This window comes from Poecilia reticulata, chromosome 19 (genome assembly GCF_904066995.2).
Source record: "Poecilia reticulata chromosome 19, P_reticulata-male-v2, whole genome shotgun sequence".
NCBI lineage: Eukaryota > Metazoa > Chordata > Actinopteri > Cyprinodontiformes > Poeciliidae > Poecilia > Poecilia reticulata.
Genome location: NC_088848.1, coordinates 302,501 through 410,625, shown reverse-complemented (window position 1 = coordinate 410,625; position 108,125 = coordinate 302,501). Strand labels below are relative to the sequence as shown.

The following is a 108,125-nucleotide window of genomic DNA, read 5'->3' as shown; positions in this document are numbered from 1 at the left end:
AGGAACTATAGCCTCTGACACTTGGTGTCAGGAACTATAGCCTCTGACATTTGGTGTCAGGAACTATAGCCTCTGACATTTGGTGTCAGGAACTATAGCCTCTGACATTTGGTGTCAGGAACTATAGCCTCTGACATTTGGTGTCAGGAACTAGAGCCTCTGACATCTGGTGTCAGGAACTATAGCCTCTGACATCTGGTGTCAGGTGTGACAGCAGCTGACACCTGGTGTCAGGAACTATAGCGTCTGACACCTGGTGTCAGGAACTATAGCCTCTGACACCTGGTGTCAGGAACTATAACCTCTGACATTTGGTGTCAGGAACTAGAGCCTCTGACATCTGGTGTCAGGAACTATAGCCTCTGACATCTGGTGTCAGGAACTATAGCGTCTGACACCTGGTGTCAGGAACTATAGTCTCTGACACCTGGTGTCAGGAACTATAGTCTCTGACACCTGGTGTCAGGAACTATAGCCTCTGACATTTGGTGTCAGGAACTATAGCCTCTGACATCTGGTGTCAGGTGTGACAGCAGCTGACACCTGGTGTCAGGAACTATAGCGTCTGACACCTGGTGTCAGGAACTATAGCCTCTGACATTTGGTGTCAGGAACTATAGCCTCTGACATTTGGTGTCAGGAACTATAGCCTCTGACATCTGGTGTCAGGTGTGACAGCAGCTGACACCTGGTGTCAGGAACTATAGCGTCTGACACCTGGTGTCAGGAACTATAGTCTCTGACACCTGGTGTCAGGAACTATAACCTCTGACATTTGGTGTCAGGAACTAGAGCCTCTGACATCTGGTGTCAGGAACTATAGCCTCTGACATCTGGTGTCAGGTGTGACAGCAGCTGACACCTGGTGTCAGGAACTATAGCGTCTGACACCTGGTGTCAGGAACTATAGCCTCTGACACCTGGTGTCAGGAACTATAACCTCTGACATTTGGTGTCAGGAACTAGAGCCTCTGACATCTGGTGTCAGGAACTATAGCCTCTGACATCTGGTGTCAGGTGTGACAGCAGCTGACACCTGGTGTCAGGAACTATAGCGGCTGACACCTGGTGTCAGGAACTATAACCTCTGACATCTGGTGTCAGGAACTATAGCCTCTGACATCTGGTGTCAGGAACTATAGCCTCTGACATCTGGTGTCAGGTGTGACAGCAGCTGACACCTGGTGTCAGGAACTATAGCGGCTGACACCTGGTGTCAGGAACTATAGCGTCTGACACCTGGTGTCAGGAACTATAGTCTCTGACACCTGGTGTCAGGAACTATAGTCTCTGACACCTGGTGTCAGGAACTATAGTCTCTGACACCTGGTGTCAGGTGTGACAGCAGCTGACACCTGGTGTCAGGAGGGACAGCGGCTGACACCTGGTGTCAGGAACTATAGCGTCTGACACCTGGTGTCAGGAACTATAACCTCTGACATTTGGTGTCAGGAACTATAGCGTCTGACACCTGGTGTCAGGAACTATAGCGTCTGACACCTGGTGTCAGGAACTATAGCCTCTGACATTTGGTGTCAGGAACTATAGCCTCTGACATTTGGTGTCAGGAACTATAGCCTCTGACATTTGGTGTCAGGAACTATAGCCTCTGACACTTGGTGTCAGGAACTATAGCCTCTGACATTTGGTGTCAGGAACTATAGCCTCTGACATTTGGTGTCAGGAACTAGAGCCTCTGACATCTGGTGTCAGGAACTATAGCCTCTGACATTTGGTGTCAGGAACTAGAGCCTCTGACATCTGGTGTCAGGAACTATAGCCTCTGACATTTGGTGTCAGGAACTATAGCCTCTGACATCTGGTGTCAGGAACTATAGCCTCTGACATTTGGTGTCAGGAACTAAGCCTCTGACATCTGGTGTCAGGAACTATAGCCTCTGACATCTGGTGTCAGGTGTGACAGCAGCTGACACCTGGTGTCAGGAACTATAGCGTCTGACACCTGGTGTCAGGAACTATAGTCTCTGACACCTGGTGTCAGGAACTATAAAATCTGACATTTGGTGTCAGGAACTAGAGCCTCTGACATCTGGTGTCAGGAACTATAGCCTCTGACATTTGGTGTCAGGAACTATATCCTCTGACACCTGGTGTCAGGAACTATATCCTCTGACACCTGGTGTCAGGAACTATAGCGTCTGACACTTGGTGTCAGGAACTAAAGTCTCTGACACCTAATGTCAGGAACTATAGCCTCTGACATTTGGTGTCAGGAACTATAGCCTCTGACATTTGGTGTCAGGAACTAGAGCCTCTGACATCTGGTGTCAGGAACTATAGCGTCTGACACCTGGTGTCAGGAACTATAGTCTCTGACACCTGGTGTCAGGAACTATAGTCTCTGACACCTGGTGTCAGGAACTATAACCTCTGACATTTGGTGTCAGGAACTAGAGCCTCTGACATCTGGTGTCAGGAACTATAGCCTCTGACATCTGGTGTCAGGTGTGACAGCAGCTGACACCTGGTGTCAGGAACTATAGCGGCTGACACCTGGTGTCAGGAACTATAGCGTCTGACACCTGGTGTCAGGAACTATAGTCTCTGACACCTGGTGTCAGGAACTATAGTCTCTGACACCTGGTGTCAGGAACTATAGCCTCTGACATTTGGTGTCAGGAACTAGAGCCTCTGACATCTGGTGTCAGGAACTATAGCCTCTGACATCTGGTGTCAGGAACTATATCCTCTGACACCTGGTGTCAGGAGGGACAGCGGCTGACACCTGGTGTCAGGAACTATAGCCTCTGACACCTGGTGTCAGGAGGGACAGCGGCTGACACCTGGTGTCAGGAACTAAAGCCTCTGACATTTGGTGTCAGGAACTATATCCTCTGACACCTGGTGTCAGGAACTATATCCTCTGACACCTGGTGTCAGGAGGGACAGCGGCTGACACCTGGTGTCAGGAACTATAGCGTCTGACACTTGGTGTCAGGAACTAAAGTCTCTGACACCTGGTGTCAGGAACTATAGCCTCTGACACCTGGTGTCAGGAGGGACAGCAGCTGACACCTGGTGTCAGGAACTATAGCCTCTGACACCTGGTGTCAGGAACTATAGCCTCTGACACCTGGTGTCAGGTGTGACAGCAGCTGACACCTGGTGTCAGGAGGGACAGCGGCTGACACCTGGTGTCAGGAACTATAGCCTCTGACACCTGGTGTCAGGAACTATAGCCTCTGACACCTGGTGTCAGGAACTATAGCCTCTGACACCTGGTGTCAGGAAGGACAGCGTCTGACACCTGGTGTCAGGAACTAAAGTCTCTGACACCTGGTGTCAGGAACTATAGCCTCTTACATCTGGTGTCAGGAACTATAGCCACTGACACCTGGTGTCAGGAACTATAGACTCTGACACCTAATGTCAGGAACTATAGCCTCTGACACCTGGTGTCAGGAACTATAACCTCTGACATTTGGTGTCAGGAACTATAGCGTCTGACACCTGGTGTCAGGAACTATAGCGTCTGACACCTGGTGTCAGGAACTATAACCTCTGACATTTGGTGTCAGGAACTATAGCCTCTGACACCTGGTGTCAGGAACTATAGCCTCTGACACCTGGTGTCAGGAACTATAGTCTCTGACACCTGGTGTCAGGAACTATAACCTCTGACATTTGGTGTCAGGAACTATAGCGTCTGACACCTGGTGTCAGGAACTATAGCCTCTGACATTTGGTGTTAGGAACTAGAGCCTCTGACACCTGGTGTCAGGAACTATAGCCTCTGACACCTGGTGTCAGGAACTATCGCCTCTGACATCTGGTGTCAGGAACTATCGCCTCTGACATCTGGTGTCAGGAACTATCGCCTCTGACATCTGGTGTCAGGTGTGACAGCAGCTGACACCTGGTGTCGGGAACTATAGCCTCTGACACCTGGTGTCAGGAACTATAGCCTCTGACACCTGGTGTCAGGAACTATATCCTCTGACACCTAATGTCAGGAACTATATCCTCTGACACCTAATGTCAGGAACTATAGACTCTGACACCTAATGTCAGGAACTATACCCTCTGACACCTGGTGTCAGGAGGGACAGCCGCTGACATTTGGTGTTAGGAACTAGAGCCTCTGACACCTGTTGTCAGGAGTGACAGCGGCTGACACCTGGTGTCAGGAACTATAGCCTCTGACACCTGGTGTCAGGAGCGACAGCGGCTGACACCTGGTGTCAGACGCTATAGCCTCTGACACCAGGTGTCAGAGGCTATAGTTCCTGACACCAGGTGTCAGCCGCTGTCCCTCCTGACACCAGGTGTCAGAGGCTATAGTTCCTGACACCAGGTGTCAGAGGCTATAGTTCCTGACACCAGGTGTCAGAGGCTATAGTTCCTGACACCAGGTGTCAGAGGCTATAGTTCCTGACACCAGGTGTCAGAGGCTATAGTTCCTGACACCAGGTGTCAGAGGCTATAGTTCCTGACACCAGGTGTCAGAGGCTATAGTTCCTGACACCAGGTGTCAGAGGATATAGTTCCTGACACCAGGTGTCAGAGGATATAGTTCCTGACACCAGGTGTCAGAGGATATAGTTCCTGACACCAGGTGTCAGAGGCTATAGTTCCTGACACCAGGTGTCAGAGGCTATAGTTCCTGACACCAGGTGTCAGACGCTATAGTTCCTGACACCAGGTGTCAGCTGCTGTCACACCTGACACCAGATGTCAGAGGCTATAGTTCCTGACACCAGATGTCAGAGGCTATAGTTCCTGACACCAGGTGTCAGAGGCTATAGTTCCTGACACCAGGTGTCAGAGGCTATAGTTCCTGACACCAGGTGTCAGAGGCTATAGTTCCTGACACCAGGTGTCAGAGGCTATAGTTCCTGACACCAGGTGTCAGAGGCTATAGTTCCTGACACCAGGTGTCAGCCGCTGTCCCTCCTGACACCAGGTGTCAGCCGCTGTCCCTCCTGACACCAGGTGTCAGCCGCTGTCCCTCCTGACACCAGGTGTCAGCGGCTGTCCCTCCTGACACCAGGTGTCAGCCGCTGTCCCTCCTGACACCAGGTGTCAGCCGCTGTCCCTCCTGACACCAGGTGTCAGCCGCTGTCCCTCCTGACACCAGGTGTCAGCCGCTGTCCCTCCTGACACCAGGTGTTAGGGTAGGGTTAGGGTTAGAAAAAATTGGGGGGCAGGGGATAATAAGAAACAAAATTCATACATTTCAGGACCAGCCCGAGGTCCGAACAGCGACCGGGAGAGGAGAGTCCGTGAGGCCCTGGCAGGATAGGTTAGGGGAACTGAGACGCCAGGGGAGTCATTGACCCCCCCCACGTAAATGCACTCTCCACCACGTCCTCTTAGTTCCAACTCCCAAGCACACTGACGAACCCCAGACTGGCCTGTCAGACTTGACTTTAAACGTACATTGAACACAATTGGGTTTGAAATACACTAGAAATTAGGTTTTACACAGATTGGGAGACATTGCACACACTCGGCTTAAAAACACACTAGACTTAGGTTGAAATAAACATGAATTACTTTTCCTTTTCCTCTTTCCTTTAATTAGTATTTGTTCTGCTGTTGTTGCCCCCATTTCTGTACGACGTTTCGACTTTACTTTGTCTTCATCAGGTACTTTTTCTCTGTTTCTTTGTTTCTGTTTCTTTGTTTCTCTGTTTCTTTGTTTCTCTGTTTCTTTGTTTCTCTGTTTCTTTCTCCCTCTTGGTTTTTTATATCTGCAACTTAATTTTGCTAGGCACCCCCTTTGAATGACTTTCCTTTGGCACCCCCTGTAGTTTTCCTTCCAAACACGAATGAGCACGTGGACATGACTTAACTTAGATTAGTTTCACATAACTTAGTTTTAAATACAACAAACTTAAAGAGGGTTTCCCACTTGGAAACATTGCTCAAAACCAAAATTTTACATCACTTAGTTTTAAATATAACACAAACTTAGGTTTTACCAATCACAATTTGGACTTAAAAACACATTACTTAGGTTTAAATGGGGTTAGGGTTAGAAAAAATTGGGGGGCAGGGGATAATAAGAAACAAAATTCATACATTTCAGGACCAGCCCGAGGTCCGAACAGCGACCGGGAGAGGAGAGTCCGTGAGGCCCTGGCAGGATAGGTTAGGGGAACTGAGACGCCAGGGTTAGGGTTAGGGTTAGGAAACTCGTATGTATTCTGCCCCCTTCGGGGAACAGGAGGTGCACGGTCCTTCCCTCTCCACGTCCCAACACTTCGTCCCCCATTGTATCCATGTCCTTCGTAATATCTGTCATTGTCCCAATCCTTTCGTCTCCACATGTTTTTGTTTTGCCAAGTAGCCTTTATTTCCTACTCAATATTCCTTTTTATGTGTTGTCTTATGTATAATAAGGGTGTTTTATTTTTATTTCTTAAGTTTTGTATGTTTATACTTTTTTGTGTTTTTATAGTTTTATAATTTTTTTAGATTTTTTATTTTTCCAAAAAAAAATGAACTAAAATGAACTGAATTTTATAAAAGAAAAAAAATTAAGGAAAAGTAGGTAGAAGGAATTTTTTAAATTATTTATAATGTGCCCTATCTCGACGTTTCAACAGTTTTCCCGTCTTCTTCAGGCAGGGCACACAGATCAAGTTTCTGTATTGTGGCTGCAACATTCGGCTCACCAGAGAGTGAATGAGAGGAGCTCCTTGTCCCCTATATATAGTCTCCTCCTCCACAAGGCTCCTCCCACTTCGTTGGCCTTTGTTCCAACATGTCCTCTTGCACAACTTATTGTAAATGTCTTTTTTTGTATTTAAATTTTCTGTTTTTCTTTTCAATGAATTTGTTTAATCTTTATATAGGAATTATTTTTTAAAATTATTTTAAAGAGGTTTTAAATTAAATCATAAAGGAAAAATGAAAAGAACGGAGTTTTGAAAGATAAAGGTCAAAGAGGTTAGGGTTAGAAAAAAAGATCTAGGGTAAGGTATAGAAAAGCAGGGTCAAAGGTCAAACGGGTAAAAGATGTAGGTTAGAAGAAAGGGTAAAGGTGGATTAGGATGAAAGGTCAAAGGTCAGTTAGAGAAGATGTTGGGTAAAAAAAGAAAAGAAAAATTTGTTCAAAGGGAAGAAAAAAACATTTTAAAAGTTGATATCGTGTAATAGTCATCTTTTTCTTGTAAACTAAGGTTTATTTCAATCCTTTTTGTTATGGTTTTTTATCTTTTGTTTAATCCCGTAGGACTCTTTGTGTTGAGTAAGTAAATCCATCTCTCCCATTTTTTCCTTTCTGTGTCCGTCCAAGCCGGATTACTTTGAAGGCCTGAAATTCTAACTGAATCCAGTCATGATTAATAAAATGTTTAACCAAATCAGTGTCTGTTTCTTTTTTATTTTGAATGTTGTACTTATGTTGTTGCCAATGTATTTTTAGTTTCCCCAATGTATTGTTAAAGCCGTAGACTTCTTGGACACAACCACATTTAAAGGAACTAATTTTGACAACACAAATTGGATATTAAAGTTTTCTTCAAAGAAACAGACACACATGCCCTTTTATTTAAAAGAAGTTATCATCCAAGGCACACCTATGCCGGCCTCATTAAGTCACAACTCCTCAGATTTCATAGAATATGCACGCAGAAAGCAGACTTTGAGGAGGCAGTTAAGATCCTGTTTTCTGCACTTACCAAGAGAGGATACTCCAGAACCTTCCTCAGGGCATGTAGGAAGAACTTCTTAGAGTCCAGACCCCCCGATCCATCTCCAATGATTCCTCTGATTACCACTTTCACCACTTCAGCAGGTAAATTTGTATATAACATCAAACAGAATTTTGCCAAATTCCAATCAGAAGCCTCTTTACTACAAAACTACAAAATAATTGCGGCCTACAAAAGAAACAAAAATTTGAGGGATTTCCTCGTCAAAGCTGAAGTAAAACCTCTGGAGAGGCCTAAGGTGAAAGGTCAGAGTGAATTTTTCAAACAGTTGAGTTGGGTACAAAATAAATTCAATAACAATTTTCAAATTGGACCAATTAGGACACCCTAAATCAAAAAATTGTGTTTATTTAATCACATGTCGGATCTGTAAAATAAATTATGTGGGCGAAACGGGAAACACTCTCCTCACCCGTTTCGTCCAACATAGACATAATATACAAAAACAAAAAAAGACCCATGTGCCCCTAACTCAACATTTCATCAGACAGGACTGGACCTCTGTCTCGGCCCTGGTGCTGGAATGTAATCCAGCATGGTCTCCAGCCCAGAGGAGGAGAGCTGAAAGGCTCTGGATCCGCAGGCTGGACACCAGAATCCCCAGAGGTCTGAATGAGAGGTAGGTTCCGGTGTGGATCCTCCCGGCGGAACGTGCCAGTGCACTTGGGTGGGGAAGAGGGTGAGAGGAAGGGGGTCATGGGACCAATACTTTGGTTCCTGACCTTTGACCCTGAACCCAAACCCTGCTCCAACCCGCAACTCACGTCCTAACCCTAACCCACCAGCAGATCTCCACCATGTTGTTACGGCTCCCCATGCTACAGTTCCACAAAGAGAAATTAACAAAAGCAGCCATAGCAAAGTGTTACCCCCCAGCCATCCTCCCAAGGAAAGAGAATGCTAGAGAAAGAAAGGCCTTCCAGGTCTCTAGGTACCTGCTGTGATTCATCACCCCAGTATGAATAAAGAGTCATTCTAGTGCCATCATACACCGCAAGACCTCTAGAATGATCAGCATTATGTTATCCAAAAAGGGAAATGATCACATTAACTTACCCAAAACCTGCCACCATGGGATATGTCCTCTATGATCAGCAGGCAGCAGTTCAACAAAATGCACCCCATTCTGAGTCATGGTGCCAATTTTCTAAATGTTTCCAAGTTCATTCTAAGTCATCCAGTTCAACAGCTGAGCTCATTCTGATCACAACAGTATGTGGTTTGTTAAGGTTTGCAGCAAAAACAGTTGAACTACAAGCTACAATTTGAAGCCCCACTATGCAATGCATTCTGGGAAATGCTGACAGACATTTTAAAGGTCATTTCTGATGTTCAGAATGGCATTTACACACATTTTTGGCAAATAGCAGAAGCTCAGAGATGAGATTTGAATCTGTGCTGTGATTTCTGTCTTAAAAACTGAGTTTGAATAAAAATCAAATCAAATAAAACATGGTTAAAAGAGTAGATGCTTAAAACTAAAGTCCAGTCTTCAGAGCAGCAAATCCTTCATCTAGCAGAGGCTCAGAGATGATATTTTAAAAGTGAAGAGTGATTTATTTCCAAAACAGAGTTAAAAAAATGTGAATAAAATCTTGCTAAATTGAAGTAAGAGGCCACTGAGGGTTAAAACCCAGCTCTATATCCTAGCCAGACTGACTAGAGAGAAAAATGAATGGAAGTCTTTAGTTCGGTCCACCAAATGTGGTGGGCAGGGCAGAGGGGTGGACGGAGAATAGAAAACCAAGTTTGGTGAAAAGAGCACTTATATTTTTGGAGTTGTTTTGAGTGAGCAATTTTTCAAATGAATGGAGGTCAATGGCAGCTGTGGTCAAGTGAAGGAGCCACACTGACCAAACTTGGAGGGTATGTCAGGCCCCTTCCACATATTCTCTGTGCCAAGATTGTCCCCCCACCATTTTTTGGTTTATTTTATTTGCTATAATGTGCAAGTGGGTTTCATCCTATATGCCTAACCCTCCACTAGATGGCAGCATAGGACTGTCATTGAAAATGGAGCTGTCCAAACAATCCAGATCAAAACCTAATCAAATTAAACAGACCGACAAATATTAATAATTAAAAAAAGGAAGGAATAGAAGTAGTGAAACAGATTTTTAGAAAGTTTCCAGACAAAAAAAGACCGGAACAAGAGCTTTTGCAATTATTGGAAATAAACCTCACCAGGAACGATTTTGATTTCAAAAACCTTCAAATTAAAGGTACGGCCATGGACAAAAAGTTCGCACCAGCATATGCGAATGTTTTTATGGCCCAATGGGAGACCTCTGTTCTGGAAAAATGTTCTAAAAAACCCTGTTGTTATTTTAGATTTTTGGATGACATTTGGGGAATATGGTCGCATTCTGAGGCAGAATTTGAGGAATTCTTTGTGACCTTGAACAGTCATAATGCATCAATAAAATTAAAATCAAACATTAATAAAAAATTCCATTGATCTTTTAGGTACAACTACATTCAAAGGTCCAAATTTCCATAAAAATCATATCCTTGACATCAAAGTCTTCTTTAAACCCACGGACACACACGCTTTATTATTTAAGACAAGTTTTCACCCCAAACACACTTTTGCTGGATTTATTAAATCCCAACTGTTAAGATTTTACAGAATAATAATAGAAGAAATAAGAATCTTGGAGATTATCTAATTAAGGCTAAAATCCCACCTTTGGTTCAACCCAGAACCAAAAGGAGAGGACAGTTTTTCCAGCACCTTAAATGGCTGCGCAGTTTCTATAATAAAAATGTTTTCTTATCTAAATATGAGGATAATCCATATTCAAAGAATTGTGTCTAACTCATAATTTGTAAGAAGTGTGGAATGCAATATGTAGGAGAAACTAAAAACACTATACTAGTAAGGTTTGCTCAACATAAAGATAATATTCTCAGAAAAAGAAAAACACAAACACATTTAGTTCAACATTTTATTTCTCATGGTTGGGAGTCTGTCTCTGCCACTGTAATACAGGCTGATCTTAGATGGACAGTGGGCCAACGGCGAACAGCTGAAAAACTTTGGGTCTCTAAACTAGATACTAGACATCCTAGAGGCCTTAATGAAAAGTTTAATTAATGTATTTTTTACCACCTCAGAGGAGCCATTTCTTATATGTCAATTTGACCTATAATGATTTTCTAACTACACGCTTTTCCACATTCCTGTAACTTTATTTTTTATAACCTTACCCCAATTATTAACCCCTAACCATTTTGATCCCTAACACCTCATTTTAACCCATCTTAAACCTAATCTTTGGACCTTTCATGCTTTTATCGTTGAAAAGAAAAACAGTTAAAACTAATTTAAGAGGAAATTTTATGGCAAATATAAATTCAATTTAAATCTGAGTCGGGGTTCTGAGAGGCCAGGAACACTGATGGACTGTGCATCATAAATTCTGTCGCTTTCGACAACAGAATTGAAACTTTGTTTCCCCTAACACAAAGTCTTGACAGATGGCTATGTTTGCTGTTCCCATTTTCTTGACATAATCCTGTTTGTAGAGCAAGTTTGCATCTGACTGAGTAGGAGCAAATCTTTTAAAGTTTGAGCAACTACAGGTTTCATGAAAAAAAAACCTTATTAAATAAGCGCCTAGCATGAGGATAAAGGTTTCACCAGAAACCCAGACAGAAAACTTCAATAATTTTTCTTCCTCATTTCTGCTCTGTGTTAGATTGCTGTATTTTATGTCTGTTGGTCCTCTGCACCCACCCACACACACACACACACACACACACACACACACACACACACACACACACACACACACACACACACACACACACACACACACACACACACACACACACACACACACACACACACTCTGTTAGTGAAAGGTGAAATTGAGCTGATTTCATCTAGACCCAGAGTAAGGAATGATAGAAAGCAAAAGGATGGGAGACATGTTGTCTCTGAGCTCTACCTGTCGTGTTGTGCTGATGAAAGCTGCTGCAGTCAGCATTGTTCCCTCCAGCTGATTGGTCAAAAGTGTTTCCTGAAATATCATTATGCCACTTTTCCCCTCCGGTTTATTTCCTGGCATGTCTGTTTTCTATTCTTCACACCCAGCAGCAGCTCAGCTGTGGAAACTCTGGCATGGATCTCATTGTGTTCTGATCGTCACTGGACTCCTGGTCCACCCGACATTAATTACACATTAACCAGCAACCTTATGTCAGCTAATGTTTCTGTTGTCATAGAAACCATCTTCATAGTATCAACAGTCGCCTGGTAGGGTCTCACTGCTAAGAGATGCTAAACCTCCAGTCAGTTGTGATGACAGGCTTTGTCCTGCAGGGGGAGAAAAATCAGAAAACTGAGCTGAATCACACCAAGGGATGCTGGGAGGAGAGGAAGAGGAGGAAGAGGAAGAAGAGGAAAAGGAGGTGATGATGTAAGCAGAAGCTGCAGAGATGCTAGCAGCCGAGTGACAGAGGAACCCAAAGTGACGGAGCCAACCAGCATCTACAGGCTGGCAGAGAGGCAGCAGCACACACACCCCGACACACACACTCACCCCGATACACACACACTGTAAGCTGCAGTGGAGCTAGCTTCTGATAGCATGCTGCACAGGAGGCTGATCAGCACAAACAACGATGAGGCGTCCAAAGCATCCTGCTGCACGGTAAGTTCTGCATCTTTCTGCTGCTGATGCTGACAGCTGATCCTGTTCCCATGGAAACAATCAACCTGTCACTGCCCTTCATCACACAGAAGGATCAGGAAGTCTCTGCAGAGTACGAATAAAATACTGGACAGTTCAGAACAGAGACTCTACAGGGATGCAGCTGAGCTAGCAGAACCACAGAGAAGCACAGAAACTATCAGGATGCAGCTGCTGCACAAACACTACAGATGGATGTGACTCCTGAAATGTTACTGACATTTATCCAAAATACACAATATTATAATACAGTGACAGCACACTAATCCAGCTGGTACTTAAGAAATAAATACTGCAGAGAAACACGACAGCAGATGACTGACAAACATCTCAGATTGTGACGCTCCACTAAAACTAAACACAAACACATTATGGAGAATAATTATTCAATCCCCAGACAATTTCATGACCTCACAAATAAATGAACAGTTTGTAATTTTATGGATGGTCTATTGAAAGAAAATCAACAAAAATGTGAAATACGGGTTATAAATACATTTATTAAAGTTTCCTGCAGATCCTGGAGCAAAACGTGTCTCAACAGTTGAATCTGGACTCTTGCAGCAGCACAGATCTTTATTGAAGTTGGTCACCAGGTTTGCAAACAAAGCTCAAAAATCCTGAAGGTTGGCAACTTTTCTCTCTAGTTTTCCTTCACCTTGAGGTTAACTTCTCCTCAGAACGAAACGTCTCAGTGGTGCAGAGGTTGAAATGCAGCAGGCAGATTTAGTAACATTTGTCTTGCAAACATATAAGGCCATATAAGGAATATAGTACCGGACACTCACAGGCGGTTGCTGTCAAATCCTAAAATGTTTTTAAAAAGCATGGTGACGGTCATGCTAACATTAGCCAATCTATCTAAAGAGGATTAGAAAATTCTTCCCCTTGATCAAATATAAATCAGATTATCAAATTAAATGTTTTGTGCTAGTGTTTGTCTTTCTCTCTTGAAATATGCTGACCACAACGGACTTAATTTCTTTCAAAAATATTACAGAAATCATCTGCAGAACCTGCTGAGCTACAACACAAATCCTTCACATCCTACAGAGCTACACAGTGACAACTTCCTGTGTCCACAGGTGCAGATGTAGGAAGGATCAGGCTGACATTTAGCTGGAGGAGGGCGAGGAGCCAGCAGCTGTTGGTTATGTCAAAACGAGGAGTAGCAGGCCGAGGAAAAGGAGAGCGACCAGACGCCATGGCAACCCTTCAAGCGGCCAATGAGGAACTGAGAGCCAAACTGACGGAGATTCAGATTGAACTCCAACAGGAGAAAAACAAGGTTAGGACTGGAGATCCAAATGTCCCACTGTGACTGCAGTAGTTTCTTTAGTAGGACAACTACAGGTATTCTCAAACCAGAACTACTAGTTTCTGTGCTACTGTCAGAGACACTACTATAGTAGCCTTTGCTATAGTTACTGTAGTATATTCTGTAACCCAATGCATTTACTTTACCAATTTGTTACTGTAGTAACTCTAGTGGTATTAATACAATTACAGTAGCAATTCTACTTGTGCTATAAAAGTTTCTGTAATAACACCGTTGTTGTATTTATCACTTTTTTGGGACTAGTACAGTTTTTGTGGTACCTCCAGTAGTAGTACTTGATGTACTGCGGTACTGTCAGTAGTACTATGTCTGTGTGAGGTACCGTTGTTTCTGGCTTCAACAGGTGAGCCGCCTGGAGAGAGAGAAGAGTCAGGAGTTGAAGGCGGAGCATAACCGTGCAACGGTCACCCTGACGGAGCTGAAGACCAAACTCCATGAAGAGAAGCAGAAGGAGCTGGCGGTTACCAGGGAGACGTTGCTACGGCAACATGAGATGGAGCTAATGAGGGTCATTAAGATTAAAGATGGAGAAATCCAACGTCTGAATGGACTCGTCCAAAACCTGAGAGACGGATCAACGGACAAGGTGATCATCAACTGATCGTCAATATTTCACAACATCCATCCATCCATCCATCCATCCATCCATCCATCCATCCATCCATCCATCCATCCATCCATCCATCCATCCATCCATCCATCCATCCATCCATCCATCCATCCATCCATCCATCCATCCATCCATCCATCCATCCATCCATCCATCCATCCATCCATCCATCCATCCATCCATCCATCCATCCATCCATCCATCCATCCATCCATCCATCCATCCATCCATCATCCATCCATCCATCCATCCATCCATCCATCATCCATCCATCCATCCATCCATCCATCCATCCATCCATCCATCCATCCATCCATCCATCCATCCATCCATTCCATCCATCCATCCATCCATCCATCCATCCATCCATCCATCCATCCATCCATCATCCATCCATCCATCCATCCATCCATCCATCCATCCATCCATCATCCATCCATCCATCCATCCATCCATCCATCCATCCATCCATCCATCCATCCATCCATCCATCCATCCATCCATCCATCCATCCATCCATCCATCCATCCATCCATCCATCCATCCATCCATCCATCCATCCATCCATGGGATCCTGAATTGGATCCAGAACTTTCTGGATTTTCTGTCCACCCTTCCTGGTCCAGACTTGCTGCTCTAATGAATCATAGATTTTCCTTTAATTCAGGAGCCAATCAGATGCCAGGAATCAGAGCATCATCAGCCAGGTGTTCAGTGAGATCACTAACCCATCTCTCCTGTGGTGATTGTCCTGGTTTCTATTTCTGCTGCTCTGTAACAGTTCACATGACTGGTTCTGGTCCAAACAGCCCATTTGACCACATTCTGAACTGCTTAGCTTTGCAGGTCAGGGTGAAAGGTCACCCTCCCTATAAGCTTCAGGGTCAGAACTGGTTTGGTGTTTTTACCAGACTGCCTCCACTGGTTACTTTTTTTGTTTCACAACATGTTTACAACCTTTCCCAACCCTCATAAATCAAAAATCACAAATACTAAAAAAACGGAAAAAAAACCAACCAGGTCAGTGCATATCAAATCAATAAAAGTTTCACAAAAGATTAAATATCCTCGATGTCAGCAGAAACAACCACAGTAAACAGAAGTAGTCACTCGCCAGTATTTTCCAAAGCAGTAGGTCATCATACAAGTTTACTTGTTCCAATGTTGCAGGAGAGGAAACAGTTCCAGGATTTATTGAAGTTCTCCATGTCATCATTTAGTTTGGCCAGCATTTGTTCATATGACACTATTTCCAACATTAATTCCAACCAGCTCCTAATATTCGGAGCGATTGGAGACTTCCAATGTCTGAGGATTGTTCTGGCAGCAGTGACCATCCCCACCTGCATTACAGTATTTTGGTGTTTTGACATATTAGGCATCACTGTTTGATCCCCCAACAAGCAGAGTCTTGGTGACATAGGTATCCCCACACCTATCCACTTTCCAATGTACTGTAATACTGTTTTCCAGAATGGGGAAATTCATTTACATTCCCAGATCGCATGGATAAAGGTTCCCGGTTCAGTTTTGCATTTCCAACATAGGTTATTGGTGAGCAGACCCATTCTATGGAGCCTGGATGGGTGAAATAAAATCTATGTACCATCTTATAGTGTGTCTGCCAGATAGTCCCCAGACTGACATATATCTTTTTGCATACTATTAAACCATTTGTAAAATGTGGATGGCCTATATTTAATTCTACTTGAGCCCATAAATTCCTGTATTGGATTATCCTTATATATGAATTTGTCTTTAATAATACAGTCTCTAATTTGTAGATATTTCCAGAAACTATCCTTTTTTATATTATATTTCAGCATGACATCTGAAAAAAACATAAAAACCCCGTCTGCATACAAATCATCCACAACACGTGTTCCCTTCACAAGCCATTGTTCCCAGTAAACAGTTTTCCTTCCAATACAGATGGATGGATTCAACCACAGTGAGGAAACAACTGTTTCGAATGTGACATCCTACATATTTTATGTTTCTCCTTCCATATTAATTTAGAATGTGCCAATACTGGATTTGTGGGAAGAGGTTTTCTATTATCCGTTTTACCATGGGAAAGAATATCTATCGGTCTAAAGGGGTTAACTAATTCTTCAATATTCATCCAGCTCAGCTTTGTTTCGGACAACCTAGATTATACAGTCTTACGTTAGGGAGGGCCTATGTCCCTCCACTGGTTACTTTTAAAATACAATAAAGTTTTTAAGTTTGGCTGCTTTGAAACCAAGTTGACTTCAAGTCTGAACTTCAGCTGGACTGGAAAGAAGTGAACTGAGGTTCTGTTTTCTGTTTCTCACATTGGGATTAAATCTGGATTTCCAGATGGTTTTGCCTCAGAAGGCGCTCCTGTCCTAACCCCGACTCTCTGTGCAGGTGAGAAGCACCTTGATGGGGGAGGTGGAGGAGGCGAGGAGGAGCTGGGAGACGGAGCGCTGTCGCCTCCAGCAGGAGCTGCAGGAACTGCGGGGAGCAAAAAAACATGCAGAGGAGACCTTGGCACTGGCTCAGCAGGCCTGCCAGGCCAGAGCAGCCGAGCTCCGATCGGCACATCACCAGCACCAGGAGGAGCTCCACAGAACCAAGAAAGACTGTGAGAGAGAGATCCGGCGACTGGTAGGGGGCGCTGTGGCACAAACACAGTTCACACACTGATAGCTGAGCTACCAGGACAAACTGATCCTGTTTCTTCATTTATCTGCTGACATTTCTCCAGGTTTCCAAACACATGAAGAAATCCAAATCATCCAACAGCTGATAGTTTGTACAACTTTCACTGAAAGGAAAACATTGATCCATTTTCTGATCCACTGAATCCTAATTAGCAGAACGTGTTTCTGGGATGATTCAGCCATGTTTCACTCTGTCACTGACTGGCACTGAGCAGCGGCTGTCCTGCTCCACCAGCATCGTTTTAGCTGCTGATCAGCATGTGACCTCTGACCTCTGTAGATTTCATCTTGGAGAGAAGATGGTTGTCATTAAGAGGTTCTGGTCCAGCTCGGTATCTGTCTGGAGTAGACGGCACACTAAGGTCAACGTTTTAGAATATTTATCCAAAAAAGTCAATTATTTGCTTCTTTTTTGTTTCTGTGGGTGTAAAAAAGGCTAGAAGTCGAAACAAAAACCTGTTTTCCAGCTGGACCCGGTTCACCTAACTGGAAACCAGCTGAAGTCGAGTTCCGTCTCATTTCAGCACAACATGCTCTCATAACTGCCAGCTGCAGTTTTTCTTCCAAAGCAGCAGACTCATGACCCCACCCATCACCTGTCTGTCTGCCCTGATGTTCCTCTCTTCTACCTGTGTGATGATGCCTGACTAACCCTCCGCCTGTCTCCCTGTCTGTCTCTCACCATGTGCAGATGGATGAGATAAAGCTGAAGGACAGAGCAGTCAGTGTTTTGGATAAAGCTCTGGGGCTGCAGGCTGGCCACGCCCACCGCCTCCAGTTACAGACTCAGGCTGCTGAACAACAGATCGCTGCTCTGAGAGACGCACAGAGGGCGGGGCTAAACCCTCCTAACTCCACCCCTAACAATGCTCTTTTCTTTGTAAGCCCCGCCTCTTCCTGCTTTTTTAAAAATGCATGAAAAAAGTCTGGGATTTTATCTTTGCTGCCCCCTTGTGGCAACATTAGAAACATTTTCAGCTCCTGCTGGTTCCCTATCATATATTTGTGAAAGGGCAGGAAGTCATTTTCTATATTAAATTAAACCAGCATTGTGAGAACCAAAACCATTAAGGGCCTTTGCAACATTATTCCCATTTGCAGGAAGAATGTGTCAATCCACTTCATTTGAATTATTTCCTGGAAATTTTAAGCCATATTCCTTTTTCAACCATTTTAATTTCACTTTCTGCCAATGAAGTCTGTGGCAGATACAGTCTGTTTAAGTTATAATGGCAGACATGCCACATAAAGTCCCCAGAATTAAATATTCAGTTTTATCTTCACTAACTGTATCTATAACCTCTGACCCCAGGACAGTGGTCTGCTGTTCTTCCATCCATCATATATTGAGCCAGTCTCATCTTGGCTTCTTTTCCTCCATTTGGCTTGATCATGTTTAGAAATCTCTCTGGTTGCATTGAAAAATAAATCTTAAGAGATTAAATTCTTTCCAATGCTGCCCTGGAATGCCTTTATTAGTGGCTTCCTTAAATTTCCAAAGATATACTGACTTTGTCTTAATAAAGCCCAAGTTAAATAAGTCTAAAGAAGTTGTGTTTGTCCAAATTCTAAGAACCTCTGAGGTGATTCTAGTTGAGAGGTTAGTTTGCAGTAAACAGCCTGCAAACTAACCTCTGTGCATCCAGTGTTTGAATCTATGGCTGATAATATTCTCAAATTTCTTTTGTTTTTTCAAATTTCTCTTGCGTGTGCTGTGGTGGCACAGGGGTTCAGCACAACCCACATATGGAGGTCTTAGTCCTCGATGTGGCCGTTGCAGGTTCGATTCCCGACCTGGCGACCTTTGCTGCATTTCTTCCCCTTCTCTCACTTTCCTGTCAATTAACTATCAAATAAAGGCCACTAGAGCCATTAAAACCTTTAAAAAACAATCACCTTGCTTTGTGCATCTGGAATTGAATTATTTAATTTATCAACAGATTCTTGCAGCTTCTTATCTTCAAGTATAATTTGAGGAGGTTTATCAGGTTGACCGTGTTCTGGGTCTTTCCCAGTACAGGTCACACCAGTTCACCAGGAATTGGGCAACTTTGATTGTTAGTTGGAGTGTCTGACATCTGCTTGCAGGTCAGACACCAGCTGATATCAACCTGTTCAGGTAACATGTTCATCTTAATCATGTCTATTCTTACCGGTAATGGTTATTGTCCATCTGCACGAAGAATACTTTGGTGACAGTTTTTATCAAAGAGAGGATAAAATAATTGGTATGCAGGCCAACCAACACACACAAAACACAGTGTGTTTGTGTTTGTGGAACCTAATAAAGTTGTGCGCCTAACTTTATTAGGCGCTGGTCTAATAGTTAGTTAGCCTTAAATAACCAAGCAATAATAATAAATGCTTCACCTTCTCCTAAGTGAAACCAGTCAACTGTGCTCTTTGTGTTACTCCCTCTAAAAAAATCTCACCTTCAAAAATCAAGGTGTCATGATTTGCGGTGAGGCAGACGCAGAGGATCCAGGTTGAAGTGAAGAAAATTATGGTATTTTAATGAAGAAGTAAGCAATACAAAAGTCCAGGCAGCACAGATGAGCGGGAGGCTAATGGGTCACAACTGGTTCAAATAAACTGACGACAGACTTGAAAGAAAAGTCAGTAGCATAAACCACTAGAGGAGAACAAGGAACACAGGTGGGTTTAAATACACAGGGAGACAATCAAGGGAAACAAGGACCAGGTGAAAATAATCAAGGGGTAAACGGGACAACACAGAGACTCCACAGAGCACAGAAACCTAAATCTAAGTGCTGATTTATTTACCTGTGATCTGTCACAGCGTCTTCCATATATGGGCATCTTGTCCCCAGATGTCCTGGCAACATACTGTTAAAGATCAGGTACCAACTGTGGCTCCCAAGGGCCGAAACATCCAAACACTCCGATCGTCTGACCTACGTTAGCTTTCCATCCACTGACTGTTTGCTCTTATCCTCATCTGTAAAGTTGAAGATCAGCTGATCGGCCAATGAAAGCCACCCTGATCATTAATCTTTCTTTAAATGATAAAAACTAAATATCAGTGGTGTGAACAGCTCTGTTTACTGTCTTGTTTGTTCTCTTGAACAGACCTTTGACCCTCTGATCTTGTGTGCAGTCTCAAGACGATCGAGACACTCGCAGGTTTCAGCTGAAGATTGCTGAGCTCAGCGCAGTCGTCAGGAAACTGGAAGATCGAAACTCTCTGCTGTCTGAAGAGCGAAATGAACTGGTAAAGATGTGCTGCCCTCCGGAACACACCCATCTAAAGCAAAGCGATTTCCCTAACTCATTCCTACTCAGCTTTTTACTCTTTGAATTTATTTTAAAATATTTTTGTCCTGTTCAGCTGAAGCGTCTGAGAGAAACAGAGAGTCAGTTTCTTCCTCTTCTGGATAAAAACAAACGTCTGAGCAGGAAAAACGAAGAGCTGGCTCTCGCCCTGCGTCGCCTTGATAACAAACTTCGCTTTGTGACCCAAGAGAACCTGGAGATGGCAACTATGGTAACTATGGTGACCACACACAACACTCATTTTTCCATTTGAACTAACTGAGCAATAATAACATAAAAATGCATCCAGATATCAGCTGACATAGAAAAACACCTGAGTCCAGTTACTTCATCCCACCAGCAGGTGTCAGTGTTCATGTAGAACCCAGTAAACCCAAACAGGCAGACACGCTTTCAGTTCAGCCTGGTAGCTGAGCCTTGATCCGGTTCTGTTGGTTCTGAACAGTCAACAGAACCGTCGGTACCAGCCCGATTTCTTTGTTTGTCTACAGAGGAGACCCAGTTCCCTCAACGATCTGGACCGGAGTCACTCCTCAAGTTACCATGGCTACCACCAGGATGAGCGTGAGATGGAGTTTCTACGGTTACAAGTGGTGGAGCAGCAACACGTCATTGATGACCTTTCTAAGGTTTGACAGAAACTACAGCAGTGTTATGACTTTGACGGCCATTTTAAATCTCCTCTGTGATTTCAGGCTCTGGAGACGGCAGGTTATGTAAAGAATGTTATTGTAAGTATTGAGCAGCTGCTATCAGTACCTGTGAGGTACTTTCTATGCGTACTTATCTGTGATATTCAGTTAGCTGATGAGCTTCAGGTCAGTGAGGATGAATAAAGATGTTTGGTTTGTTCTAGGAGCGAGACTTGTTACTGAGGTACCGACGTCAGGAACCGGTGAGGAGGAGGAGAACCTTCAGAGCCTGCAGGGTGAGAAGCTTCTGGTATCACCAGAACCACCCAGCAGCCGAGCCGTCGTCATTACGCCAACATGAGTACCAGAACCACAAAACCTCGTATTACTAATATTTGTACTTGTGCTGCAGATAGCTGTGCTCCTACAGATACCTCTACTACACCGTGTGAACTCGCACTGAACCAGTCATTTATCTAATAGAACTACTACAAATAGTTCAGTAGAAATACTCTGAATAGTTCAGAGATCCAGTTTTAAAGCCTTCAGGTTTTTGGTTCTGAATGATGTTCTGGTTCTGGTCTTCATTTCAGGCCGATGTCCAAAGGAGTGACAAACCATCCTCAAGTAAAAGTAGTAGTACTCCATTGTATTTATACTTAAGCAGAAGTAAAAAGTAGTCTTCTTAAACTGGTTCAAGAGTGAAAAAGTATTTGCTAAAATACTAAAGTACTGAGGAACTGGCCAGAATATCCAACATTTTAACATTATGGAATTAGTCAAAAATATAAAGTTATCTGCAAATTCAAAATAAAAATGAAAGTAGTTTGTACCCAGAACTCCCAGATCAGGATTCCAACAACTCCTCTGCTGTTTCTGAGGATTTGTTGACCTGCATGATGACATGCGTCTTGTTTTTGTCTGCAGGTCATAGAGACATTTTATGGTTATGATGAAGATGCATCGATGGATTCTGACGGATCGTCTTTGTCCTTCCACACTGACAGAACTCCAGATACGGAACCTGATGAGGTAAAAGTTCAGAACTTAAACCAGCCCCATTTTAATGATCTCAGGCTCAACAGCTTCAGGTCCCGGGAGCAAGAACAAGAAGCAGATTTAAATGTTCGAACTGGTCTGAATGGTTTTGCCGACTGACTGCTGGTTTCAGACTTGTGTTCGTGAGGAGGCAGAGCTTCGCTACCGCCAGCTTACGCAGGAGTACCAGGCACTGCAGCGGGCGTACGCACTGCTGGCCGAGACATGCGGAGGAAACTACGACGCTGAGAAGGAGATCAAGGTAGATGGCCTCTGAGCAAGGCAGCAGTAGAGAGGTGAATTCTCGCTGATCATGCTAAGGATGATGGTTCTGTCTCATGTGTTTCAGACCAGAGAACAGCTGCTGAATGAAATCAGTCAATATCAGAGCAGAGTGGCAGATCTGGAGTCAGCGCTGAAGCATCAAGGATTGGTAAAAAAAAATGAATTAAAAAAAAACCCTGCAAATTTCAGAAACTCAGACGTAGATGAGATCATTCAGAAAGGGTGAGCCTGATCAACAGGTGGGGGAGGGGCAGCCTTCAGTTTATTTCTGTATTTTTATTGGCTATCAGAGATCACCTGGCTGACAGCCCATCCCAATCCTTCCTGTCCTTCAGATGCGCATTCATGTTAAGTACGTCCCAATTCTTCCACTTCTGGCCTTAGCCACGCCCCTTTTGGGTTCTATTTCCGCCCTTTCTTGCATGCAGGCGGATCCAAGTACATTACCCACAATTCACTGCTGCATGTGAAGCTTGGAGTTAAACGGTGGATTTACGGCAATGTTTTTGGGGTGTTCAGTATTCAACACGTCATAAGAAAACAGATTTCAACAGGCAAATATCTCCTGCAATAACTCTGGAAAGCAAAAAACATCTCCAATATACGTTTAAAGTCCATTTTTTGTTGTATTTGTACGTTTCAGCAGTAAATGCCCAAACAGTGACCGATCCGCACTTTTGGACCTCGAAGTTGCGGTGCAGAGGCAACCTGTCCCAATTCTCACATTTTTGCACGTTTGTAACCTGAACACTGAACACCTTGTTCACTTTGAGTGGACACTTCATGGAGGGACTGGGGGCCTTTATGTTGATGTTTTGTTTTCATGACTTCTCAGATCAGACCAATCAGGGCCAGGTATTCCTCATCTCGTTTTGGTCTGTGATTAAGAGAACTGCTCCCTCCAAGGGGGTTGAGTCTATCCCAGTAGCAATTTGCCCTGCACAGGTCAAAGGTCGATCCCCAAACTCAAAAATTCCCTGTCTTTCAAAAATAGAAAGAAATGTTGGTTATTTTCCTAGGAAGTGTCAGAGTTCAGCATTATCTTTAAAGGGGGCCTATTATGCAAAGTTCACATTTTGCACATTTTTCTGGTTCTGGACCCGTTTGGGTCTCAACTGCTATAAAAACTGCCTGAGCAAATGGAGCAGACTAAAATCTTATCTACGAATGACTTACACAAAATGTGTAATGAACATATTTTGTGTAGCTTGGTGTGTAAACTGGTGGAACATGGTGAAAGGTGTCTGAGTTGTGTCATGTCTCTGCTCTCAGGACATGAAGTGGGTGGAGGAGAAGCAGGCGCTGTATCAGAGGAACCTGGAGCTGGTGGAGAAGGTGAAACACTTCACTTAAACTCCTGTAACTTTGAGGAGGTTCTGAACCATAAACAGCTTCTTGGTTTCTTCAGGGTTAACTAACCTCAACAGTGGAGATCTTGGAGTTATTGTTAAGGTGGTTCTGGACTGGGAATCAGCCTTTTGACCAATTCCTGTCAGATCAGTGGCACCAGAGGTTCAGTGTGGGTCACAGGTCAAGAAGACACCAGAATCTGATATCAATAAATGTGTTTTATTCACATCTTTAAAACAGTAACAGTAGAATGGGTTGATTCAGATGTGTGCGGGAACTGAAGCCCAAACTATGATCCCAGTGTTGATCCTGATTGTTGTCACCTCTCAGGTGGTGCAAATGGAAGGTGAGGCGCTGCGACTGAACAACTACATTCAGGACATCAGAGAACAAAATGAGTTGCTGGAGTTCAGGATCTTGGAGTTGGAGGTACTGCTGGCTTTGGGGTCATGGAGCGACGGTTGCATGGTAATTACTGATTAATCAATAACTTTCATTGTCATTGTCTCTGTTCCCATGGGAAAAGGAGAGGGAGCGCCGTTCACCCGGTATTAACTTCAAACAACTGCACTTCCCAGAAGGTCTCAGTCCCCTTCAGATCTACTGTGAGGCCGAAGGGGTCACTGTGAGTAGCACCTGGTCTCACCTGCAGACTAACCTGCACTCACCAAGCACTCAGACTACTCCTGAACTTTTCTGCTCATGCAGAAAACACCACAACATCCATGTGAAAACATTCTGTGGCTCATTATGAACATGTGAAAAACTCACCAATGGAATAACCCTTGTCCCAACAGGACATTGTCATCACCGAGTTGTTGAAGAAGTTGGACATCCTGGGGGATAACGCCGTAAGTGTATGTTGAATTTATCTTGTACATGTATGTGCTAAATATAACCATCAGATTGCTGTGGAACCATCCATGTTCAATTCTTTATAACTTTGTCTAATGCATTAAGTAAAACTACATGTTTGTTGCCTTATGCTACATCACTGATGACAAAATGAAAAGAAATAATTCCACTGATCTCAGAACCAGTTCTGGGGACTCCGGTCTGTCTCACTGGTTACTGGTTTGTTGGAGGCTCCCAGTTGGTCGCTGTGATCACCGGACGGGGGAAGCTGGTTTTGTCTCCTTTGGTTCTGAAGGACTGAAAGTTTCAGTTTTATTGCTCATATTACATCAACACACCTGAGCTTTCAGGGTTTAAGCCACGGATGTTTTTTGAACATCCTTGAATCTCATAAAGGACCAAATTTAAAAACACAGAGCACATACCAAAAAGGATTGTTGTGCTTTATTGTAAGTATTCCAACAGTAAGTCCACAGGATAAACCCCACCACCATGAATTCTTCAAAAGAAAACAAAAACCAATGTGTGCCTCTGTGGCGCAGCAGCAGAGTGACTGCATGTCCTTGTAGCTCTTGTGTTTCTGCTCTACAATCACGTCATGTTGGATTTTCTTCTCAGGCAGAGAAGTCAGTTCAGACTGCAGGACAACCAGCAGAACCGAGCTGCTTCCTCCACAGAACCAGGCCTATAGACTCAACTGGTGCAGCATGATCTGTATCATTTTAACATTTTAACATGAAGTAACCTTTATTCTACTGCTATATTCAAATTCAATTGGCCGTGGCCTGGCTAAGCCCCCAAGGTTTCAGGATCATAATGTCCCTACTGGACAACTGGGTCAACTAGTCACGAGTGACTGAGCCACTGGTCCATTCTGTCTTGGTTTGGTCCTCATTGTTCATTGAAACAAGGACAAGCTTATAATTATCTTCTGAAATTTAAAACTGTGCAGTTGCCCTGAAACATCATCCAGTCAGCTCAGATATGTTCACATTAGAGCTTTTTACATCACATCCTCCATTCTTCTCAGAGATAATCAAAGCTCAAGTTCTTCACACACTTTAAGATCCAACATGTCTGTTTCCTGTATAGTTGTTTCTCATAAAGACAATTTGTTCAGTGAAACCGTCAGCAACTTAAAATTTATTCAGCTTGGACCTTCACCCATCTGAACCAATCAGCAGCTGGCCATGGGAAGGACTGAGGAGAACCAGTGAAACCGTCTTTAGAGACCATCCTTAGAACTCGGTGTAAGGCAGCAACAGGCCCTAAACCCAATCTGAACAGACCCAACTTTAGCTGAAGGGCCTTTCACATGAGTCTTTCCTCTGTTTCTGTTGATACTCACTTGAAAATATGTGCTTATGATCTAACCTGCTGGTTTTTTCTTGTAGAATTTGTCCAATGAGGAGCAGGTGACCGTGATCCATGCAAGGACGGTGCTCACTCTGGCAGAAAAGGTGAGAAACATCTGGTCTAAAGGCTCCCACTTCAACTGATTTTAACACATCAAGCAAGAGAAATGTTTGCTTTCAATATATTTACTTGAATATCAAATGCAAAATGAAATGACTTTGTTAAAGGTAACAATAGTATTTGTTGGTTGGAGGAAAGCGGGGAAGGTGCCGTGTTTCAGAGGCAATGACCTCATCTACATGTTTCATCTAGATCAGTGGCCCTCAGCTCCCCGGCCTGCATCTTCAACATGTGTCTCTGTTCCAGAACAAATCCTTTCAGGACTTCCTCTGCAGCCATCAATGCTGCAGAGGCCATTTAACCACCCAGGCATGCAGGTCAGGTGTGTTTGTCTGGGTTAGGGACCCTAACCCCTACATGCAGACACTGATCTAGATCACTGAATCCAGATTCAAACCACTTGTGGAAACAAGCCTAGTTTAGTTGTGTAGAGCTTTTCTTGTCCTCTAGAGAAGCAGCGCCTGCACAGTTCAGAACCACCTGACTGCCTGTCTGCTCTTCCAGTGGCTGGAGTCCATTGAAGTGACCAAGTCGGCTCTGCAGCAGAAAATGTTGGACATCGAGAACGAGAAGGTAAAGACGACCTTTCTGCTGTCAGACCGGCTCTATAATCTGACAAAGATGTTTATAAATGATGTCTCCATGACGACAGTTAACCTGCTGCTGATGCTCTGGCGACAGAAACCTTTTCTAATGGACTCTATGATGGTTGAAAGAACGAGATCACGGGTACAAGCGGCCGAAATGGGTTTCCTCCTCCGCAGGGTGGCTGGGCTCTCCCTTAGAGAGAGAAGCTCGGTCATCCGGGAGGGACTCAGAGTAGAGCCGCTGCTCCTCCACGTCGAGAGGAGCCAGTTGAGGCTCGGGCATCTGGTCAGGATGCCTCCTGGACGCCTCCCTGGTGAGGAGGCGTCCAGGGGACCTGAACTCCTCACCAGGGAGTTCAGGTCCCCGGTGGGAGTTCAGGTCCCCGGTGGGAGTTCAGGTCCCACCGGGAGGAGGGGAGACCCAGGACACCTGGAGGGACGATGTCTCTCTATGACCTGGGAACGCCTTGGGGTTCCTGGAGGAGCTGGAAGAGGCTGGGGAGGGAAGTCTGGGCCTCCTGAGGCTGCTGCCCCCGAGACCCGAGGAAGGAAGGAAGGAAGGAAGGAAGGAAGGAAGGAAGGAAGGAAGGAAGGAAGGAAGGAAGGAAGGAAGGAAGGAAGGAAGGAAGGAAGGAAGGAAGGAAGGATGGATGGATGGATGGAGTATTAATGCAGAGGATCTGATTTTATCCATCGAATCATCACAACATGAAGCTTCAGTTCAGTGTGAATTGCTGGTTTGTAGCAATATCTCAGCAGAATCTGATAAAAGGTTAAAGGTCAGTGTGAGTGAGGGTTGCAGCTCCCAGATGAAATCATCTATCAACAGGAAGTAAAACTGTCTGACCAACATTTGTGTTTTTAATAAAATTATAAATGAAATCTCATGACATCAGTGGAAGAATTGATGAAAAAACTGATTTTCACACAGTTTCATAATCGTTTTAAGCAGGAAGATCTGAAGGTTTTACTCACTGACATGAACTTTAAGACCATCAATAAGTGAATGACTGTAGTCACAACTGCCACAAACCGATTCACAGTGTTTGAATATATTTCTATCATCAGAATGATTCTTTGAAGCTCAAATTCATCATATTTTGTCTGATTTGTCTCCAGGATCTCTTCAGAAAACAGAAAGGTTACCTGGATGAAGAGCTGGACTTCAGGAAGCAGTCCATGGATCAGGCCCATAAGGTCAGTCTAGCCACATCATTTCCTGTATTTAGAAACAATATTGAAATAAGAACAAACACATCCAACAACCCTCCTCTTTAAGTTATTGTGCTATGCTAATAAGCTACTCTGCCTCAAAAAGTAGCTTAGATTAGAAAGAAAATCAAACAAGCAGAAAACATATTGAAATGGAAAAGCAGGAAAACAATGATCCGTTGATAAACACTTTGCGATGTTCCAGTTATTACTGGAGAAGCTCTAACTAATTAGTTTTTAGTCTGGATTTAAAGGAACTCAGCGTTTCGGCTGTTTATCAGTTTTGTGGTGAATAGAAGCTGAAAGCTGCTTCTCCATGTTTGGTTCTGGTTCTGGATGCAGAGCAGAACCAGAACCAGCAGGTTGATCCAGCAGCAGATCTTTAATCCGTTTAGTGATTTATGAACTGGCAGCAGTTTAAAGTCTCAGTGATGGAATGTAGAACCGGGTGGCATAGAACTGGGTGGTGCCTCCACCCTCCTGGTTCTAGTCAGAACCAGCTGGTGTAGATCCAGGTGGTGTAGAACCAGCTGGTGTCTCCACCCTCCTGGTTCTACTCAGGTCTCCAGCTGCAGCTTCTGGTTTGTCAGTCTGACCTGCTGCAGGAATCAAAGCCACTAAACGCCTGGATGATTTTTTCAGGTCTGAGACTTTAGTCCTCTGGGGCCTCGTGTATAAATGCGCAATTTTCACACTAAAACTTGCCGTACGGAAACATTTAGAAAAGTGGGGCGTACAAAAACAATGGGATGCATAAAGCCGCACCTGGCCGAGCACCTTTACTTTATAAATCCTAATTTTTAGGAAATAGAGCAGCTGCTGGTCGCCTGTCGCCACCCATAAATACATATTAATGTAAATTAGTATAAATACCTGGAAGTCTGACACCACGGGAAGCAGTAACCATGGCAACGTCCTTGTCTGTTGCAATATGAGTTTATAAAAATAAAAATTATATATTTTATTTAAAAGGTGTTTTCAGGACACATAAGGTTACCTCACAAAAATAAAAATAATAAATTTTAAAGAAAAAAATAAAATCCAAATAAAATCTCTAAATAAAGAGATCATGAAAACGCCAGTTAGAACAGCAGCAAAGCGTTCAGCCGGGATTTAAAGACAGAGAGTCTTTGAGTGGGAAAGTGGACGTTTATTCGATATAGTGGACTCATGTGTATAAGTTGTACATTTACAGAATAAAGATGCTTTCTGTCCATAAGGCTCATTCACAAAGCAGGCGGCTCGATGGCTGCAGCTGGACCGGTACCGGTACCGCTCGGCTCCTGCTTTAAGTTTTGCTCAGAGATCCAGGAAGATCAGTCTGGATTAATCTAAACACTAATAAACCAGGAGATCAATATGATCTCTGATCAATCCTCCCTCTGAATCCTTCTGATGTTCTCCATCAGAGCCAAAATGCTCCACATTTTAGCGCAGCTACGTACTTACGGGATTGTCTACACACTTTAATCACCTTAAAAATAATCAAACCTGTTGATTATTTTTAATCAGCAGGTTGGAGTTAATCTGCTGGTCCAACCCTGTTTTCTTTTTATTTATTTATTTATTTATGATTTTTCAAGGTTAAACAGCCAAGATAGAAGAAGAAACATAAAGAAAAACAACAAAAAGTAAACAAAAGCAACAAAAACAAAAATCAACAAAACAGAACAGTCAAAACACTGTCAGCTAACTGAAGGTCTGATGAGAGGATAAAATATGGGCACATCAGACTGTAGAGTGTAATCAAGCATGAGACAGAGTCCAAGCGAACAACAGACATTTCTGGAGACATTGTATCAAACAGCTCACCATAAAATATGGAATATCAATAAAAGGTAAAAACAATCAATTATAATCACAGTAAAAATAATAATGAAGAAAAGATCAATAAAATTAAAGCTCCGCGGAGCCTCAAGCGGCCCTCGCAGCCAAGCGCCGCTCGGCCTATAGCCACCGCGGGGGATCCAGCACCGTCGCCCGCCTGCCACTGTGTACGCTCTCGAGCAGGATAAGGGCGCGGTCGCCAGGCCATGCGCATCGATCAGTTCGGCATGGTTCCCTAACGACAAACTGAAAATTTGGTGCAGATCGACCGATGTAACGTATCCAGTTTGGTGCCAATCGGAAGGTGCATGTGTGAGTTAGAGACAATCGTATGCATATGGCGAGGGACAGCCAGTTGGCCACGCCCCCACAGGTCAGCCAGCATTGATGGAGTTCATCATCAGGTCATTTTATGTCAGTTGGCAGAGGATTAATTCCACAGTAACACAGTAAAAGTAAGACATACAATAGAGAAAACAGGTGAATTTTTGTCGGAAGTGGGTGTGGCTAAGGTGATGTCATCAATTGACCATGTGAATGTGATGAGGAGTTGTCTGTAGTAAGACATATGAGGTCTTATGCAGCTGTGACCTATGTGGAAGTTATCGCATCTTGATATTTCATGGGGAATAGTCAAAGTCTGGCACTTAGCCACACCCACATGCTTTGACATACAAAAATTCCTGTGATAACTTTTGACCTTTAATGTCTCAACTCTCTGTTGACTGAGTTTGAAGTCTGTATCTCAAAAGATGTAGGAGGAGTTCGATCAGATGCAACATCTCTGAAAAACAGGAAATGGCGTCTTTGATCCAAAATGGCCGACTTCCTGTTGGGTTTGGACCATGGCTCCAAGACTTTCTTGTAGATCCTGATAAGATACACATGTGTACCAAGTTTCATAATTCTAGGTTAAAGCATGCCTTGGGACTGATCAATTAAAATATTGTAGGGGGGACCATAGAGAAATTAGGCCATGCCCCCCAAATATTTTTATGGATTCCTGTCGAGGGGCCCACAAGAATCGATCCAAGTGAGTTTGGTGCAGCTTGGCTCAAAATTGTGGAATCTAGAGCCAAACGTATGGCGACGGTGTTACAGGTCACTTTGCCACGCTGCCATGCCCACCTACTCCATGGAAAACAAACGGGGTTGGAATCTGTAACACACCAACATGTTTTCTGTCTGTGGACACAGTTTCATGTTGATTAGGTCAAAGGGGTCAGAAAGGGACCGTTCAGAGTAAAACATGACACTTCCTGTTTTCAGGGGGCATGGCCTAAGTGATGTCATAATTTGACCATTGGGTATTGTAGGGCACGCGATGATGATCAATCACTGAAAGTTTGGTGCCTCTGTGAGCTTTTTTGTAAGAGTTATAACAGTTTTGTGTTTCATGGCAAATAGGTGAACTTTGACCCCTGGTATCACCCCTTCAGCATGCACAAAAACTCACCGTTTTGAAAACTTTTAATCGGCCATGCCTTATGAACGATCTGACCGAGTTTGAAGCCGATTGATCGAAATCCCTAGGAGTTCGATCAAATGGGACGACTGTAAACGGCCAAAATTGGAACTTCCATCCAAAATGGCCGACTTCCTGTCATACTTGCACTATGACATTAATTGTAAATTCTGAGTATCTTGGAGAGCTCTACAAGTGTACCAAATTTCAAGTCTCTACGATAAAGTAAGTGAATAGGAAAGGGTCTAGGTGGCGCTGTTGAGCCGTTTCTTTTGCGATTTTTGCTACGACATTAAAATACGTAAATTTTACACGGGCTCTATGCGGCCGCCAAGTTTGGTGAGTTTTTGAATATGATAAAGCCCCCAAAAAGCCAATTCATTTGGCACCAGAATCATAATAAACAGCACAATTTCAATAGGCCTTTGCAGCGCTTAGCTGCTCGGGCTAATAAATTAAAAGAAAATACATGTCCAGATGAATACGACAGTCATTTTAGCCCATTGTTTTGTATGTATCTATTGAAAGGACCCCACACATCAAGGAACTTCTGATGATTGTCAGACAAAGAGTATCGAATTTCCTCAAGATAGATACAGGACACCACATCCATCCATCCATTTTCTTTGCACCCTGGTCCCTTAGTGGGGTTGGGAGGGGTGCTGGTGCCCATCTCCAGCTAACATTCCGGGCGAGAGGCGGGGTCACCTGGACAGGTCGCCAGTCTGTTGCAGGGCAACACAGAGACACACAAATAACCATGCACACACACACTCACACCTAGGGGCAATCTGGAGAGGCCAATTAACCTGACAGTCATGTTTTTGGACTGTGGGAGGAAACCGGAGTACCTGGAGAAAACCCACCATGCACAGGGAGAACATGGAGACTCCATGCAGAAAGACCGGGGCCGGGAATCAAACCCAGAACCTTCTTACTGCAAGGCAACAGCTCTACCAACTGTGCCACTGTGCAGCCCCAGACACCATATCATTAAGCCATTTCTTAAAACAAGCCGGGGTAGAGGATTTCCATTCCCGCAGAATAACCTGCTTTGCTACCACTAAACCAAACATTAGTGACTGTTGTGCCCTGCGACAGACTGGCGACCTGTCCAGGGTGACCCCGCCTCTTGCCCGAAACGTTAGCTGGAGATGGGCACTAGCAACCCTCCTGACCCCACTAAGGGACAAGGGTGTAAAGAAAATGGATGGATGGATGGATGGATGGATGGATGGATGGATGGATGGATGGATGGATGGATGGATGGATGGTGACTGTTGTAGAGACATGGGAAGAGTAAGAGAGGATTTAGAGGAACCCAAAATGATCAAATGCCTATCCGGACATAAACATAAAGGCTTGCCATAAGCGTTGCTATAAAATTCAAATATCCTACACCAGAAGTTTAGGGCAGGAGCAAAACAGATGACCCAAAGTCCCATCATCTAATTTACATTTGTCACATTTTGGTGAGACGCAGGGAAATAGCTTATTAAGTTTAGTTTTAGAAAAGTGCAGCCAATGGAAAACTTTGAATTGAATAATTTGCGGTCTAGAATTAATAAAACAGGTTTTGATTCTCGACAGACTCAAATCCCATTGCTCATCCGAAATCTCACCTCGTGTATCCTGTTTTATTATATAGCGAGAATGAAATGACCCCATAGACGCATTTCATGTGCTCACAGATCAATGAGTTACATCTTTATGAGAAAAAAACTGAGGAAAATTACTATTTGCATTTGAGCGAGGTTTTCACATCTTTTTATTTTTATTTTCTTTTAGGTTTAGCTCATTGTCTGAGGATAAATGCGGTTCAGTTTCATCGTTTACTTTTAAGCAATAAAATATTAAAATCATGAAAAACATTGGTTTGATGCTTCTTGGTCTAAAAAACAGTGAATGCCGTCAGTTTTCAGAGTATTTAGGTGAGTTTTGACGCTTTGTAGTTTGATATTGTTCCCAGAAAAAGTTTGCATGGCTGCCGCATATTTTCACACCAGCGAAAAAGTGTGCATGTATTTACACACACTTTGACGCAAAGTTCATTTTTATACATGCGGTCTTGTGGGTAAAATATGGCGTCGCACATGTTTTGTGCACACGCTGCTTTATGCATGAGGCCCCTGGTCCTGGAAATGTTCTGCAGCTGGTACAAGGCCCACTTTGGAACTGGCTTTATGTGGCCAGTTCAAAGGTCATCACTACATCATGATAGGTCAAAGGTCATCACTACAGGTCAAAGGTCATCACTACAGGTCAAAGGTCATCACTACATCATGATAGGTCAAAGGTCATCACTACAGGTCAAAGGTCATCACTACATCATGATAATGAAACATTATCCTCCAAACTGATAACAAGATGGAGTTTCTCCTGCAGTCTTTGGTTCCAGGGAGACCAAAACTAAAAGGACATTTCTACCATCTGTGTTTGACTCAGAGGATCTTGGAGCTGGAGGCCATGTTGTTCGAGGTTCTGCAGCAGGAAGAGGCTTCCAGGACTCCTGGACTAATGAAAGGAGAGGGTCGCCTGTCTGACATGTTAACAGAAGGAGAGAAAGAGGAGCTGAGGAGAGCCATGGATCAGTGGAAACGATGTGTAATGTGTGAGCTAAGAGAAAGAGATGCCCAGATCCTCCGAGACAGGATGGAACTGCTTCAGCTCACACAGCAGGTGAGCAGCTTCATATATTATAGATACATTAGTTTTAGTCACAGTCTGGTTCATAATCCACAAAGAATCCCACTTTTGCCCAATTACTATTCATTTCAAAAGAACTAGAGCCATGTCAAGTAGTAAAAAGCTCCAGATGACATCAAGTCTTCCCTTCAGTATGAAACCTAACAGCTAAGGACGAATCGGTGTAACGCAGTGGTTCCCAAACTTTTTCTCCTGTGCCCCCCCATGGATTACAAACGGCTGTCTGGTTGAACTACGCAGTTTGGGGGGGTGGGGGGGTGTACTTTTTTGGTGGCAAAATGAATGTAAGTAGCTGAACATAGACAACATCAGTAGCCTACAGGCTACTTGTTGAGCTTAAGGTGCTGTATTGATATTAGCTAGTCATCTTTTAGCTAGCATTATCTGCATCCAACCGCTTTACTCAACAGTCGGTTAGTTAGAGGGGAAAAACTATGAAAAGTTCTTTACGTTTTGCTGGTTTGCTGCCATGATCCTAACACACCTGCGTAGCTCTGCACAGCAGCAGCAGCAGCAGGTCTCCTTCACTGCCGCACAGGTGTAAACCCAGCACAAGAGCCGTAGCCATAGACATAATATAAGAGTAGACCACGCATTGGCTGCTCCGGCGCAGGAAATACGGCGGCCATCTTGGAGAGGTCGTCCCTCCTACTTTGCTCAAGCAAACAGCAGAAGATGCCTCAGCACTGAGGGATATTGTTGTTCTGATCGATGGATTATTGATGTGAGGCTCCACAGACAACATTTCACAAGTAAGATGGACATATTATTGTGTATATATTGTGATTATAATATTACTTTACTGTATTTATGTCCGCCGGCGAGATACCAGCTAATATTAGCTACAGTGCTCGGTGTAATACGGGTTCAGCCGCTATGAAGGATAACTGAGATTCTGTAAATCTAAAATAATTTATTATTCTCTAACATTGACTTAGATTATCTGACACAAGAGCCTATATTAGAAATGAAACAATGTAACATATTATAAAACTTTTATTATGTGTTATAGCTTTCACCAGCAAAGTTTACACAGGTGGTAAAGACTATTATTTATATGTAATTCTCTCACTAGTAAGATACATCCTAAATCTTCTGTTTTTGTTTTGAAGGTTTCCTAAAGACACGATGTGAGGAAGAAGAGGGAGAATCTATAAAGAGAGACGGATTCACTGCAGCACGGATGAATCTCACATCAGATTTTGGACTCAATCTCAGTTGCTGAATCTCTGAAGATAGAACTCGTCGGCTGAAAAACATACTTATATGTATATTAGAGGTGTACCGATCGATCGGTCACCGATCATAATCGGTGCTCGGCGATCATTGGCTCCTGTTGCCGATACCGATCACCTGCATCTCATTTCTCAGCCTGCCTGTGCAGCTGGTCTCCTCTTTCCTTCACTCTGCCAAACGCGCAGCAACAAATCCTAAGCGATGTGGAACTATAACTATAACGCACTGAGTGAATGGGGACGTTTGCGTGTTGCGGCGGAAAATTGAAGCAGGTCAAAAAGCATCAACACAACGAAGCTAATACGACATAAAAACAATGACATACTTGATGGAGTTTGGCTACATCGAGGCTCACTGCAGTAAAAAGACATATAGAGGATCAGATGGCAGTTAAAGCAGCACAGCTACAAACACTCACCCGGATTAGCATGACGGTCAGAAAGCTAAACAAATAACCCGCAAAATGATTTAAGTCTTGGAGCTGCGATGTAAGACGCTGGTTCTGCTCTCGCTGTTGAACCGCTGCTACGCTACAGGTAGTAATATTTCACAGACGGAGCGCCGCTTCTGCTCCACCTGGTAGTGACTCTCACACCGAACCTCTGCTTAAAGCTGCAGCATCTAACCTAAAAAATACATTTTACATACGTATTAAAACTTTCGCTGTCCTAACATGAGACAGATAATCTCTGAAACAATAATCAATCTCCTCCCTGCTCTGCATAATTACTCCGCTCAGTCAGAAACAGCCACTCGCAGCTAGCCGCCATGCTATCAGGAAGTGCTTTTGTTTGATATCAGGACTAAACTTTGGAGATGCTGAGTGCAGAAGAACAAATTGGGTTTCTGGAGATTTTTCATTGAATTAAAATACGGTATTAAAGGTTTGTTCCTGGCAGAGCAGAAGAGAAACCAGAATTTCACAGCTACCTGTGAGGTTCATTCATCTGTTTCTCTTTGCCCAGATGGCTGTAGAGCCGGATAGTGTTAAGAAAATACATTTAAAATAAGTTAGTTTTAGAATTTATCATGACTTGATTGAAATACCATAATTATAGTTTTAAAATTTATAACATATTCTGACCTATTGATCTATATTTTACTGTAGTTAAAGCAGATCTCTGATCTGTTCTTTGTCTGTTGGGAAACAATCAGTAGGAAGTTCTAGCTTTTCACACTGATCTGTGAAAAGCCATAAACCACCATGAATTCAGAGAGTCTGCTTCTACCTTATTTAACAAAAGGTGTTTGATCTTGTGAACAAATTGCAGGGACTTTCTAAATTCAATAAGGGCCAGAGATGCCTTCCAGTTGGTCAAGTAGAGATACGCCTTATTTGAATACATTAAGAGGAAAACACACCTACAGGTATAAAAGTTTGTGCACAAGGGAAACAATTTAGAAAAAGCTGATTTATTTTACTTCTGCACCAGCTCTTTCTCCAAGGACGTCCTTGATATTTCTCTGTCTTCTTGTCTCAGGTAACAATGTTTGTATCTGTGTTTCTCCAGTTTCCTGTTCTATCTTATACTTTCTTCTGATTGGATTAAATTCTGTAATTCTGTGACGTCATCACGCATTGTTGTGTTTCTGTCCCCACACGTGGCCACGCGAGAAAACCCGGGATCAACAGGAAGAATCAGAGCCAGAGTTTTTTTGCTAAATTTAATTGTATAAAAAAAATTTCTTAACAATATAAACATGTATCCAATATATATTATTCAGTATTAATCATTATTTATTTGTGTTTGTATAGTTATATAAATATGTATTGATATTACTAAATAATTTATTAAATAAGTTATGAACGGCTGTGTGCTTTGTAATATGCTCATCATACATCAATATCAGAATATTCTATTCCTATTCTATTGTTATAGCCACTAATCATATTTATGCTGAATTATGAATTAAAAACATACTTAAATAATACAATTGTTTATAAATGTAGCTTTGATAGATGATTGAATATGGTTTCCAGTAACAAAAAAACATGTTATGATTGATTAAATGCGTTGATACGTCATTGTGCTGCTAAACACATAACGCTGAGTGGAGTGGTGGACCGCTCCAAGATGGCCGCCCTAAATCTCGTCAGCGACAATAGGAGAGAGCGGCCATGAGGGTCTATCCTTATATTATGTCTATGGTCGTAGCGCTCATGTTGCATTTAAAGGTGGCTCGGAAAAACAGGTTACCACATGTTAACAACGGATTAAACAGTTTTAACTGCTGATAAAAGTGACAGAGGAATAACAGAGCTGGTAAAAACCCAGCGCATTCAGCGTTCATGCATTTCCTCTTTTCATCCTGACTGCTTCCCGCGCCCCCTCTGCAATGGCACGGCGTCCCCCCTAGGGGGCGCGCCCCACAGTTTGGGAACCTCTTGTGTAACGTGTGATTATAATTATTATTATTATTAGCCATAATTCATTTGGGCTATGAAAACCACAAAGGAAAAATAAAAAATAACCCCAGCGAAGAAAACCCAGAGAACAGCTCCACTCTGAAAACCTCCATCAGTCCCGGAGTGCAGCTGCTGCTCTGGCTCTCAGCAGGATGAGTGAAGCTGATGCAGAGCCGCTGGTTCACATCCAGCTTCCTGGTCTGCCTGCCGGTTCTTTCTGCCGCTGAGTTAAAGGATCATGATCAGTTCTGGCACGTCAGAAACTTAACCAAAATTATTTGTTCATTTATCCTTTAATTATCAGAGTAGGAATGAGGGTTTACACACAACATGAGCGGCTTTGGCAGTGAAATTAATATCAATGAAAGGATTGAAAGTAGAGCAGAATGAACATGGAACCTTGTAATATGTTTGTGCTGGACAGAGAAACAAGGAGCTGGAGGAATGTATAGAAGCACAGAAACGACAGATCAAAGAGCTAGAGGAGAAGGTAAGAAGAACCAGAAAACCTTCAATCTATTCCTACTGCGAGCTCCACTGATTCTTTTCTTTTTTCCAGTTTCTGTTTCTATTTCTATTCTTCTCTTTGGCCTTCATCCTCTGGTCCTGAATGCAGCAGGTGAGTCACACATCACACAAGTGTAGTCCAGGTTCAGGAGTCCTGGCTCAAACATGTTCATCCAAGATATCAGGGTCTTTGAGGTATCTCAGGTTGACTCAGGCAGTGAACGCATCGGCAGGGTTTACCCAGGTAACTGTAGAGTGGATCAGGTTTCCAGTATTGCATCAACTAGTCGACTAGCCGATTCTTTACTCTGCAATGGCTTTTTACAGGGCCACCACTCGTCACAATCACGTGACCAAACAGATTCTTCAAAGAAAATGAAAGGAAGTGAACTAGGTGGGTTCGTCAGACAGCTCAATCGTATAAAAATGTAAATAATTTACCAAAGAGAAACTGAAAGTTCCAGTAAGGGAGCAGAGGCTCTGCCTGGCGCGGCGCTTGGCTTTACGCTCTTCTAACGTCTGGAAGCAAAGCTGCACCCTGAGGGTCTGATGGAGGCGATCTCTGCCGCCGTCTGCATGTGGGTTCAGAGCCGGTCAGCTGGAGGCAGCGCTGGGATCAGCTGTAACCAACGGGATCCGGTCAGGAATCAGGATTAGTTTGGTTGGTGACGCTCCGCTGTGGTCAGTGGGATCATTTAACTCCTAAATGTCCAGCGATCAGCAGCAGCAGCCGCTGGTTGAAGGAAAGTCAGACCCGACTTCAGACTTTTCTCCGCCGCTCAGGAAGAAGTCCAGGATAATGTTCTGATTCTGATTCTGTTGATTCTGCATGATAGACCAGCAAAAGCTGGTTTTTGATCAATATTTGCAGTGAGTTTAGCTGATAAAGCCTGGCTTACATCATTAAAACGTCACCGCAACTAGTCAACTTTTATCATGTTGTAGTCGACCTTAAATAATCTGAAGTCGTTCAGCCCCCAGTTTCCAGGGACCCCCTAGTTGAGGATGCAGACATCCTCAGCTAAAGATGTCTGCATATTAACTTCTTGCACAGAGAAAGCTGTTTGATGAAAAGAGGTTTAATGAAAAGGTTCCTATCTGGTCTTGGAGAAGTGAGAGGAACCACCAGGACCCTGAACGCCTCAGCAGCCCAACTTTCCAAATGTTTAGAGATCAGAAACTCAACACAATTTAATTCATCTGTCAAAGCAAATGTTCTTCTGTTTCAGTTACGACATGAATGACTTATATAATTTAGTGAATGGTAAATGGATTGACTTGTGCTTTTCCGCCCAAAGTTGATCCTGGAGGCCCGGCATCCTGCATGTTTTAGTCTCTCCCTGGTTTAACGCACTTGGATCAAATGATGGCTCGTTAGAGGCCGAAGAGGAAGATTGACAAGCTGAAAAGGTTGTTACTGCCACCAGGGAGAGAACTAAAACTTGCTTGAAATAAAGGAAATAAAAAATTAAATCCACCTGCTACTAGCACCACCTACTGGGTTGTGTGGTCCCTCAAACTGTGACCTCAATTGGTTTTAGATGCTCAGATAGATTCTGTAGTCTGGGCTAATCATTGGGTCCAGATGTTCAGTCTGTCAGTGGGAACTTCCAAGTGTTTCCAGAATCTGAGTCATTCTGTTCCCAGGGTTTCCTCAAGGGTTTGGTATCTCGCTCCTTTTCACAGCAGAGTTTCTGAGCCCTTGTTTCTCTTTCTCAGCCCACCAGAGGCCACCAGGTGGACACTCAGCAGCGCCGGCTCAGTCTGGACCAGAACCAGGACACTGTAGGACTTTGAAGCTCTGAAACCAGTGGCAACAAAGCACAACTCGACCCTTCTTGTTGTCAGCTGGCCTCAGCTTTGTAACGGCCACTGTCAGGACTGCCTCAGAGATTAAGAGTGGTTTCCATGTAAACAAAGCTGAGTTCAGGCCAGTGATGCTCCAAATGAGACAAAAACATCTGGGTTTCAGCTGAATACTGGTTCTAGAGTCACTGAGGCGGAACGCAATACCATCCGTCTCAGAGCCGAATGCTGAACCCAGAAACGTCTTTACCACACCAAGAAGTCTGCTGAACAGAACCAGGAAGTCCAACTGAAACCCGGTTCAGACACAAACCTGCTGCGTTGTTAGGAGGCCGAGGTCAGGAGACGAAGGCGGGGAAATGGCTGAGGCCATGAAACGACCGACTATCTGCAGACATGAGAGAGTCTGCGATGACCTTCAGAGTTCGGGTCATCTGATGCCTGGAAGCTTTTCAGAAATGCATGTTTGAACGCAACATGCATGCGTCTCCCCACATGGCGGCAGGTCTGGTCTAGACCCGAAGCAAAACCTTCCTGCCAGAGGACGGCGAGTTTCTTCACCAGGTGCTGGAGGATCCAACCTCCTCCGTGTTCATAAGGAGATCCGACTCCAAGTGGAAACTTTTAAAACCCAAACAGTGTTTACTTGATGGAAAAAGGTTCCTGGTTTTATTCCTGTTACTGATGATGGACGATAACTTTACTGCTTTCAGCTGATTTAATAAAACAGATGAAGTTTTTATTCTGCTACTGGACATAATCTCATTAATCTGAAATACAAAAATGATGGAATATTTTGTACTTTTAAGTAAAATTTTAATTTTTTTAAATTAAAGTCATCCTTCAGATCACCTTTAAGTTTGAAGTGAGCTCCGCAGTTCGTGGTCATCAGAGCACAACTCTGTGTGGATCCCACTCATCTTCAGTTCCAGCATTCTGGACTTTTATGATCCCAGATTCTATTTTTCTAGCCCAGCTGTGAAACTCTGACATCATCACCGAGATTAAAATGTTGCACATGAGACCCCAGGCATTTGTGTTGTGTTTTTGATGATGGGAAACACTGACAGGGTCCAATGTTCAGATTTAAGGCCAGAGCAGCTAAACCTCAAACCCCAGCAGACGGTCCGGTCCGGACCGGCAGCTTTGACCCGGGTTGCTGGATCGCCTCAGAGACCAAACTAACAAAGGACTCATTTGGTCCATTCAGATGCAAGAAAACCCAGAAAGCCAGAGAAAGTTTCAGAGCCGTTTCCCTACAACAGCTCTTATCAGGTTAATAATGAAGTTCTGCTGCAGCCGGGTTCTGTCACAGGAGCTTCAGCTGACCGGGTCAGAACACACAAGAATATGTTTACAGGACGCCTTGATCTCTGGAAATTTGTTCATTCTAAAGAGACAATTACCAAATACTTTCATATTTTTCTATATGAGATTCGGGGCAGAGCTGCTGCAGCGCGGCCTCGGTCCAGGTCTCCATCTGGACCGGACTCCGGGCCGAAGGAGGGCGAGTCCAGATCATCCGACCCGGCTGGGCTTCATGAGACACTGTTTCCTAGAATCAGGGTCAAGGGTCAGGATTCGCCCAGCTTCATGTAGGTCACGAACAGGTTCAGGTCCCAGAAATGCTGCAGATCAAAATCAGAGCTGGACTGGATCCGGCAATAAATCGGATCAGTTCATGTCTACAGGCTCTTGACCAACAGAACATTCCAACACAATCGATTCCACTGATCCGAGTTGATCAACGGATAAAGTTCAGTTCATGATGCTAATTAGCTTAAGCATTTCTATGGAAACCCTGAAAGGACCCTGACCTACAGCACCACCCTCTGACCAGCAGGGGGCGACAGAGAGAAGGAAAAAACAAAAACCTCCCCTTTAACAGGAAAAGATCTCCAACAGAATCTGTACCGGGTTCAGAACCAGCAGCCACCTGGCCCCTTGGAATTCCCAGCGTGTGACCATCCAGAACCAGGAACCATCCGGAACCACACAGAACCATCCGGAACCATCCAGAACCCGGAACCATCCGGAACCACACAGAACCATCCAGAACCACATAGAACCATCCAGGACTATCCGGAACCACACAGAGCAGAGACAGGAGCCCAAAGCCTTTTTTAAAGTGGAGAGTCGGGTCGAGTCCAGTCGGGCCTCAAACCCGGGTCTGGTCTCAGGGCCCGGTCCAAACCCAGTCCAGAACCCTGTGGGTCCATTCAGGCTGGGCAGTACTGGTGTGAAGTCAGCTGTTGATTGGCTAATTGACAATGGGGGCGGAGTCAAAGACAAGTCCAGATCTCCATTAGCTGTTGTTCTGTTTGGCCCGATGTGCTGGTGCTGACCCAACTTGAATCTGGAACTAGAAATAAGAAGAAGAAGAACCAGGAGCTGCTGACCAGAGAAGAAGAAAATGCTCCACAACTAACAGCTTCTTTAACAATCTGTCCAGATTGGACCGGAACCAACCAGCTTCCTACCAACAGCACCACAGCTCTGGTTCTGAGGAGCTATTCCAGAACCGCTTCAGTACACAGTGGCAGCTCAGTCCTAAACCCAGTCATCCCATTAAACCCAGTGTGCAGTGACCCGGTTCAGACTGGGATCTAAGGAGAGCTGACAGAAGAGGAGCTCCGGGTCGGTCGGGCTCTCGTCTCTCTGGCCCGGTTCACCGTCTTTGTGAGGTCCGGTGGCTTCACCAACAAGGCTGCGTCTGGTTTCCTCACACACACTCCAGAGAGTGAACCAGGTTTTTATATCCTTGTGGGGACATTTTGGTCCCCATGAGGGGAAACGCTGTTTTTGGGTTAGACTGTAGAAAATGAATGGAAATCAGTGTGAAGTCCCTACAAGACACAAAAACATGGCTGTGAATGTGTGAGTGCGTGTGCAGGTGTGTGTGTGTGTGTGTGTGTGTGTGTGTGTGTGTGTGTGTGTGTGTGTGTGTGTGTGTGTGTGTGTTCTCATCTTCCTGCTCATTGGAGCTGAAACAGTCCAGGTCACATGACCTCAGTCTGAACTGTTTTCCAGTCAACAGAACCGTCAGTTCTGGTGAACCATCTCCTCCTTCAGAGTTCTGGAGTCTCCGGGTTCGACCCGAAGAAAGAACAGAACCAGAACCCAGACCCTTAGTCGAGTTCTTGAAATATAACCAGAACTTGTCAGGTTTTAATGAGGCGATTCCCTCTCATTATTTGGCGTTTGTTCTCCTCTGTGGATCTCTTTTGGGTCATTTTCTTCTTCCTCCCCCTCTAGTCAGCCAGCGCAGGCTCTTCCTCCTCCTCTTCATCATTTGTCGGCAGCATGTCTGAGCGCCGGTTCTGTCAGGAGGACGACCGCTCCTCTCTCCTGTCCCGGCTCGGTTCAGATTCTCCTCGTCCTCGGATGAAGTTCGGAGGAATGTTCTGCAACGTGGAAGGAGCTTTCGAGAACAAAACTCTGAACTTCGAGTCCTTCAGTCCTCGGCTGCAGCGGCGCGGCGCCGGTCCGACCCAAACGGGAGGCCAACATGGAGTATGGACCGCAGTCCTTCCATCTGGACACACCCGGGAAAACTACGGCAAGAAAGAGGTTCATTACTTTCTACCTGTATTTGTTTATAGATCATAGAAAATTATAGCTAACAGAACCATCTGAACCCGGGTTCGGTTCTGATTGGACCAGGTAAGGCAAGATCATTTTATTTATATAGCACATTTTCAGCAACAAGGCAGTTAAACGTGTTTTACATGAATTGGAGGAAATACAAACAACACAAGAAAACCACAAGAAAGACAAAAAGGTAAAAGTACTAAACTAAATATTGGGTCCACAAGTTTAATAGGAATAAGTAGCGCATATAAACTAGCAGGGTTTGGTTCTGATTGGACCCAAGTTTGGTTCTGATTCCTGCCGTTTCTGGCTTTTTGGTCCCGTTTAGTTTCTGATTATCTTAACTAAGCCGGTCCAGATGACCAGAGAATAAAAACAGAACACGATTCACCTGAAGGTCCAAACAGCCTCGGTTCTGGACCGAGAAGACAACCCGTCCACCAGCTGGTTCGGTTGGTCCAGTTAGCATCCAATAGTCTCTTTGTTGTTCATTTAAACCCGAGAACGGCCCAGAAGACCACTAACACCACTGTTGTAAATGAATATTTTAGTAATCTTACGATTAATTGAGTAATCAGATAAAAGAAATGATCAAATAAAATATTAGTAAATCTAGTAGAACAGCAAAGTTACTATCGGATATCAATCAGTCCATTTTTTCCTATTTGAGCTTCCCTAACACAACCTGAAGAAAAGTTATACAAAAATCTGAAAAATTATATTTGATGTAATAATAAAGAGGCAGGTTATAAAAGTCTCTATACTGCAGCTTTTAGTTTATGTGTTCATCTCCAGTGGGTTTAACAGATGAACTCTCACCTCGCCCAGACATTTCTGTGTTCATGTTAGCAACAGGATGTTTCACCGTAGTTCATCTCAGAAACTCATCTACTAGCCATGATCCGCCACCTCAGCGTTTATTGAGGTGGAGATCAGAGTTTCCCCCAGAAAACTTGCTCAGCCTGCAGGTCGGGGCGCCGAGGCTCCGCCGGGTTTTTGTATTAAAAGATGTTACGTTGATAGGAAATGTAAAAATGATTACTGGGTAATTATATGCTAAATGCTATTTAAACCCACAGCTAGTCATAAAAACAAAAAATCAAAAAAATATAATTAAAATTAATATCAATTATTTGCACTTCTGTTTAATCCAAATTAAGTCAGCAGCTCCATCGGGCCCCCAGGGCTTCAGGGGCCATAAATACTCATAGTTTAACACAAACCACAGATATATAAATGTAACATTTGTTTATTGAGATTATCAATGCTGCTAAATTTGATTTAATGGTTTCAGCATAAATAAAAAGATTTTAAATGGTTTAGCATTTAAATGTACGAATTTAATGATCTGGCAAGTTTACTTTGTAAAAGTTCAAAGAACAATATTCATAGTTAGATTGTTTTGTTACCAGAGCAACAATCTGATGCTGTGAGTTTAATCTTTGAGTTTAAGCTGTTTGTTCACAAATACAAATGAATAAACTGTGATTATAACTGATTGTTTTTAGGTTGGCCAGTTAATCTCCTCCTCGTCTCCCAGATTAAATCCAACACAGAAGCTGTTAGAGGCGCTGATGGGGCCCCTCAGTCAGATTCTGCTGCAGGCCTCATACAGCGTTGGACCGGCCCTGCAGGATGAGTTAAACCTGCTGCAGATGAGCAACAAACGGGAGATTTAATGTAATGCTGCTAATGTGGCTGTAGTAGCTCCTCCATTTCATGTCTGTTGAGTTTTTAATAAAAGTCACAGAAACTGTTTTGACTGCTTGAGTTTATAGGACGAGTCAACTCTAGTCGACTAATTGGAAAAAGCATTTCATATGGTTTGTGTATCAGAAAAGTAATACTGAAAATAATATAAAACCAGTGTGAACCGTGACTACGAGCAAGGGAGTAAATCCCATCTCATTATTGGGGTGGGTTGGGGGGGGGGGGTCATAAACAGGGAAATTTCTTAAAAGCAATTTTGGGGGTTAGGCAAAGTAAAATGTGGTTTAAATTTTTTTGTGTGTTCAGGCTGCACCACCATAAATGACTAGTAAGTAGCAATGAATAACCAGAGTGTTTTTCTCAGTAAACAACCTGTTGAGACCCATAGAAGTCAAACTAAGATTCAAATGTTTAGATACGAGTTTGATTCAGAGTCACAGATTTAATCTCTGCTACATCTTTACAAAAACTTAAGGCTCTAAATAAAAACAAGTTTGAATAACTCCACTTAATAAAATTCATCATAATATTGATTTATTGCAGTCAATACAAATCATGTATTATTTAAATTAGAACTTAAATTGCTTTAAACTTCTTTTTTTGGAGGGTTAGGGTTTCATTTTAAAACCTATACATATGTAGAAATAGAATATTTAGGAAGTCTCATAACATAAAGGTCAGAACCAGGGTTTTCTAGTAAAATATTCTGAATTTCTTTTGTGGTTTTAAAGGCTCCACATTGAAGATGGTAATAAATAAAGGCATACTTTATTTATTTTTGTTTTACTGCCAGCTGCAGTCGCCCCTCTGGTCTCGGCTCCCATACAGAGCTGTTAGCTAATGCTAACGCTCAGCCGCTCCCTCCAGCTTCAAACTTTTCTTATTAAAGTCAGAGTTAGAGAGCTAAATATAACTGAAATATTGTCTACCTTCGACAGAAAAAGGAGCCAAGTCTATGAAAGCAATGTAGCAGTTTAGCTAGTTTTGATTTCCAACTTCAAGGTGGCAGTTTATCATGATTCAGCCAAAATAATGAAAAAACGAACTGTGGACTAATTTTTATCGTCAATGTGTTTCTTCCTATTGAACAGTGAAAGTAAATAAAAGGTGTTACATGTATTTTGCTTCAAGTATTTACTTACTGGAGGGTTTTTTGTTTAGTGTTGCAGTGCCACAGCTAACAGCTAACAGCTAGCTCCTCATTTCAGCGGCTTTAACGGAGCTTATACCAACTTTTTTTTTTTTTTTTTACATTGATATTGTTTAAATACAATGGTTTCTTTCATGATTTCTTTGGGGGTGGGGGGGCAATTCTAGACTTTTCCAAGATTGGGGGGTCCACCCCCCACCCCCCATCCGGATTTACACCTATGACTAAGAGGAGAACCTGAGCTCATCAGCGTGTAGAGATGTAAACTCCGCATATAATTTTTGTTCATGAAAATGCGCGACTACAAGTTATTCCTTCAGTTCACATAGAGCTGCACAACCAGAGCTAAAGCGGCGGGTTTAGACTCTTACCTTGATGTGGAGTTCTGCAGAGAATCATAACTCCACACAGGGGGTTGATGTAAATGTCCATACAGGTCAACCTGTGTCCAGCTTGAGTGAAAGGAGGCTCACGTGACCTGCGCTGAGGTCAGAGCGCGAGGCAAAGCTGAGTGAATAAAATTATTTTTCTGGTTTGTCCATAAAGCTACACATCGAAAGCACAGCCGCCCGCAGTGTCCTATGGGTATAAATACACCCCCTCCAGGCATCATTTAAGGATGTTTATTGGTTCCCGAAAAACGACAAAAACCCGGACATAATCTGCTGACTGAAAAATGAACGTTATGCTACTAACACTTAGCTTTCATCAACAACTCAGGCGGAAGTGAGAGTGCAGCGCAACGCAAATAAGAACATGGTCTAAACAGAATTTAACGAAGCTTCGAGGCAGATACATTTTCCTCTTGGAATTTTAATAATCGGGTTACTCGAATCATTCGAGGAATCGTTTCAGCCCTACACCACAGTGCACAAGGAGGTCCAAACTGGAGCTGCTTAGTAAGAATCCAGACCCTGGAGAACATCTGCAGTTTCCCGGGTCAGGATCAGGAACGCTGATGGATTCCCCCAGAGTTCCGCCATCTTCTCTTCTTCAATTTGCAGTTGAACTGTCTGGCTCGATTGAGTTTTACCCAGAAGGCACATGGGTAAAAACCGTTAGTGAAACGGTCACTGGGACTGACTAGTATATATTCCATTGAGGGAAAGTAACTTACGAATTCCTCATATGTTAACATAAAGGCTCGTTTTGAAGTACAAGCTGCATCGCTTCGAGGAACTCGACCAGGAATGCTGCTTTCATCTCCACTGCTAGATTTTACCGCTGATTAAATAACATAAGTCAAGCAGTTCCCTAAAAGTCCAACAGATGGCAGCAATGCGCCATGCAAAACAAAACAGCCACAGTTTACACTTCCTGCTAAAGAGCCCCCTGGTGGCTGAAGAAACCGGAAAATAGAATATATGAAAAATAAATCTGAATGCTCTCTGGTGTTGTGCTCAGGGGGCCAAATGTGGACGGGCCGTAGTTTGGGGACCACTGGATTACAACATCTGTTACCCCACCTGGTCATTTTTCTTTCTTCAGAGCCAAACTGGGTTATTCTTCAGACCGGAAGTCCTTACAGAGTGAAAACAATTACTCAGTTTTTCTGCTGAACCGGAACCGAACAGCAGATTATCCGAACTCATCTAAAAAGAGTCTATCGGACCTCTGGTGGTCACCATGGCAACTGCAAAGCACTACTGTCATGCTTGTGCCTTTATTGTGAAGGTCCACACCGGAAACTGTGTCTGTGTATATCAGCTGAATCTTGACGTCACAGGTGGCTGCAGCAACAATAGCTGCGGGTCCGCGTGAGGAGTAGAATCAGCCAGCTGATCCGGACCGACCCAGATCCGTCAGGATGTCCTTCCAGGTCAAGAAGAGACCCGCGGTAGGTCCAACCCGAACCGAGCCGAGTGCAGCCGGGATGGGACCGGGCCGGTGATGCTGAAGCTCCGCCTGTCTGACAGGGAGGAGACCCACCGAACTGACAGGATGTGTGCAGCTTCTGGGCCGCTCAGCTCTTTTTGTCTGTCGGAGATGAATGTCTGGGTTCTGCTGGATGCAGCGCGCTGCATTCAGGGGCAGTGGGACGTCTCATGTTCCTGCATTGAAAGCTGATTTTCTGGGTTCCGCTTATTTGGTTCTGCAGAGCTTCAAGGTCTAGTTTTATTTTTAGCCTCATGTCAGAACCGTTCTCAAACCAGAGAGGTTGGTTCGGTCTCGGCAAACAAACCAAACCAAAATCATGGAGACTTCAGGATGTTTTCCCCAGACCGGTTCCCCTCTGGATCAGTTCCTCCCCCCCTGGCCCGGTTCTCTCCGTGATGAGGCGTTTCATCCAATGGTTGCAGGTTCGCTCCTGATGCTCAGAGGTTCCAGAAATAATCGGCATTCCCGGCTCTAGTGAAATCTGCAGGTTTAGATGATGAAACGCCTCATTGAACCCAGTCTGGTTCAATCTGTTCTGGAAGTTCTGGATTAATAGTTTGTCCACCTCAGAGAGGAGAATCCTGGCACAGGTTAGAGATGGTCTCCGATCACCTCAAGAATCTCATCTCTGATGTTCTTCCAGCAAACAAAGGAGGACATGTTGGATTCAGGAAATCTTGTCTTTAGATCATTAAGTTCCTGAGCTTCCTGGTTGGTTCCTCCAATGCCCATCTTTCATAGTGAACGTCTGTATGAAGACTTAGGTCACATTGAGCCGGACCGGGTGGTGAACTGAGTCGTGTTGTGAGCTGTGTTCTTTTGGGTCACCTTGGGTCATATCGAGAATCCTGGATGTCATCAGTCATCTCTTCCTCCTTCGGATTTCCCCACAAACCTCTCTCTTTCTCTGTTTCCAGGGAGACTGTCTCCTCATCAAAGGAGGAAAGGTTGTCAATGACGATCAGTCGTTCTATGCCGACGTCTACATTGAGGACGGGACTATCAGGTACATCTTCAGCCAGTTCTCCTGTGGCTGGATAATCTCACCTGGTCACCAGGTGTCAGTGTGAGCTCCTCTGACACGATCACACTTCCTGTTTCCTGACAGGCAGATAGGTGAGAACCTGATCATCCCATCTGGTGTGAAGACGCTGGATGCGTACGGACAGCTGGTGATCCCTGGAGGCGTAGATGCCAACACCAACCTCCAGGCTCCACAGAAAGGCCTGATCCCGTGTGACGACTTCTACCAGGGAACCAAAGCCGCCCTGTCTGGAGGAACCACCACCATCAGTCAGTGACCACCAATCATCCACCATCACCCCCACCTGCATGCCACCTCATTATTGTCTGTCTGCAGTCGACCATGTGTTGGTGGAGCCGGGGACTAGCTTGCTGTCAGCGTTTGATCTGTGGAAGGAGACGGCAGAGCAGAGGGCGTGCTGTGACTTTTCCTTCCATCTGGATGTCACCAGGTGGCACGACGGCCTCTACGAGGAGCTGGAGACGCTCGTCAAAGATAAAGGTGATCAAAAAAAGGTTAAAGAGACGGGGTGGTGATCAAACTTGTAGCAGCTAATGGAAAGTTTCTCATGATCGATATGCAGCTGGGTCAACAATATGTGTCATCGTGGCATAGATGGAAAGTTCTGACAGGTTTTACTGGGTTCTTGATACTCCCACTTATATGTGGGGACATCTAGGAAGACTCTGGACTGTTTCCAGACTGATCCAAATGATCCTTCTTTGACCCCTGAGGAAGGTTTTAGAAAACCTTTCAAATCCATCCACAAAGACCCAAATGAAACCAGGTTCTGGACTGTCACTTGGTCCATTTCCGATGCAGACCTGGAGAACACCTTGAGAGCCATTTACCAGTAACTTTCACAGCGAGGCCAGAACCTTCATGATGACATCAGTAGAACGGCACCACTGACGATACCAACCTACTGACTGTACTGCTGTGTTTCAGGGGTGAATTCCTTCCTCTTCTTTATGGCTTACAAAGACCGGTACCAGAGCTCCGACTCTCAGGTGAAACACAGAAACATGTTCTTGTTTATTTGTTGTTTTCCACTTTCTGTTTATTTATTCATCACTTTCTGCTTCCTGGGGCTCAGCTTTATGAGGCGTTTGGGATCCTCCGGGATCTTGGAGCAATTGCTCAGGTCCATGCTGAGAACGGTGACATCATCGATGAGGTAACACACCTGAACAAGATGAACCACTGAACACATTCAAACCGGTCTTAACTAGATTTTACTGGTTCTAAGTGGTCTGAAATGGTTTGTGTTTCAGGAGCAGAAAAAACTTCTCAGTGTGGGTATTACTGGACCTGAAGGCCATGTTTTATCTCACCCTGAAGAGGTAAAAGTACCTGAACGCCACCAGTGTGGTTTCTTTACGCGGTTCTGGTTTGGTGGGTCATTGGGAGTGATGGTTCCACCTGTTCTGTCCGATAATTTCATCCACACAGGATGGTTTTCTGTGGACATTGGTCTCAAACTCTAGGTATCCTGCGATGTCTCTCTGCTTCACCTGGCTCCAGTATTGGCTCATCAACAGATGATGTAGATGTAGAGTTGGAGTGCATGCTAGTGAGGCAGGTTAGCCATTTAATTTAAGTGTATAGGACAAGGGATACATTTAAAAGTTGCATGAGACCGACTGGAGATTGAGACCACTGATGAAGAATAACGGTGTTTGATTTTCAGGCCCCAGATCTGACTGCTGTTGGGTTTGTGTTTCAGGTGGAGACTGAGGCAGTCTATCGGGCCATCACCATCGCCAAGCAGGCCAACTGCCCGCTCTATGTTACCAAGGTGATGAGCAAGTCTGCTGGTGATGTTATCGCCAAAGCCAGGAAAAAAGGTGAGTACCAGAACCAGCTTTCCTACAGGTCAAAGTCAGATTCTGAGGTTCTCCAGGAACTCATGAACCAGTTCGTTCACTGACTTCAGCTTCTGTTGATGTCACTTTGGATCTACTCAGTGTGGAAGTCAGAGTTCAAGTCTGGAGGAAACAGACAGGGTTAGTTCAGACTTGGCAACAATCTGATCTTTGGTCTAAGGCAGGGTTTCTCCACCCTGGTCCTCAGTCCTCCTGCTCTGCATGTTTTAGATGAGCCTCTATTCCAGAACAGCTGATTCAAATGACTGCATGACCGCCAAGTACTGCAGAAGCCTGTTAATCACCCAGAGATACAATTCAGGTGGCAGAAGGGAAATGCCTAAAACATGCAGGACAGGGGGCCTGAAGACCAGGATAGAGAAACACTGGTCTAAGGTGAACATCTCATGTCAACCCTGACACCAGTTTCCACAGGTACTGGACTGCAGCTCCAGGTCCTGGTGCTCCACGAAGCTCTTATGTTCTGAGTATGGAACTGAACTGGTGTCACTGAATGCCTTACCTTTAGGAGTCAGGTTGAACCAAACCACACCTGCTCCACCAAGCTGTACCTCTCTTTCTGTCCTCAGGTGTGGTTGTGTATGGGGAGCCAATCACAGCTGGCCTGGCCACTGACGGCTCTCACTACTGGGCCAAAGATTGGACCACAGCGGCTGCCTTTGTGATGAGCCCTCCCCTGAACCCGGATCCGTCCACGCCACAGTATCTGACCTCTCTGCTAGCATGGTGAGTACACACCTCTCTGACTCCACTTTAGCCTAGCAGCAGGTGAGTCTAACAGGTGTTTCTTTTCAGCGGCGATCTCCAGGTGACCTCCAGCGCTCAGGCCAGCTTCTCCACAGCTCAGAAGGCTGTCGGTAAAGACGACTTCACGCTGATCCCAGAGGGAACTAGCGGCATTGAAGAGAGGCTGTCTGTGATCTGGGACAGAGCTGTGGTAAGAGCCCTTCACCTGAAGCCGCTCTGACTGATGACATCACACCCAAAGGTCAGATGTTCCTAAGCTCCATGAGGAAACAAGCGAACTGCTGGTGGAAGGTCAGGTTGAACACCACATTAGCAACTGATGCGGTTGGGACTACACATGCAAATTAGCTTAGGCTATAATCTGGTGTAGCACATCAAATGGTGACATTTATGTTTGAGCTGGTCAATGTTCATATCTAAAGAAAGTTCATTTTGAAAAAATAAAACAAATAAAACTTAGATTCTTTAAAAACCTAAAATTCATGAGGTCGCCCTCTTCTGGTAGAAATTTGAAACACTTTTCTACATGTGTGCCAATTTTAATATCTTTAAAATTAAAACACCGTAAATGAGAATTTTATCATCTCAAACGTTTGATAGATTTGAAGAGGGATGGTGACCTGTTTTTTTCAGGCTTCGCTGATTTCCATCTTGTTCTGTCTGCAGTCCACAGGAAAGATGGACGAGAATGAGTTTGTTGCAGTGACGAGCACCAACGCTGCCAAGGTCTTCAACATGTACCCACGCAAAGGTACGCAGCACTTCATTTCAACTGGTGAGGCTTGATGGGAAACGTTTTCCGTCCCCAGAAAGTCGGCTGATGGGTTCAAGTCATCAAGATGTTTCATGAACAGCCGGACAGAGGGGTCTGGCTTACAGGCCCATCGGTTCAGTGGGTCCAGCCTCTGCGCCAGAGTCAGTTTATGGACCTCACAGCCTGAAGTTTATTAAGCAACTGCTCCTCTCAGCACATGCATGGACTTTGGGTCAGAAGGTCAAAAACAAAACCAGTGGGAGGGTTTTGTTTGCGACAGACTGGCGACCTGTCCAGGGTGACCCCGCCTCTCGCCCGGAACGTTAGCTGGAGATGGGCACCAGCAACCCTCCTGACCCCATTAAGGGACCAGGGTAAAGAAAATGGATGGATGGGTTTTGTTTAGGGGTGTTGCTAATCAGAAAGCACAGCTACCACGGTGACAGAGGTCATCAGGCTCCCTCCGCTGTCGACTTGGGGGTGGAGTTAAAACAAACTGGGGAACCAGCCCATCTGGTAACGCTCAGCCACTTCTCTAAAGGATTGATCCACTTCCCCTTCGTAGTCGGCTGCTGGTTGCATCGTGCAGCTTCTAATTTCAGACTTCATCTCTTATGAGACCTGCAGGACAAACTTTGAGCTTCTGGGTAAAATCCAGGGTGGTGTTTATGGATGTTTTACTGGAAACTGGTGATCAGATTTGAGTCATTCGTAATCCCAACCTACTGGATGTGCTTGTGTGTGTCTTGTTCTTCAGGAAGGATTACTGTTGGATCTGATGCTGATATTGTAATTTGGAACCCAAAAGAGACTCTAACCGTTTCTGCCACAACTCACAACCTGGTAACCGCTGGTATGATTGGTTAGTTACTCAAACTAGTCCATCTAATCAGTAGTTACATCCCCACCAACTTCTCTGTGCAGACATTGGAGGTAAACATCTTGGAGGGTTTGGAGTTTCGAGGCGTTCCCACAGTAGTGATCAGCGGCGGTCGGGTTGTTCTGGAGGAGGGACAGCTCAACGTGGCCGAAGGTTCTGGACGCTTTATAGCAAGAAAGGCTTTTCCTGACACCGTCTACAAGCGGATCAGAGCACGCAGCAAGGTAGCTGCTCTGATCTTTAAAATTAAAACAGCGTAAATGAGAATATATTGTTGTTTATATTGAACAACAATATAAACAGTTAAGTCATAACTTGCAGGTTAACAGACAGATCTGTGAACTGGCCAGTCAGGCTTCTGATGCTTTGGTTTCCATGCTCCAGATGGCTGAGGCCCGTGGCGTTCCCCGCGGTAACTATGATGGTCCAGTCCATGATGTCATCAGTGTGACCAAGTCAGTCCCACCAACTCCAACCACCAGGGGTCCTACGGGGACCAAAACCCCAACAGGCCCCCGAAACCTCCACCAATCAGGATTCACCCTGGCAGGTATGCTTAGTTGGATCCTTTAGTGGTGACTGGCCAGGTGAGGTGCATTCTGGGTGAACTGTTGATAATGTGATAAATTATTGGTCTTTCAGGGGCTCAGATTGACGATCACATACCCCGTCGCTCTGCTCAAAGGATTGTGGCGCCACCTGGAGGACGTTCCAACATTACATCTCTATCTTAATCTGTTCATTTTCCAGCCAAGTGTTGAAGAACGTCTGTTAGTCTATGATCCAGCTAAGTTCACTGAACACCCTACAGGTGGCTCCACCTGTTGGGTGTTCACTGTAGGGCAGGGGGGTCCACAGTGGGTCCTGGAGGCCCGGCATCCTGCACGTTTTAGTCTCTCCATGGTGATAGTAACAACCTCCTCAGCAGGTCCATGTTCTCCTCAGGCCTTTAATGAGCATCACTTGATGCAGGTGTGTTAAACCAGGGAGAGACTAAAACATGCAGGATGCCGGGCCTCCAGGACCCACTGTGGACCCCCTGCTGTAGGGTGTTCAGTGAACACCTGTAGGGTTCAGTGGACTCTACAAGTGAAACTGTCTGACCCTGATAGCCCACATATGTAGTTTAACTCCAGAACTCCCCAGAACCTTCTGGGTCTCCTGAGCTCAAACTGACAACTTTAGTCCTGAATGTAGCTGTCCCACCCAGAACCTCACCATAGTGCTTAGTCAACCCCATGTTACCTGGTACTAGACAGAACCGGTTCTGACCCGACAGTTCTGAAACCCTCCACATCAGCAGCGACATAACCGGCCTGACCAGAAAGATGTCTTTATCTAACTTAGTGACATCACAGTGATGTGAGTAATGCTGACATAAAACACCAATCAAGCAGAACATTATGACCACATTGGCCTCTCAAAGTACTTCCAGCCATCTGTGAGATGAATGATGCCAGCCAGCCCGCCTGTGGTTGACCCCTGACCCACCAGAGAGGTGGTCACAGCATTGCATCAGCTGACTTGAAGGGGGAGGCTGGCCTCCCAGGTCAAAGCTAGCCTCGTGGTCGGAACCAGGCTCGGTTCTGCTGCCATTCTAATCAGTCTGGACCTCAGTTCAACTTCACTGTCCAAACACAAGCCTGCTTAACCCCAAGTCAGAGTTCTAGATGGAGGGTATTTTGGGTTCTGTGGCAGTACCACCCCACAGGTAGGACCCTAAGACCATCTTCTGGTCATGTGACCAACAGCTCATGGTTTCAGTGTAACCAGATGAGCCTTTGTAGCATTAATTGGATAACTTTAGATGATTGCAGAACCACAGTCCATCTGCAGATGTTTTGGCTGTTTGGGTCATGTAGCAACTTCAGAATCTGGTTCTGTAGACCAGAGTTGTTTTCTCTGACTGTTGATACTGCTAGCACAGCTCTAGCTGATCATTAGCATCCACGCTGAAGGCCTGGAATCAAATACTGAGGGCTTTTAATTTGAAAGGGAAAAGAGGGAAAAAGGTCACAGAGTTGTTGACATCATGTGACTCTGCAGCATGTGATGTCACATTCACATTTTTAATGTAGCGTTTTCTAAGACTTTGTCTTAATTTTGTATTTTTACTGTTTTTTGTACCTTTGCTGTGATTGGTTCAATGTTTGGGTCAAGGGTTACAGTTGTCTTCTGAATTTGATCCGTATTTGATCTCAACGTCTGGATCCACTTTTACGAGACCCACCAACCCAGACCCGACCCAGTCCATGTTGTACTCAGTTTTATGCTAACTGTTTTAGCATAAAACTGAGTACAACCTGTTTTATGCTAACTGAAATCATCAGTCTGTAAAACAAGGCAACCATTGACTAGACATTAAGGTGGGCGGAGCCACCAGCTTCACCTTGCTGTTCAAATGCCCAACCTGATCAATGGCACCTCAATGACCACACCCTCCTATTTTCACTCAATAGGTAGCATCAGTGTTGGCATCACTGCTCCCATGTTGGACTCCAGCTGTTACTATGGCTGTGTTTCCAACGCCTCACACTCCCCCTGTCCTGCATGTTTAAGTCAGGGGTGTCAAACTCCAGTCCTGAAGGGCCGCTGTCCTGCAGTTTTTAGATGTGCCACAGGTACAAAACACCTGAATCAAATGGCTTAATTACCTCCTCAGTTCTCCAGAGCCTTGCTAATGACCTAATTATTCTATTCAGGTGTGGTGCAGCAGAGGCACATCTAAAAGTGGAGGACCCCGGCCCTCAAGGACTGGAGTTTGACACCCCTGTTTTAAGTGTTTCCCTTCTGCTACACACCTGGATTGTATCTCTGGGTGATTAACAGGCTTCTGCAGTACTTGATGGTCATGCAATCATTTGAATCAGCTGTTCTGGAATAGAGGCTCATCTAAAACATGCAGAGCAGGAGGACTGAGGACCAGGGTGGAGAAACACTGAGCTATGGAAACATTGACTTCATGATTTCAAAAGGATCCAACCTTTAATAAATTGGCTTTTCCACAGGATACTGTGTCCATGGGTCACCTGACCAGCAGGTGCTGAGTTTAAGAGTTTGTTTAATCTAAACTCAGATTAAGTTTGATTACATGTCCTCCTCAAAAAATTAGCATATTGTGATAAAGTTCATTATTTTCCATAATGTAATGATAAAAATTAAACTCATATTTTAGATTCATTGCACACCAACTGAAATATTTCAGGTCTTTTATTGTTTTAATACTAATGATTTTGGCAAACAGCTCCATCCATCCATCCATCCATTTTCTTACACCCTTGTCCCTCAGTGGGGTCAGGAGGGTTGCTGGTGCCCATCTCCAGCTGGCACACAGCTCATGAAAACCCAAAAACTCAAAAAATGAGCATATTTCATCCGACAAATAAAAGTGTTTTAATACCAAAAAAGTCAACCTTCAAATAATTATGTTTAGTTATGCACTCAGTACTTGGTCAGGAATCCTTTTGTAGCCTTCAATGCGGCATGGAGGCCATCAGCCTGTGGCTCTGCTGAGGTGTCATGGAGCCCAGGATGCTTCGATGGCCTGAAGCTCATCCAGAGTTTTGGGTCTCTCAACTTTCTCTTCACAATATCCCACAGATTCTCTATGGGGTTCAGGTCAGGAGAGCTGGCAGGCCAACAGTAGCACCATGGTGAGTATACCACTGGTTTTGGCTCTGTGAGCAGGTTGTGCTGAATAATGAAATCTTCATCTCCATAAAGTTTTTCAGCAGATGGAAGCATGAGGTGCTCCAACAGCTCCTGATAGCTGCTGCATTGACCTGCCCTTGATAAAACCCAGTGGACCAACACCAGCAGCTCCCCAGACCATCACTGACTGTGGGTACTTGACACTGCACTTCTGGCCTTTTGGCATTTCCTTCTCTCCAGTCTTCCTCCAGACTCTGGTACCTTGATTTCCGAATGACATGCAAAATTTGCTTTCATCCGAAAAAAGTACTTTGGACCACTGAGCAACAGTCCAGTGCTGCTTCTCTGTAGCCCAGGTCAGGCGCTTCTGCTGTTGTTTCTGGTTCAACAGTGGCTTGACCTTTGACCTGAGGAATGCGGCACCTGTAGCCCATTTTCTGCACACACCTGAGCACGGTGGCTCTGGATGTTTCTGCTCCAGACTCAGTCCACTGCTTCCCCTAAGGTCTGGAATCGTTCCTTCTCCACCATCTTCCTCAGGGTCCGGTCACCTCTTCTCGTTGTCCAGCGTTTTCTGCCACACTTTTTCCTTCTCACTGAGGTGCCTTGATGCAGCACTCTGGGAACAGCCTATTCGTTCAGAAATGTCTTTCTGTGTCTTACCCTCTTACTTGAGGACGTCAATGATGGCCTTCTGGACAGCAGTCAGGTCAGCAGTCTGACCCATGATTGTGGTTTTGAGTAATGAACCAGGCTGGGAGTTTTTAAAAGCCTCAGGAATCTTTTGCAGGTGTTCAGAGTTACTTTGTTGATTCAGATGATGAGGTTAACGGCTCGTTCAGAGAACCTTTTCATGATATGCTAATATTAAGAGACGGGATTTTGGGTTTTCATGAGCTGTATGCCAAAATCATCAGTATTAAACAATAAAAGACCTGAAATATTGCAGTTGGTGTGCAATGAATCTAAAATATATGACAGTTTAATTTGTATCATATTATGGAAAATAATGAACTTTATCACAATATGCTAATTTTTTGAGAAGGACCTGTAGATCAGCAGATTGCTAGATGCCCAAGATGGCAGCCAGGTGGTTTCTAGTCATCTTTCTGTTCTCACAGTGATCAGAAACAGTGTCCATGAGGAGCGTTACTATAGCAACCACACCTGTGATGTAGTAGGTATTGTGATGGATGTAATTTGTTGTGATAACAGTTGCATGATTAAAGTGAAGAGAAAAACGGAGTCAGACGTCTCTTATTTTACACCATTTTTGGATCAACTGGCGACATCCCATAAAAGCGAGGAACCCATTTAGACAGGCACCAACCGGGCTAGATGTGGAAGGCCTTCAGGTTCTGCAGAGCAGAACCGATCCAGTATTCCTGTTGCTGGACTCTCCAAACTAACAGATGGCAGATCTGGGAACATCTCCAGAAAACGATGAAGCACTTTCAGATCCATCTGAAGGATCCACTGATCTCATGAAACTCACAAGCAAATGTTCTGCAAGACCAAAGCTTTATTTGACATTTTTCATTTCATATTTATTAATTTCACATTCAGGAAAATAAATTAGTTTTATGTAAACATCTAGATTAAAAGTTCAAGTCAAATACTTCCAGATTTATTCTTAGGTTAGAAATATTTTGAAAAGTTTATAAGACAACTGGTCAGAACATCTTTTGTTTCAGACTGGAAAAGCTGTCCAGTTTGTCTTAATGGCCACTTGGTCCAGCTAAGCCCAGCTGAAAGAAGTTCTCAGTTTAGTAGAGAAGGTCAAGAGCTGAAAAGCTTCACTTATTTTCAATTTCTGGTGGCATATTTCATAATAAACGTATGTTTTATAATGAAAAGAAAGTCAAACTAGTCGGTTTCTGCTGATATGAACCTCCAGGGTTGAGTTCAGTCACATGGTACCTTTTGCAAGGAGGATTGGGTCAGAACTCCTCGTTAGTCACAATAGGATGAAGTGAAGAACTTCCTTACAGGCTCCACTGCATGTCTGAAAACATCCAAACAAACAGCAAACAATGAGGACATCAGTGAAAACTTCAGTTATTGTGGATGAAAAAATGTCATGAAATATGTAGTGGAACCTGGTGAACAACAGAGGGACACAGAGGACAGACGGTGGGACACAGAGGACAGACGGTGGGACACAGAGGACAGACGGTGGGACACAGAGGACAGACGGTGGGACACACAGGACAGACGGTGGGACACAGAGGACAGACGGTGGGACACACAGGACAGACGGTGGGACACACAGGACAGACGGTGGGACACACAGGACAGACGGTGGGACACAGAGGACAGACGGTGGGACACACAGGACAGACGGTGGGACACAGAGGACAGACGGTGGGACACACAGGACAGACGGTGGGACACAGAGGACAGACGGTGGGACACACAGGACAGACGGTGGGACACAGAGGACAGACGGTGGGACACACAGGACAGACGGTGGGACACAGAGGATCTGAAGCAGACCGAATAGTGGGACCGGTCTGCTCTGGTCTTACGTGGTGCTGAAGTTGTTCCCCAGGTTTAACATTCTTTCTCGCAGAGAACCTGGACTGGTCATTCTGTAGACGCTGCTCAGCTCTGGAGACGTCAACGGCTGGAACAATAGACCTGAAAACAATTGGATCAGAAATTCAGTGCACCACCCGAGAAAAGGTTCTGAATTTGTATCTGTGTGTTTGGGTCCCACTGAGCCCTTCATCTTGGCTGAGCTTACTGGAGGAGGATGCAGACGGGTTCTGGTCCATTCCCACGGTGAGGACTTGTCTCCAGTAGCTTTCAGGAATGGACAGCAGGCAGCAGACGACCTGGGGATGTGAGCAATCATTTGATCCAGATTCACCAAGGGGACCACAACCAGCTCAGAACCGAGACCAGAGGATCTTCTAAACAGACCTTTGGCTGAATGGTAGTGTCTTTCATGATGGTTGTTGGAGACGGCTCAGCAATGCTGTGACCCACTATGGTCGGTCCAAACACTCTGGCCAAGTTGTTCTGGTCCATCTGGCACTGCGGACTCCTCATCACCCTGAATTTCAAGGAGAACAGGTTGGTTCTGAAGACATGATAGCAGGTCCAGGTTCTGTCTGCAGACCTCTGATCTACTGAAGATTCTTACTTATGGAGGTGAATCATGAGGAAAGCCAGGGTGTCTCTATTGGCCTTTGGCAGCTCGGATACGGCCCGGTACAGGACAGCAGAACCATTGTCCTCATCCAGCTCTAAAACACAGACAGACACTTTTCAGTGGATGATTAGAGCCAGTTACGAAACAAATTCAGAATCGATTCTTCTACCTGAAGCCTCCATGAAGAACCTGTGTAGCCTGAAAGTGACCAGTGGTTCCCTCAGCCTCCTCAGGAAGTCCTTCAGGACCCCACAGACTACATGGATGTCCTGAACTTTACTGAGCATCAGAGAAGGCTTCCCCTGAAGGATCCGATCTCTGAGATTTCTCACTGGACGCTCTCCCCCAGGGACCCGATACAGGCCTCTCTGAGGAGGACAGGTCAGACACACATGAGACAACAGGGTAGAAAGATACAAGTAGATAGTTCTCTGGTGGATCAGGGCTGTTAAAGTCCAAGAATAGTACACCCAAACTGAGCAGCAGGTCCACTAATTGCACCCTGAGGGGACAACTTGACCCTTAAAATGTCACATCTTCTAGCCCTTCTGTGGCAGATTTGGACCATCCTCATCTGAAAGCCCGGTCCAGTATTTTAGGTTTAAAATTTCCTTTTGGTTCCTGCAGAGATCAGAGAAGGAACAACAGCGAAGAGCTCACCTCATGAAGACCCCTCCTCTCAATCTCAGCCACGCAATCCACGATGACCTGAGGAACTCTGGGATGGGTCAACGGAGCAAAAGCTTCCAGAGAGTCCTAAAACAGAGCACAACTTAAATCAGAGCTACATACACATCAGTTGGTTCTGTTGGTGTTCTGATGTCTGTCAGATCAAGTCCAGATGGTGGACTGGTGCCCTGCAGCTTAGTTTGACCATCATTCAGTGGGTTCAAACTTCTTCTCAAAGGTACCTGAAGCTGGAACTAAGGTCCAGGTTATTTTTCTGACCAACCTCGACAGGTGCTCTGTACCGTTTCCACGACAACTGCTCTACCCCCTCACCTCATTAGCATCACTGAAATCATTCAGTAAATCAGAGAAATGTCTTCTGAAAGTCAAAGTCTGAAGTTTCAGAGAGAATCAGGACAAACCCTGGTGAAACACCTGGAGCTCAGCGAGGTTCTCCTCCTCCCTGCAGGGAATCCAGAGTCCGTTTTCTGTCCCTGATTTCACCTTCAGTCCCACAGGAACCTGGAGGTCAGTGAGCTCTACAAACCCAGCAGACCAGAGGGAGTCCAGCCTGTCGGTCGCTTATTCTGCAGGCAACTGAATGCAACGGGTCACATTGAGCTAAACCAACTGAGGTACCTTATGAGGTCCACCTCCTGCCACTGCGCTGGAGGACGAGCAGCTGTGTGGAAAATTCTGTTTGCACTCTGGATGAGCCACAAGCCGACAGGTCCTGCATTTTACAGCCATTTTCCCAAAGCGAATCCTCTTCCCACATGGCATGCAGGTCTCTGGTCGGATCACCTGGAAGGAGACTTCAGGTTACTCAGGAACTTCACGTCAGAGGTCTTAAAGGTCAAGACTCCACAAGGCTTCTGTCCTGATGCATCCCTACTCCAACACAGGGGTGTCAAACTCCGGTCCTCAAGGGTCACTGTCCTGCAACTTTTAGATGTGCCTCTGCTGCACCACCTGAATAGATTAAGTAGGTCATTAAGGCTCTGGAGACCTGATCTACACAAGGAGGAGGTAATTAAGCCATTTTATTCCAGTGTTTTGTACCTGTAGCACATCTAAAAACTGCAGGACAAAGGAGGACTGGACTTTGACACCTGTGACTTGAGGCATGCTGAAGGTATAGTCCAAGCATTTGATGCTGTTGTGTTGGGCAGGAATGCATCTAGAAGCAGCAGGGCAGCAGCTCTTGAGGAGTTGGAGACCCCTGCATTGGACATGGGGTCCCAGATCAGGTCCAGTAAGACTTATGTACCGTTTTAGACAGAAACTCGTGTCTCAAGGATTTGTGGAGAACCGGAACGTTTCTGTCCTCCACAGGAGCATTAAGCTCCACTGATTTCTCATTGCTGGAGCTCCACAAAGACGTTTGATCTGAGGAGAAGATGGAAAGACCAATCAGAGACCAGAAGTACCTTCTCATCACCAGTTGGACCTCACGGTCCATTTCCCTGCCTTACAACAGGTCTGATGGAACTGAAATCCAGACAGGATGCAGCACTGAACTGGTACCAAATTGACCAATACCAAACCTGCAGTAGGGTTCTGATTGGTTCTGACAAAATTCAGTAGAAAATAGGGGCTTCAGGGTGGACCCAAGTTCAAATGATTAATGGAGATGAACCAGCACCAATTCTGATCCAGAACACCAGTCCGCTCAGTCTGAGCTGACTGCCTAAAACAGGATCAGAACTCTGTCAGGATTAAACTGCGACCAGCTGAACAGATCCAACTGTGAGGACCAGAACTTTCCATGCGTTTTGATTCTGCAAGAAATAAGAACCACAAATGTATGAGGAACCAACAGAACTCTAACAACAATGGTTTCTAAAAGAAATATGATCACAATGTCCAAGATAGTCCATCCTGTCCCCTACGGTCCAAACATGCAATTCTCTTAACTGATCTCTGTCAACTGATATTGGGAGCTTTCTGTGGACAGACTGCCCTCTGCTGGTTGTTCTCAAGCATTACATTTTGTATTTGACTTTTCTGCTCTGATCCCGGAAGTCCAGACCAAATCCAGTTCAGGGTGGTCCGGACCTGGTCCAGGTTTAAATCAGAGCAGCATGTTCAGACAATAGGTTTAGGTAATCCAGGCTTGCTGTGGATCCAGATTCCATGTTCTGATTCTTAAAGTCCAAAATCCACAACAAATGTCATCTTAAGGAATGCTACCAGACAATTCAGATCTGGTTCTGGACGGTTAGTTCAGCTGTAAAGCAGCAGTGGAACCTGTAAGAAGTTAAAGGTCAAAGTCCTGATGAAGATCTTCTCCTGATCATCAGAATCTAAAGATGTAACCCAACTATAGAAAAAAAGATCCACTCACCTCTTCCTCCTGCAGCCCGAACGGAGACGGCCCCCTCCTGGGAGGCGGATCGAGCCGGGTCATCGGGACAAACCTGTTTGATTCCCAGAGCCATGCGGTTCTGTCCGCCTGCATCTGGAGTCGCCACGGATACCTTCACGATGGTTTCCACTTCCTGAGCAGAAGAAAAGGTTGGTGGCCAGAACCGACAGGTCCCTGCTGGGTTCTGCTAGCTTGTTCACATGAGCCTCATGTCTTCTGCAGTGAAGCATCATGGGACATTTTCCAAAAAAATAAGCTTTTTGAACTTTGTTCGTTTTAGACCAAAGAAAGAGAAGCTGTGATCTCAGGACTGAAGGGTTGTGTCTTACAGACTCGGCTGGTCTGATGACTGCAGGTCACTTTGTGTTTGGATTAGTTACAACAACCAGAACCATAAGGTCCAGTGTGAAACATCACCAGAACCATTTTGACAACTGCAGTTCTGGGAAAACAGGTTAAATTTGAGGCTTCACACGACCTTCAGTCTCTCACCCGTGACGGTGGAGAGTGACAGGCGGAGTGGGGAATCGAACCAACAACCCACCAAAGAATTTACTGGAAACATTCAACAAATGTTTAGTGACCGCCTGGGACAGACATCCAGGTGTTTGTTCACGGAGGAGTATGTGTGATTCTGTGGGGCGGATTAATGGAATAGTACAGTCTACCCGACCCGGACCGCCACACCTAACCCGAACCAGAACAGCCATCAGTTTCCTGAGATGCACCTCAGTCTACTTCAGCAGCTGATTCCAATGATCAACTGGACCTTCATCAGGAGGACAACCATCATCAGTTCTGTTGGGTCCAGCTGTCAGGAACTTCTACTCCAGTCTGAGGTTCTGGTCTTCAAGAAGAAAACCCACCATCTTCAGGTTTTCCTCACCTTCTCAATTGTTCTCTTCTCCTGGATCTCTGCAGACACATTCCCAATTCTGCTCCGCTTCGCCACTGGACCTCCAACCAGCATAGAGGAGCGCTTCACGAACCCACCGGACCGACAAGGACAGAGACGGGTCAACAGGGTGAGGATGGAAGACAGGAGGACATCAAGAGGACAGATCATCATCAGCTTTTCGGGTTCGAAGCCAATCAGGACTCACCCTCCGCTCTCGGGCTCGAGACCTCAGAGGTTTGATCAGCGAGGTGTCCAGGTCCTGATATATGAAGACAAACGTACTCTGATCAGTGGGACCGTCCTGTTTGTGTGTGTGTGTGTGTGTGTGTGTCCTACCACATAGTCTTCAGTGCGGTCGTAGCTGATGTCGGAGTGGGACAGGAAGGACGACTCGTCAATGACAGACAACCTGCTGGGAGACGATCAGATGGGTCAACAACAGCCGACCCGGTTGGACGGTTCTAGAGACCCGCTCTGGATGCGACTGGTCTGGTCTGGTTCTGAAGCAGTTGTGCTTGGAAAATCAGGAGCATCATCTGTAGCTTTACCTCCTGTCCCACCACTTGAACCCGTTTCTCTCCCCTCACCTCTTGGTGCTGTGGAGCAGCGTGGCGTTGGCTCCTTGCTGGTTGAGCTTTGCTAGGAGGTTTTTCTGCTCATCGTTCAGAGAAGTGTTGAACTTTCCATCTTGGACCAGGATGTCACACATGAGCTGCATCTGCCTCTCCTGCAACCGGTCGGAGTCGTTAGCGCCTCCTGCAGGCTGCCGCTGAGATCAGAAACCAGTCAGCTTCCCTCACCAGGTCCTGGCATTTGGCCTCCACCTTGTGCCGCTTCCTCATCTCCACGTCCACCTGGTTCCGGGCGTGTTTCAGTTGGATCTCCAGAGCCGCTTTGGCCACGTCCGACTTCACCAGCAGTTCCTTGAAGCGCTTCAGCTCTGCCTCCGCCTGCTGCCAGCTCCGCCTCACCGCCTCCAGGTTCTGCACCACGATCAGGCATTCTGCAGCGACACGAGATCCATCAGAACAAGAACCTGGCGGTCCATCAGAAAAAGGACCGCCAGGAGTGGTTCTTGCCTTGCTCCACAGCCATGCTGCTCTCCTCCATGTGGATCCGCTGCAGAACCAGAGCCAGAAGCGCCTCCTTCTGGAGCCGAGCGTCCATCACCTGGACACACCTGGAGGACAGAGGCATGGGAGCAGTTAAACCAGAACGGACCAGAATCTGACCCAAAAATAAAACCAAAGATATAATTAGATCTTTAGAGCTTCAGGAACGACCCAGTTTATCAGCTGTAGTTCTACTACCAGAGAAACTTTCTCTGGTTCTTCAGAACCGGTTCTGACTGTAAAGTGTGGGAGTGATTCTGGACCTCTGGTTTGTTGGGAACCAGAATTCACATCAATCTTTAGCTTATGTAATCATAGATAATTGTAATCAATAAATTATTAATAAAATGTCAATTATTTCGTTTCATCAGGGCAACAACTCCATCGTCTCTGGAAGACAAACTCCGTCTGTCATGAAGGAAACTCCAGCATAACAGAAACAAAACTGAAGTTATCATCTTTGGACCTAAAGAGGAATGATCTAGAGTTATGGATCTAGAGTCAACACGCAGCTTCAGGTATTACAGCTAGAAACTAGTAATCGGGCCTGAAATCTGGGAGAAATGATGACCTTTGACCTCTGACCTGAGCCTCCAGAGCCTCATGAAGCCAGTCCCTCAGTGGACCTTCTAGCAGCTGCAGAACATTTCAGGCCCAGAGGACGAAAGTCTGAGACCAGAAACTTTGATTCCTGCAGCTGGAGACCTGAGTAGAACCAGGAGGGTGGAGACACCACCTGGATCTACACCAGCCGGTTCTACACCAGCTGGTTCTACACCAGCCGGTTCTACACCAGCCGGTTCTACACCAGCCGGTTCTACACCAGCTGGTTCTACACCAGCTGGTTCTACACCAGCTGGTTCTACACCAGCTGGTTCTACACCAGCCGGTTCTACACCACCTGGATCTGACTAGAACCAGGAGGGTGGAGGCACCACCTGGTTCTACACCAGCCGGTTCTACACCAGCCGGTTCTACACCAGCCGGTTCTACACCAGCCGGTTCTACACCAGCTGGTTCTACACCACCTGGATCTACACCACCTGGTTCTACACCAGCCGGTTCTACACCACCTGGATCTACACCACCTGGTTCTACACCACCTGGATCTGACTAGAACCAGGAGGGTGGAGGCACCACCTGGTTCTACAGTCCTTCACTGAGAGACTTTCAACTGCTGGTAGTTTAGAAATCAATGAAAAGATTAAGATCTTCTGCCGGATCAACCTGTTAGTTCTGGTTCTGGTTCTGCTTCTGGTTTGCATCCAGAACCAGAACCAAACATGGAGAAGCAGCATTCAACTTCTACTCACCACAGATCTGGAACAAACTTCCAGAAAACTGGAAAACAGCCGAAACACCGAGTTCCTTTAGGTCCTGACTAAAACCCAGCATGTTGAAGTTGCTCTGAATCATAATCGAAAGAATTTAATGACGAGGCGTTGAGGTGGTGCAGGGGTTGAGAACAACCCACATATGGAGGCCTTAATCCTTGACGCGGCCGTCACAGGTTCGATTCCCGGCCTGGTGACCTTTGCCCCATGTCTTCCTCATCTCTCACTACCGTCTCTCCTGACAATTCACCATCACATAAAGGCCTCTAGAGACAATAAAACCTTTAAAAGAATTTAACGACAGCTCTTAACTAAATGTTGATTCTGTTACATGACTTTAGAATTTGACACGCATTGTTGCTGAAATGTGTTATACAAATAAAACCTGATTGATTATCGATTTACGGAATAATCACTGAAGCACTGACTACTAAACAAATCAGAGAATTTATTAACAAAATAGCCGAATTTTTCCATGAATAATAATCATAAATTATTCTTTCAGTGATGGCAGTTACTAATGATGATACACAAATGAATATAGATATCTAATGATAATCTTGGAAACAAATCAGAACAAAATTAACTGGAATAATGAAAAAAATAACTTTAAAACTAATTAAAAAAAGAACTTTATCTGGATTAGTTTTAAAAGATTTAACCGTGAAAAGACCCTTAGAACAGAGTCCAGCTGAAGCAGGTCTGATGAAAATAAAAGTGGCTCCAGGACGGAGCCCTGCAGAGCGCCGCATGCTGAAGTGGAAAAACATGGCTAACATTAACACACAGTGTCAAACCGTCATGGCTGCTCCTGTATCCCCGACAGCAATAAAAGGGTTCTGTGGTCAACAGCGTTGTAGGCCAGGTCAAAGGTCAAAGGCGCAGCGACAAAAGGATCACAAAGTGACCGGAGCCATTTGCTAAAAAGTTGTCATTTAAAAACCCTCACTAAGGCCGTTTCTGTTCCAACCCAGACTGGAAGATTGGAGGAGGTTTGTTCTGGTCCAAGGTCCAGAACTGGGGGGTCCAAAGTGGGTCCTGGTTCCTCGGCATCCTGCATGTTTTAGTCCCTCCATGGTGACAGTTGAACCTCCTCAGCAGGTCCATCACTGGATGCATCACTGGATGCAGGTGTGTTGAACCAGGACCCACTTTGGACCCCCGGTTCTACAGCAAAGGCTCAGATGAAACTCTGTTGCTCCTTCACTGAAAAACAAGAATAGCTCATCCAAGTTCAGTAAATTACTTAAGTTTACAACAAGTGACTGAAGTTAAAAATACATTTATCAAGTTGAAAGTGATAAATTAATTTGGATGAACTTCATTTAATAAAATGCTGAGAACTGAAGCCGTTTATTTGACTTGGACCAACTGTTTCCTCTTTCATTGTTGGGTATTTTCTGACTTCAGCGGCTTGAAGAAGAAACGAACCAAAGTTCATCTGTGGAGAAAATCTGCTGACACCGCGTGGGCGACCAGAACCCCCGCAGGCTGACGCTGTCGGACCGGAACCACGGAACCAAGAACAGAACCAAACCTCCCGACATGTTTGAGATCATCTTCATGAGGGTTCGGTACCAGACAGACTGGCGGTTCTCTAGAACCTCGACTCAAATCTTTTCAGTAAAGGTCAAATCCAACGGAACCAGAACCGGAAGAGGAAGCCGCCGAAGCTGCTTCACTTGCAGGAAACTGGGTTTTATTCTGCTGGACTTTTAGGTTTCCAACAATTAATCAACATTTCAGTCATCAAAATGTTCTGATTAAAAATAATATTCTAATTTAAAATGTGGTTAGATTATCCCGTCCCTTTCCGAACGTGGGTTCAGGTTCTGACCCATCAGCTGCTTCACCTGAGATCAACTCACCTACACGCTGCCCCGGCCGCACCGGAAGTTCAGCGGCCATAGAGCCAAATATGAAGCGGCGCGTCGCGTCACGTGACCGTGTGACGTTTTCCTCATCGCTCGATCCTTAACGCGGGTTGGCCGGAGTCCAACACACTTCAAACAGCAGAGACCAACGTCATAATGGTAGTGAAGTGAAGAACTTTAAGTACCAGCAGAACCTTAAAATACGTTTTCAGATGGACGGTATCAGCACAGAAAGTTCTGATCCACATCAGAGAGGAAAAACTCCTGTTTAACAGGAAGAAACCTCTAGCAGAACCAGAACCAGAACCAGAACAGCGTTCGGTACCAGAGGCCGACTGGAGGTTTGAGAAGTCAGAGCAGAAGAACTGAGAAGTTTCTAATGAAAGTAAAAAGTTAGCAGCAGGATCAGGTGATGCTCCGCCTCCAGGAAGGAATCAGCCAATCAGAGCACCAGATCAGGTGGAGCTTCTATGGAGAGAAAACCAAAAGTTAGCGGTTGAAATAGCAGCAGAAGCTTGTAGCATCATGACTGCAGCAATGGCTCAGGATGACCCCAATCAGCTTCAACTGGAACTAGAACCATCAGGATGGCAAACAGGAGGTTCTACAGAACTTCACGGGTCAGAACCAGAGGCAGTCAGATCTGTTGGTTCTGAACAACTCACCGAGTTCTTCTAGAACTCTCTCAGTAAAACAGTAGAACCTGATTGGTCCATTCAGACAGGCTGGCAGAACCACAGGAGGCGTTTGAGGCTCCCTCTAAAATCCGAAATCTGAGCGTCTGATGGGCCTGCAGGAGCTCGGTCGATCAGCTGCCGGTTCTGATCCAGTAGCTCAGCCTGTTCTGAGCCGGTTCTGACCAGAACCAGCAGCTGGACCAGTTCATGTGACCTTCAGGACCAGATTCTTCCATAAAGGCAGGGCGGCATTTCTGCCGACCGCTGACAGGCCGGGCCGGGCCGGACCGGGCCACTCTGTTATGTAACTGGGATCTGAAAGTAGAGACAGGATTAGGGGTCAAAGGTCAGAGCCCAGCAGGATTAAAACGTTAATCTGCTGGTTGGATCAGCCGCTGTTCTGCTGCGGCGCCAATGGTTCTGGTTCTGCTGATCTCCACTAGTTTGGTTCTGGAGATCAGAGCCTGGTTCAGGCCCCCAGAACCGGGTCAAGCTTCCAGAACTTGGGTCAGACCCCTCTTCTTCATGGTCTTCCTCCTCTGATGTCATTCCAACAGCATTGAGTTGCCATGGAAACCTGTATTTAGACCCATATTCCCATCAGGAACCATAGAATTCACTGGTCTGAGGCAGTTCTGGATAAACGGATCAGCGGTTCTTCAACTGCTGACCTAATCACAGCTCAGACTGGGCCAAGGGCTCAGGATGAAGTACCAACCCATAACAGAACCCTGATCAATCAGACGAATGGACCGGGTCGGAACCTACCCGATTCTAACGATTGATCCCAACAGAACCTGACTGGTTCCGGTGGCTCTGACCGGCAGACTGCTGGTTCTGCTCAGAGTCCAAAAATCCAACAGGTGGAACCTGTGATTGGGAAGCTGGTTACCAAGGTAACTGGTTAGTTCACTGGGCTGTAGAAGGGTTGGTGAGCTGAAGCCTGACTGGTTAACCAGCTGGTCGGTTAACCAGCTGGTCGGTTAACCAGCTGGTTAACCAGCTGGTCGGTTAACCAGTCAACTCACTCTTAGATTGTGTTGTTTTTAAATCAATATTTATTCGAGGAAATAAAAGCAGTTAACTTTATTAAACTTTTACTCTTAAAGGTCAAACACAAAAGGATCAGTCAGTCCTCATAGTTACATCATTTCCTGTTACAGCAGGAAGCAACATTAAGTCACCATACTGTTACAGTTACATCTGAACGCAGCACGAGGCCTTCAGGGGCCATTGGAACGTCTCAGCATCTACAGACAGAAAACTTTCTGTGATGTTCTGGTTCTGACACAGTAATTCTCCCTTTAGTTCAAGTCCAGATGGGTCAGAACCTCAGTCCAATCGTAAAGTTTCTCTATGGGAAAAATGGACCTGCAGGTCACCATGGAAACAGGAACCAATACCAGAACATTTTGAGGACCAGCTAAAACTCAACATGTGCACTGGGGACGGACTCCTGGTACTGAACGCCATCAAGGGTCCAAAGCGTTTGATAAAACTACAGAAGCTGGTTCTGGAGTGGGTCCGGCATCTGTGGAACCGGTTCTGGTCATAATGATGAAAAAACAAAGATGGTCTCAAAGAACCCTGAGCCCATAAAGACCGGTTGGGTCTCAGAAGGTCCATAAGACGAGAACAAAGCTGGATGGATCTTTGGGTCTTGGTTCAGAACCGCCATTAAGTGCTGAGGATCTGAGGTCCGTTTCAGGTTTGAGGAGTTCTAAGCTCTGGACTTCTGGACCTTTGAACCTGACTGAGGTTCTGTTGAAGGTTCGGCTTGCACATTTCAGAAGGTCCAGTTCTCCAAGGAGCCTCTTCATTGTTGCTCAGAGAATTCAACGCTGGTCCTGGACCCGGACTCTTCCTGAGATTCTGGTTTGGAGATATTTGGATCCGGTTTGGCTTTGGTGCGTCTCTGGAGCAGGTTCCTTCAGCGGTTCTGGTTCAGTTGTGACTCTGTGAGGACAGCAGAGGCTCCCCTGGGATGGGTTGAGATCTGGTTGGTTCTGGAGAATCTCTGCCTGATAAAAATCAGTCAGAAGCGTCCCTCCTCACCAGTAGGGGGCACCGGTCTCCACCCGGCCCCAGCTCTGCCACTCAGGGAAGATCCCCGAAGATGTTCTGGGACTTCCAAACGGGTCATAGTCCATCTTATCCGTCTTCTGTCTGCCGCCATCCTTCGGAACGTCCCGCCCTGGGCTCCTGGCAGAGGCCTGGTCCGGACGGCCAGTCGGGTCCGCCATCACCAGCCGGTAGTTGTTTCCCAGGTTGTTGTCCCAGTGGACCTGGTCTTTTGTCTGGTACCGGATGCAGAACTCTACTCGGCTGGATGGAACCAGGTCCGGAGGGAGGGGGACGGAGAAGGTGAAGGTGTCGATGTCAGGGCAGCCATAGACGTTGTTCAGGTAGCGGCACCAGACATCCTGGAACGAGCTCCAGGAATCAAACGTGATCCGAACTGAGACGGACTTCTCAAAGAAGATGTTCCGGACCTGGACGGTACCGGAGAGAAGGTGGTCTTGCACCGAACAGGTCTCCAGACACACCTGCTGGGCTTTGAGCCGGTTCCTCAGGTCTAGATAGTCTGCAGCTGGTGGCGTGAAATCCAGAACCAGGCCAGAACCCGATTCTGCTGAGTCTAGAAGCAGAGCAAAACCAGAGATCAAAGTGGGAATTACAACAGGTTCTAATCCAGGTCAGGTTCAAACTGTTCAACTGGAACCAACTGAAACCAGTTACAACCAACTGGAACAAAACCAGGATCAACTGGAACAAGTTGGAACCAACTGGAACCACCTGGAAACCGGGCCGTTCCAGGTGGCTCCAATTGGTTTGCCTGGTATTTAAATTGATCCTGAATCAAATGGTTCTCAGACCCTAACTGAAGAAGAGATTGCAGAACATCTGCATCGACTCATCACTGGTTGGCTGCTTTTTACCTTTGACCTCCAGGTCCAGTGCCTCAGCGGCGCCCTCCAGCTCTGTCAGGTGGAACTGCAGCTCAGCCAATGGGTCATCTTCGGTAAAGACATAGATGGTGGTGAGCGCCAGACCTTGGGAGTCTGCGAATGCCACGCTCTTCCTTGGGTTCTTCCTTGGTGCAGAGGTGGATGTCTCCATGGAGACGGAGTCGCAGCATCCTGAGGACTGGCACGGTCGCAGCGAGCGGCAGCTCGGCCTCGCAGCCGCTGGCACATACTGATAGTCATGGTTACTGAGGAAGGAGCGAAGTGGAGGAGAGCTTGCGAGGCAGATCCTGATGGCCATGTCCACAGGCATGATGGGAAATGGAGTCTTGAGGACAGAACGACAACCTGTTAGACAACATGGAGAACCAGCCATGCCGTGTTCTCCTACTATTCTCCACTACCTGGTCCCTGCTGCTGATGGGAACTCTGACTTATCACACCATGAGCTGCATTCACACCAGTCCTGTTTTCATCGAACTCCAGTTGCCTGGAAAGCGGTTTGGTGTGAACCCTAATCCAACTCTGATGTGGTTCTAATGTGAACGCCAAGCGGACTGAGACTGCTCTAAAAGCAGGAAGTGCACAGCTGACTCATCTGTGCATTGATTGGCTGGTTGAACAGGTTTATTGGTGGTTTTGATGGTTCTGGTGGACCAAACAGCTGAGGTGTGGAGCTGAGCACTGGAGTTGGATCAGAACCAAAGCCTCCCTGACCCAACTGCATAGCTCCAGTGAGCTTAAATATATGGATCAATAATCAATTATTTGGATGATCGATCGCGTCCAGGTGTCATCAGTTGGCTGTTCAATGAACTCTATTGATTATAGATCTGATGAACTGGAACTTCCAGAACCATCCATCCACGAATTTCATCTTTAAATCCTCTCTTACATTGTCAATATAATTATTGATCATCATGTGTCTGAAAACTTCTCTAAAAATAAAGTTTGATCGATGACCCGGTCCGAGTCGAACCGGGTCGGAACCGATAGATATCCCCTGTTCCCTCTGGTCCAGCTAAGATTCTGGTTCCGAAGCAACCAGAAATCCAGAACCTCCTGACTGGTTTTGACCTCACCAACCCGATGGTTCGGTTCCGGATGATGAACTGGACCTCCAGCTTCTGCCTCTGTGCGCGCGCGCGCTCGCTGATGTTGCGCAGATACATTTCTGTCTCACCTGCTGCGTTTCATGGAGAAGTTCGGTTCGGTATTTTCCGGCAGCTCCCGGTGAATTCCGGCAGCCTTGGGCCGCAGCAGGTCCAGCTTCGGTTCTGCTCTCGGTTCTTCGACCTTCTGACAGGTTTTAGACTTTATTTACTGTTTCTCTCTCTCCTTTCAGCCATCTTTCTGCCGTGCACGCCCCTCGGCACGCCCCCTGTCACCCGCGCACGGAGAACAGACTGACCAATCAGAGCTCAGAGACGTCAGCCGCTTCCTTGTTCCTCCAATAGGAAGCGTCGGTGAGGCAATTTGAACGGATCACGTCCTTCTCACCGCCACCGGAGCAGCAGGAGTGAAAACAACCGACAAAAGCGGGGCTTAGACGGCAGGATTATCCGGGATGAGACCGTTAGCGGCTGGAAGAGGACGGTTCCGAAACAAGACCGGAAAGGGTCAAAGGTCGCTGTGACGTCAGTCACAGAGGAAGGTTTAACAAAATCACTGTCATTAAAAAAAATCAGTCATTGAACAACACAGTAAAGCCATTCCTCCCCCCTAGGAAGAGGAGGATGAGCTGGTTGATGACTGATCAACTATAATCATTAAGTTTGTGGTTTCGCTCGTTGTCTCGGCTTGAGGTTGGATTCTGTTCAGATCCTTCCTGAAGGTTAACTCATGATGTGATTATTATTTCTTAAACATACTTTAGAAATAAAATGTTTTGCCATGTAACATTCCTGTCCATGTTTAAATAAACTGCAGTTGAATTTTGGTTTTATAGTTTTGAAATGTGTTCACATCTCAGTTGGATTATAAAGACAAACTGAAAAACTAAAAATACAATAAAGATCTGATGTTTATTATCAGAAAGTTTCATCAGAACCTGTTGATAGTTGCATCATATTTCCATCTAAAATAAAACATTTAGTCAGAAATTCAAATAATATCAATAGTGTTTATTTGTTTTTGGAATGAAAAAACAGGCAGCTGTGCTTTAAATCTTTGGTTACATCATTTGTTTACAAACATACTGATAAAAAAATCACAAGTGCTTACTGGGCGCGTGCAAAACAAAATAATAATACTGCCAGGAACATCAAGTAGGACCGAGAACGTTCTCACAGTGACTAAACCTGTACCGATAAACGATGAACCCTGCCCCCTCCCCACTGTCCTCAAGACGGCAAAACCCTTCAGCATCTCCAGACCCTAACATCAGCTGTAGTTCACCTCCCTAAGCAGCAGGGGGCAGCAGAGCAGTGAACCTGGGGGGGCAGCATATCTTCAGCAGTGGAGCGTTTTGACTTCAAACGTGCAAAAAGAAACTTAACTACAGAAAATTCCTTCACTTTCACAAAAGTAATCTAGAAGCGATCCAATTGCTTCTGGACTCACCAACCCCTGATGGCCCGATCTGGGTTTTGGACCAGACGAGGTGATGAACCCCTACACTTCCCACCTACAGGCAGATGTTGATCTGCTTGGCCAGCTCACGGTCCAGGTCGTGGATCAGGATGTCGAAGTCCTTCAGGCTGAGGCGACAGTTGAATGGAGCATCAAAGTCCATGAAGTCGTCTATGAAGTGGCCTCCTCCTGAGGCTCCGGACGGCCAAGCCTCCTTCTGCTCTTCCTCCTCCTCTTCCTCTCTGCTGCCTGAAACACGGAGCAGAGAGTGACACGAAGTCTCCAGCCGAACCTGAAGTCCGAGCCGCCCTGTGGTCAGAGTTTTACCTCCTTCGCTCTCACTTCCCGCCACCTCGTCGTAGTCGGCTTCATCCTCTGCCGGCAGGTCCGGCCCGCAGACGGTCCAATCCCCGGCGTACCGGTTGACGGGGGGAGGGCTCTCCAATCGAGCTGGTCCGCCACGCTCCCGACGGGACACCACGCCGTCAGCGCCGGGAAGCCACAATGGGCGGTGCTGCGGGCGTGGTTCAACCTGGAGGTGCCGGGCAATGGAGGGGGAGCGTGGAGGGGAGGGGTCGTCTTCTGGCACTCGGTTGATCGGCACTAAGGAGGAACACGGGGAATGTGAAGATTGTGAAAGGTGAATGCTGTGAGTGCAGTAGCAGTGGGTCGGCTCAGCTCACCTGGCCAGAGCTGCAGCAGGTAGTGCAAGGCCTCGATGTGCCGCTTGAAGTCCACTGCATTGGCCATCTCCTCCCCAGGACAGAGGGTCTTGCCCCGGCCTCCCCGGCCAGCCGCCCGGCGGGCCTCCTGGGTTGGGGTGAGGAGAACCGGGCCAAAACAGACCGCCAGATTCTGGTGCGTCATCCGGTTGAAGGAGCTGAAGGATGCGACCAGGCTGAGGTGATCCAGCAGCACAGACAGCGTGGCCTGGGGGGTGGGCGGGACCCATCAGCTACAGATAAATGGAGCCCTGAGAGGGCGGCTGTGATGTCACTGCTGTGATGACATGAATGTAGTGAACTGGATGAAGGCGTGAAAGTGACTATGTATGAAGGCTTTAACTGAGGCGACTGCAGGAAGCAAATACTCTTGTTAAATTCTGTTGTTTTCAGGGGCGGATCTAGAAAAATATCTATGGGGTGGCAAGAGGGGGGCAGGGATGTTTTCAGGGGTGGCAGCATATGTCTATATATATATATATATGTGTGTCTCATTTTAGCTTACATAGACCGAACATTAGACTTAATTTACTTGTTGCAAAATATTGTACAGTGGTAAGAGACGGACCACTGCCAGCCTCTTACCTTATTTGGAAATGGGACCATTGCACTCCGGAAGTGAAGGGGGCGCTATTTCCTATATTATCCGCGGTCTCCCGTTTAAATTTTCTTTTAAAATCTGTGATTTAGCTTCAACTGTAGGAAGGAGTTTCTCTCTCAGGATGTCTTTGAACTTCTCTTTTTTATTTACTTCAGTGCAGCTCACAGCTTTTAACAATGTCCGTAGCTTTCTGTGTTCTTCTAAATCTGTTTCTTATAGTCGCATCTTTTCGGGCCTGCAGTGCTACTGCCTCTAGTGGCGTGGTGGTGGTAACACAACTACTATAATTATGTCACTAAACAAGAATACCACAAAATCTTTACTATTAATTTCGCCATTACTGGCAACGTGAAAGATAAATTATCCTCTAAACTACCACATTTTTCTTCAGGGTGTAAAGCTAATTAGGTGACATAAACAACACCTTTATACATTATAAATAATATCTGGATATCTCCAAATCTTATAGGAGAAACAAAAGAAATAAGACATGAAAAACATTATCAGCAACAATAAAAATACCATATACAATGTATAAGAAATTTAATTGAGCAAAAGTCAATAACAAAACAAACAAATTAATTAGGTTCACAGACGAATAACCAAGATTGTTAAACAAGCAATAATCCACATTTTGTTTTGTTGGTAGAGTCCTATATATAGGAAAAATATGATTAAACTATTTAGTCTTCCAAGGTGGAAGTTTTTATTTGACTCTAAAACAATAAAATAAAACTCATTAATAGAATCAAAATATCAACAATTAGTGCATCAAGTAAACACTTAGCATGCTAAAGATAAATGTTATCATTTAGTTTGGCTCAGAATAATTATTGCACTGTCAGTGAATGACGTCTAATAGATGTTTTATATTAACCAGAGGAAACAGTGACGCCTTCAGGAGCTCAAACTGATGAATAAAGAGGATGGATGATCTGATGAAATATTTTATGTTAACATTTTTACTCATTGCTCAAATGTTAACATTACTTAACTAGAGGTAATGTTAGCTAATGTTACCTCTAACTAACTAGAGGTTTTGGACGAGTTACACTTGTTAGGTAACCCCAAGATCACTGGGTCTTATTAAAAGATAAAGTGACGTTTCTTAAAAATGTAGTCAGTGTTTTCAGCAAAGTTGAGCTGAATGTCCAGTAATGATCCAAGGTATTTAAAACTTGCCATAGTTTCAACAGGTTGGCCAACGAGTGAAACTGGAACCACTTTCAGGTTTTATGTCATTTAATTAGCTCTACTTCTTTAAGAAAATTAAAAGGTTTGCTGTTTTGTGAGGGACATTATCTTTTGCGGTTCCAGTTATGCGAGAATTAATAATAAATAATAAAGACTTTGGTATTCTCGTTTAGTGACATAATTACATTAGTTGTGCTACCACCCCCGCGCCACTAGAGGCAGTAGCACTGCAGGCCCGAAAAGATGCGACTATAAGAAACAGATTTAGAAGAACACAGAAAGCAACGGAAATTGTTAAAAGCTGTGAGCTGCGCTGTAGTAAATAAAAGAGAGAAGTTCAAAGACATGCTCAGAGAGAAACTCCTTCCTAAAGATGAAGATATATCACAGATTTAAAAAGAAAATTAAAATAGGAGACCGCGGATAATATAGGAAATAGCGCCCCCTTCACTTCCGGAGTGCAATGGTCCCATTTCCAAATAAGGTAAGAGGCTGACAGTGGTCCGTCCCGCCCCTTCCTGTTTGCTGCAGCGAGGTCCTTCTGTCAGGTTACATTGTGTTGCATTCAATGTTATCGGAAAAAAAAGAGATTCATGCGCTTAATGTCCGATTTGCCATGACTATTTATTAAATTCATAGTCGCCTGCTGGGGTGGCAACAGGGGTGGCAAGGCTTTCTTTTGGGGTGGGTTAGGGTAACATAACCCTAATAAAAGTTTATCATTAATGAAGGGAAAAAACTGAACCCAGACTTTAAGTTTAGTTTCTGGTTCACAGAGTATGAAGTTAAATTTGTTTCCCAATTATTCAATGGAAACAAAAAAACTAACCTCAGTTAAGTAAAATAAAATTATAATCAAAACTTTTGTAATTGTAATGATTCCTTTTTTAAAAAACAAATCGTTTTGTTTAAAAACTTTTTAATTAAATAACTAATTTGTGTCTTGTGAACATAAAAAGTTATTTGCCAAACATAAACTTTTATTTGCTCACATTAGAATCTTTTGCCTACGACGTCATGTGAGAATCACAAGCAAAACTTGAGTCAAACAAAACCTTAGAATATTAAGAAAAGATTTATGACAAGCACAAATAAGTTTGTTTTGCAAAAAAAAAAAAAAAATTCACTTCATGAGACGAATGTGATTTAAATGTTTAAAAAAGTAGTTTTAAGCTAAACTCTGTAGTTTTTCTCATGGTGACATTAATAATAAATATTTTTCCTGACCGTCTTCATCTCCACTCAGCCAACAGGAAGATCTTTGTTTTATAGATTACAGTCACTAAAAGGTGGCTTTGAGCCCTGGTTTATATTTTAATAGTGTAATTATGTAAAGACTAAATATGTCTGGTGGTCCAGCTCTGATTTACATATGTTGATAAATTGCAGGTTTGAATATTGCAAAACTTTCCTTTAACAAAATGCAGAAAGAAATTAGTAATAAAATATCTAACATATGCATAGAGTTATGATCTATATGGAGATGTTCATTAGCTTTGATTGTTTATCTCACAATTTAGTAATTTATCAGTTTATTAAACTCTGAAAGCTGAGAGGCTTTAATATTCTGTCCTAGAAGGAGGTTGGATGGGCCTTTTTGGAGCTCCTGCCCCTATAATGGCCTCTGCACGGCCCTGTGGATGGCGATCCAGGTTGGCGCACACATGTGACAAATGTATGTGCAAAGGTTCACCAGCGTCTCTATTTTCTTAGACGACTTCGATTGTGTGGTGTTTCTAAAATGATGATCCTTAGGGCAACAGTTGAGTCTGTTCTTAGATATGGCATCACTGGATGGTTTGGAAATCTCACTGTTAAATTAAAAACTCAAATTCAAAGTCTGGTGAAGATGGCAAGCAAGATAATCAACACTGTGGATCTTCTCCACAACTCCTGTTTGAGCAGGCTACCATCAGGCAAGCTGAGAACATCCTGTCTGATGGGTCACATGTGCTGGCATCAGAATATGTTCTTATGAACTCTGGATAAGGTTCAGGGCCCCCTTTGCAAATACAACCGTCTGAAACATTCATTCGTACCTCTCTCTATTAACTTGATAAATGGCAGACTAGCGAGGCCTGGACAGAGCAACAGGAGGTCCAGACAATGACCAAGGGTAGCATGTAGGGTAGGGGGGTCCACAGTGGGTCCTGGAGGCCCGGCATCCTGCATGTTTTAGTCTCTCCCTGGTTTAACACACCTGCATCAAATGATGCTCATTAGAGGCCTGAGGAGAACATGGACCTGCTGAGGAGGTTGTTGCCACCACTAGGGAGAGAATAAAACATGCAGGACCCACTTTGGACACCCCTGATGTAGAGGATGTATTGGGGATGTACTGCTGATCTGACATTTGTGGTTCTATGTATTTGTTTTACTTTGTTTTTTATTTATTCATGGTTACCATATTTTCTGCAGTATAAGGCACTAAAAACCTCCCATTTCCTCCAAAGCCTTATAACCCGGTGCTCCTTCTATATGGACCAACATGGAGCCACTACAGGTCCAGCAGCTACGGTAAGCAGCCGCCGACTTCATTTCCCCGTAGAAGAAGAAGCGCGGTGCATGCTGGGATAGCTGTCAGAATGCTGGTTTGTTAATAAAGGTTGACTGACCCATCTACCTACCGACCTGATGATCAGGTCGTCTGCAGGTCATTCAGCACCACCTTCTCCACCAACATGCTGTGGTGGAGAAGGTGACCGTCGTCCGGCCCAGAAATCTCTCCTCTCCTCTCCGACCCGAGTCGGACTGTTTGGTTGACATTCTTTATGTCAACAAAGTGGCTTTAGATATTCATCCGGGAGCTTCGACTAGGGTCACCAAGGGACCAGCTCTATACGTTTAAAGCTGGGGGGGGAAGAGAGACAGAGGCTGAGGCGGCAGCGTGTCGGTTGGTCTGTTACCCAGAATGCAGTTGGGCACAATATCACAACACCGTGAGTGAAACAATGACTGGGGCAGCTACTATATAAAGCACTGGGGGCCATTTCTTTATTATTACACATCCACATTAGTAGAGAACGGAACAAATCGCCTCCCGTATCGGTTCAATACGGGACGGGTGGCGACCCAAACTGGAGCGTCTATTCTATGCGCCTTATATATGAACAAAGTTTTAAAATATTCCTTTCATTCAAGCTGCGCCTTATAGTGCGGAAAATACGGTAGTGTCCTTTTGGATGAGTTTTTTATTGTTGTACTGCTTCCAGGATAGGGTTAATAAATTACCTACCTACCTACCTACCTACCTACCTACCTACCTACCTACCTACCTACCTACCTACCTATCTATCTATCTATCTATCTATCTATCTATCTATCTATCTATCTATCTATCTATCTATCTATCTATCTATCTATCTACCTACCTTCTCTGGTTCCGGCAGACAGGACAGGAGTCGAACGGTGCACTGGGCCGCTTCATGGTCAGGGGTCTCCAGTGGTGGTCGCAGGGTCATGGCCTCCCGGACCACCTGGTACAGAGTTCTGGTGATGAGCGGTGACGGCAGCTCACGGAGGTAGTCCTTCAGAACACCTGGAGAACAACACGGTTGGTTCTGATCCAGTCCAACTAGTCAGTTTATCAACATAACAGTTTACTCCTAACACCGTCTCAAGGCCCGTTACAAAGAAAGTCCAATCGGGATTCAGAAAACAAGGCAATCAGTACTGAGTACCGGGTCTTTGATTCTGATCCAAACCCTCAGGATCAGGTCAAATACAGAGATCTTGTTCTAGTTTGTTTGGGAACCGGGTGTCTGGTTCTGTTTAGTTCCCTCCCTCCAGTTTCACTTGATGACTGTTTGGACCCGGCCAGCAGTTTCAAACCAAACAGTCCACCAATCAGTGGGTCCGGTTCTAAAAAAAAAGTCTTCAAGGAAAACTAAGCTCAGGACTGGGTGAGAACCTGAGCTTGGTTTGGTCCTGCACCAGGTTCTGGTTCTGGTCACTGACCTGTGAGGACGTTGACGTCGGGGTACCGGTCCTCAGACAGACACACGGCTGAACTGTTCTTCTCAAACCCGTCTCTCAGCTCCTTCTTGACGGCAGCGGAACCACACAACCGGTACAGACCCACCACCTGAACAAACCCAGGTCCGGTTCAATCTTGAATCAGTACTGAGGGATGAGAGCGGTCGCAATAGAAACGGCTTAGTTCCCACCTTCAGGCCTCGTCTCTCTATTTCTGCCACCGTCTTCTGGATCAGCAGGGGAACTGGAGCTGCGCTTCCTTCTTTCTCCACCAGGTGGTGCAGTTCAACCCCAAACACATTAGCTGAGGGATCCCTGCCGTGCTGCCGACACAAACATTCAGATTCCCAGCACCTCCAGGCTTTTCAACAGCAGTATGTGACTTTTATTTTAGTAAAGATATTTTAGAGTTTTTTATTTAACAGTAAACAAGAAGGGGAGAGAAGAAGTAGACAAGCAGTAAATGACCTGAGACCGGGAATCGAACCCAGAACAACCATGGCAAGCACTACAACGTCTGCACCCAGTGCGCCTTCTATGGGACTCCCAGCGCATTGCAGCAGCAGTATTTACAGAGTTTACCAGGATCTCCCAGGTTACCTGGGTGTCCCATTTTTCCTGCAGAGTCAGTTTGATGTACAGCAGTCCTCTGGGCTCCAGCTTCAGGCACAGCTGCTGACTGCGACTTCCTGACACAGAAACAAGCGGCAGATTTCAACCCGACCGAACCATCATCACCTCTCCAGGATCAATAATCAAAATCAGGTGGAATGTGATCGACCTTTAAAGAGCGGCGGGATGGAGACGCCACCCAGACAGCACACCCGGTTCCTGTTTGGACCTCCAGCAGAATTACTCTGGTCTGGTTTGGCGCCGCCCACCACTGACGGAGCCGCTGCAGAACAAAAAGGGTAACACTTTATCTGAAGGGGTGTGCATACGACTGACATGACATCACCTGTCATGAACATGAACGAGTCTTTATGAATGTTTATGACCGTCGTCATGTAGTTTCATTCTGTAAATAATACACTTTTCACACAAAGTTTCTCTAAAAGTTGCATTGAAAATCCATTAAAAATGCCACCTTTGCATGATTTTGTAAATTATGATAATTTAATGCAAAGTTGGCATTTTTAATGGACTTTCAATGCAACTTTTAGAGAAACTTTGTATTAAGTGTCATTATTTACCAAATGACCTTCAAGACAACAGTCATAAACATTCATAAAGACTTTATGTTTGTGACTGTCTAATGCTCACCACTTCACATAAAGTGTTACCACAAAGAGCACTTGTGACACCGAGAGTCCTAACAATGGGCGGTTCAGGTCCAGGTCAAGGTTCAGGTCCAGGTCCAGGTTCAGGTTCAGGTTCAGGTTCAGGTCCAGGTCCAGGTCCAGGTTCAGGTTCAGGTCCAGGTCCAGGTCCAGGTTCAGGTTCAGGTTCAGGTTCAGGTCCAGGTCCGGGTCCGGGTCCGGGTCCGGGTCCGGGTCCGGGTCCGGGTCAGGGTCCAGGTCCAGGTCCAGGTCCAGGTCCAGGTCCAGGTTCAGGTTCAGGTTCAGGTTCAGGTTCAGGTCCAGGTCCAGGTCCAGGTTCAGGTTCAGGTTCAGGTTCAGGTTCAGGTCCAGGTCCAGGTCCAGGTTCAGGTTCAGGTCCAGGTCCAGGTCCAGGTTCAGGTTCAGGTCCAGGTTCAGGTCCAGGTCCAGGTTCAGGTTCAGGTCCAGGTTCAGGTTCAGGTCCAGGTCCAGGTTCAGGTTCAGGTTCAGGTTCAGGTTCAGGTCCAGGTCCAGGTCCAGGTCAGGGTCCAGGTTCAGGTCCAGGTCAGGGTCCAGGTTCAGGTCCAGGTTCAGGTCCAGGTTCAGGTCCAGGTCCGGGTCCAGGTCCAGGTCCAGGTCCAGGTCCAGGTCCAGGTTCAGGTCCAGGTCAGGGTCCAGGTTCAGGTCCAGGTTCAGGTCCAGGTTCAGGTCCAGGTCAGGGTCCAGGTCAGGGTCCAGGTCCAGGTCCAGGTTCAGGTTCAGGTTCAGGTCCAGGTCCAGGTCCAGGTCAGGGTCCAGGTTCAGGTCCAGGTCAGGGTCCAGGTTCAGGTCCAGGTTCAGGTCCAGGTTCAGGTCCAGGTTCAGGTCCAGGTTCAGGTCCAGGTCAGGGTCCAGGTCAGGGTCCAGGTCCAGGTCCAGGTTCAGGTCCAGGTTCAGGTCCAGGTCCAGGTTCAGGTCCAGGTCCAGGTTCAGGTTCAGGTCCAGGTGAGGGTCCGGGTTATCAAAACGTAGTTTGGGTCGGGATCTGGACCCTCCTAGAATTAAGCCGGTACCTGGTGTTAGCACCACGATGCGGAGCTGCCGGGCCCTCTCCAAGTCGAGGTGAAAGGTGTGGTTCAGGGGCCGGGTGTGGCCTCTGAGGGTCAAGAGTGCGGTCCTGGCTCTTGTCACCCCATCAACTTGGATGGCCAAGAATATTTCTTTGCTGTCCTCTGATCTAGGACCAAAAGAGGCTTAGAGACATTACACTGCAAACTGGAAGGACATTTTATAGTCAAAGTCCAGGACCTGCTCTGATCAGTCAGCTCTAGTTTACCTGCTGCTCTTCATCTCCTCCAGGCCCAGCAGGTGCACTGTCAGTAACCCCGTCACCCGCTGGCTGCATCGCGGCAGATCTGAGCCCACGTACAGCCGAAACGAACTGACGTCACACCAAGCTTCCTGGGATGCTGTGAGGTCAGCAGCCTGTTGCCGGGGCAACAGCTCAGGGGAGTCACCATCACTGAGGTACCCTGACAGAAATAAAAGGGGCTCATTGGCTACTGGGTTAGTTAGGCTCACCAAAATCCTAACTAACAGCGTAGAGAGTCTACAGTTTCATCACAAATGAGTCGCATCTTTGGTTGCCGAGAAGGATAAATAAGGAGGACGAAGAAACACCAAAGATTCAGAAGCCGACTCCCAACCTTCCATTCACTCACAGACCTGAAGAGGAAGAGCAACTAGCTAACCACGCTAGTCCAGTTAACACAGCTAGCCTACCTGAGCAGCTAACCCAGCCAGTCCAGAATGCCCACCTAGCCTAGCTAACTAGCAGCAGACAGCGTCATCTAAACATTACCCGACATTAACAAAGAGAGTTAATCTATGAAGCAGCTGCAATCAGCTAGTGTTTGAAACAACAACCCGACTGGTTTTAACTAAGCCTTCAAGAATTCAGCAACTAGTCAACCTCCACTAGGAAAAGTTCACCCATTAGAATAGTAACTAAGTTGTATTAGTAACTAATGGCTCAACTAGTTACTACGTTAATTTAACTAAAACAATCTGAGGCAACCAGAGGCAAGGAAGGAAGGAAGGAAGGAAGGAAGGAAGGAAGGAAGGAAGGAAGGAAGGAAGGAAGGAAGGAAGGAAGGAAGGAAGGAAGGAAGGAAGGAAGGAAGGAAGGAAGGAAGGAAGGAAGGAAGGAAGGAAGGAAGGACCTCCTTTGCCGGCGGAGCGTTGTCTCGATGATCGACGGTGAGGACGCGCTGGGGGGGCAGAGCTGTCCAGATGGTACCTGCTGATGACGTTCTGATTGGCCAGAACTGGGGATGATGCTGCGTTGTTATTGGTCGGCTCATCCCCACCTCCTCCGCCGGTCTGGCGGTTAGTACGGGAAGATGAACGTAGACTGAGTTTTCGCCGGAGTTCAGGAAGTTTCTTCATTTTTAAAGAGAGTTTCCGAACAGTACCAGGAGACCTCAGCCTGTCCATCACACTCCCAGCTCCGCCCCCTTTGTTTAGGGAGGTGGGGCTTGAGTCTGAGGCAGGGCAGTCTGTAACAGATGGGTAATCAATGAGCAACTCACTGCAATCACACAGCAACTGGTGGAAAGAAGCAGCTTACCTGAGATTTCTTCTCTAATGTCATGAACCTGGTGACTGACGCTTGGATTGGCGCCCTCCTGTGGACACTCACAGCTACAACCATATCCTCTGAGATCTGCGACCTCCTGCTCTTCATCCCTCCTCTTCCATACCTCCTCTTCTGTCGGTGGGCCTCCTCCGTCCTCCTCCTCTGGGATGGGGTTGTACCAGATGTTGCTGCTGCTGTTCTCCTCCAGAGGCCCGAACTCATCATCTGGAGCCTGGGACTTTCCTGAAGACAGAACCCATGCTCGGCTGCTCCTCTCCAGGCTCTGCAGGTACGCCCGCTGGCCGGACAGCTTGGCACTGACTCCTGGGGTGGGAATCTCAGTGGTGCCCCCTGAAGCTTGAGAATCTTCCTGCTGCGTACTGGTGACTGCGTCCCTAAGTGGCACGGCTTCAGCATGCGCCTGAAAACACGGCCACACGGGTTACAACCTCCAAGGGAGTCAAGTAGCAGAATCCATCACCAAACTGAAATCAAGCCGGAGTCAAACAGGAGGAACCACAGAGAGAGAACGATGATGGATCAACAGGAACCACATCCCATCTGAATACCTTGTCGGTCCAGGTCAGCCCAGATTCATGGTGGGACATCCATGATGACCACTGGTCAGAGGTCATGTGGGTGGAGTTCGGAGAAGAAGGTTCCTGCCGCGCCCATTGCTGTTTCTTAGCAACCGTGATGTGATTTTGAGGAGGAGAGCTGGGGTCAGAGCGGGCGGCGGTTACAGTGCTGGATATGATGCTCAGTGATGGTGATGATGGAGACGTCTGAATGGCGGCAGAGCTGACTGGAGGCTCTGAAGGAAACAGAAAGTTGAGAAATGGACCTTCAAGTTCTGCATCATCAAACACATGAACCGTCTGGACAACCTGCTGGCGTCTCACGTTTCCTGCCCTGAGGCTCACTTAACCTCAGCTCCTGCCTTAGCAAGGCTTCTCTGTTTCACTGGTTAATGGTACTATTGCCTTCCTATTCACTCTATTGAGTCCCTGAAGGGCAATTCATTGGCTACTAGGTTGGGGCCAACACATTCACACAAACACCTTTATGCATTAATTAGACAAATCGGAGACATATATCAAGAAATAAAAAAAGGAATACACAATAAACATGAACTGATGTCAAGTCAGGGCATTAAAGCTACAGTTTAGTTAAAGAATGACGGTGGGGATAACAGACTCTAATCTGTTCGTTCGGAGGTGGAATCCATCAAGAACTTTTTATAGTTTTAATACTGATCTGGACTTGACTTGGTCTATAATTTCATTCAACTGAATCCCAATTATTTTTCCAAATCCAGTTCTACATTCTTTGATAAAAGCTTTCTTTCTGTAGAATAGGACATCGATTTGTGGGTTCACTCTTTGAGGCTGCGGGCCCACCACCATTGGTTCCCTGCCCGCATTTAGGTACCTCAAAGGGTCAGGCACTCTCACTCCAGATCAGGGACCACCTTGAGCAACAGGGACCATCTTTTATGGTTGGTGTAAGGTGTACACGGTGTGCTCCAGGGCGCCACCTCTTGGTTTGTATGTGCTGAGTGTGCTGCGTAGAATATGACTAGCATACTCCAGTGGGTGCAGTTGCTTCATCTGAGCTGGGCCCAGATGGAGCTTGTGGTGCTCTGTTATGTTGATGTTCATAATCATAGGAGGAGGAAATTTGGGAGTGTTTAGTCACCGGAGGAGGGGGGAAAGGAAGTTGGTGGTGGTGGGGAGGGGGTTGGTTCGATGTCCTGTAGAATAGGACATCGAGGGTTTCCACCTGGTAACGCTCCTCCGGCATAGACCAGGCAGTCAAGACTTCAGGGCGGCTCACTGACGCTACGCTATGATAGTTCTAGACTCCAGGTCACCACCAATCTCTCCAGGATTCGACCAGGTTCACCTGCTGAGAAGCAGACACCAGTCACTGGCAGCTTCATCGTCACAGACATTAAAGACACCAGCAACCATAGGGAGGTTTTACACCACAAGGGGCAACATCAACACCTGGTTACAACAACCGGAGGCCACCAAAGTTAGTTCTGCTTCGGTGTGTAAGTTTGCCAAAACAATAGGAAACGAAACACCTGCAGACCAGAATTGAGCAACTTTGGTTTGTGTACTGCAAGTTTCACATGAAAAACCTCCTCAGGCCACAGCAGCCAGACTGTCGACTATTCACTCTGTTAACACAGAGTTGAGCCACACCAAGAGGAATATTTACATTTAAGCTGTTAAAGTCATTACAGACGGTGTACCTCTGACTAGCTGTTATTATGATATCCTTACTTCAAATACTCTAGAAGGTATTTAACATTAAGCTTTATTTGTCAGAGAAATACCAGCACGATCATGAACACTGATAAATCAAATCGTGGGAGGTTGTCAGCATGATTTGGGATTTTAGCCTTTTTCGTATGTAGAACCACTTTGGTTAATTTGGTCCCAGAATGATTCAGTAAAAACAGTCCATGCATTAGTTCCTTCACCAGTTCAGGCTGGTTAAGAGGCAGCTGGTTGCTAGTGTTCTGAGCATGCTCAGTAGAGAGCAGCGTCTCGTGACAGGCAGCATCAGCGTCTGACCGACCTGCGTGAATAAGCCGTGTTGTTCTGCTGAATGCGACCTGAGGCTGCTGGTCTGCGTTTATCTGGTTGGAATCTTTCTGTGTGAAACACAAACACCTTTATCCTCTTCTCTGATTGGTCGATCCGTTAACTTGATGCTGAGGTCACTCCAGAATGAAAACATGTTTAGAGACAGAGAAGAGTGTCACGCAAACTGAACTCTGCCTCATGTTTAACGCCAAACAAGGACCATCAGACTAACACCAGAACCTGGTTCCGGTCCTGCGGTTCTGGCCCAGTGGGTCAGAGTTCCCCTCGATGTGCATGTCCTCTTTGCACAGAGAAAAGCTGCAGGATGCAGAGCTGCTGCAATAATTTCTGGGACAATTTATCATACAGCACATTTGTTATTGTGACCGGCCCACCGACAACAAACTGACCCAGAACCAACTGACCCAACTGAAGTTTTTATTTATCAGGAACTTTTTTCAGAAGTTCTCAGGTAAAATGCCTCCTGATGGTTCTGTGTTACCGAGATTATCAACCATTTAGCATAATTAGCTTAGCTACAAACTACTGTTTGCCTCCTTTTCACTAGCATTTAATGAATTAAGGAAAAAATTACCAACATATATTTAACTTGTCACTTGTACCTCTTAACACTTAACAGATGAGTGAGTCAGCAGCAGCTCTAACACACGTCCCTCCTGAGTTAAATTAAAGCTGCAGTAACTTTTATATAAAGATTTTTTTCCACATATTTGTTAAAACTGTCATTATGTTGTGACAGTTTGGTATGAGAGGTAATCTGTTAAAAATCTATTTCCTCTGCTTTCTCCCAGTGCTAGAAACAACCAGTCAGTGGCAGGAGAGTTTTAGTGCTGCCAATCACAATCTCATGTGGTGCTGCTCATCCTTCCTCCCCCTTGCTTTGTGCCGTGCTGCAGCTAGCATAGCACAGAGCTGTGCTGCAGCTAGCATAGCACAGAGCTGTGCAGATTCAAACTGTGAATGCTCAGTTTAGTTAGCATAGCTACCAATGACGGCAGATAAACGGTTTCCTGTAATGATAAGTTGTTTCTCCACCATTAGCACATTTAGCAGTGAGTGAATGAGGATGATTGACAGCACTAAGACCCTCCTCCTGGTTCTGATTGGTTGTTTTGGTCAGAACGGTGCATCACTTTAACCAGTAATTCAGGAAGCAGATGGAGGAGATGATTGTTTTCAGATTATCTGTCTCATAACAAACTGCTACATGGTGACAGCTGTAACAAATATGGAGAAACATATTTTATTAAAGTTAAACTGCAGCCTGAATAAAATGCAGCTACTAGCATGTTTAGAAGTCTGGATTGCTTCATGTGTATTTTGCTTGTTGCTATAGACTGTTGCCATGGAGACGTTTCAGTATCTAAACTAATAGAAAACATTAACAACCTACTAGCATCCTGGATGTGGACTGTTGGATGTTAAATTCATGAGCAGTAAATATTGAGCTAATTATCAGTATTGACCCACAGAAAGCAAAGCAGATGCAGCCTTTAAAACTGTGATGATTTTTATGGGTCAATTAGACTCAAAACGTTGGAACAGCAGCTGGTCAGGGGGCCCAAACGATTTTTTTGTCAGGGGGCCCAGATTTCTGGCGGCGCCCCTGGTTTTGCCCAACTGCTTCCGGAGGCTACAAGCAGGACCAAACAGGAAGTTACCATCTCCAGAGGTTGGCTTTACTTCCTGTCATCAGAATGAGTCTGAAAGCTAGAAACAGAAGGGGGAGGGGCAGAGCTGCACAGATGTGAAAGGAGCTTCTGTGTTCAACACACACTGCTGAGTATTCACTATTCACCACACACACAGATGCAGACTTGTGTGTATTTCTACCCACATTCAGACTTTGTATTGACTTCCATTCATTTCAGTGAAGGTTAGTGACCCGAACCTTATAAACCAAACTCACCTTAACCGGACCTCAAGGGGTCCACTGTATCAGGAACGGGCTGTGGGCCCCATAAGGCCCATAGGTCTTAAGAATGTTAATAAATATGACAGACACACACACACACACACGCGCGCACACACACACACACACACACACACACACACACACACACACACGCGCGCGCACAAACACTCACAGACACACACACACGCACACGCACGCACACACACACACGCACACACACACACGCACGCACACACACACACACACGCACGCACACACACACACACGCACGCACACGCACACACGCACACACACACACACATGCTCACACACACACACACATGCTCACACACACACGCACGCACACACACACACACACCCGGCCTGCAGTCAGCGACGCAGGAAGCATTTGGGTTGGTCCAGCAGTCCTGCCTGGTTCTGAAGTAACTCTCATTGGATTCTGGCATCAGAAGAGATCCGTCCTTGCTGAAGGGTCCAATTTGTCTCCTTCAGAACCAATAGGCCCAGTTCTACACCAGCAATCCTGGTCCAGTATGAACAGAACCAGTGCAGTGAGACGGTCCATCCGGTCACATAAACAGGAAGTTCAGCAGGGCTAATGACAGGAAACTGATCCGTGTGCAGACGTTGTGCTCAGCGACCCAATTTCAGGCTCAGGCCCGGTTCTGGATTTACTTCCAAGTCTGGGGCTCAGAGAAATCCTTCTAGACGGTCCAAAACCTGCCAGAACCAGAGCTGTAACGATTCCTCTAATGATTTGAGAACATCGATAATTAAAAGTCATTGAAGCTTCGAGGCAGCTTAGCTTCTTTAAATTATGTTTAATTATGTAGCGCCTTGTTCCGGTCGGGTTCTTATTTGCGCTGCGCAGCTCTCTCTTCCACCTGAGTTGGTGATGCTAAAGCTAAGTGTTAGCAGCATAAGGTCCAATTTTCAAGGTCGGTCTGGGAGGATTTTACTGATGGTAATGTCTGGGGGACCAATAAACATCCTTAAAATAACTGGCATAATGCCTGGTGCCGCCCGGCTCCGCAGAGTTTATCGGGGGGTATTAGCTTATTTTGGGGGCAGATTATATTATAGTAAAACGAGATTTTACTTTAATATAAATACGTAAACAAACCTTTATGTAACATTTCAAATAAAATAACCATGTTTATTAATGCGAAATAAACCATACCGTATACAGTGACATGTATAAAATACTGAGTAATTATGCTCAAATCTGCTCAGACATCAGCTCATATGTTTCAGAAATCTAATATTTCCAATGTTTTCTTTATGCAAAATCAATCTAATCAAGTAAGAGTAGAGATATTAGTCAACTAAGAGAACAAAGTGCAGTGCATTAAAACTATTCCTATAAGTACCTTTTTCCCCAAAAAGTTACTAAAGTAAATGTGAGCAGTACCCACTTTTGAACATGGATAACAAAATTAGTAGCCTGTTCTTGTTAACAGGACTAGCAAAGCTGGATACATTGGCTTTGTTAGTCATCGTTTAACTAACCAGTCAGTCACCAACCGCTTTACTCAACTCGGTTAGTTTGGGGGGAAACTGTGGAAGGTTCTTTGCGTTTTGTTGGTTTGCTGCCATGATTCTAACACACCTGGGCAGCATTTAGTTTAACCAGCCCAAAGGACTCCAAGCACTGGCGCCCCCTGCTGGGCCCCCTGACCACCTGTTGGGCCCCTGACCTTGGCAGAGAAGGGTCGACACAACGACAGCGGCTGTCTGCAGGTTTGAGAAGATAGAGTAGAAGTGAAGACGATGGCCGCCTGGACCCGGGTCCAGTTCTGGGTTTACTGGTTCCGGCAGGTTCTACTGACCCTGAGGACCATCATGATGCATTCACTGACCATCATCACTGGCCATCATGATGCATTCACTGGCCATCATGATGCATTCACTGACCATCATGATGCATTCACTGACCATCATCACTGGCCATCATGATGCATTCACTGACCATCATGATGCATTCACTGACCATCATGATGCATTCACTGACCATCGTGATGCATTCACTGACCATCATGATGCATTCACTGACCATCATCACTGGCCATCATGATGCATTCACTGACCATCATGATGCATTCACTGACCATCATCACTGGCCATCATGATGCATTCACTGACCATCATGATGCATTCACTGACCATCATGATGCATTCACTGGCCATCATGATGCATTCACTGACCATCATGATGCATTCACTGACCATCATCACTGACCATCATGATGCATTCACTGACCATCATCACTGACCATCATGATGCATTCACTGGCCATCATGATGCATTCACTGACCATCATGATGCATTCACTGGCCATCATGATGCATTCACTGACCATCATCACTGGCCATCATGATGCATTCACTGACCATCATCACTGGCCATCATGATGCATTCACTGACCATCATGATGCATTCACTGACCATCGTGATGCATTCACTGACCATCATGATGCATTCACTGACCATCATGATGCATTCACTGACCATCATGATGCATTCACTGACCATCATGATGCATTCACTGACCATCATGATGCATTCACTGACCATCATGATGCATTCACTGACCATCATGATGCATTCACTGACCATCATGATGCATTCACTGACATCATGATGCATTCACTGACCATCGTGATGCATTCACTGACCATCGTGATGCATTCACTGGCAGTTGGTAAAGTGCTCACCGCTCAGTTTGGGCTCCGTCTTCCTGCGCCTCCTGTCTTTGCCCCTCAGCCTGGAGAAGGTTCTCCTCAGCAGCGGCTCCGCCATGCTGCGCCTCCTGCAGCAGGAGCAGAGCCCGGTTTCCCCGCAGGAGTCGGTCCGGTTCCTCCTGCAGCAGGAGTCATGGGTTCCTCCAGGAGAACCAGGAGTCAGCGCTCCTCCTCCTGGAGGCAGAATCCCAGCAGGAGGAGAAGGAGTCAGTCTCTCGTCTCCTTCACACTCTGGAGCAACGTCTCAAACTTGGACATGACTCTTTCTCTCCTCTTCGTCTCCTCTTCGTCTCCTCTTCGTCTCCTCTTCCTCTCCTCTTCGTCTCCTCTTCGTCTCCTCCTCGCTGTGAAAGTTGTTCGACAGGAAATGAATTCCAGGCATTCTTTCCCAAACTCCCCCTCCGCTCCTCCTCCCACTCTCCACCCTGTGGTGGGGGAGGAGTGGCTCTGAGGCATCATGGGATCTGGAGTTTTAATCATCTGGATTTAAACTCCAGATCTAGTCGACGACTCGATGCTCAACTGTTTCCGTAGAAACGGTTTAAACTTATTAATGAACTGAACTGCATGACAGACAGCAGCATTCAGGGACATAAGCAGGAAATTTCCCTGTAGTTTGTGGTCCAGTAGCTCCGCCCTTCAGGTCAGGGTCTTGTGGTGGGGGCTCTGTGTGTGTGTGTGTGTGTGTGTGTGTGTGTGTGTGTGTGTGTGTGTGTGTGTGTGTGGGTGTGTGTGTGTGTGTGTGTGTGTGTGTGTGTGTGTGAAGGGGGGAGGTGGCGCTATTACCTAGTTTGTCTTCCTCCTATCTCGGCCCATTTGCAAACGATGGCCGCAGGCAGTTTTCTGGCTTTCTGTGAATAGGTGCCATGTCAATGACCTGAGTGGGTGGAGCCTCAGAGTGAGGCGCTGATGACATCACTGGATGGCGAGCAGACCTTCTGGGTGACGCGATGCTCACCTGTAGTCACCTGACAGAGGGACAATCAGACACCAGAGCCGTTCACAGACGTTTTATTTTAAAATCCGTCTACAGTACAAAAGCTGCTCTCTGATTGGTCAGCCTGGAGCAGGAAATGATGTCAGCTGGACACTATCTTACATTGAGTCAGATCTGAATTAAAAATATGGAAGCCTCTCATGATACTAGTAAACATGACCAGGAAGACATGGATTAAAGTCTGGAGCAGATCCACCCACAGAAGAAGCGTCTGCAGTTGGGAAAAGCCCTGATGGCAGCGAACGCCTCGCCAAGTCTGAGTCAGCCAGTCAGGGATCAGGTGTGTGCAGAGACACCCTGAACACACCGTCACATGGTGCTGACTGACCCGTCTCCATGGCGATGCTGGGTGATCGCTCACTGAGTCTTTGATCGAACGTCGAGTTTCCAGATAAAACTTCCTGGGAAACCGACAGAAAGGCACCTGATTGGTTCTTCCACTGGATGGCCGACATGTCATTGGACGGTTTCTGAGCTTCTCTTCCTCCTCTTCTTACTGACCCAGCATGTGGCTGATGTGACCCTGGAATCATCATGTTTAACATCACCTGTTAGCTCACATCTGAGTGATTGATTGATTGATGACATCACAGGCATCTGAGGTCAGACCCTCCCTGACCAGAACCGGATTTGGGTTCTTACCGGTTCTCCTCCCAGACAGCGGGGGCAGCGGCGCTGAGGTCCAGTTCGGGTCGATCCGATCTGCAGACCAGAATATGTTAACAGGTTTCCATGGCAGTCCGATGTGCAGCAAAGCCTCTCATTTTCTGCCTCGGTTTCCATGGTAACCGATCCGGAGCGATCTGTTTAACTAGCTGTCGTCATGGCAACTGGCACGCACCTGCTGCTGATTGGTCACAGGCAGACCATGGGACATTTCCATTGGATACTCTGCTATCTGGAGCTCCGCCTCCAAACACACCCGCTTCTGAAACCAAAGGTCATCATCATCAGTGACATCATCATCAGTGACATCATCAGGTCCAGTTTGGGTGGAGCTGCCAGTGAAGGCGTAGATCTACTCCATGCAGATGTGTTGACTGCTTCCTGCCAACACGGGTCAGAACCAGCACCGGTTCTGAGTCCTGCTCCACATGTTCTCCAACTCACTCAGACACATTGGAGGTTCCCCAGCATTAACGACCTGCTGACAGCACCTCCATCAGCCTGGACTTTGATTAGGCCACTCAAAGCTCTTCATGTGCAGCTTTAAAATTCATCATTAAGAGATTCTGACTCTGTTTCAGCAGAATGAGAGGAAACGCTGACCTCAGGTCACCAACAGGGGGCAGCGCAGAGGCAGGACCAGTCAGCTGCCCGCTGGCTCTGAGGTTATTGTTGGAACATTATTATTATTATTTCCATATTCCCCTAACCCTATCACAGTTATTGTTATCCTGCAAAGATCCATCAATAACCTCCAACAGCCACCAGGACAGGCCTCAGCTTCCTGTTACCATATATGGTCATGATGAGTTTCCAACATCTGGCTTGAAAAATGCTCGTGGTCCAAATTTTTAAAGGTTTTATTCATGTGTTCATTTTATTTGTTAAATTCATTCATGTCATTGATGGGAGATATTGAGTCTGATTGTCTGGAAATTGTATGTGGGATTCCTCAAGGGTCAGTACTGGGACCAGTTTAATTTAATTTGTATAAAAACGACATAAGCAAAGTGTCGTTTATATAATGTATTAAAATTTGTGTTATTTGCTGACGACACCAATATTCTAGTCACATTAGAAATATTAGAATCATCCATAATGTTGGTTATTATGAGAACACAAACCCGTTATTCTTAAAATCTAGAATTGTTAAATTTGAAGATCTGGTGGAATTTGAAATTCTCAAATTATGTTTAAGGCATCTAATAAACTGGCTGCACAGTGGTGCAGTTGGTAGAGCTGCTGCCTTGCAGCAGAAGGTTCTGGGTTCGATTCCCGGTCTTTCTGCATGGAGTTTCCATGTTCTCCCTGTGCATGGTGGGTTTTCTCCGGGTACTCCGGTTTCCTCCCACAGTCCAAAAACATGACTGTCAGGTTAACTGGCCTCTCCAAATTGCCCCTAGGTGTGAGTGTGTGTCCTGTGTGTCTCTGTGTTGCCCTGCGACAGACAGGTGACCCGTCCAGGTGACCCCGCCTCTCGCCCGGTGCGCTAGCTGGAGAGGCAGCAGCACCTCAGCTCCTCCCCACCCCACTGAGGGACAAGGGTGCTAAGAAGATGGATGGATGGCATCTAACAAACTGCCAAAATTACAAGTTAAATGAGTAGTTAAAACAGTTAGAATTTATTACAATTTAGAGGGAAATATAAGGTCATTTTCACAAGATATAGAAATATGGGTGTGTTAACATTAATGCCAACACAGAGTGTGGGTGTGTTTGTTTAGACGTATAAACTATGGTTTGAACGACTTCATATTTTTCCAGGTCAACTACAATATTATAAAAGTCGATTCGAAGGCGACTAGTCCCGGTGACGTCATAATGACGCAAGCACAAGCCGCTTCACAACTTAGAGGCTTTATCAGCTAAATTCACCGCAAATATTGATTAAAAAAACCCAGCATTTACTAAATCTATTATGGAGAATTAAAAGAAAGTTTGGACTTTGTTTCCAGATGTTAGTATTTTAGAGGAGCGTAAAGCCGCCAGGCTGGAACACGCAGGGTGACGCTGATCAGCTGCAGGATAAAACAGCCCCACATCGTGACGCGTTGGCCCACATCATCACTACGGTAAACTTTTATGAAGAACTTTTTCAGCACTAGTTGCCTTTGACAGCAACCCGACAGGAAGGGGGCAGAGAGGGGAGAGAGGCCCGGGCCCAGCGAACCGAGGACGGGAGTCGGACTCCAGAAACCCGGTCTGCGGTCTCTATGCGCCGCGCCGCGGTTGCAACGCCTCGGTTCCCTTACTGGAACTTTCAGTTTCTCTTTGGTAAATTAAAACTTTTATGCATTTGAGCTGTCTGACGAACTCACCTTGTTCACTTTCTTGGAAAAAAACGTTTTTGTTACGTGATTGCGACGAATGGACTGGCCGTAAAAGAGTAAAGAATCGACTAGTCGACTAGCAACCACTAGATTAATCCAGATAACATGGGAAATTAATTTGTTTATTTGACTTAATAATCAAATACAAAATGGCTTTGTTTTTGTTACTAAAACAAATGATGGGTGAAGTGAAACTGTCTTTATTGTTTTTCTCAGGATATTCAGTCTTTGAATATCACAGGATCTTTTAGCATCTGAGGCAGAAAATATTGTTTTCAGCTGTTTAGCAAATTAAGATTTGTTTTGATTTCCACTGAGATTCATAAAGATCCTGTTATTATGTTGACTAAATCAGCCCTTGGAAGAGTCTTACTGTTCCCTCCAATGACTGTTTATTTGCATGTGTGTGTTTTTGTGCAGTCGGAATAATAACATATTTTCTAGAAAATATTGTATAAGTTTACGGAGGAGGAGTTTATAAGTTTATTACTTCTTCCTGCTCCTTTTATAGCAAGATAAGATTATTAAGATTATTGTGGTGCAAAAACATGTCTTTTGCTTCCATCATGTCCGAAATAAATAAATCCATGTTTGACCTTTGTGTTTCCTCTGATAACCAACTGGACTCCATCAGCTGAATGCTGTATCCGGCTCAGTACCGTGAGTTCGGAGGGTTCGGGTCAGACGGTACCAGAACATAATAAAGGCAAGAGAGGGGAAAATAGCAGTGAAAACATCATAATGACTGATAAACAACTAGTTTAAATTAACCACCGACTAGTTAGGTTAGCTGAACTACAGCTGAGTTAGTCTCTTCCTCATGTTCCTCCAGGTATGTCTCACCTGCTGGCAGATCCAAGGCTCCGCCCCCTTCCTTTTCAGCAAGTTAGCTCCCTGCATGCTAACGTTAGCCTGTTAGCTTCAAACTGTTTCCGGCCTATAAAGCCCAAACTGACCGGCCGACCGAGCAGCTTCCGGTTCAACTCCCAGTAAACTAACTCGGGACCCAACTAACCAGTTAACCAGTAACCAGCTCCAAACACACAGCTGCTGCTGCTGCTGCTGTTGTTGTCCGACCTTCTGCTGACCGGCAACATTAAGTTTACAGCAATCACATACTTCGGGTCCGGAAATGACGCCCACCTTCACAATAAAAGCGCTTAAGGCGCAAATCGGAAGCATTTTTTTTTTACTCTTACTTGAGTCTTCGACAGCTATTTTTTACTTTTACTTGAGTAAAGTTATTTTGAAGAAGTATTACAGTGCTGGAGTATTAAGTGTGGGAGCTCTACTACCCCCTCCCCTGGTGGTGAGGACGTGCAGAATGGACACCTGTTTGGTCCAGGCAGCTGCTGCAGCTTTCTTTTGCCAAAGTGATCCATAAGGATATTAAACTGTTTTAATATCCAGCCATCTTTTAGCCACTTGTTTAATAGTTTAATATAATTTCTTGAGCTCTGAGCTTTGCCCTCCCTTTTATCTTCCTTCACCCCAACACTAAAAGACAACCCATAATAATACATCCAGTACGCCACAACTGGAATCTATTCAACTCGATGCTTTTATTCTGAAACCCGTCTGACTGAGCCGGAAGTTGTCTTTTTGTCAGCTTGATACGTGACGCCGAGAAGCCTTTGTAACTTTTTCCATGACTGCTCAGATTTCAAATGCTGTGACGTCAAAGTAGAGCAAGCCAATTAACGTCTAGACAAACTATCGCGAGATTGACACAGTGGAAAAGTTAAATTCACAATTAAAAATATTTGAAACAATTCAGTGACGTAAAATCAGTCTTTTAAATTAACATCAAATATTTTATTTAAACAACTTTATTGAACAATCAAAAAAACAATACGTCACATTTACATTATGGAATAGACATAACACTGAAAAGGAAACCAAATATTTCCATTCCTATAACAAATGAAAAAATAATATCGATTAAGCAACATTAATAAATGGGGAGGAGAATATTACAAATAAATATGCATGAAAATGTTCGTCCACAGTTGGACTTTCTTCAACTGTAAATTGTCAATGAACAATTTTAAAGAAATGATGAAAACGGAACCAAACATCTGTAACTTTATTGCAGGTATTTCAACACCAAAAATACAAAAAGTACATTAGTTACAGTAAATATTAAATACATTCAGAAACAGATTGTCCTAAAGGTCATTAAGGTTTTGGTTGTTGTTGGAAACATGCAGTTCTGCTTGAAAAGAACATTTATTAGCTTTTGTTCATGAGATTAAAACCGCTTTTAGTTTTTATTCTGTTGGCTTGAATTTCCATATAAACTCAGAATTAATTAATCACTGAGTTTATATTTGTACACAATCCAAACAAGTTTTTTAGAAAATTGTCTTTCATCCATAAAACGTCTATTTATTTAGTTTTTTCAAAACGTTTGGAGAAAAACTTATGAATGTTTCATTTCATATCAGTGATTTTAGGATAAATAAATGATCTTTTCTTCTTCTGTGGTCATGTTGTCGACTGCTGTGAATCATCATTCCGAAGGAAATTCAAATTTAGCTGCAAAATCCTCAAATCCCCAACGCTCTGCTGCAACCATGCGGGCAGGGAACCAATCCTGGTGACCCCAGCCTCAGAGTGACCCCAGCCTCAGAGTGACCCCAGGCTCAGAGTGACCCCAGCCTCAGAGTGACCCCAGCCTCAGAGTGACCCCAGCCTCAGAGTGACCCCAGGCTCAGAGTGACCCCAGCCTCAGAATGACCCCAGGCTCAGAGTGACCCCAGCCTCAGAGTGACCCCAGCCTCAGAATGACCCCAGGCTCAGAGTGACCCCAGCCTCAGAGTGACCCCAGGCTCAGAGTGACCCCAGGCTCAGAGTGACCCCAGCCTCAGAGTGACCCCAGCCTCAGAGTGACCCCACAAACTGAAGCGTGAGAAATAAACGGTCAGCGTTGTGCTGCAGTTCCACAGGCGGTGCAGCAGAGGGCAGCAGAGTTATTTCAGTAAAGTTGATTTTTCTTTTTGTTTTTGATTGTTTGGCAGAAATTGAACTTTATATAAAACTCATAGGCCCAATTTTGAGAACATAAACAATATTCAACTATTTTAAAATGATGACGTTATAATCGATTTCTTTGGGACCAACATGGAGTTACAGGAAGTAGAAACCTGCCGAGCTTCAGCGATGGAGACCAATCCAACTTCTGGATTTAGGAAGTGTTCCCTCATGGGGCCCAAAGTCGGCCGAGGGCCCCATCCTGTAGATCGGGTCCTGAGAGCCGCTGGCAAAAAACATCGTCAGCTGTCAGAGTTCAAAGGTCGTAAAGAAGATGCTGTGACATCATCAGTGGCAGCAGCTGCAGTGGAAGAGAACTGAAGGGCCGACAGGACGGGCCCAATCGGACCTACAGGACGGGCCCAATCGGACCTACAGGACGGGCCCAAACGTTCCTACAGGACGGGCCCAAACGTTCCTACAGGACGGGCCCAATCAGACCTACAGGACGGGCCCAAACGGACCTAAAGGACGGGCCCAATCAGACCTACAGGACGGGCCCAAACGTTCCTACAGGACGGGCCCAAACGTTCCTACAGGACGGGCCCAATCAGACCTACAGGACGGGCCCAAACGTTCCTACAGGACGGGCCCAATCAGACCTACAGGACGGGCCCAATCAGACCTACAGGACGGGCCCAAACGGACCTAAAGGTCGGGCCCAATCAGACCTACAGGACGGGCCCAAACGTTCCTACAGGACGGGCCCAAACGTTCCTACAGGACGGGCCCAAACGTTCCTACAGGACGGGCCCAAACGTTCCTACAGGACGGGCCCAATCAGACCTACAGGACGGGCCCAATCAGACCTACAGGACGGGCCCAATCAGACCTAAAGGTCGGGCCCAAACGGACCTAAAGGTCGGGCCCAATCGGACCTAAAGGTCGGGCCCAATCGGACCTACAGGACGGGCCCAATCAGACCTACAGGACGGGCCCAATCAGACCTACAAGACGGGCCCAATCAGACCTACAGGACGGGCCCAAACGGACCTAAAGGTCGGGCCCAATCGGACCTAAAGGTCGGGCCCAATCGGACCTAAAGGTCGGGCCCAATCAGACCTAAAGGTCGGGCCCAATTGGGTGATGGTGAGAATCCAGAAGCAGCTCTGGTTGGTTCCTCCTGTCGGTTCTGATCGGATCAGTGAACAGAACCTGCAGAACCAGACCTGCAGGTGGAGGTCAGAGGGAGGACGGGTCCAGAGTCTCATGAGGCCGGAAGCTTTTTGAACCAACGGAGCGAAAGAACCGAGGAAGAGGAGGAGGATGAAGGTGAGTGCTTATTGGTGTTTCAGCGTTTAGTTCTGGTTCTGGTTCTGGTCCCTGAGGAACTGCCCCGCCCCGGTCCAACTTGTTCCTCATCGTTTTCGTGTCGAAGGAACCCGAGTGGAAAATCTTCATCCCCACGGACCTTCCTCTTCCTCACCTAGCAGAGACTCTGCTGCAGACGATCTGGACCAGAACCAGAACCAATCTCCTTTGCCTGGACTCAGACCATCTGACCTTTGACCTGAAATGCTATCTATTCTGATATTCTGGCATTTCACCCTCCTGCCAGCAGGTGGAGTTACAGCGACACTGATAAGAGGAAACAGCAGGAAAAACTGTGTGTGTGTGTGTGTGTGTGTGTGTGTGTGTGTGTGTGTGCGTGTGTGTGTGTGTGTGTGTGTGTGTGTGTGTGTGTGTGTGAAGGTGTGTGTGTGTGTGTGTGTGAACATGTGTGTGTGTGAAGGTGTGTGTGTGTACATGTGTGTGTGTGTGCGTGTGTGTGTGTGTGTGTGTGTGTGTGAAGGTGTGTGTGTGTGTGTACGTGTGTGTGTGTGTGCGTGTGTGTGTGTGTGCGTGTGTGTGTGTGTGTGTGGGTGAACGTGTGTGTGTGTGATCGTGTGTGTGTGTGTGTGTGTGTTCCAGCAGCAGCTCCCTCGGCTCCTCCTCGTCTCTTCTGATAAACCGACTCTGGATCGACTCCAGCCTTCTGGAAATCTCGTCTCTTTGTTCTGCTGATTTGGACCAAACCGGTCTCCGTCCCTCGGCTCCTCCAGGACCTTCCAGGATTCTCCAAAACCTGTTTGATGTGTTTTCAGGCCCGGACCTGGAGCCCATCCTAAGCACTGCAGCAATTGTGGATCAGAAGACACGCACACACACGCACACACACGCATACACACACACACACACACGCACACACACACACACACACACACACACACACGCACGCACACACACACATACACACACACACACACACACACACACACACACACACACACACACACACACACACACACACACACACACACACACACACACACACAGTCACTGTAGGTTGATGGATTTTCCAGCTTTTTCTAAGCAGCACAAAACTCTAAAGGAGAAAACTGAGGAACAGAACCGGGTCAGTACCAGATGTCCAGATGACTTCAGGAGGTTCTGGCGCTGATGGGCTGGTCAGGGTGGAGAGGTTCTGGTTCTGGTTGGTCCAGTGGCAGCAGGGCCGTCCAGAGGCCATTACAGGGGCAGGAGCTCCAAAAAGGCCCATCCAACCTCCTTCTAGGACAGAATATTAAAGCCTCTCAGCTTTCAGAGTTTAATAAACTGATAAATTACTAAACTGTGAGATAAACAATCAAAGCTAATGAACATCTCCATATAGAGCATAACTCTATGCATATGTTAGATATTTATTACTAATTTCTTTCTGCATTTTGTTAAAGGAAAGTTTTGCAATATTCAAACCTGCAATTTAGCAACATATGTAACTCAGAGCTGGACCACCAGACATATTTAGTCTTTACATAATTACACTATTAAAATATAAACCAGGGCTCAAAGCCACCTTTTAGTGACTGTAATCTATAAAACAAAGATCTTCCTGTTGGCTGAGTGGAGATGAAGACGGTCCATTCAGGACAGCAGAGCTGCAGCAAACTTTAACTGGACTGCAGGAAAAATATTTATTATTAATGTCACCATGAGAAAAACTACAGAGTTTAGCTTAAAACTACTTTTTTAAACATTTAAATCACATTCGTCTCATGGTCAGTTTTTGTTTCCATTGATTAATTGGGAAACAAATTTAACTTCATCCTCTGTGAAACTAAACTTAAAGTCTTTGTTGAGTTTTTTCCTTCATTAATGATAAACTTTTATTACATTCATTATATCCATCATGGTAATTCAGGCTGAGTTATTTTTAATTCTAAATGAATATGGACTTTTATTTAAGTGTTATTGTCCTTCAGGATACATTTACCTAACGCCAGAATAAATGAAATGTACATCATGCAGCAAAGGAAGTTAGAAGATCTGACATTTATCCATATGGAGATGATCGGTTCTGGACGGGCGATGAGCCTTATGGCATAATAAATACTGAAGAATGACTGATATCATTAAAGATACAGGGGAGAAGCTTTTAGTTATCTAGCTTTGCTAGCAAAGTCGTTAGCTAGCAGCTAGCTAATAGCACAACAACAACAGCCTGTATGATAAAATACTGAATGATAGATAAGAACAGTTTCTCCTCACCTGGCTGTCTCCTCCCCTCAGTAGTTCTTCAGAGAAAGGCAGACGCAGAGGCCTGTCAGTGTCTGTTGTATTTCATTACCTCTCTGCTTAAACCGCGACTCCGAGCTGAAGCAGAAACGATACTTCAACGTTTTCCATCATCTGACAAGCAGCAAGTCTCCACTTTATTCACCAAAATCTGATCTGTAATCTGGAACGTTCGCTACGTTTAGCTCCAGTTAGCCGCCTCATCTCACTGCAAGAGGCAACTGGGTCATGCGTCACGGGCTAAAGGTCAAAGGTCACAAGGTGACCGGAGGGCTTATTATGTTGTACAAAAAATAATAAAAATAATTTTAGTACATGTTATGTGTCAGAAGAGGGCTTAGAAAATAATAATAAAAAAATAAAAAATAAAATAAAAATAAAAATTGACCAAAAGGGCACTTTGGGGCAAGAAGCAAAAAGGGCAGGTGCTCAAGCCCCCCAGGCCCCCCCCCCAGCCCCCCCCTCTGCACGTGCCTGAGTGGCAGCAACCTTGCCGGTGTCAGTCAGTGATGAATTGTGGGTAGAAATCCCAACCTGCTCATCGTGAACGTTGGAAGCAGGACTAATGCGCCATTTCTGATGCCACAGTTACGATGCAGAGCCGGAAGTCGGTGATGAAACAGGAAGTGTCCAGTTGACGCCTTGGTGCCTCTTCCAGATAGGAAGGTCAGAAGAGCTTCCTCCACCCTGACCAGGCGGCAGCATCATGTGACCAATAATGAGGAAGACCCCAGGAAGAGATGAGGAAGAGGATCCCAGAATGTTGAACTGGAAACCAGTTCCAGCTGCTGGGTGGACAAACAGGTCATGATGCTGGGCTACTGATTATCCCTCTGTCTGGACACAGGATCAATAGAACCAGTTTAAAAGTTTCTAGAAAAGTTGAGCTCATTCCACTTCCCCATGCTGGAGATTTTAGTTATTTTAGTTTAGCTAAAATAAATGGTTAAATGCCAGACATGGAAAACTTGGATCATTTCATGGCATCTCAAAATTCATCAGCACAGAAACTCCAAAGCACACAAAGAAAAGAAGCACACACACACATATATATATATATATATATATATATATATATATATATATATATATATATATAATTTATTTTCTATCATAGTACCCCCAAGAATTTAAAACTACTTTCACCCCTGTAATCATCTAACAATCATAACAAATTATTAGATGATTTTTCACCATATAATGATGAAAAATTCAATGATCCAGATCGATGAAGGGTCATTTTGTACGTCACACTATTTTCCCAGGTTAACTCCTTTAAATGCAGAGCGCCATTTTTCCAAGTATTCTGCTTCAAGGTGTGAGATCTGCATTAAGTCAGGACGCCAACGAGCCGAGGATGAAAAGGAGGAAGCAACAAATGGACAAACCAAAATGTGACAGAGAAGTGGAACAGATTCCTTACACGTTGTTAAAGCATTATGATAAATATTTAGGGTCATCTAATTCACCTTCAGGCCAGAGAGTTTGGTCCGCCAGCAGGACAGGAGTGAGTTGGCCGCCAATTCAATCTAAGAGACTCTGATGGTAAATTTGGATCATTTTCAGGGTCCGCATCAATATTTATCAATATTTATCAATATTTAATGCCAATCAGATCAGAAGTCTGATAATCACTGTAAAAATTCAGCCTGGTGGACGATATAAAACTACACTAGTAGTTTTAATCCTTCAGAACGTATTTCAAGGAATGTGAGAATTTTGATGAAATCTGTTAACTAGTTTAATTATTGTTTATTGATCAGTTTTATTGATCAGTGTGTTCAGTTGTTTGCCACTTTGGACTCAGAAGTTCTGGAGTCCAGTTAAGTCCAGAGATCCATGACTGAAAGGTTAGTTGCCATGGTCACAGCAGCGGGGCTGCACCTGTTTTATTGGTGGAGCTCTGTGTGTCTTAACGAGGTTTTTAGCTCGTTAAGGTGGGAGGAGTCATTAACGGGACAAGCTGACCAGCCTCTGGCCACAACACACACCCCCTCTGGATGATGACCACCTCACATTAAAACTCTCACTTTTTCTTTTATGAGTGTCGTTAATGTTGGTTTAGAGCCCAACTAATGACACACACACCAACACCAACCCTCTCACACACACACACACACACTGCATAACAGAGTGGATTTTATCCCCCTCATTAGCTTTTAGCTCTGCTGCTGTCGACCTTTAGACAGTCTGACAGATTTAAACTCTGATGACTCTGATCACGTCCAGAACGACTGTTTTATGTCCAATTAAGATCAGATTTCAATGATCCTATAAAGGTGAGTCTGTTAGTGCCTCTCTCTCTCTCACACACACACACACACACCACACACGCACACACACACACACACACCACACACACGCACGCACACACACACACGCACACGCACACGCACACACACGCACACACCACACACACACGCACACACACACACACACGCACACACGCACACGCACACACACGCACACACACGCACACACACACGCACACATACACACACGCACACACACGCACGCACACACACACACACACACGCACACACACACGCACACATACACACACACGCACACACACGCACACACACACACGCACACACACACGCACACACACACACACACACACACATACACACACACACACACGCACACACACACTCTTTTCCCCTCCCCCAGTCTGTGTTCTTCCTGAAACCTCCCAGCTGCCAATCACAGTGACTTCCTGTAAGGCTTGGCAGCCAATCAGATGCTGCGCTCAGAGTCCTGCAGCTACAACAAGCTGATGGGACGACAGAGATGAAGAGTGAGGAAGAGGAGAGGAACCACTGAGCTGCAGTAAATGTATTCAGATCCTGAGAACAAATCCAACATCTAGATACTCTTCATCCTCATCATCATCACCTGTAATTGTCCGTGTGAGGTCACATGATCACCAGTCACCAGGTCACAGCCAAAGAAACAAACCAGTAAACAATTAGACTAAAACTGTTAGCACCCTGATGCTAACGAGACCCCCAACCAATCAGTGCGCAGCTACATCAGGACCACTAAGGAGACAACTGCCCAGCAATTAAAGATGGCGTACTTAACCAGCCCATCTGGATCCAGCCAGAACCAGAACCAGCTGCTGAATGAGGATGACTCTCAGCAGTACTGCAGCCAGCCAGCAGGCGGCACTCCAGATTTTCTGGATTCAGTGTTTGACAGACAACAAATCCATCATTTCCTGGTAATTACAACTGAATTAATCATTGATGTTAAGGCACAGAGCCGGTCGCCCCGGAAACACAATCAATCACCATCATCATCATCATAACCGGCCTCACTGCTCCCAACACAGTTTTCACCTGCAGGTAATTACCTCTGTCAATCATCCTGAGCCAGGTGAGCCACAGCTCAGCCTGTGATTGGTCCCTTCCAGCTGCCATTAAAATCTCTACTCTGCCTCACATACGACCTGCGGATGCTTGTCTAAATGCAGCAGGTTGCAGATCCACCTGTAGTCATGGTGATGCTGCAAATGGACTGAACTTATGTAGCATGCCGTCATTTTGACCAATCAGAGCTTAGGGTTAAGCGTCACATTGACATGTGGCAGCAGGAAGCTGGAATCGAACCTACAGCCTTCTGATCGTGAGACAACTACTCACCCACTGAGCCACAGTTACCCCAACGTAGCACCGTAAACCAACCCTACCGAGAAGAGAAAGACTCCTGTACTGAGGAGCCTCAATGAATGAATGAATGAATGAATGAATGAATGAATGAATGAATGAATGAATGAATGAATGAATACACTTTATCAGTCCCAGTTTCTTGGTTCTGGTCCGGTGACCAGAGCTCTGATGTAGTCGACACTCCAGCAGGAAACAACAAAGATCTTTCTGCTCCGCCAAGCAGGAAGTGGAACCTGAGGTTCCTGAAGTCTCCATGTTGGACCTCTGGTCCTCCCCGATGCTACTGCTGGCTCGCCAAGCCTCGCTGGAGGTCAGAGGTCGAGGGTGGAAACAACCACATCATCTACAGAAACAGGCTAAACATCTTCATTTGTCCACGGAAGCTGCTGTGCTCAGAGTGACATCATGGCTGCCTGCAGAAATTCTGCTTTTCACAGCTTTCAGCCATCAACTCGACATGAACAGGAAGTTAAGGGCGAATCGGCTTTGGACTAAACAAGGCCGGTTTTTATTCTTGTTACACTCAAGAATAAAAATCCAAGAGAGAACTTCAGGTTGATGTCAGGAACATCTGCTGGAGAGTAGTAGGAGAAAGTATCAGACTCTGTGTTTAGTGTTGATAATTTACCAAAATAAAGTGAACTGAACTTTAACTTCAACTCTGTCTCAATCAAAGCTAAGCGTTTGGGCTCTTTGGCTGCTGATTGGCTGACTCAGAGTGTGTTTCTGGGCAGCCATGTTTTATTCAGGCAGCATCAGTTATTAAAACTACTTAGTGGGTAAAATATTAAGCAGGGTCATGCAGGAGCTGCTCCAGAACGCTTCAACTACAGCTTAACGCCACCTTCAGTCCATTAGGCAGTTGGCAGAGACGAAGCCCCAGAAATCTAAATATTAGGCAGCAAATGAGTCAAATAATCGACTGAATATGTGAGCAGAAGCCAAGTGAGCCTAAAGGCTGAGCAGCTGAGCTCTGGATGCCAAACAGGCTGCAGGCGACGCATCGATAACTACGACCAGAACTGGGAAGAGAACCGGAAAATACTGTCTGAAGTGCCGAGTGGAGGATTGTTGGACTCAACCCATCATCTTTAAGTTCTCATCCCCAACTGGACCCTCTGGTCCATCAGAGCAGCTGCAGCATTCAAAACGTTTCTGACTTCAGCAAGTCCCAAAGAACCTGGAGCAGAAACCTGCTGAGGGGGAGACTCCAGAACCAACAGAACCAACAGAACCAACAGAACCAACAGAACCAACAGAACCAAATGCAAGAACAAAATGCAAGAACAAAATGCCGGAACCAATGGGCAGATATGTGGAACCAAACACTGGGACCAATATGTGGAACCAAACACTGGGACCAGTATGTGGAACCAAACACTGGGACCAATATGTGGAAACAAACACTGGGACCAATATGTGGAACAAACACTGGGACCAGTATGTGGAAACAAACACTGGGACCAGTATGTGGAACCAATGGGCAGAAAAATAAATCACTATGAAGGTGGATGTGCAGGTGCGTCAGTCACATGATCAAAATGTCCATCAACAGAATTAAGCACAAGCAGAGGAGAAACCACACACACAGACACACACAGACACACACACACACACACACACACAGAC

The 108,125-nt window shown here is 45.4% G+C and overlaps 4 protein-coding genes and 1 long non-coding RNA gene across 19 annotated transcripts; 3 read left to right on the top strand and 2 right to left on the bottom strand.

Moving 5' to 3' along the window:
- Positions 1 to 12,035: 12,035 nt before the first annotated feature.
- On the top strand, positions 12,036 to 40,723 carry jakmip3 (Janus kinase and microtubule interacting protein 3). 6 transcript variants are annotated; one of them, XM_008403041.3, is made up of 24 exons: positions 12,039 to 12,340; positions 13,465 to 13,667; positions 14,062 to 14,304; positions 16,723 to 16,962; positions 17,710 to 17,898; positions 20,137 to 20,250; positions 20,368 to 20,523; positions 20,804 to 20,941; positions 21,008 to 21,043; positions 21,169 to 21,240; positions 21,872 to 21,976; positions 22,116 to 22,244; positions 22,332 to 22,415; positions 23,540 to 23,602; positions 23,948 to 24,046; positions 24,144 to 24,242; positions 24,415 to 24,474; positions 25,867 to 25,932; positions 26,453 to 26,521; positions 27,655 to 27,732; positions 33,485 to 33,718; positions 37,813 to 37,878; positions 37,948 to 38,007; positions 39,615 to 40,723. In XM_008403041.3, exons 2-23 carry the CDS (start codon positions 13,533 to 13,535, stop codon positions 37,996 to 37,998), a joined length of 2,526 nt encoding a protein of 841 aa, XP_008401263.1. In that variant the 5' UTR covers positions 12,039 to 12,340; positions 13,465 to 13,532; the 3' UTR covers positions 37,999 to 38,007; positions 39,615 to 40,723. The 6 variants fall into 6 exon arrangements, with proteins under 6 accessions (XP_081456499.1, XP_081456500.1, XP_008401263.1 ...); XM_008403042.3 differs by having other exon boundaries at positions 12,040 to 12,340; positions 24,415 to 24,468; XM_017303462.2 differs by lacking the exon at positions 17,710 to 17,898 and having other exon boundaries at positions 12,040 to 12,340; positions 24,415 to 24,468.
- LOC145549068 (uncharacterized) lies at positions 33,725 to 36,553 on the top strand. The gene is made up of 2 exons (XR_014085005.1): positions 33,725 to 34,497; positions 34,858 to 36,553. It is a non-coding gene; the product is annotated as an uncharacterized LOC145549068 (long non-coding RNA).
- A 1,933-nt stretch (positions 40,724 to 42,656) lies between the features above and the next one.
- On the top strand, positions 42,657 to 58,213 carry dpysl4 (dihydropyrimidinase like 4). Of its 3 annotated transcripts, none has more exons than XM_008403044.3 (15): positions 42,657 to 43,271; positions 48,948 to 49,036; positions 49,139 to 49,323; positions 49,391 to 49,555; positions 50,003 to 50,064; positions 50,151 to 50,231; positions 50,329 to 50,397; positions 50,781 to 50,901; positions 51,510 to 51,666; positions 51,736 to 51,877; positions 52,354 to 52,438; positions 53,199 to 53,284; positions 53,366 to 53,545; positions 53,706 to 53,871; positions 53,964 to 58,213. In XM_008403044.3, exons 1-15 carry the CDS (start codon positions 43,005 to 43,007, stop codon positions 54,053 to 54,055), a joined length of 1,947 nt encoding a protein of 648 aa, XP_008401266.2. In that variant the 5' UTR covers positions 42,657 to 43,004; the 3' UTR covers positions 54,056 to 58,213. The 3 variants fall into 3 exon arrangements, with proteins under 3 accessions (XP_008401266.2, XP_081456502.1, XP_081456501.1); XM_081600376.1 differs by lacking the exon at positions 42,657 to 43,271 and adding an exon at positions 47,842 to 47,989; XM_081600375.1 differs by lacking the exon at positions 42,657 to 43,271 and adding an exon at positions 47,996 to 48,452.
- Positions 58,214 to 58,474: 261 nt separating this feature from the next.
- LOC103460746 (rac GTPase-activating protein 1) lies at positions 58,475 to 73,417 on the bottom strand. 5 transcript variants are annotated; one of them, XM_008403049.3, is made up of 17 exons: positions 73,211 to 73,417; positions 65,144 to 65,244; positions 64,865 to 65,067; positions 64,652 to 64,791; positions 64,401 to 64,476; positions 64,270 to 64,323; positions 64,053 to 64,145; positions 63,146 to 63,299; positions 62,069 to 62,187; positions 61,438 to 61,602; positions 60,790 to 60,885; positions 60,299 to 60,497; positions 60,121 to 60,223; positions 59,898 to 60,030; positions 59,719 to 59,809; positions 59,501 to 59,612; positions 58,475 to 58,977 (listed from the first exon to the last, which is right to left on the bottom strand). In XM_008403049.3, the coding sequence occupies exons 1-17, from the start codon at positions 73,222 to 73,224 to the stop codon at positions 58,926 to 58,928; spliced, it is 1,905 nt and encodes a 634-aa protein (XP_008401271.2). In that variant the 5' UTR covers positions 73,225 to 73,417; the 3' UTR covers positions 58,475 to 58,925. The 5 variants fall into 5 exon arrangements, with proteins under 5 accessions (XP_008401271.2, XP_008401272.2, XP_008401270.2 ...); XM_008403050.3 differs by lacking the exon at positions 73,211 to 73,417 and adding an exon at positions 68,379 to 68,523; XM_008403048.3 differs by lacking the exon at positions 73,211 to 73,417 and adding an exon at positions 67,942 to 68,338 and having other exon boundaries at positions 64,401 to 64,473.
- Positions 73,418 to 74,129: 712 nt separating this feature from the next.
- syde1 (synapse defective Rho GTPase homolog 1) lies at positions 74,130 to 97,353 on the bottom strand. 4 transcript variants are annotated; one of them, XM_081600330.1, is made up of 19 exons: positions 97,078 to 97,353; positions 94,080 to 94,166; positions 93,881 to 93,940; positions 93,028 to 93,761; positions 92,215 to 92,585; positions 85,536 to 85,780; positions 85,091 to 85,387; positions 84,958 to 85,015; positions 84,551 to 84,886; positions 83,665 to 83,860; positions 83,402 to 83,565; positions 81,872 to 81,985; positions 81,691 to 81,779; positions 81,282 to 81,413; positions 81,073 to 81,199; positions 80,487 to 80,653; positions 75,282 to 75,528; positions 74,926 to 75,201; positions 74,130 to 74,847 (listed from the first exon to the last, which is right to left on the bottom strand). In XM_081600330.1, exons 5-19 carry the CDS (start codon positions 92,297 to 92,299, stop codon positions 74,654 to 74,656), a joined length of 2,727 nt encoding a protein of 908 aa, XP_081456456.1. In that variant the 5' UTR covers positions 92,300 to 92,585; positions 93,028 to 93,761; positions 93,881 to 93,940; positions 94,080 to 94,166; positions 97,078 to 97,353; the 3' UTR covers positions 74,130 to 74,653. The 4 variants fall into 4 exon arrangements, with proteins under 4 accessions (XP_081456456.1, XP_081456454.1, XP_081456455.1 ...); XM_081600328.1 differs by having other exon boundaries at positions 84,958 to 85,387; XM_081600329.1 differs by lacking the exons at positions 93,028 to 93,761; positions 93,881 to 93,940; positions 94,080 to 94,166; positions 97,078 to 97,353 and having other exon boundaries at positions 84,958 to 85,387; positions 92,215 to 92,994.
- Positions 97,354 to 108,125: the final 10,772 nt, after the last annotated feature.

Coding starts and splice junctions, on each gene's coding strand:
- jakmip3 (XM_008403041.3), top strand. CDS start 13,533: ATGTCAAAACGAGGAGTAGCAGGCCGAGGAAAAGGAGAGCGACCAGAC. Junction 20,942..21,007: donor TCATTGATGACCTTTCTAAG/GTTTGACAGAAA, acceptor CTGTGATTTCAG/GCTCTGGAGACGGCAGGTTA. Junction 21,241..21,871: donor GAACCTTCAGAGCCTGCAGG/GTGAGAAGCTTC, acceptor TTTTGTCTGCAG/GTCATAGAGACATTTTATGG.
- dpysl4 (XM_008403044.3), top strand. CDS start 43,005: ATGTCTGAGCGCCGGTTCTGTCAGGAGGACGACCGCTCCTCTCTCCTG. Junction 43,272..48,947: donor AAAACTACGGCAAGAAAGAG/GTTCATTACTTT, acceptor CTCTGTTTCCAG/GGAGACTGTCTCCTCATCAA. Junction 50,398..50,780: donor TTTTATCTCACCCTGAAGAG/GTAAAAGTACCT, acceptor TTTGTGTTTCAG/GTGGAGACTGAGGCAGTCTA.
- LOC103460746 (XM_008403047.3), bottom strand. CDS start 68,075: ATGAAGATGATCTCAAACATGTCGGGAGGTTTGGTTCTGTTCTTGGTT. Junction 65,068..65,143: donor CAGCATGGCTGTGGAGCAAG/GCAAGAACCACT, acceptor GTGTCGCTGCAG/AATGCCTGATCGTGGTGCAG. Junction 60,498..60,789: donor AGAGGAGGGGTCTTCATGAG/GTGAGCTCTTCG, acceptor TGTCCTCCTCAG/AGAGGCCTGTATCGGGTCCC.
- syde1 (XM_081600328.1), bottom strand. CDS start 92,299: ATGGCGGAGCCGCTGCTGAGGAGAACCTTCTCCAGGCTGAGGGGCAAA. Junction 84,887..84,957: donor CATTAGAGAAGAAATCTCAG/GTAAGCTGCTTC, acceptor CATCTGTTACAG/ACTGCCCTGCCTCAGACTCA. Junction 81,986..83,401: donor CATCGTGGTGCTAACACCAG/GTACCGGCTTAA, acceptor TTTGTTCTGCAG/CGGCTCCGTCAGTGGTGGGC.